Raw genomic sequence first — 144,179 nt, forward strand, 5'->3', positions numbered from 1 at the left:
GCTGGAGTTGTGAAGGCTTACAGTCACCAAGTTCTTTGGCCAGGATCACTTACAGTAGGAGCAGGTCGGAAGCGGATGTGCGCCTCAGAAGGTCAGACACCAGCACACATATTGCTTGGACTGTGCAGGTGTGAGAATCAAGTTGCGTAACTCGGTAACTACCTCAAGCGACACGGCCAAAACAACACGATGGAACCTCCATGTCTGCAAAGAGATCTCTGAAGCGGCGAACTGGCTGTTCGCCTCAGCCAGCCAAGGTGTAAATCTGAGGGTCAGAATTTCGGTAGACGCTCCTATGAAATGTCACATGATGTTTCATTGGCAGGCAGCTTGGGCTCGGTGCTCTAGTAAGAGTTCCTCATATGAAAGTCACCAATTTTGTGACATTGGCTGACAAATGAAGGTGGCAGGCCACAAGTAATACAACTTGCATTCCACAGGTAAGTAGCCACAAATAAGTAGTGACAAGTGATACAACTTGCAGTCTGGTGGGGCGCCACTTGCAGGACTGACTTTCTTGCTTACTCTTAGGCGATGGTGGTTATCCTTAGCCTTCTGCTACTGCCACACGTGCCAAAGAAGCAAGGTGATGCACAAGCCACCAAAAGATAACTTCACTACTGCATGTTGGAACGAGGCTGAAGTCGTAAACCATGGGACCCTGGACTGCATAAAAGTGAGACCAAGAAATGCTGCCTTGCAGTTTGGTGGGGTGCCGTTTGCAGGACCGACTTTCTTGTTTGCTCTTAGGTAAGGTGATTTTTTATTATGACAGAAGCCATTTTTATGCATGAAACTCCATTAGACTGCCCAAAGAGTGTTTAGACATGGCATCGCAACAGTGCTATTGTTGTTTGATGACTATTACGGAAGAATCTGCGTCAACGTGAAGTGCTTGTAGCAAATTGTACCAAGTTGGGAAATGCTCAGGTGTCTAAAAAGGCATTCAATAAACTACAGAGTAGTGAAATGCTAGCATGAGAATGTAAGGTGTGTCAAACACAGAGAGATGTTCAAGACAACAGCAAGTCTGACCTAGACAGCGACGAGGAAAGAGATGGGGAAGCTACTGCCTCCCTAAGTGCTTCGATTGGTGGTCCGAGCCAGAAGCTTGCCAAGGAAGGAAGAAAAAAGTGGAGAAGGAAAGGCAGGGAGATTAACCAGTTTAGCTTAACCGGTTTGCTACCCTACACATGGGAGTGGGATGGGGGGATGAAGCTTGCCAAAGTCCTCAAAAGACTGAATACCCTTTCAAAAATGGTCGATAAGCAATCTGTAACAGCAGAAGCAATCAAAAAATAGATAGAAATGCTAGCAAGAAAATATTATGAGGTTCTGTGAAAAGCAAATAATTATGAAGCTGAAATTATAAAAGTGAAGAAAATGTTGCAGGAACTCATTCGAAAGTTGAGTGAAAAGGACACTCTGATTGTCAAACTTAAAGATTCTGTCAGAACCACTCAACAATACACAAGGCACTGAAATATAGAAATACGTGGCATACCAGAGTCACCTAACCAAGGCCTCTATCAGATTTTGACAGAATTAAGCATGAAGCTGCAACTTCCTGCACCCAAGTGGCATGATTTCAAAGCAGTGCATCAGTTGAAAGCGTAGCCAGACAAGATCGCACCGATCATTGCTCAGTTTGTGGATCAAGCCACTACAGATAAATGACTGGCAAAGAAAAGTGCCCTGCGCAGTGAGTGTATATTCATAAATGAAAATCTGACACGGGTTCAAAGAATTGTTCTGGCAGTGGTGCCAGCTTTCCAGGCAGCGAGAGTACAAGTTTGTCTGGATTAGAAATGGCAGAATACTGGTCAAGAAAGCTGAAGGTGCACCGGTAGCTAACATTGGTAAAGAAAGAGATCTTTAAAAAATAACATGAGCACGTCTTTCTAGAGTGTTTCAATACGTAGATGATACAGAGTTGGTACTTGAGGCTAGTGCCACTAATATAGGAGTGGAAAGCTTCCAGGCAGGCATCAGCCAAGTCGTTGACTGGCCCTCACAGAATTCAGTTTTGATAAACTTTCATAAAACACAGATGTTTTAGGAATCCCCATAAAGCGATTTTGTTTTCTAAACCATTATTCTTGCACTCATCAAATTTTTACCCATGTAAATGCATTTATCTGCCAGTGGAAATAGCTATTAAGTACCTTGGTATTTTCTGGGATCAGCACTTGACATGGAATCGCGTTGGCTTGCTAAAAAGAGAAGAGCCATAGCGGCCATGATGTGCCATTTTATAGGGAAATCACTTTATCTTCGGCGTCTAATTTATAAATCACTGGTAGAACCTCTTCTTACATATAGAATCACGCTATACGGTAATTGCTCATGCTATAAGGCTCAAGCTTTAAATTCTGTAATAAGAACAGTCAACACCAGCTTATGGCACTTATTTTCAATCAGCAACAATAGAAGGTAAACTAAGTATGCTGGGAGTGTTGCCCATCCATGAGCTTTCGCGCTTCACGGTAATTACATGCTATATTACTACAACAATAACTACAAGACCCCAGTGAACAAGGAGGTAACACTGCGCAAGACAGAGCGCGATGTCAAACTGCTTGTTCTTACGCGCTGCAGTAAGAATATGGGAAGCTTATATGTACCAGCCGTATTGAATGAGCCTGATGATCATCTCTACTGCATTAATGGTAAAAAGAAAATGTGTGCATCAACTGTAGTTATTGTATAAATTACCTGAACTTTTCCCTGAAATGATGAAATTTATGGCCTTTTTCTCGTTGCATATATGTGTTAGTATGCTCCGTATGCATTTGTTTTATTGCGCTACATACAGTGCACGAAGCATTTTTTTTGCTTTTAATATTAATATTTTTGGCATATAAACTTGGAACTGTATGCACTAAGTCCACCAGCTGCCTAATCTGCCAAACAAGTGCATTATGCTTAGGCGGATCAGCGTAATTGAGTATGTATGTACCCAAATGAATAAAAATTTGATTGCATTGTATTGTATTGAGACAAGAAACGGCCAATGTCTGCCCCCAGTGATCTGCGCTGCGTCTGAAGAGCAGGTGCTCAGCCACGATGGTGCAACCTTCTCGGAGCGTCTCTAGTGCTTGCCTTGAACTTGTGCATGCCCCTCATGCCATGCAGCTATGAGAAGTGGAGGCACTTCATTGATGTTGGAGGCTGACGAGGCGTTGGCTTCACGGCGATTGGCAGGTGCTACCAGCTGCTACACATACTATAATTACAAAAGCCCTGAAACACCAGTTTATCAAAGTTGTGGTAAATGTTGACTAAAGTGCCCCATTTAACATGTTCCTGAAAAAGCATTTTTCATAAAGCTATGAGACACATCACACTTGCTGAAAAAGATGTAATCGCAATACCTGAGGGTAATGCACATTTCCTCTGATGCATTTACATGAGCACTTCACAATGCATTTGCTACTTATAAACCTGCTGTGGTTGCTTAGTGGCTATGCTGTTGGGCTGCTAAGCACGAGGTTGCGGCATCGAATCCCGGCCACGGTGGCCGCATTTTGATGGGGGCGAAATGTGAAAACACCAGTGTACTTAGATTTAGGTGCACATTAAAAGAACCCTAGGTGGTCCAAATTTCTGGAGTCCCTCACTACGGCGAGCCTCATAATCAGAAAGTGGTTTTGGCATGTAAAACCCCATGATTTAATTTAATTTTGTTACTTATAAGTGTTGACACCATATTACAACTTACACAGACTGCATAAGTGCAGACAATGCTAATTCACGAAACTTCCCTGTGACAGATGTTTCTGCCTTATTATTAATCACATAAGGAATCACACTTGAACACAGCACGTGCCAACTGTGATGTTATAGCTTTGTTAATATGTTCACAGCTCTGTAGCCTGCTGACTGAAAGTGTTTGTCGACCAAGCTCACAAAGTGGTTCACATTCCTTTCTTTGGAATTTGCATGATGCTACTACACTGTGGTCAATATGATGTACTTGGCGTATTCCGCTACCTTCACTTTCACAGTCTTTACGAATTCATGTTCAATGTATAAGATTTAATGAATTAAAGTATGCTTAAATTTTTTTTTAAATTCTATTTCGATGTGCTTCACAACTTTTGAGTTAGAAGGGCAGATCCTTAACAAACCAGCTTTTAGCTATTTTTTGTGAAGAGAGGTGTACTCATTTGGCAGCCTCAGGATCGGCACTAACCGTGCCTGTTCAGTGCAGTGTTCCCATGCGCTGATTTTTACTTTGCTAAGCAAACATGAATGATTTGTACACCATACATGAAAATCTTAGTATCTGCACAATTTAATGTGCGCTTTTGGATAACAAATGCTTGTAGAAGTACTCCAAACCTGCGCACAACACATCAAGAGCTTGATGAATTCTGAGAGCAAAAAGTCCCTTTTTAGTAAGTCAGCGTAAATTAGTTATCCTATATCCAACATTGCATAGTCGAGTTGAGCCTGCTTTATTTTCATAGATGTTGTCGAGTACTTTCTTAACAGCGTTCTTGCTAAAAACTGTGTTTTTCAGACCGCGCGCGTTCGGCACCAGCCTATGACGACAAAATGAACAAAACAAACCTCTGAAGCTACAATTCACTGCCGCCTTCGTTCATTCAAAATTGCACGTAAGTTCTTACTGGTAATGCGCAACATGTTGATGAACGTACAAGACCGCTCATGTCAACACAAAGAAACGCGAATGCTTATGCATCGGTATATATGCGTGAACTCCAGCACGCACTTGACACGAAACGCCACCTTCCGTGGCTTCACCCGAAAGTACGAATTGCGTGCAACCGTCAGGCAAGAAATAGGAATGAAAGTGACCTGTCTGCTCTTCTTTGGCATACCATTTGAACTTCAGACATTTCAAACTGAAACGCGCCACCCCCGCACTGCGCCGCCACGCGACTACCCACGATTTCCCCTTCAACCGCGGTAGTGCGCTGACCGAGGCTACATACCGCACGGAAACGCGCAGCCAAATCTGAAAATCAAATTACGTCACCGGTAGCGTAGTAGTACCCTGGTAGCACTACATCGCGGAGAGTAATGACGTCTCATGGTAACGACCACGCGAAGTTCAGCACACGGTCGGCGATCAGCAGGGCTCGGAAGCAGGCGAACTTACCGAAAAGAAATCGTGGCTTGTAATAGCGCTCTGTGACGCTGGGAAAGCTCCTCGTGATTCGATCGCATAACCTGAGCGACTGTTTCGATTTCGGCGGAGAATCTTCCTCGGGAAGCTCGGACATTTTGGCACTCAACGAAAGCTTGACACTGCGCTGCGGAATGAATCGCTGTACAGCGCGGTTCTACGGCCACCAAGTGTTGAACAGGAAACACAGCCGCGCGCCGCCTCTGCGTTTGCGCACTAGATGGCAGCACCAGTGACGTTGCATGCTAGGTTAGCGCCCTTCTTTTCCCTAATAAAACAGAAGCGAAACAATAAAGTTCGAATTCGAGACGTATACAATATACGTCTAAAGTGTAGGAATCACTGTCGACAGTGTAAAAAGACATCCACGTAAAGAAAAAGGCAAACACTGACGCAGCGATGACGCTCGACCATGACGTTTTGCACCGACCAAAAGTTGTCGGAGGCGCGTAGAGCAGTTCGCCGGCTTACGATGACCAAACCGCTCCAACTTATAGGCGGTCATAAACACATGACGCTATGTCTTGCGAGCAAATTCTTAATGATTCGTTTATTTTCATTATTCCTTCACTTTTGATTTCTAATCACAAATCACGCCGTGTGCCAGATCCGCGCGACAACGGCCGCGCGGCGACATTCGAGGGCTAGGGCGAAACGAATGGAGAATGAATTGCCAGCTTCTGCCTGACAAAACACTTAACACAGCGCAACGTTTGTCAACGCCGCTTTCGCGTCAATATTAATAGTTGCCTTCGGATCGAACATACTAAAAAGTTAATGGAGCACGTGAAGAATACATTAATCTTCCGACTTCAACAGTCGCTTGAACCAAAATAAAGTTCAGACATTACACCTACAGTACAAACCTACATCTTCGACAACGGAAAGAAACGAGTACAACCTAAAATAATGTCTCATTTAGTGACGTGAGCATCGCATGCTCATGTGAATGAAGTATAGGCCGCGGAATGTCTCCTCTATTTTTGTTTCGGACTGCCCACAATTATCTCAAGCACTGCTTTTGACCAATGAAAGCATTCTCAGGTTGTTGGACGGTCTTGGAACACAAATCAGAGAGACCCACAAAGTGCTGCAAGAACAGCCGTGGTAACCATCCGTCCAAGCTATGACAGTCTGCGTTTATGAACTTCACGCAGCTTCTAAAGGATAAATAAGAGAAGGAGAACAAAGAGCGAAATGAAGGGACATTTTTAAAGTCGTCATTTGAAAGACTGGTATGATGGTCTACCTATTCGGTTGGTAACAATACAATAGTACAGGGAGTACAATTTCCTTGCCTGGGCAAATTACGCACTACTGCAGATACTAATTATATTTCACCATAACTATACTCTCCCCCACACATAATGGTTAGTGCAGGAAGATGACTAATCAGCTTAAGAAGACCATAATGGCATGGTGGCAGCTACCAGTCAGTCATTACAGGATGCTGAAATCCATTAGTGCAGTGTGCTACAAGATTGTGAATCAGCAAAGAACTCAAACTTGGGAATAACGCTTCTTTATTTCATACTGGAGTTCAAGAACACTACACTTCAAAGCAGCAGCATGCTAAAGCTATGCTCACAGACTACACCGTAAGTATCTATCAGACGGCAAGTTGCGTAGTCAGGTGAAAGATAATATACATGCACTATACATAACACAATGCTAAATTCAGGTAATGACATCTCACCATAGAGTTTCTCACTATAGCACCTAGAGGCAAATCTGGCGCCACCATCTATGGGAGTTTCCTAGGGGGTACTGTGCCATCATGGAAATGACGGTATATGCGTCTGCAAGGCTTGTGTTGGCTGGTGTTGTAGGAGGCTTCGTCTAAAACGTGGATATGGCTACACAAATAATGCGTTCTTAAAGTAAAATGTTCATGAAATGTTTCCATTCATGCATATTACATCTTCCAGTGAAGTTTACTCACCTACAATGCATAACCAAGCGAAGAAAAGCAAGAAGAGACGACGAACTGTTCCAAAGCAAGCACGAATCTCATCGTCTCTCCTCCAACTTAAGCAGCCCGCCGACACTCTTTACGTTTCATATAATTGTACATGCAACAACAAGTTCTCATCAAAACATGTTTTGTGTAATAATAAAGCTAAAACAGCTTTTTACGTGGTGTTTTAGAAGAAAATTAATCATTCTGACAGATGGAACAGTGTTTGCCTGGCTCTCCGAGAACGATGCCAATCCGAAGTCACAATATACCAGCATTCCCATGCATACCACAGCGCAGCAGTGCCAGATTTCCCTCTAGGTAATGTAGTGGGAAACTGTGTGCATCTCACAAGACAAAGCCACCTGTGGGAAAGTAAATCTTCCAACTTCATGTCTTTGCACTGTCTCTGTTTCCTATCTACTAAAATGCCTGCTAACACAAGTTTACAACTATGAACAATTATGTTGGTCATCCCTTCTTGCACGTGTTTATCACCATGTTTCAAATTACGTAACTGAAGACGAAATTTTTCGACTACATATTCTGTAGTTGGAAAATGCAATCACTAGATAATGAATATCACAAATATCTGCCCAGATAAATTAGTTGAGATTGACATATTCAACATCTATTAAGGGAATTTCTAACAACAGATGGTGTCAAAGTAAAGAAAGAAACCTACATGCTGTGAACAATTTTCACATTGTCATTTTGTGTACTTATACGACGTACACATCATAAATAGTAAAATAGCTTTTGTCATAGCTGTGCTTCATGATCACATTGTCATTTGAAGCTTTTAGTTTAGCGAATCATATTTACATTGTCATTTTGTGTACTCCAAATATGTACATTGTCAATGTAAGATGTAGAGTAAAAAAAGTAAGATAGCTTGGTGTCATGGCTGTGTTTCATGCGTGCATTGTAATTTAAGTTCTGCATTATTAGACCTTTAAAGTGGCAGAACATAGCCGACTCTTCCTGGAAACCAGAATAATGCGCACTAACCAACATGCATATGTTTGAGTGGCCCCACACAGCGCCTTTCTTGCAATAAACAAGTGTGCATTCGGACTGCCGACATACATTCTTGCGATTGTGGCAAGTGTGTGTGTGTGTGTGTGTGTGCTTTCCCTCAGACCTGTGCTTCTTCCCTTGCCCCTCAAAGCAGTGTTCACAGTTGCTTGTTCACACCTGCCAACATGTGAACTTTAAACTTGTAAATATCTTGCAAACAAAAATATAAGATGTGCTCTACTTGTATGCACGGTGTCTAGCAAAAGTGCTGTTCCCAAGTTCTGTGTTTCCAGGTTTCCCTCATCAGTTTGTACTAAATTCTTGTTACTAAAAAAGTGGCACTCTCCATGATGCACTATTAAGCTAGAACACAGAATTTCTGGAATAACACTAAGGTAACCTAATGAGAGGATTTAAAGAATGGGGCTATGCGATCTTGAGGAGTGTTCCCTTTTTTGCACGTTCATGCTAAGCGATGTGTACGTGAAAAAAGGATTATAGAACTGTGAGGGGATGCCAACATGCAATTTTGTAAATTGGCCATATTTTCAGTTGCCCTAACACAGTTCATTTCTTTACAGATTTGCCCATAAGATCCTGATCATTTCAAGGTACCCGAGATCCCTAATAATACTGGGTTTTGCCTTTTGTCCAAGCTGCTAGACAGCCTGTATACATTTCTGACAGCAGCTTTCTGCAGTATAGGTAAATTACTGCAACTGCTGCTGTAGTGGCTGCTGTCGTTCTATGCCACAACTTTTTCTTATGGTAATATGGTATTCATATGCCTATGTCATGGTGAAACAACTTTTTCTTGTGCCTCACATGAGCAGAGCCCCTTTTGCTAGCAGTGTCTCTAATACGCTTGCTGCTTGTTACACTAGCTTGATTCACACACTACGACATGCATGTAAAGCATTCATATACCAGTGAAGATGTTTGTATACATATGCTAAAAAGACTGGTGCTCTGAATGCAGAGCTGCACATGGGGATAGCTCCATGTGCACACCACACAACTCTTAATATATTAAGTGCTTCCACTTGCCGTCTGATAGGGGCACTTATGCATAACAATATGTCTATATGTACTCCACAACAACTCGCTACTATACTACCATCTACCCACTTACATAGAAAGACAAGTATATACAGACTGCACACACCCTTCATTTCAAACACCCAAGCTGTTGGGTATAGAATGAAGTGCTCCCAGTCAGCTCCAAAGGTATCGTTTAGCAAAAAGTTTTGAACCAGTTTGAAATTTCTATCAGAATGATAAGTTTTATAGGAAAAGGCAAGTCCACTAGTCAAAACGTTGGCTCCAACTTCTACCTTGTTCTCGTTCTGCTCAAGCTTTATTAGAGTAATGGCTAAGTGCCCACTGGCTTGGGCTAAGTCATGTAATAAGCAGGTTGCAGTAGTTGCATCACATTTTTCTATGCTGATGGAATAGCATGCTTGACAGTGGCGTTTGTGTCTGCCAGATGGCAATGACCACCACTTGTTTCTTGCTTTATCCAAAATTTCATCAACATAAGTGCTTAATTTGCACCCAGTAAGTTGACTTCGGACACTGAGCAATCATTGTGCATGATTGTGCTGAACACCACCTTGCGTAAATCAAAATAACTTTGCTGTGTTTGAAGTAATGTCCATGCTTCGGGACTCCATCAGATATCTAAAGGGATAAAATGCCTTATGGGATGATTTTTATAACATTATAAGAATTGATAAATCAAATATTGAAATGCTGGAGCTGCCATTACAGGTTTATATACAGTCCTACAGTAGTAAAGGTGGGGAGATGGGTGAAGGAGACCCTGTACAGTACCTGCCAGGTATCCCAATATGACACATGCGCCCAATAGACTATTGCACTAGCTTTAAAGACAGTAACTGCATAATACTGGAGCCTTATGACCAACTGCTATGCGATATAAAAGACTACAATGCAGCTCTGTCATGGACACACTGTGCAGTATGCACTTGTTGCTAACAAGTTTTTCTATGCAACCAACAGATCTTCGTGACGACGATGAGGCGATACCTATTGGATTCGGTGAAGTGTAGTCCACTGTAATCCAGAAGTGTTCGAAGGGTAATCCCAGGTAATCCAAAGAAATGCAGCGTTCATTATTCCTTTGATGCTGGCATAACACCAGCCACAGAAATGGTAATCCATGTGGGGAGATTCACTCTGGCGTCACTGAATTCTCTCACACACACACACACACATACGCACCGAAGTGTATCCAAAAGGCTTCATCCATATGTGACACAGGCCAACACCACCTTTCACTCAGACACACAAGGTTTCAGTATCCAGATCATAGAATTTTGGGTTTGGTTATCCAAAAGGTGAAGAATCCGTGTATCCAAATGAGAGCAATCCTGCAGCATTGGTCCAGTAATCCAATAATCCAATGGGTAAGCACAAACACTGCACTGTCACACAGGCACACGCACCAAATCCAAAAGATGGGCTGCCTTCACTGAAACCGGCACATCCGAGGCTAGAAGACTAGAAACATGCCCCACAGAATTTGTGATCTGCCCGAGTAAAAGTTGGCTACCAGGCACTGCCAACAAGCTCACACTCTGTGGAGGCTGTTGTTGGTGGAGTTACGTGGAGGCACATTTTTGATGACTATTTTGGTGTGAAATGCATTAGGATCTGGGTTGATGCAAGTCAAGTTGGCACCCTTGAGAAAGCTCTTGCTGTTGCCACGATGGTGGTGGTGGTGGTGGTGGTGTGACGAAGAAGAAGATGGCTGTGCGGCTGGCAGCTTGTGGAAGAGAGGCGTAGAGGTAGGAGGACTGTATGCCGTCGTCGGAGGTGGGGAAGGTCGCTTAGCCACTAGCGGCAGGGGCTGCATGATTGAGGGCAGAGGAAGGGGAGGCCTGCCTCTTGGACGACGAGGTGGCTCTTGGGGAATGGCAGCAGTGGCACCACGGTGGGATACTGACAGATCAAGTGGCCGTGTGTCTTCGTCACTGCGTGGCAGGTTTGGGGGCAGCGAGGTGCAAGGTGGGGTCCTAGGGTGGGCAGGCGGTGGTGGCGGTGGCTTCCTTGGGCTGGGCACAGCCTTTGGCATGTTGTGCTTAGCTGGTTCTGGAAGAGATGCGCCGCCCTCAGATCTCTGTAGAGGAGAGCTGATGGACTTTCTGCACACAGCATCCACCTCCACGGCATCGTCGCAGCCATCCAGTTTGAGCTTTTTATTGGGGCCGCCATCCTCTGGTGGAGACCGGCACCACTGAACCCGTTTCTCCACTTTTTCAGGCGACTTGCGCTTTGACTGATGGTGCCTGTCAACGTCACGTTGCTCCTTACGTTTGGACTTCTTTCCAGAAGGGGGTGATGACCTATCCTGTCCATTGTGGGGAGGCGATAGGGCCTGACCCAGAGTTGGTGGCACCTCCTTGGTGTGTATCAAGATCTTGTGACTATTCTTGTCCAGGGTGCTTATGGTGATCTTTGGCAATGGCGGTGGTGACTGAGCCTCTGCTGGTGGCTCCGATGCCTTCTGCCTCTGCGGAGACGTTGACTGCACCAGGGCTATGGCCTTTGGGCTACCTGGAGCTGTAGATTCCTCCTCTGCAGTAGTTTTCCTGCACAAAAGCATTCAACATCAGCCAGTGTGGCAAAACCTAGCCATCAGAGAGCAAATTTCTACTTGTCGGTGCCAAGTGGTTGCATGCACACTGCCAATGAGCCGCGCGCGCATACATGGCACAAAGTATCACACACACATTTCTGACTTCTTTTAGAACTTGTTTGCAGTGAACCAAGAAAGCTTAAAACACTAACATTTCAGAGGCACGGAAACTATTACAGGAACATGGCGCTGCACTGCACAGCTTCTGCACTGTCTCTTGCCTGTGCATGTTACATGGATGTCATAAATGCTCTTCAAAAGAATGAGAAAGGTAACGGAACAACTGCAATCACATCTCACATTTCAGGGGTTTCCAATGCATGATGCTCAGCAGCAGGTACGACAGTAGCGATGGGAGGCTCAGCAGCAGGTACAATAGTAGTATTAGGTTCCCTAGGCTCCTCTGGCTGGGGCACGCTGCTGGGGACGGCACCAGCAGGTTCAGATGGTGACTTCGTGGTTAGCTTGTTCACCTGTTCTGGAGTACGAGGAGGTGGCATAGAGACTTGACTGTCCTCTACAGGCTTCAGCAATGCAGGTTTGTTTTCTGCTGGTTTCTTGACAATTTCTTTTTCTTGGTTGTCCTTGGCTCCATTTGCAGCAGTCTGTTCAGCTTCGCTAGTTGTGTTGAGAGAAGGTACTGCGACAGCAGAAGGCTTTGGAGGCACCTTGCATATCCGAAAAGAGAGGCGCAAAGGGCAATCCTGCGGAGAAGTGCGAATGATTTGCTTAGTCAATTGTGTACCCATCTCAGCTGTCTACCAGAATACGTACTTATAAAAACACTAATACTCGGTACATCACATTCGGTTTGCATAAAAATGTTTGCCAGGTAAAACATTCATGCTGAGAGTATCAGATCAGTGGAAACTTACACCCTGATCTCAGTTGTTTGGTTTCAGTATATTTATTGTCATTAACAAATTGCAACGAGTGCAAAAACATCTTACCCTCTTCCATACGTAGATATATGCAACGTCCATCAAAGTAAAATCATGAGATAGCACGTCATCCATGTGAAGAATGTCGACCTGCAAAAAAGATATGACACAGCTCAACATCTAAAAGAGAACAAAGATACTGTCAACAAATAAGAAGCACAGTTACTAAAATGTAACTCTAGGTCACCCTCATCAAAGAATTCGGTAGTGTGTGTTCAGTGAGCCTGACAACTCTGAATGAGATCAATTGCCTTGGTTTGTACATATGGGACAGCGGGGCCTTGGCTAGCCAATTAGCAAGAGCGCGGGTTCTGTCATCCACTGTATTTCAACACGCAGTCTGGATTGGTGTCAGGGTCGAAACGCAGCAATTTGAACCTCCCCCCCCTCCCCCCACCCCTGCAGACGGCATTAGTCGCGCGCAAGAAGTCCAGATGGCGCCAGCTCCCCGTCAGTGCGTCGCTTTTCCGTTTTGGTCCTCGCACTTGCGCCTGCAGCGCCAAGGCGCCCAACAGCCGTCGTCTAGTGCAACAACACGCGAACGACCACAGCTCGAATCTTGGCGCCGTCGGGCCGCGACACAAAAACGCAGCCTTTATTTTCCACAACGGCGGCGTAGGCCAACGCCGTGTGGAAGAAAAGCGTGCGCGCGGCGCCCGACGCGAATGCGTCCGAAACTCGTCGCTGCGCGCTTGGTAGGTCGCCGCATGAAAGGGCTGGGAAGAAAAGCGCTAGCCCACGCACAACGGCGCAAGAAAGGCGAGCGAGCCATGTGCACCGTCCAAACTGCCCAGAAAAGGGGGGGGGGGGAAGAATCGCTGGGCGAAGGGGGGGGGGTACGAAAAGCCGGGTTGTCGTGGGGGGGATTCGGAAAAGGCGCGACGGGGGCCCCCGCGAGGGAGGGGCTTTGGGGCAGCACCGGTTCTGGCGGCGCGAGGGGTGGTTGCCATTCGGTCCACGGCGGCACACACGGGGCAAGTGGCGGCGCAGGTGGAGGAAGCACATGCGAGCGCGCGGGCCCGGCGGCGGCCGGCCGAGTCCACGCCTCCGAGGTGCCATATCGGAAGCGGCCCGCCGCCGATCGTGACCGGTCTGTGCGTGCGTGTCGTGATGCGCGCGAGAGGAGAGCGGGGAGGCCCGCGCCTGAAACCTGCCCCGGCCGGGCCGCCGCGCGAAAGAAGACGGCGGCCATTGTGTCGGAGGCAGGAGAATGGATGTAAGGAGAGAGAGACGGGGGGGGGGGGGAAGAAAATAATAAAGAGTGGCAAAGAAAAGAAAGAAGCATGGGCGACCGACCGGGACGACGATGCTCGAGCCGCCAGCGAAACGATCTGTGTGCGTGCGTGTGTGCGCGAGCTCTGCTGTAACAGCGGTTGGAGTGCCGCAGCCGCGTCGACCGAGTGAGCGCACGCATGGCTGACCGGTCATCGCTGCTGCTTGCCTTCCGTTCTTTGACGCGCGGCGAGGAGAACATTCGCTCAAAAGGGCGAAGCTTCCCGCCAGCCCAAATGCGCGCTCGCGTTGACCTTCTATACTCCCGGCAGTGACAACGCGTCGCAGGTAAAAGAAAGAATTGTTGCAGCCGGCCCTCTTTCTTTAGCTTTTTTTTTTATTTCGTACTATCCAACAGCGCTGCCAAAAAAAAAAAACGTACAAAGAGTGCAGAAAACGCTAAGGCAAACGGTCGAGCGTACGCTAAAAAAGACTATAGCATGCGTTTTCTGTGGGTTGATAGCGCTTCCGATAACTTTCTTGAATTCACCATTTCAAAAGCTTCCTTGTTTAATAAAGGCACAACGTCATAAACTGCACTAATAACCTGTCTTCGCGGCCCGGTGAGCTGTCAGGCCGGTGAAGCAAGTAACGCGGGATGCTGCCACAAAAGACGAGACAGATGCAAGCGGCCAAGATACCGAGGAGCACAGTGGTGCCATTACAAGCCGGAGCCTGAAATGGGCGCCTACACATCTACCCTAAACATCATTTGCTACATATCGTAATCTATGCGCAGATTGAGGTCGATACGTATGTTATCATCAATGAAGTGCAACAAAACTCTGCGGACTGGGTAGCTCGTTAAAACAGGGGGCAACACACCTCGAAAACATGAAAGCGTGCGTCAACTGCATTTTACGGCGGACGTCAATTTCGCTGTGGGCATGAGGCAATTACAGACAAACCTCCGAGGAATGTTTACACTACGTAGGTGACGTTAACTCGTCTAAGGTCCTTGCTCCATCGCACAAGAATAACGCGCCAATCCTTTCTATAGTTTCGTCAACGGGACATCACCGGTGTTCACAAGTGCTATACATCCCTCTCGCCCCTATATCGTGTTCCCTCCACGATTGCGCCGTTTCTCTTCGCATTTCAGTGCACGGCTACTCGCTTCAAATGCAGAATCTATCGAAGAAACAGAGCGAGAGCAGTCGTCTACACGCTACATACAAACGAACTGCCGTGCGCGAGTGATCCGACGCTTAAAAAAAAAAAAAAGAAAAAGAGCACTACCATGTGGAACCGCAAGTCAGCGCAGTCATCACAACGCTCGAAAGCGTCTGCACCGAGCCGGCCGTTCTCTTCTGCCCGGCGTCGTCGCCGATCGCCTTTTGTTCTCTCCACCCGACGGCGTCGAAGCCTTCGTTATCCGCGCTTTTCCCCTTGGCAACTTCGTGCAGGCAACTTTGTTCCGCATCGGCTCCGACGACCGAACGGCGGCGCCTCGTCCTCCCTTCTCCACGAGCACGCCATCAGCACGCTCGCCGTCGTCGCCACCGCCCGCATATTTCCAGGTCAAGTAAAAAAAAAAAAAAAGTGTGGGCACCTGCCTGCCTGCCTCCACCGACAATAACCACGCACCGTCCACTGCTTCCGATCCCACTGAGAAAGCGTCGCGGCAGTTCCTTTATGAACTCCTTCCATATACGGCGAGGCCGCGGCTGCTGCGTATACACGCTATACTTGCGAGATCGTGCGCTATACCGTTCAGTTCTCCCAACGAATGTCCCGAGAGTGTGCGTATGGATACGCGAGACGCTGCAGCGATGCGCTACGACGACGACAGGCAGAAAGCCTCGCGCGGAGCCACATGCACTTGGCGTCAAGAGGAACGCAGGCACAAGCGATTCCGACATTGCGCCGTGGAGTTTACGCATTTTCGATACCGCAGCGGTCCGTGACGAAGACCCGCTGGTCGCCGCCTCGCCATCGACGAAGCGTGAGCGGTCGTCGCACTCGGAGAGCCCACGCTAATGATACGGCGAGATGCACGGCGAATTTGCTCAGCCTTGGTTCGTAATAGTGCCCGCCGCGTATTGTTTCTTGAGATCGCCTCCATTTCGCGATTTCTTGAGGTTAACCGCCTAATGGTCATTTATGATCTGATCAAGCAGAGTAAAGGGGGCTGGCGTCGCGTATTACTTCATTCGTGTATTCTCGTAGCAATACCACATGGATACTATAAATAATACCCTGATATGCGAAATGCACATTCTTTTGCGGGGACTATGGTGATGCGTTTGCTTAGAGATTCAGCTGCGTTCAACTTCGATTCACGAGCACTCAGAAACGAAGCTCACTGCCCCTAGCACGCACGAAAAACCCGAGGGCCGCGGACATGTCGATATGGTTAGCTCAACATTAAGCGCGACAGCTCGCAAACAGAAACATCGGGCAAAGCACTTTCACTCCATCCGGCTCGTAACAATATATAACTGCGTGAGCGCCAATTCCACATCACCCCATTTTGAAACACAGCAGTCCGATGGACAATGCAAAGCCAAGCGTCAACTCTCAACACGACGGCAAGACTTAAAATGAATTTATGGAGAATAGCGAGAATAAAATAACCCTTCTGCTATTGGGAACGTGGCTATAGCGCGCGACAACTGCAAACAAAGAGTACCAAATCGCTCCTTCTCATTTTCGGCGGATATACGCGCACTGGCTGCGAGACGACATTTCGTTCTAGTAAGGCAAGCCCAGAAAATGGGACGCACAAGTTCCTACAGCACTTTGATCGTGTGATTAACACAGGATCAAAAGGTGCGGTCAACAAAAGCGCGCGCGCGAGAGAGAGAAACGGGGGCACATCTTTATGAGTGGAATTCGCGCGCGCGCAACGGATTATGAGCTAAATCACCGACCACATACGACAGCGGCGTTTTCTCCGAACCGCAAGCAGTCGACTTTATTTCCAGCGTGCGCGCGACGGCGGAGGCTACGTACGCGTCGTGCCGAGCGTGGGATCCCTCTTCGCATATACGCGCGCTCTTTCCTCCCTCGCCGTCGGCATCCATATCTCAGTCACCGCGGCGGTGCTATTGTCTTCGCGCCAAACCGGTCCCCCATCCTCCCGCGCGAGCAAACGAACTTTAGGGTCATCTGCGGGACTGCGCTGACACAAGAGGGCACGGAGAAAAAGAAGGAAAGGAAGCGGAGGCCTCCTATTACTGCTGATCTCCCCCCTCATCCCGCCCCCCCCTCCGACCGACTCTCCGCGCAAATGAAAAGGTCCGCCACGCGTGGCAGTGTACGCGACGCGCCGTTCCCAATGTCCTTGCACGCATGCACAGCGTGTCGCCGTTGAGTTCTCTCCTCGGTAGCTTCTTTTGTTTGACGTAAATAAAAGCGAGCTCATTCATTAGCGCTTTTACGACACGTCGCAGCTGCTGCACACTGCATGAAGTTCATCGTGACAAAAGATAGAGGAGAGTCACCAGCGGCTGCGGCACTTTCCCTTCTAATTCCTGTAAAAAATGGGCGGGGATATTGCATGATGCTATTCCAATTCCATCCTATTTCGCGCCAGGCCAGTGGCCAAGCCCGAAATGAATCCGCCCGCGTTATCACAGAAATCGGCCGGCCGCGGGCGATAGCTGATCAGAAAGTATCGGGTGGAAGGAATCGTTGCGTTACAGCGGCCAAGCATGAACAAATGTATAAGCGGGAAATGCATCCAGACGACACCAGCGCTGTCCCCCTCGTACAGTTCGCTCCCCCAAACCGACAAGTACGTTAACAGGACTCCCTCGTTCTCCGCGACGCACTCTTCGCAAAAGATGCGTGGCGTATATTGGGCAAGCAAGAGGTTGGCTCGCGATAGTCACGGCTGCCATGTGTACGCTCTGCGCAAACGCTGCTATAACGCCACGTGGCATTCATCTCTGCCGCTGCGCGTGCTTGCCCACTCCTTGAAGAGGAGGAAACGCCGAGCCACACGAGCGAGCTGACGTCGTCGTGGCAGCGCGAGAAAGCCTCGTCGGTTGTCCGCCTCCCGCACCGTCGCACGCAGCGGTGACAGTGTACCGGGAACCGCAGCAGGGAAGCGAGCGCCCGCTGCAGCCGTCACACACAGGCGGCCACCCGGTTCGACGAAGGGCAGAACGAACGGCCGTTTCTCCCGGTACGCGCCCTCGCACGCCAAAGTCCGAGTCAAGGGGGGAACAATTACTAAAAAGATGGAAGAAAGCACCGACATCGCAAGCCTTTGCAAACGGTGCGCTGCAAAGACTCGCGAAGCAGGCCTTTATCCTATGTTCAGAGTTTGAATTTGAAAGCAACGTCCGCGCTTCATCCATCCCTCGCACTCGTGTACGTTCCGACCTTTTCTGGTTCTTTTCTGGTACTTCTCCGCCGCCGCCAGCTTCTCCTTACAATCGCCGTGTATGCCTCTTGATTCAGCTTCATGCCGCGGCCAAGGGGGACACATAACTTGCCGACGCGTTTTCACTGGTATCAGACCGTTCGCCTATAATCAGTGGTTCCATAAACCTCGGCACTCCACGACCGCGCGGGGACGCCTCACTTTATTAGCAGTTGTCCACCACCCCGCTACCCTTGCAAACAAATTTTCTCGATCATATCGCGGTCCATTTTGCTAAAACAAACGCGATAAAGAAGGCGGCCCCTTCAGCCTTTTTTACGCATGTTACAAGGTGAGAGGAACAAATTGAATAACAGGAACAAACTCACTGATTCAAAGAAGCGAAAATGCTAAGAAAGCAACGCGTTCGAAGTGGAAGTGGGGGATGGCAAGGCTGGCTATAGGCGTACAGGCATGTCTGGTTAGGGAGGAGTGAACCCACCTGGTACTGGGGTGCCAGGCTGTACTTCATGCGGATGAACTTCTGCAGATGGCTTATGGTGAAGGCCGCCGGGCAGTTGAGGAAGCGCTTCGGAACCACCTCCTGTTCTCCACCGGAAGCGGTCAGTAGGGTGCACCACGGGGCAGGAGAAAGAAAAGTATGGGGGATGAGGGGGCGGGGGCAGAGAGAGAAGAAGGACACGCGAGTGAGTTGCAATGGCCACCGACAACCACGCTTGGCCCCGAGCGCTGAACATCACAGCCGCTCCCTCCCACGTGATACGCAGGCAAAATGGAGAGGCTCGCGAAAAGTAAGCGCAACTATGCATTCGAAGGGCCAACGTCAGTGCGGTTAATACAGACCGAGCCACCTCTGACGAAACGTCAGAAGCTGATCACTGAACACTCGCGTTAGTGTGCTCTCGGAAGAGAAAAGCCAAGGCGCATGTCCTATAGAACTCGCGCTCTTACTGCTTCTACGAGGAAAGTAATCTATAGTGAACACAAGGACAAGCAGTGTGCATGCTTTCGTCGTCACGGCCCCCGGAACACATCACGCATCCCCCACGGCATACACGCGACTTCCCGGAGGACCAGCAATCGCCCCTGAACGCGCGACCCCTTCTTGCCGCGTGGTCCGTGGCCCATCGATCGTGGGGCCATGCGGCGCGAAACCACGGGGGGAGGGTCCTCCCTGCCTCGCGAGAAGGGGAAGCAGAGCGCGCCCACTGCCCCAGCTGTAGCTTTCACCCGAAGAACAAACAGTACGCACAGCCACGGCATGTCCATCGTTCCCGCAACGAGTTTTTTGTTTGTTTGTTTTCGTCTCAATTGTGCGTGTATGTCTCTCAAAATTTTAAGATAAGTTTCCGCAGCCACGCACGCGTCCGGAGTTCGCATGAAAATGCACTGACTACGCACTGCTATAGTGCACACTGCAAAAGTACAGAAACTTGAGGCGTGGAACGCGTAACTGTGCGCGGGGACGCAGTTTGCGTGCACGAATCTGTCTAAATGCGAAAATTTGTGCCGCACGTGTGAAACGGTGAGCGATTTAGCAATGCATGGGTGTGACAGTCGATCTCCCTAACACAGAGCGAACGAGATGAATCCTTACCACATAGCTCAATTAAACGCCCTTCTCAGTGACAAGTGGACTACAAGTTAATAACAGTTTTACTCCGTTTGCCTTGTCTTTGTGGTAAGTATTTCGTAAAGTGTAGTTTCGCATGACACCAACCCAAGACTCCACGCGACTGTTCCCTACTATTGCTAGCTTCCAACCGTCCCAAGAGACGGCGTGAAGTGTGCGTTCACGAAACTGCAGCAGAAGTGAACACAGGATAGGCTAATGCGTTGAGCGGCGGAAGCCGTGTACTTACCGTTTCACTTCCAGAGTCGGTAGACGTTCCTTTGCCCTTCTCACCAGATGTTTCCGCCTGTTCTTGCTTGCTGCAAGAAATAAAACACACAAACAGCGTTCTTCAGTACAAGCGATGACCAAGTGTCGATGGCCGACACTGCGCTCTGAACAACGAAGGAGCGCTGAATAGTTAGTGTATATCACCCACAAATTGAACTGGAACCTTATACTTGTAGCTGCGCATGACGTGTGTTCCCTTCCCTAAAGCCCACGATGTAATGATAAACTGCATGCAGTACGGCCAAAGGCGCTGATGAAGTGGTCACAGGAACGCGACTGCGAGTAATGGCTACTGAGTTAAATGTCATGTCCTCAATAATAATTAATCTATAACGCTGTTTTTATCAACGCAAAACACGCATGACTGTGCTCGGCAACGAGTCAAGCAATGGCAAGCGCCTGCGTGAAGAACCAGTCATTTCAGTATGAAGCATGCCAGCAACGACCATTGGGTTCCACAAGGCACAGCACGGTTTACATTTGCGTCTCGCTCGCATTGTTGATGCCGCAGAAACACCCAACCTCAGTCAGAATGTACGGCGACTCATGACCTACATTGCAACGCAGTTTGCATATGCCAGTCCCAGAAGTGAAGATGCGACATAGCTTTACGATGGACTGCGTGACATGAGGGATGTCTCTCTCCGTAAATTCGTAAGGTTATCAGCATTAGGACGTTCGTTTCGATTTGAGGCAAACAAGTAAAGCGAAGAGCTACAGGCCCGTTTAAGTCTGTCTGCGTCACAGTGGAATGAGCTGTACATTTCGATCTGCGTTAGATGTTACGTAAGGAAGGAAGAAAATAAGAAGTCTAACTGGTTAGCAAGTTTGCGAAAACCTGTTAATCTAAGCAAAGGCGGTTGCGGCTTTACTGCGTGGTGTAAAAGTACTTGCACTGTTACATCCGCGTGCCCGAAAGGACGCCTCTGTTTTCTACCCCTACTTCTAACTACTTATATTCTACTGTCATTGCAGCAGCCTGCTACAGACGCAGCGCCCCGACAAAAGTGCGCCTGTCGATTGATCCGCCGAAAACGGAGAAATAACATGTTCCCGCCACTTCCCGTGAAGGCTGCTCGAAATATACTCTCTGCTGATTTAAACTTTTTTCCGAGTTATCAACATAGTTACAGCCACAGTGCATCACTTCCACAGTCACGGGCAAGGGCGCCAAACGCGCGTTTACAGGACTCCACTAACGCAGCGAAATTTTCAGACCGAACAAGCAATAGCGTTTAGCACATGACATATAACATGTCGAATGGTCTACTTAACCGTGCCATCGGTAAGCGTCAGAACCATTCGGCTTAGGCGCCGCCTCTAAGATAACAGTCCGCGCGTTCAAACAAATCAAGGAAGGCCGGCGGTCTTCTTATCAGCCAACCCCTTCCGAAATGTGTACGCTGCAGGTTTGCCGGCCGCCCGGCGTGACGTTACCGCTCAAAGCGGGCAAGCCATGCTATCTAGATTGTGGCGGTTTAGTCAAGACGCTTATAGTTCGCCTGGTTGTTAGAACCGCAAACGCAGTCGCCGATAAGACGGCCACACAACAAAGCACGCTAACAGCGACAAGGCGCGGGCGCCCGCTGCGACCTTTGAATCAAGCGAATACCGCCTCGCTGACGCTTGGAAAAGCGGCAGACAGCAGGAAGGGCCGACACGGGGTCTGCCAAAACAGTGAAGAAGGCGAGGCGGCAGCCGCCAACAACACATCGCGAGGAAAGGATAAGAGCACCCTCCCCCCTCCTCCCCCAGGACGCATTTTATATGGCCACAGCCCAATTGAGATAAACAGTCGCCCACTGCTTTTCTCGGCCCCTCTCCGCCGTTTAGCGAACAGCCGCCGCTGCCGCGTGCCTGGCGCGAAAACGCCGGCGCTGCCGCCGACAGCAATGGGAAACGTGCGAGCTCACGCACAAGCATCGCCGTCTGTAGTACACACCGCGGACGCCGGCGCACGCACGCACGCACGCACGCTTTTATTGCAGCCATGCTTACTCGCCGTGCAAGGCTGTGAAGAGAGGGAGGAAACCCGCGTAAGGCAGCAGGGATGAAGATATGAACAACACGGCAGGAGCAGGACGGAGAAGGATAGAACGTGGCTTGGTTTTGAGAGAGCCGCGGGGGCGCCACGCGGTGGCCGTCGGAGCTTCGCTGCAGCGTGGATCGATCGCGGCGGAGGACGCTCGTTTCCCACTCGGCACCCGCCAGCAGCGGCGGCGGCAGCAACGCGGGTGGTAGGAGGCATATTGGGTGCGGGGAAAGAGCACGCGGGATCGATTGAATGAAATGCGGACGTCAACGTCATGACACCTACTCAATGACGTCAGCTATTGCGCAATTACGACAAACACCTCAACGCGTGACGTGACTCAGCGGATACGTACGCTTCCGAGTGTCGTCAACAGTTGCGTCACTGGCGCGCGAGCGGGCCGCCGTCACAGCGTACTGAGACGCATCCAAAGCAGCTACTATTCCAGGAAACACAAACAAATTCGGAACGCATTTTGTCGAGCGACTTCACTCGTTACTTCACTCGTTCGTTGCGTACTTAGTGACGTCCTTTCTTTTCCCTCTCTTTTGTTTTTTAGCACGGATGACAAACGTACGTTCAAGGTGTGCATACGGCTATTGTTAAGCGCGAAATTAAAGAATAAAAAGAAATAAAGACAGCAATAACCTCGGTGTTAGAATATTTCATAAGCTTGTTTTCACGGCGTCTGCCAAAATTACAGCGATGTGCTTATATGTCAACGGTGTGCGTTCTGAACGGCAACCGCTCTGCAATCTCTCGCTGTATAGCTACAAGAATCTACGGATCAGCGGGCACCAGTGTATTTTACCACCGCGCACGGTGGAGTGACTCGTTCAAAGTGTAAATGTGACTGTGTGAAAGACATGGCTTTATTAATCTATTTCTACATCTATACATCTTGGTGGGCTCGAGCAGCGCACAGCGGATGCGAAGATGTCGCTTACCCCGTGCTGTACTCCAGGGAGAGGCTGATGGTGTCGTCGGGGCTGAAGATGAGCCGGCTGGAGCCGTCCACGATTCCCCGATCTTCGGGACAAGTCACGTTCGTGTCTGCACGACGAAACGGTCGACGCCAATCAAACAAAACGACGTGCGACAATATACAGCGAGAAATGTCTGCGACCCACAGGGTAGGGTCGCGAGTGTTTGGCCGCCAAATGCTACACGACGAGTTACTCAAACACATCGCATGCAGTCCCTTCCGACATTACCAGCAAATTGACGGCAATGACGACGCGAACCCGCGCCATCGCCGTGGGGTCCAAGCGAGGTCGATTTGGAGGACGAGTGTACAGTGCATTCCGCAAACGTACGTGAATGGATGTCGGATGACAAGCGTTATCCGGCGTAGATGAAACTAACGGCGACTCGAGCGATTAGGACTGGCGCCCCCCATGGACAATTAAAAAACATATGGGCGCACGTGGTGACCAAGCACCCGCTATACAATAGAACTCTCACACGCCCGCTGCCGCCGGTTTGCAGAGCAGCAAGTCACGACCACCAACTCCTTCGTAGAGTAGACGAACAGACTTCACGTGAAATTTAGCGAGTGCGGTTTCCCACACATCTCGGTGTTCGCGACCTTAACAAGGAGATGTTCATCACGCGCTACAAACATAACAAAAGAGAACGGAAAAAAGAAGGCAGAAATAAACCAAGTGTGCCGCCTGACGCCACTCTAACGTCCATGCATCTGTTCTGATGCAAATCTTTGCATACTCTCTCCTCTGTAGCTGACACTGAGCGTTCGCTTTCATCGCAAACTCTCGCATGCCGTTTCCAAACTTGTACTACATATAGGAACGCGCGAGTCACGCGCTCGAACGTTCCGAGTCCGCTGTTATACGAACGCTTACCGTTCTCGGGGTGCTTCTCGTAGAAGTCACGCCTCTTCTTCATTTCCTCTGCAGAGAGAGAAAAAAAACACACACACATAGATATATCTTTCCGTTCTTTACAGCAAGGTGGGGATTTCTCGCAACCACTTCTGCCAAAACAACAGCCTATACCGCACACCACCGCAACTGACCCTGCGCGCGTACGCAGCTGGGCTGCTGAAGGGGGAAAGGGGGGGGGGGGGCAACCACAGGGCACGCACTTCGATGGCATGCTTCCAGCTCGGCACGTGCACGAGAATCTATTATACCCGACGCGTAATGCTGCCATTGAAATCCACGACTGAAGCGCGTTCTGCGCATTGGAGCGACATTTAAATTACGATCGCGTGAATCTCTTTCAGCCACAATCCCGACGGGGTCATCGCGAGATTCACGGAGACTCTTGTTACAGAGTAGCCGACCACCGCGCAGGAAATGGGCAGGAAACATGCGCTCCTCGTGGCTGCCGCTTAATGCATTCCAAAGCGTTGCCAACGCTTCGAAGAGAACTCTTTGTCATCGACCTTCCGAGGCTCTGGAATTACCAGCAGAGGCGTAACGGCATCACCACAGGAAGTACTGTACATACTGATTCATTCTAAATCATTCCTAATGAGTTTCTATAACTTTTCTTTTTCTCTTCTCTCTGTGATGTTCAATAGTATGTACGATTTTTGTAAGGGCGTATTATTGTGAGATGCAACAGCTTGCCAGATGCACCGAAATGTTGCGCCGACGGCAGGGCGGAACCGCATGCCCGTGCACATGTAGCAAAGCGACCGATCACTCGTCTACAGTTACAGTGCAAGACAAATCAATGCGGCTAGTAAGGTACAATCAAGTCGATTGAAGTCGCTATGTATGTAACATGCTACTGCATGCCTCGCTATCGGTGCGCGTTTCGCAGGCACAGTCTTTTATAGAGCAACGTCTTCTTACTCTGGTAAAGTCCAGGAACGACCTTGTACACGATATCCTGGAGGGTCTTGTCAAGCCTGCAAATAAGTAAGCATGGATATGGACAACATTCTGATGCTAACTAGACTACATTAGGGCACATTATAAAAGAAAACGCCTTTCGGAAAACGTCACGAGAGACACATTTGCATATTTATATTGGCAGGCTCCGAATTTCCATGCAGTACAAGAACTATATATGCCTAATCGCTAGCTGCGTCAGCATTCGCGTCGCTGCACGCACTGGCGGGAGCAAACACGAAAAGCTATGGCAATTGCGTCACGAAAAAAGAAAAAAAAAGAGGAAAGAACCCTCGTGCAACCATGTGCCAAGTTACGTAAGCGTTACGCCACAGTTAATGAAAAGCGCATTACAAGGCACAGCAAAGCTACAGGGTTCTGACGCGTAACGTGCAATTACGTATAGCCAGCGATACCTTGCGAGGGCTGCCGTGGAGTAATCGGTGACGTTTGTTAACAGGAGCCACGGACTCGCACGCTACTCAAAACATACTTTAATATAATACACTCATTGACGTTCTGTAGATTTCCTACTGAGCATCTGTAGGTTTCAATAAACTTTATTAATAGAAGTTATCACAATTCCACTTATACATTTGTAAAGGCAACCGCGCGCTGCATGATGCAGTAACACGCCCCCACTGTTGCCGTCGGCAACAGGAAATGTACAATATGACTTGCTTTTTTCTGTACGTAACGCCCGTGTGCTTATGCTTACCCCTGACACGCGAAACGGGGCAAATCCGTTTGTATTGCGTGCGCAAAGCAATCTCGAGCGCGCAAGCTCACGAGAAAAAAAAAAAAATGAGCGGTCCTTACCGAATGGATTGATGCGGCTTTGTCTTGTGTACTGGAACGTCGCAGATGGGACACAGATGACTGGTGGCCAGGAATTGCACGATGCACACCTTGCAGACTGCAGCACGGGACGACGGGTGTAAAGGAAAGGAAGGTGATCATCGCATCTGCTTACTTACAGCGTCAAAAAAAAAAAGCGGCCATCTTTGTATAGTGCATGCAGGACTGTGAACAACTGTCAATGACAAGTTGTGGAACGACTATTATACGGGCCAAGTGCACAGACGCCCGATCTACACTAACCAAGGGTTTAGTTTGCCTGCCCGGTATTACATTATACGAATGTAGAAGAAAAAAAAGCTAGTTGGTAGGTGACAGCTGTAGTTACAGAGTGGTCATCCTCAGAACAAAGCGCCGACAAACGAGAGACGTAGTAAAGCGTACAAACATCGGTATTTATTTGCTCTATACTGCATCCCTTGGCACTCTGTCCTGCACGATGATGATGTTATACAAAACTCGCGCCCAGGTTTCGGTTATTTACCAGTGACATAGCTAGTCGTTTGCGGGAGGACTCTCTACATGCGATTTGACTTGAGGCACTTCCTATACATTTTCGAGGTATCAAGCTGCGGGTAGGTCATGTATCGCACAGACTTTTCTTGTGCTCATCGTGCCCTGAGTGGAGCGAAGTGGTGACTGGCGCGCGCTCCTTGTGCAGAACAAACGCTATCGTGCGATACCCATGTACGCTTATAATGCCGAAGTTTCAGGCGCCTTTTCTGACATGTAACATCAACGCGACGAACACTTCAGCCAGGCCGCCCACAAACCTTCAATACCGGACGAGGTCCAGCACCAAACACGCTGCGAAAGTTTGCTAATATTGCCTCTTTTCTCGTATAGTTTGAGGCGGAGCGTTAAGTTTAGCTAACGAGCTCGTGAAGACAAGCACGCCTACACGATTACTGTTCTGTTCATCACCTGCACTGTGTAATCCCACACCGTTACTTTCTCGTTCACCCGTACGGTTGCGCCAAAAATTCAAAAAAGATTTTATATATATATATATATATATATATATATATATATATATATATATATATATATATATATATATATATATACTCACACGAGTGTAGGCACTCAACGAGGGTCGTGGCGTTCACCAGGTAGCCGCCGCACAGCACGCACGTGATGACCGAGTTGAGGTCAGCCAGCCTCGCGCCCGGCATCGTTCGCCTGAGGCAGCCCACCAACCCTGCACACACACATATTGAACACGTCACCACAACGCGCGGGCCACGTGAGCCGTGCGCCTCCGGCTCCTTCACCATTTAGCCAGAACTTGGGGTCTCGCTCTGCTTTTTTCGTCGTGTCGTCCGAGGGTCGCACAATGGCGCTGGCCGGAGGGCGAATAAAAGCAAAATGGAACGCCGATGCGATAGCGCAACCCCGCCGGTCGCGAGCAGTCCGGCACGTGTTTCACGCACGTGGCTGCATTCGTCACGTGACTAAACCGGGCGCCGTCTGCAGGAACTCATCGGAGCGCAGACAGAACGCCGCGCTTTTCAAAAAGCGCGACGGGGTTGAAAACTTGTGCGTCGACAATGGCAAAATTCATAGCGATAAATGTGCGCCCCAAGATTATGACTGCAGCCGAATCGTTTAGACATGAGGGCTATAACTCTGATGGCAGCCCTTACGGATGGAGGAACAATACCTTCAGTATTCCAGTATAACGCCCTATAAAGCAACACAGCCGCCATGAGACATGTGCTAATAAGGACTCCGGATCGCTAGGAGGAAAAGCGCAGGACCGCATTTTGTGACTATTCTTACGCAATTCCATTCAGATTCTACGCTTATCATCCACCGCACCCAGTGCTTTCTCCCGGCGATGACGGTGGCGTGGTGGCGTACAAGTCAATGCCGCGGAGCTGGGAGAACCGGGGAAAATAATATAATACATAAACAAAGGAGCCATTACACCACCACGGCGTGAAAGACGGCGTACATTTTTGTGCGAGCAGCCATGAAACAGGCAAGTGCCACGCAACGGTCACACGCATGCACAATCGTGCGCACCGCACTCGATTTCTGGCCGCATTTCTTTTGTGGCGCTTGTCTCGCTCCAAACGGCGCGGGCGCTTTCCGGACATCCAAGATGGTGCTGTCGAAGCTCGCGAGGTTACAGTGTACTAGAGGTGGTGGTGGTGGTGGGGGGGGGGGGGGGGGGGGGTGGACTACTCGCTTTTCCTCTAAACAAAACATTTACGCTACACATATATGGGCAACCATCGCTGAAGTTTCACGTGCCATCAGCAGCGCCGTAACACACAGCCTAGCGAGAGGTAGACACAGTTTTCAGTAGCAGATGCAGTAATTTTGTGTCAGCATGTTCACCGATCGTCTTGAGACACTTTTCACAACTCCTAACATGACAGTGAACTGACGTGCTAGCATGTAGCAGCGCGTGCACTCAACGCAACGCGTATGGCCGTGTACAGAACTCGGCTGGACGCATCGGGCTTAGCAAACTTCGATACAGGCGCGCGTTTCTTATCGTTAGATATGTCGTGCCGTCTTCGTAGCCGGCCTACTTTAGTTACAAATGAAAACTGTCGTAGCGCCTACCGGCCAGCGCTAGTTCCACACAGAAACTTTCTCGTCGATCCACGAGTATACCTGGATGGCGGCCGCCCGAAGAATCTGTCCCGACTGTTTCTAGCAGCCATTTCGTCCGCGACACTGCGCCGCACGGAAATGCGAACACGTCTCAAGGTCGGCCAGTCAGTCAGCCAGCGCGCACTGAAGCTCGGAAAAAATTTTCGGGCACATCTTCCCCCCACTTCCCCGAGGCAATTACGCGCGCACGCCGCATATCAAAACAAAACCGCGGTGCGCACAAGCGCAACATCATCTTTAGCCTTTGCTTCCTCCCTCCCCGTTCCTCCTACCGTCCGCCGCGATTCTCTCCCACTTTTTCTTTTTTTCCTTCTTTTTTCCTGCGCCGAGCGACGCGACCACCCGAACGCAGCGCACTGTGCACATAGAGCACGCGCGGTGGTGCGGTAGTCTATCGTCGTTCGGTGTGACAAGGCGCCGCGAAGTCATTTGTCTCACAGCGATGTTGTCTTTTTTTTTTTGTTTTGTTTTCTTTTCCGCTCATCCCGCGCTTCCCTGAGCGCCCACAAAAAAGACCGACCGGCGGACTTCGGCGGCCGTACTCCTCTCTCTCTCTCTCTTCCGGGCGGGAGCCTCCAATATGACGAACGCGCAACGAGGAAGCTGTGCCACGTCGCCTCGTCCAACCCAGCCCGTTGGCCCTGCCCGCTTAGCGCGAGCGTTCCCGTTCCCGTGTTTTCCGTCGTGCTCGCGCGAACGGTTAAAGGCTACTCCTCGGGGCCCTCACAGCGGCCGCCGCCATACCGCGGTAACGAATGCTTCTCGCAAAGACACGTCATAAAACCGGCGAGGCCGTCGAAATAAGCCTACTTGTACGCACCCGGGACGTCGAGATGGCTTCATGAGCGGCCTTGGTATGCCGATGGTGTTCGTTCCACCGTTAACCGCAGAGGCGTATCTTTGCCAGATGACGACGTTTGGCCTCATAGTGCCCAGAATAGTGCGAGGTCGAGCGGACGCGAATAGGGAACCTACGAACCGCTGGTTCCTATAATCGACGGCCGCAAGGAACGTATCCGGCGCGGCGTCGCTGCCTCTTTTCGTGAGGCCCAGCGCACGCGGTAATATCGAGGCCGATTGTATTCCAAGTGTCTAGCCGCTGCTTTAAAGGGACTAACCAATTTTCATGGTACCCACCTTTTTAGTGCAATATAAAGCTTACCGGCCAGAGCGTCTAACCATGGAGTAGTAACGCTGAAAACGCCGTGGAACATTTTTTATCATAATTTTTCTATCTGCGGTGAGGATGAAGTCCTTCACTGGAAGCATGCTGAAAACTGTGATAGCTGAGCACGATAGCAATTATAGGCCGGCACTAGTGGGAGGCAGACGCCAAGTGCGGCCGTAGGTGTGAGAAAGTATTTTGTTTATGAAGTCGATGTTCCTGCGATTCATGCTTTCCGAAGTGTTAAAGTATTTCTGCGAGAATAGGTACGTTTTCTTTTTCGTTTCTTGTGCAACTACTTAGGTATTTCACTAGTAAAAACGAAACCAAGCGCACCGGAAACGAAACGACACTTTTACACGTAATACGCGGTTCGTGTTGCTGTAGCCAAGCGTGCGCTTCTGATTTCCGATGTCGTCTCTCGAAGACCTGAGCGAGCCGGAACAAAGGGCTTTAGCTCGCATGCGTGCTCAGAATTTAGATCCCTACGAAGTAGCACCCGAACGTCATGCTTCGATGGACGAAAGCGGTAGCGACTTTGCACGATAGACCACCGTCTCCGCCACAAGCAGCGCGCCTTGCGAATGCCAATTGGTAAATGCTCACTCATACTAGGCCAACCCGACACCGATTTCGGTCTGCCGCCCGTAGGCGACAGCGTTTTTTCGTTCGTGTCGGTGCCTGTGTCACACTGTACCGACGCCGCGGCAATCTGCCGACGGTCGGCGGATAGATCGGCGTTGATACAGTGAACAGAGGCGCCGACACGAAGGTTAAAAAACGCACCCATTTACGGCACAACTCGTCGATCGCATCTTGTGTCGCATGGAGATCATCAAACTCTGGGTACTTGCAGACTCGTGCTATACTCGCGCGCGTACAACAGCATGCATGTGGGACGACGCGAGCGCCGCTCGTCAGCGTGGACTTTCTTTACTTCGTAGTACGCGTAGAGTAAAGCGCAAGTGTCTAATGTTGAATTCCAGTGGCGGAGTCGGAGCAGCCAACTTACTCCGCGAGCGAGCACTCGACTCTGGCGCAGAGCAACGCCTCCAAATCCGCGAGTGGAACACAACCCGCGCCGCCGGAGCAAGGCGGAAGCGGAACTTCTATCGCCGAGTTACCCAGGATACATTGCGTGCTGTCATTTCCTTCCGCTGTTTGCTCCCAGCACCGCCGCACTGGTCACTTGTCTTTTAAGCGCCGTTCACCTGTCGTTTATTTTTAAAGTGCGGAATGGATATATCGCCAAGCGTGCAGCAGCTTTTGCTTCCCCGCGAGTCGTGACCGATGGCGCCGCCCAGCAGACAAACGTGGTAGAGGAAATACGTCACGCAGAGTTCCGGTCCACTCCGCCGATTTTGGCGGAGCATCTTTTTCTGCTCCACGGAGTAACTCCCGCTCTGAATGCACTCCGACTATCATTGGAACACCTTACTCCCGCCCTCAATCTGTCATTGGAACAAACTTGCTCCGACTCCGCCATTGGAATTCAACATAATATACTAACTGCAATTTTAAGAAATACTTATACTGTACTTAATGACAGTCGACTTACGTACAGTTACGTCTTTACTACATTTCGAAGTATCAAGATTTCACCGCCAGGCCTCGCCACTTACTGGTTTTTCTGACTTTGCCAATTTAAAGTTAGACTTCATACTTAAATCCCGAACAGCGTGCTGGATTCTATCACTATAAATTATGGTCATTTCGTTTCCGTCTCACAACACATTCTGGCCAGTTGTCATTCCCTTTAAATAACGTAAACAGAATAAACGAATGCAGTCAGACCTCGAACAGAACACAAACATCGCGCGCCACGAAACACGACGCCGCATATCGAAGGTATGCCCAAATGCCTTTCCCGTTGTTGCTGCTTTAGCCTAAACTGGCAGATACACTGCGTCCGCTGGCTCTTTAGTGAATAGCATATATGCAGTGTGTCCCAGCTAACGTTGTCCAAGCTTTCGAACGAAAAAAATAATAATAAAGGATTTTAGAAAAATGGTGCAAAATTCAATTGCAAAACCTACTGTGTTCGATCGGTTGTCAGAGATGTGACGAAAGAACACCGTAGGTCGAAGCTAACAGCTTCACTAACGTTGGCTGAGACACCTTACATATCCTCTTTGGCGAATGGCTGAATGTGCAAATCAGTGGGAAAATATAGCGCTGGGACGACGAAACACGGAGAGGTAGGTGTCCTCTTCGTATTTCGTCGTCCCAGGGCTCTAGTTGCCCAATAATGAAATACCAAGCCCAGTCCAATTGACTATTTATACTATACTGGTATGTGCAAAAGTTTAGCGGCAGCCGAGGAAGAAATATGTACGCGGACGATTCTCAAGCGGTAGTTGACCGATTGAACCGCCACGCTTCCCTACACATGAATTGTACGAAATTCGTCGCACGTTTGTGGGGATTGGGGAATGCGCCGGCGCTTTCACCTGTTCTGCCATCTATGCGCCTCACCCTGCCCACTCCCTGCCCACTCGCGACCGGTCGTCAGCGGTGGCGCTTCACTCGCGAAGGTTTGCGGTGAGGTCGGGTCGCTGACGTCACGACGGGGCCACTGTCGGCGACTCACAACACAAAGGGGGGGAGCGTGTCTCTCTTACCCCCGGGACCTCACTATATATGTACTTGCTTCCCCTCATCCGCCGACACCTTTGCGACTAGGACTTGAGTTCGCCCGCGGTGTCTTTGCCAGTACGGTGAACGCATTCCTTGTGTTGATTCTCTCCGGAAGCTAAGCCGAAGAAAGGTTGCTTAGTGCTCGCGCGAGGTCGTACCACGCCGAGGCGCGCTTATCGGAAGCCCAAGCCTAAGGAGATTGCTTGAGCTCTCGCGAGTTGGCCCATTGGTTATCGCGAGAGCAAGTAGCATAGCCGCCGGGACTTTTCCTAGCGGCGAGTCTCAGCTTGAGCCTGTGCTCTCGCAGCGAAGTGCTAGAGGCGCCCCTGACTGTATTTTCACCCTTGGTGCGGCACCCCTTTCGTTCCCGCGCCGCTCCGGGACAGGGCGTTTGTGCTGTGTTGGGTGCCGCCGGAGACAATAAACTGTTTCCGTTAATTCGGGGCAATGCTTTGTTCTTGGTCGCTCGGTAGCCCCTTGTGGCCTGAGCTCGCGCGCAGCGGCGCGCTATAGGCTGACGCGGCCCTGTGGCTCGCTAAGCTCGAACCCGCGGTGGTCGTTACTCCTGTGAGAATCGAAGACCCCATACGTTGAACATTTTCCATCGAATGGTCGGCGAGTGGCGGCTCTCCGAACTTCTCTCGACGCAAAACAACAATCACTTGCACGAATTCGCTGATGACGACTATCACTGAGAACAACACCTCGCTGAATAGTGAGATGCGCCTGCTTAAGGACACTGCACGTAACGCCGTACTTCAGATATATAAAACAACTCCCTATCATTGCATCAATAGACTGTGCGACCTAAAGGCAACTATATTGAACCGACGTGTAAGTTTAGTCAAGATCGGCTTTTAATCGTCATCGCAGTGGGTCCCCGTTCGTTTGCGTGACTGGGTGATCTATATTTCATAACACAAATTTTCGCCGATGTAAAAGCCAGCCAGAGTGCATGGCTCCAGGTTAGAGTACACGGAAAACTTCCCATACACTCCTCCCCCCCCCCCCCCCATTTATCCGCCGTAACAGGGAATCAAACCATTGACCAGCAACAGAATGCTCCAGAGTAAACAACGTACAATGATCAGGGTTAGACGCATTCGACCGACGATCCGCACGCGCTGCACTAAAAACACCTGGGAAAAAAAAAAATAGACGACTCCCCAAAAAATTTTGAGCGCTCGCTGTTTTCGGCTACGGCCTACGACTTGGCTCGCTCCTGCCTACAGATTTCGCCTACTGCTCGAAAGACCCAGCGTGCAGAAGGGATAGGCGCAGAACGCGACGGGAGGCCGCCTCGCCGCGTCGACCGCCGCCGGGTCCACGAACCCCGCAAGGTCAATTATCTTCCTTCGCGCGGGCGCCGTGTCGCCAAAGGAGAAGGCTGCTGCTGCGGCAGCGGCCGCCGCGCCACAGGCCCTCCCCGTCGGTCGGCTAAAGATAGCGGTCTCGCGCGAGGGACGGTGTTATTGCTCGCCTCAGCACGCGGGCCATTCCGAGGCGCCTGAGCACATACGCTAGTACGCAGCGCGGGCACCCCTGTGGTATAGTCATCGCAGCGGCAGCGGTGGGCCCCAGGCGTCTCACAGTTACGAGACGCGAGAAAGAAAACTGGGCTGCTAGCCTAACACAGCAACCCACCCACGATTAGTTGCAGAAAAAAAAAAAAAAAGATGTGCTGAGGGCCACTCAAAAGACAGCCTCAAATTTCGTTCAAAACTGCTGCTGGCCGCGATGACGACGACGGTATATGGCAACGGCACGAAGACTCCACAGTCACGCGACGAACACGGGGGATGTAATTTTCTTTTTTTTTTTGGGGGGGGGGGTGAAATTTAAATACGGTTTGGTTTCATTATCGTGCGACTTCTGCCAGAGAAACATAGATGTTGCGACAATATTTATTGTAGTCAGGATATTTAGGTTTCATTGCGCAATTCTGTAGAGAACAACGCCATTAACTATGCAGTCGACCCGTAACTACAGTAGGTGTGATACAAGCCGATTCGTCATATACGTGCGTTGCCTCCAGCGGCTAGAGCGACTTCCATGCTGCTCTCCCGCCACGTGAGCCGTCTCCCGCAGCCGCCATGGGGGAAGGAGGATGCGGCAGAAGAGGCGAGCTGTCCTTCCCGAGTGTTCCACAACAGCATCTAAACCTTCAGGCGCCTCAAAGCTATCGCACGACAGCACGTGCGTATATATGACAGTTAGCGCTCAGCAATGAACGTGCCACGCAACAAGGTTGAGCGAGAGCACCCGCCTCGCTTTGCATCGGTACCTTTGTACCCGCAATGGCAGACCGACCACAACAACGGGCGGAAGAGCCAAGGGAAGCTACTCGCTTTAACAATCTAGCCACTACGTCAAGACACACGTATACAGCGGTAATACCAAGTCGCAGATTCGAGTGCGCGGCAAGCGCACGCACACACGAAGGAAAATTAAGTTGAAATAACATCGGATACAACATTTTACTGATCAACAAGGCGCGCCTTCGCATATGGCGAAACAAAGCTAGCAGGTTTTCCTCGCTCACGTAAGCGTGCACGGTTTAAACCAACACGGCGGCATAGTGCCTAGTTTGCATTGGCGCGCTGGATGTACCTGACGTAACGTTTGCCTCACAGAGCGACAGGACAGTACTCTTGATTGCTCCCCACGGTCGCGACTGACGATCATTTAGCCAGCACACAAACGCAATGTGACATCCCGCACGCCGTACACCCACGAATACAACACGGACAGCACTCGGCTCCCGTCCTTCGCCGCCCTTTTCCCGCGTACGAAACACGCGTTTTACGCGCCCTCGTCCGACCCGCATCCGCAAAAGGTGAGCGCGCGCTACACAGACGTGCCAGCGCACGACAGGCGCACACACATATCATACGATGCGAAGAGTATAATACGGCGGGCGTATAATAGAGAGAGTCCAAGCGGATCCGCACGCACAGACAGGCATCCCTCCACCCCGAGCGCTGCCTGTCACCTTGCATAATACAGGAGGCGCCCGCGGGGTGGTTGGCCTTGGGCCATTGTACCGGGCCGCGGGGGGACAACAGCCACGGATTCCGCCGAAGGATGAGGACGGAGAGGGAGGGCGGCTGATGCCGGCGGCGCGAGGCAAGCAGCCAGATGGCCGCAGCCGGCGCGGGGTGATGTGCGCGAGGAGCGGAGCCCGCGTGTCTCGTGTACGGGCGCGCGCGCGCGGACGGCGGCAACGCTCTCTTTCTCTCGCAATCGCTAACAACACCCAACGCCCGCTAGCACGTTACTTCAACACCCTAAAGCCGAAAGTGAAACTTCACGTTGGCGCTAAACACAAGGTACAAAGTGCGCAATGCTCGCTCGCAGTATACGCCTGCGCTTCGTTTACATTACGATCGACGCGGGCGGGTCGAGTCAGAGAAGTCGAGCTGACCCAGCGCGACCCGACCGCGTTTAGATGCATCTTACCAAGCTGGTTACCGTAACTCGCCTCTACGCTCGCTCGTAATCACCCGCTAGGGTTTCGGCCCGACAAGCCGACTCGACCTCGATTTTATCGGGTTCATGTAAACGTAGCTTTTGTGAGTAGCCAGTGCCTGTGTGCTATGTGACCGTGGGCATACCTCGGCGACCTTCGTGCCGAGTACGCGAGCTGTAGTAGATAATAGCGCAGCAGGCCAGCTGGCTTACAAACTCTCTAGTATACTTTCAGGTCACCGAATTAAGGTGAACGGCGGCTCCGTAGCGAGAGTAGCACGAAAGATACGGGCGAGTGAAACGTAATCTAGCTTACCCAACAGCTATGTATAGCCCGAGCCAACACCTCACTCAGCACTGGGTCTGGATAAGGCAACGATTCTTTTCCAATCTTCTTCCTTTTAGTGGGTCGTTTGTGGTCCGAGCAGCACTCCGCCAACATTATCGCCGGGATCGGCCGGCCAGCCGCGAGCCGCCGGTGATAAGAAAGGAGTCCCTGCATTAAACCTGCCTGCACTGGGCTACCTCAGCCCCGCGGAGGGAGATGACCTGGGAACGGCGAGCGTCGATGCCTTCGCTCACTCTACCCGCCGTGGTTGCTCAGTGGCTATGGTGTTGGGCTGCTGAGCACGAGGTCGCGGGATCGAATCCCGGCCACGGCGGCCGCATTTCGATGGGGGCGAAATGCGAAAACACCCGTTTGCTTAGATTTAGGTGCACGTTAAAGAACCCCCCGCGGTCAAAATTTCCGGAGTCCTCCACTACGGCGTGACTCATAATCAGAAAGTGGTTTTGGCACGTAAAACCCCAAATATTAATTATTCGCTCACTCTGAGCGAACGAGCCAGAATTCGTAAGCCTTACGGAAACATCGTTGGCAGGCGCACAACCTATTCCATGCGCACGAACCCCTCGCACAATCGGCTGCGTTACACGTGCGACAACGGTGCATGCGGAGGCGGAAAGGTTTTGAAAAACATTTTGCTCGCCAAGATACGCAGGTGCGCAACGTCAATCTAACGCGATAAAGAGGCACGAGGACGGGACGGAACAACTGCAGGCCGCAACCGCATGCAGTTATGAGAATGATTAAATCCCGCTGTATACGTACGTCGAACTCGGTGGAGAAATTTCAATGTCGCAGTGCAGCTGCCGCGCAACGAGCGCAGAAACATTTGCTTGCGTCAGCTATAAACAGGCATATTGTACTCTCATGTACACTGTATATATGTCGATTAGCGATTCGGCACCAAATAAAATAAAATAAGAAAAGACTGAGTAAATGGGACACATCGCTTACGTGCGGGCGGCGGGTACAGTGAGATTTTCGCCCAACGACGCAGCCATGGGTGCCAACGAAAGTTTAAACGCGGGACGGTTGCCATCCACTTGCAAAACGTAAATATTTGACAATGACCACTATTATATTTAGACAAAGATTTGTGCATTATCCATGGCGCATGCATGTCCAACTAGGATAACGAAAGGGCGCTTAACAGTACATATATATATATATATATATATAATTTTCAGTACATATATATATATATATATATAATTTTTTTTGTCTTTGCATCCGCACGCGTTCACTTGCATGTGAAAGAAGGAATGGGTTCCTATGTCGGTGTCCTGAAGTCGATCGCAGCCGCTGGCTCCCCGCTCCCCCCCCATTCCATTGCCGCTTCCATATAAGCCGAAGGCCATGCATGTATACCCGAAAATAACGCACTCAGCCAAGAGAGAGAACTAAAAAAGGAGACAGTTTCGACTTCAAGAACGACGTCTCCGTGCACGCAGCCAACACAGGGGGCGCTATCCTGTACATGCTCAAATTCCGCCATCTTGCCAGTTCTGATTGGCTCAAACGGCCAACGTGGCGGAATATGAAAGCGTCCAGAACAGCGCCCACGAGCTAGAGAGATAAAGAAGGCGCGCTTGTCGCAGCATTATATCTGGCCCGCAGAGCGTGCGCACGAAAGGGGAGGAAGCGCGGAGGTGGTGGTGACCCGGCGAAGGCAGCAGCAACTGCACAGAAGTTAGCCGATTCAGCAGACGGCAGAGAAGCGCCGGCTCCTCTCGCTGGGCAGCAGCCAACCGAGCGGCGACCACAGGCAGACCTGGCCAGCCGACGCAGAAATAGAAGGAGCGAGGATGGCGCCGCTAGTCTCTTCGCATGCAACGCGCAAGTCGGAAGAAGGGGCGCGAGGAATACCGCCGGCTTGCACCACGAGCCAACTGCGCAGGGACGGGCACTGCAGCTAGCAACAGGAGCGCGAACTCGGGGCACAAACACAGCTGTCAATCCACCAGCGACGCGTCATGCCTCGAAAGCAATTAACCGAGCCTCCGTGAACAAGGGCAACGCCCGGCGAAATCGACTCATAGCGAAATGGGTGTTGGTCCGACTTGCTCGTAGGTTGAAATTTCAAACTTGCAGAGCCACCTTCGGCAGAACATGCGACACTGTGAACTTCGACGGCGGGATGCACCAAGAAAGATTAACGCATGCCACTCAAGAACTATATACGCCAACCACCCACCTGCAACTTTGTGTAATGACGTTTCGGCGAAACGTCGCAGCGCTGCACGCGTCAATTCGAGTTTACTCGGTGCTGCGAAAGGGCGCGAATTAAACTGCGCATTGCAAATATATGAAGAGCACCCAGCCCGCCCAAAAGCATCCATGCACAAGGCGAACCGCTTCGACGTTAGTGACCCCTATACACGTGATCCCTACTGACGCGAGCAAGTCTGAAACGACCGCTGGTCACGAAAATTTTGCCACCGGAGAATAACGGAGGCAAGCCGTGACTATGCGCCATTTGCTCGTCCATTATGCTCCTTCCTTACGTGCTACAACACAACGAACCCGTCATGGGAGTACGGACCGTCCGCCGACAACGGTCGGCTGTACGCCACCTGCAGAACGCACAAAGGAAACGTATATTTAGCACTTGCATAAAGCGCCTACGTGCGACTTTTTGAAACCAAAATGATCGGGATGAAATCTCCAAAATGGCCTGCAGGTTGGTATCCATATAAATCACAACAGGGTCCCGTAAGCGTCCGGTTTGACAATGACGTCTCTGTTTGCATGATCCTGCAAGAACATCTCGACGATCACACAAAACTCAAGTAAGTGTGAATTGGTAATATGCGACATAAGTTTCCTAAACCCAAGACTTCAGATAACCAAGTTGTCAACCGTTGGCTACATTAGACGCCTTTAGTTGTACGTACGTAACAAGCCTGCGTACGCTGCAAGTATGCGGCTGGGAAGTGTGAATGCGCAGATCGGAACGAATCTATTTCACGGATGCGTGCGTAGGCCCATAACAAGGTGCTGTGTGCGTAACATGACGCTTGCTGCGCTACGCTCTTGCGAGACCTCGAATAAACGAGTGAATGCTGGCGACAACGGCGTCCGACGCGGACAGCAACGGCATACCCGGCGCAAATCGCGTCTACTTTACGTTGAAAGAATGTTGTCATGCTGGCGGAGGTTCAAACAAGCCGCCCATTACGGCATCCTGGAACGTAAACAATGCATACAGCCAACGCCGCGGCTTGTTTTGGATGCGTATGGCCGTTACCATGGCCTCGGCGATAGTCCGGCGCGCCGATCGCGGAGGCCACGCTGTTAGTAAGACTTGGTATACTTATGACGCTTGGTAGCGCTGAGAATCATCCAATGACGCTTAAGCTGCGTACATGACTTGTCTAGTAGGGCAAACCATATCACGGCACGTTAAACTTAAAGCATTGCGTCGCGCTTCCTTTGCAGCGAGCGCAACGTATTGTGTATACTACGTACGCATGTGGCTGCGTACGCCCAACTAAGATTGTCTATTGTGCGACTTGTTAGACTACGCTCAGATTCCCTGATCCCATCATGACCCTGTCGAAACAGCCCTTTTCTCACGCGCCGAGATGTGTTGCATTGGGACGACGTTGAAATCAATCAATCAATCAATCAATCACGGATTGAGCCCTGCCAGGTGGTGACACTCAGATCCGGAGCCTGAGCTCTGTTGCACAAGAGCAGTGTATGTGAAAGAGCGCTCTTAGAATTTCCCTAAAGTCCTCAACTTTCGCACTTGTCAGCAACGTTTCAATGACGGGAGTGTTCTCTGATGGGAGAAGCTTGTCAACGGACGACAGAAAGCACAGAAACGGGACGACAAAGGACACATCTGCCTAAATCGCGAGGCGTTCTACCAAGACACCGAAGAAGCCGCGTGTACTATACTATACCGTATTGTAGGCAGCACATATCGCTTAAGTACAAGTAGCGCTTCAAGGAAAACAACAAAGCCAGAACTAAATAAAGAATACGCGTATTCCACCGCCGAATTTCTTTTCACATCCTCTCCGATCCAGATTTTTTGCGAAACCTACATAAGCGCCGCAGGCACACACACACACACAATATATATATATATATAATCTTTTCAGCTCACGTCTTAGCACGACTTCCTTCGCCACTCCTAGTTTTCGAACCCTTGTCCACGCGTGGTCAAGGGTGGCCAGAACGCACCGATAAACTCCCGAGCGTCCACTTGGCACGCGAACCGGGGGCTGTCGCAGCAAACGTCGCCGCCCATAAGGCCACGAGCTAAGCAAACATGCTCCTGCTAGCCTAACCACGTGACGCACTAAGCCTACTATACAAGGAGCTCGGCACAGCAGGTTCTCTGTCAGGGCGACAATAAAATTAAACGCAGGGATCAGAACGCGCATGAGCTCGCGGTAGTAGCATGGGCAAACCGACACGTCGAGTGTCGTGAAGCCGTCTGCCGCATTTGCAAGCGCGCAATCTCGGCCAGCACAGTGAAAACTACGCGCGGCTGGTTTAACCGCCACACATCGTGCGACGTCTCCTCAAATCTGGAAGAGCTGGGAGGTAGGGGAGCGAGGGGGGGCAACGACGACACTCGTTTCATGAATTGGCCTCACGCCGCGGGGCCTCAAGAATGAGAGCGTAAACGGCGCCGCCACCGCTTTCCCCGCCACTCGCTCGCACGCACTCACGTGAGCACGCACGCGTGGTGCGGTCAGGGCACAGCGCGGCCTCAACAGTATACGGCAGCGTGTGGGCACGAAGCGTCAATGCCGAATTCCGCCGCGCGCTCTCCCCTCTCCCGCTCACGGCTCTTCTGTGAGCTTCGATTTTTGCTTCCACTTTGCTTCTTCCTCCCGCCGAGCACGCCGGCTCGCTTTATCTCGCGGCCTGCAGCGTGGAAGCCATTAGAGGCGCGTGAGAGGAGGACAACCCCGGAGGAACCCGGCGTAGACCGGGAGCAGGCCCCGCCCTGCTGCAGCACCGCCGTGCCACAACGCCGCGTGCGCGGCTGGGCGCGACGGCGCGCCCGCTCGGCATAGCACGCCGGATGTGCCCGCGTACGGCGGCCGTGCGAGATACCGATCGCGTATAGTCGTTGACTGGTGTGCTTGTTCGCTGCCTCAGCATGCACACATCGAAGACGTCGCTCTCGCGACCTCCGTCGGTGCGTGCGCGCGCGCAGTCGAGAACGAACGCAGCAACGAGGCCGGGAGGGCCGGGCACTGCATTCAACATGGCCAGGAAAAGAACACGAGCGCGGCCACGTCGGCTACAACGCACAAGGCGGGGAAGCGATGTTTAACGAGGGTGAGGGACTCGTACGATAATGACCGCGCAGGACGGGCCGCGTGCTCCGGTGAGGCTCGCGACACTTCAGAGGTCAGAGATGACTGTGCGATGCAAAGACGCGGATGCGCGAGTATAGACGAGCTAAAGAGGTGCGCTTAGAAAACACCGCGAACGGGCTACAGACGGTATATGGATCTAAGGCTACAAGCGGCGCGCAAAACAAACGGGAACGCAAAGGGCAGCGCTCGGGCTGTCTGGCTCGTGTATTCCAGATTCTTTTTTTTTTTTTTCGCTGTTTGCCGCCATGCATTCAGATGTAGATGTGTGAACAGCAGATGTAGCGCCTTAAAAAGTTAAATTGCGGGGTTTAACGACCCGTAACTTCAACCTAGAGACCACTTGGGGTTCTCTAACGTGCACCCAAAGCATGGTACACGAGCGTTCTTGGCATTCCCGCCCCCATCGAAATGCGGCCGCCGCGGCCGGGAACCAAAGCCGAGACTTCGGGCTCAGCAGCACAATGCCATAGCCACAGCGCCACCGCCGCGAATTACGTTTATAGCGCTTTGCGTACGAGATAAAACGAAGAAGTGGCAGGATCACGCCGAGTGTGTCCTGTCAATTGTTTTGATCTAGTTCGTGACGTGCCACTTCCATCTGTTCGTAATGGAACGCCAATAAGCCCCAATTGCCATCTTAGTTAGACGCGACCACGAATATTCAGTACACGCATTCGAAGCATATACAGCGCACACCTACGCTACGCTTGCGCATGAGTACTCCATTCGCTGCAAGATTAAAGGTAACGTACCATACCACACTGTTAACATATCGGAAGACAGTCGACAAGACGTTCGCGGCGTTTACGCTTTTTTTTTTTCGGCACAACACCTGAAGTGGTACTGCTTTATTGCATAACCCGCTGTATACCCATATACTGAGTGACTGCAGGTGGCAGTGATTGAACAGTGCAACTAACAAGTGCAGTGTTTGGGTATCTTCGGCTTTGTATATGGTTAACCAACGAGCACAAGCGTCCATATAGTGTTCTGCGAGAAAACAAAACTAGTTGACAGCCTGACAGTCTGAGAACTGGAAGCCAGACAAAGAAGTACATGTTATAGTGCAACATGCACTCACAATATTTACAAGAGAGAGTGTTAACTTGTCCGTAAACATATTACCGGGTGCAGAACACCGGGTTACCGGATTGGTGCATACACGGTATACCAGCGATGCTGTTAGTGACATCTTGTGGCGCATAGTTTAAACAGGCAGCACATAAGGCTTATGGTGTAGCGACCTACCACGTTCTACTTCACTGCTAGCGTAAAGTGTTGGCAGCGTGCTGTCCTTTTATTATTTTCCTTTGACGAGAACACTCACAATAGACAAAAATGTTCCAAAAGCACTGTACTTGTACAAAGCGTCACAAGACATTGCGACCGGCCGCGGTGGCTTAACGGTTATGGTATTGGACTGCTAAGCACGAGCTCGCGGGATCAAATTCCGGCCAAGGTAGCCGCATTTCTATGGGGGCGAAAACACCCATGTACTTATATCTAGGTGAACGTTAAAGATCCCCAGGTGGTCCAAATTATGCCGGAGCCCCCCACTATGGCGTTCCTCATAACCAAATCTAATCTAACAAGATCTTGCTACCAGCTTTGCTACTGGCGTCCACGGCGGCGGAAACCTGGTAATAAGTGAACGTACAAGCTAAAGCTACAGTCTAAATCCGAGCTAGTTGGTACAGCAAGGTCTTTGGAATGGACATTAATTAAAATGAGTTCATTGACACCCCGCAAGCAGTTTTTTGTGTGCTCTGCGTGTGTTTACCGCTCGCTTGTCCCGTATTTAACGCTGTTCCCTTCAAAGCTTAAGCTGTCTAATACTGCACGCGCATTCTCGTAACATGCATTCGATGCTTTTTTCCCCCTAAAAGTGGAGTTGCTCTGGCATTCTGAAAAACAGAAAGTCAACGGTTTGCCGTCTAAAGCCCAATTTGGGGTGCCTTCACATTGAGTCGCGCGTTCATTGAAAGCGATATGCAGTATTAGCGTACGTGAGACAACTTTCGTTCAGCAATGTGCGGCAGGTTTCAATGCAGGGGGGCAACCTTATACTAACAATACGGCAACGCGCTAGCGCTAAAGATATCGTATAACTTAAACAGCGCGTGCGCCTCGGCCGCAGTTGTTTAGCCTTTGTCTTGTCGCGTCCAAGATACCACAGACACTTCGTGGCATGTACAGCAGCACCACCTCCTCTCCCTCCTCCGCGCACACACGCACCCTTTGTCATCATCTTGCTCCTCTTGATCCGAACGCACAAGCACGCCAAGCGAAGCGGGCCGCCCGTCAAGGGGAAAGCACAGACAAGTAAACAGCAAGGGCCTACAGAAAGGAGGAGGGGGAGGGCGGCTTGGCGCCTCGAGCTGCGCAGGTGGCGCCATCCATCGGCCCCGCTGTGCCGCAGGGTGGTGGCGGCGGCGGCCCACCCGTGCGGCGGGAAGAAAAATACTTCCTCGACTGCCCGCGGCGGCGCTAATTGAATAGCGCTCTCATTACAGCGCGGGTCCCCCCCCCCCCCCATTCTCTCCAGAGAGCGTCCGCCGCTGCTCATCCCTCATTATGTGATTAGAGGCTCCGCAGACCAATCGTTCTCCCTCCTGGTCACGCGCTTCTGGAGGGACAACACCTCTTGCCTACACCTCGAAAGGGAACCCAGCGGCAACCACCACTCCCCTGTTACTCGCAATTCGATCGCGTTGCCTTCTCTTCCCAGCAGAGCGTCTCTCGTTCACTGCTTCAGAGTTCCACGGTAGGCGCGCGCAAAATGTGCTTGCATGGATGGATGGATGGATGTTATGAGCGTCCCCTTTGGAACGGGGCAGTGGGTTGCGCCAGCAAGCTCTTGCTATTGTAGTGCCTAACGGCTTACACAAGTTAAAAAAAAAGCACTATGAACTCCCACAACCACATTTTCTGACCTCCAATTGCGAACTTGCCTGCCTGCCTGCCTCTCACTAAGCGCCTCCGGGCGGCGTCACTCGTTGCTGGGAGTCGCTGCCAGAAACACCTTTTGGTGTCGTTAAACAGCGCGTGAGAGGGCGTCATGGGGAGGCACTCGAAGGCGGTAACGATCTCCCCTGCCACACTGCAGTATATCCACGACGATAAAAAGAAAGAAAGAAAAAAGAAAAGAAGGAAACGGTTGCTACTCATCCCAACCAGACAAATATGAGAATCCCCCGTCGCTGGCGCAAGAAGTGCCAAGCACTGGCACCACCCGTTCGCGGTGCAATACGTAACTCACCGCTTAACTTGGGCAGTTGGTTGTCTTTCTTCTTCTTCTTCTTCTTCTTCTTCTTCTTATTATTATTATTATTATTATTATTATTATTATTATTAAGAAACAAGCCTTAAGTGACTCATTGGAATGGCTCATAACCAAAAAAGACGCGTCCTCCCCTTCAATAGTACAAAAACGATCATCAGCAATGGCCCATACTCCCTAAGCAAGCAAATAATGCAAAGCTCATCCCACTCGTAGTGCAGAGGCTACAATCACTTAGCAAAGTGAAGAGTGTAGTGCATAGATTCATTTGAATCACGCATACAACGTATGCGAGAGTGCCACTACAAATAGGGAAACGCGCAGACTTGGTGTTCCGCAACGACGATGCCGTTAAGGAGATGCAGCAGATCTGCTACATTACAGACCATAAGGCCATGACTTTGTTTTTAAACGTCGAGGAGCCATCGCGGAGCCTCAGTGACGGCGTGTGGTTAGAGGACCGCTTACCACCGGACGACACTAAAGATGGACTCTGACAAATAAACAGTCCGGGGAGGTACACCAATTTTGTGTGTTTTGAACCGCGTTCGGGTTGCGTTTCACATTCGTAACACTTACTGGCGACAAGCATGCTGCGCTTGTACGTAGTGCCTTAAGTGCTCGCAAGTGTGGTTATTAAGGAGGTAGACCTAAAGGGCCACACGTGCACTTCACACTGCGGTTCGTCATGTCTTGCAAGCAGTCTGAACCCTGAGATAGTATAAGTTAATGCATTACCAAGTGCGCTACAGGCTTTCGCCTTCACGTGTTACAGGAGAGCAACATGCTGCCGAACTTTATTATTATTATTATTATTATTGTTGTTGTTGTTGTTGTTGTTGTTGTTGTTGTTGTTGTGTAGCGCGCTACTTTTTTCACGTGTACAAAGTATTTCACCCCTACCCGCCGTAGTGGCTATGGCGTTGCGCTTGTTACAATCTCGACCAGGTGAGGTAGGTCTTCACCGCAAGAATCAGGAAACGACGACTAAGCCGAGCATTGTGATGAAAAAAAAAAAAAAAAAGATTGTGTTCACTTCATTGGTACATGGATGTAACTCTCATCTGAGTCTCTAGCGGTTCTTATAAACAAGGGGGGGGCGCAGCACGGCATTAAATAACCCCAGGCGGCCCTGTGGCCGTCGACGTCTTCTCCCGGATCCTGTGAAAGTGCTTTCGTCATCCATCCTTTGTGCCAGCTCGTGGGGAACGGGGTGGCTCCGTCTTGATCTTCGGTTTGTCTTTCTTCTTCTATCTTTTAGTGTCAGCTCGTGGAGAACGGGGTGGCGTCGTCTTGACCTTGTGGCCTGTCTTTCCCTTCGCCCATCCTTTTGTGTAAGCTCGGAGAAAAGGGTGACGCCTTTTCGGAGAAGAGGGAAATTATGTTGACATGAGGAAGCCCCTTCTAACGCTTCTCACACCTGACAAGTCGATCATAACACGCTGCTATGAAAGAGCGTAGGTTTGGGCATGTTGGTATTCCATAACTTTTAGGTTTTTAGCGCACAAGAAGGGACGAGAGACACAGGTACGACGCGGACACAGCGCTGTGTCCGCGTCGTACCTGTCTCTGTGTCCGCGTCGTACCTGTCTCTCATCCCTTTTTGTGCGCTAAAAACCTAAAGCTGACGCTGTTATGCCCAAGAGCGCGGCATCAAAACCTGGCCGCGGCGGCCGCATTTAGATAGGGGTGAAATGCCAGAACCTCCGTGAACCATGCATTGAGTGCACGTTAAAGATCCCAAGGCGGTTAAATTTGATCCGGAGTCCTCTACTACGGCGTCCCTCATAATCAGATCATGGTTTCCGCACGTAAAACACCAGAGCTTTTTTTTTTTTTTTTTTTTTTACATGAGCATTTCACTCTAGTAGCTCTTCCGTTGACTTGTGCCTGTTCCTCCTGTTACAGTATACAAGAAAGAGCACGCAACATACTTGAGACATATTGTGCATCCCACAAACGTATTATTTCTAAACGAAGTCGTCGGTCTGTGGTTCCAGCCACGTTGAAGCGAGGCAGACTCATTATAAGTTACTGCCGCAGAGTATTGCTCAATCAATTGGTCAGTCGGAATACTTACATGACGTCACAGCGAGAAAACGGAGCCGGACAAGGAATTTAGGGATATTTGTGTCGTCCAGCGCCTATTCCTGCACGCGCCCCTTCCTGCGCTGTCCATACAGTGAACCATTTTCGTTAATCGTTGCCCGTCAGTAAGCGCCAACTTCACGCTTACGCTGTCTGATCCCTGTCTTTCACTGTTTGTCGAGGTTCTGCTGCGGCTGCCGCCGTTACATTCCTGTGCGATGACCGAAACATGCTTACTAAACCACACACAACATCACGACTGAACCTCAGGTGTAAGCTCAGCCTAGCGCATACACAAAAATACGTGGAACGAGAGGACGCGGAAGCTGCCGCTTCATCTTACACACCCACGCCCTAACAGGCCCGCGTCAAGCTCCATCTGAGAGCACCTCGCCCTCAATGTACGGCCGACACGTATACTAAACGTGACACCAGGAAAAAAAAAAAAGTGTAAAGCCAGCTCTGCTCAAGCATAAGGGGTATATCAGCTCAGTATGCGCTGTCCGATACCCGCCCTTTTGTTCATGCGACAGCAGAAACAAGAGCTCAGCAGAATCGAGTGTCGCTACGAGTTTAAAAGACTCTCATCGGCGTATGCATGCACCGTCCGACAGTTTCGGGCAAATGTATGGAGAAATTCTGGCGAACACGAAACGACGTGGCGATACGCACAAGTAGATACGCGATAGCTTGCCCCGTTTCCACTGCTCCATTTACAGCTGCATGCGTATACAGGTGCGCCCACACTGAAGTGAGACCCTATACAGCACTCAAATGAATACGTATACGCAGAACAACGTGCTCGGTGTCGTCTTGTAATTGCCTAGAGCTTTAGTTCCTGCAGCAGCAGTTGGCCCGCAAAAGATCCGCCGCTACTGTTGCTGCATTTCGCCGCTGCGCACTCTTTGTTGCTGGCATATTTAGAGTTACTGTATATATTGATCAAAGGGAGCCACATACAGCAATTCTAGCCGTATTCATGCGTGTATTAATCTTCCTTTATACCTTTTACCTCATTTTCGGCCAAAATTGCAGACCCTCCTTAACAAGGCAACGTACTATATATAGACATATGCATATGTCATATTTGCGGACATGACATACTGCATGAATAGGAACATGGACGGGCGCTTTCCTTGTTTCAAGGGTGTTATGCGCAACAGGTGCACTATACACTGAAAAGAAATTGGAACACCTAGGTTATTTCACACTGCAAATCGAACTGCCGCGTCGCCGGTACCTAAACACGGTTTTGTTCACAAACTTCGAAGCATGATGCACGCGAACTTCGTTTGCGGGCAGTGACCAACGCGAAGACGCTGATATACACGACCTATATAGTTTGCTGCTTAGCATTCTGATTCGTTCCGCTAGTAAATCGCATGATGAATCTATTGGAAAACTTATCGCCGTATACCTTCGAAACAACCACACTTGGAGCGCAGTAATAACGTTTTAACAAAAGAATCCCGTCACTGTGTTCTCCTCCATGCGGTTCTCGCCTTGGTACAAATGCGTGCGACTTCCTGGCAGCATACGCGATCCCAAAGATCGTTTCCATCAAAGGCGTGCAGCCACACAGTTCGCAGGCAGCCTCAGTCTGCGGAGGCCCCGCGAAAGACCGACGGAGCTTCTATAAAAGCGCGCAGTGTACACCGCAGCGGCGCCGCGCGCATGCAGCAGCCACGGGCTTATCTTCTCAGTCCCTCACGAGTGCGCCGATGCCGCGATGGATCGCACGATACGGACGGGGGAGGAAGGAGGCGAGAGGTCGCCGCAAGGCGGGAAGGACGTCAGCAGGCTGCGACGTGACTAAGGTAGCCGCGCCGTATATCCGCGACCGACGGACGACCACAGGCCTCTTCGCAGGTTCATTAGAGGCCCCGCGCCAAAGTGCTCAACGAGGCAGCGAACGGTCGAAATTAAAGCCCCTCTATTCCTTAGGTGAAAGAGCCGCGTGGGATCCAAAACTAAAGCAAGAGGGCCGCCGATGTGCGGTCGAAAAACAAGCAAAAGTATGGAACCTTCCGTGTGCCTGATGACCATGGGACAAGCAGCACTATACGGCTGCCCCGGCTGTCACTGAGCGAGTTAAAAATGTATGAAGCGAAACCTTTTCGGTGCGAGTGAAACCACCTGTTTGCCGTTAGCAACCGCGAAGAAGACGCAAGTAATTCTGACTTTGTATCAACTAATTACCAATAATTCATTATCGAATATGAATTATTGACTATACGGCCACAATGTCAGCGCGATGTTTGTGGAGTACATTTGAAAACATCGCTTTCAACGGGTCTCGACGCGCTTTGCTGATTAATCAATAATAATTAGTTAACAAGAACACTGAAAATACTGGTGGCTTTTTCGGAAGGCTGCTAACAAGATACACAATTGGCTTCATCCGCATTTCTCGGCAGTCCCGTGCCAGTTTCCCTCAATTCCCATGCAATAAGGCATATACCAACGCAACGCTACTTTTCCCCCGAGGTAACAGTGAGGAATCGTCACGGATGAGGCGCTGGCAGAACGTGGCCGGCGTGGAAGCTTCACAAGCTACTATACACGCAAGTTCCGTTAGCACAAATCTGTTACGTGTAAGCTTCATGATGCCTTATAGGCGCCAAGTAGAACACAATAATAACAAGATCAAGGACAAAACGGTGTTCTAAATAGCGTTCCAATGTGCCCCGAAAGGCGCGTTTACTTGAATGCGACAGCAGCGCATCGCATTTTCTAGAGCATCGCGAGTAGCGCATCGACTCCTGGTGCGATGGTGGCGGTACACGGCGTCGCACATCGAAGGCAAAGCAGCGCGTCCAGAAAGCCTTCGGCGCGTCGCCACGCCGCAGCTCGGCGAGCGCAGCAGATCCGCGCAGCGAATTCCACTTCCCAGAATTCCAAATGCGATGCGATCGCGTTTACACGCAGTGCGAACTTCGTCGTACTCGTCTCAATCCACCCCTGCCTGGAGCATTAATGTGACGCGCTTTCCTAGGGCATTACAATCCCGTTTACAGGGATGTGATGCGCTCGAAAGTTAATCTGGTGCAATGCGCCAGTTGTCACATTCATGTAAACGAGGCTTAGGACAGACACCCCGACGAATCCGTCGTACCAACTATAGCCCGAATTGCGTTGGCACTGCGGGAGCCTGCGTCAAATGCGGGGCTTGCGAACAGGGCGCTATATACCAACCGCGTTCCAAACCGGCCTGCAGTGTGGACCACGAGGTTGGCTATATACATGACAGCTGTCCTCACGACCACGATGTGACGGCGGGGGCCAAAAATAACTGCCCCGCTTACGAGACCGTGCGCGTGCTGCTTTTTTCACCTCCGCAAGTGCCACCGTTTGACCGAGGAACAAACGCGCACATATATGTGTATGCATTACAGCTGTGTGCGTGGGGAAGTGATCCCGAAAAGATGTGAACTGTTGTGGCTATAGCGGTGCGGCCACGTATTGTCCCGCTTGAAACAAAGTTACCGTAAAACGCCTTTCTCGAGCGGGCAGCAACAAAGAAAGAAAATGAAGTATTGCTATATACTTCCCAAACGTTGAGAACCCACTGTCACGTGTGTTAAAAGCAACAGGTGTACCTGGTGCAGTTTATTAAAATTAATGGAAACCAACATAGCTCATACCGGCGGTGGCTATCGCGCAAACCTTCTCTCTCTCTCTCTCTTTCCAAGAGCAACAGATTGAGTAGTTTACCAGTGCGCTTTGTAAGCTGACCAGTCTTGTGCGCCCTACACATCCATCGATCATCTTTCGACATTTGTTTCGACAGCTCTGTACTAAACTCGACATTTCGCTCCCAATTCCCTCGAGGCGCATGGGCATTGAACCGCATATGCAACAACGCTGCCCAACCGACTAAGACCTTTCTTTCTATCGGGGGCGAGAAGAGCGAGCATCTTTTCTGTGGACTGTTGTGCGGGGGCATATACAATCGCACGCGTCGCAGCTTTTGCAGGGCTTCTACGGGGAAGGAGTGGGGGGGGCTCACGTTTGTTCACAACAGTCCAGAAAGAATTATGGCGACCCCCAGGGAGCTCTCGTCGGAAAGGTCTTGCGGGACGGACGGGGAAAATCGCCAGCCCGAAGCGGGCAACGACACTGCAAAGGCGTCCGTTTGTTTACAAAATGCAAAAGGGCCGGCCGCGGTCCGTGCATAATACAGCGGGTTCAACAAACACGCGAATGCGCGTCTCACGTTACCCACGCGCCCTTAATATCCTTTTCTCCGGCGGGGCGCAGAACGTATACGTTATCGTCGCCTCTGTCAAAGCCTGTAGCCGCACCAGGCCGGCCGCTACGGTATATAGTACAAGCACCGCGCAAGAGCGTAACCGAAAATCTACGCTGGCGCTGTCGGGGGAAAAAAGAACGCGACTCTTTTGGTGGCGGCGATCGAACGCTGAGAAGCGAGAACAATCTGCCAACACAGAGAGAAAGAGAAACCGCGTCTCTTTGCTGTTCTTACTCCCTCTTCCTCCAACTTTCCCGCCCATATAACTATAGCTGTTTCTTTTTCGCGCTCCACAGTTCTTCCGTGCGTGGCTGTCTTTTTTTTTTTTTTCTCTTTCTTTCCCCGAGTAACGCTTCCCATCAAAAACAAATTTCTGGCGCGGAATGAAAGCCTTGCAAGAAGAGACCGCGCAGCCGTGCGAAGAGGGAAACAGCGCGCATTGAAGACCACCGTGCGAGTTGGAAGACGATATTAGAAAAAAAATGAAAAAAAGAGAGAAAAAAAGAAAGACAAAAGCGCATGGTCGTCGTGTTAAGGAAGAGAAACGAACAAGTCGTGAATTTCCTCTTCTCTGTCTCGTCGTTCTCTTATACGCTGGCATCTCGCTCCAAGTCGACGAAGAAAAGGATAGAAAAGATGGGGCTGCTGCCTTCCACGCCCCGGACGGAAACCTTTCCGTCGAGCTCCTTGCGGTTCTGCGATTCGTTTGCAGCGACGCTGTGTTTCTCGAATCGAATAAAATGTGTGCTTGCAGCTAAACAATGTTTCACTGAGGTACGAAAAATTCACGGAAGCTGAAACCTGTGCATGCACAGCTAACGTCACTGCAAAAATATGTGTACGAAGCGCGGAATCAACTAGGGCGAATGAACATGTAGATACGTAAGGGCGATACCACGCGCGATAAGCGAATGGCAGCTGTCACCTGCCGTGACGCAGCACGAAGTGGACGCCGTGCGATGCCAGGCCGAAATGCGTTTCGCGTGGTTGTCACGCGCAGAACGTCTGCAGACGCGGAGTAGCAGGTGTGATTCGGGTAGTCTTCTAGCCAAGGCTAGAAGCTTTGTACTCAGTGAGCCGTCACTTCACCACAGTCGGCGATGTTGTGAATTTCGGGCTTCCCAAGTTCCGTGAAGTCAGTCTCACCGCCACTGTCGTAAAATCGGCGGACCGTGCGGCCAACGAAGGTTCCATGGATGGTGCCGTGCCAGATTCCGGGAGAAAGGGTTCCAAGCGACGTTGAAAAGAATGAAAAGGCGCTATATATATATTTTTTTAAGTACGTGGTTCAGTTTTTCAACACGGCTACAACTATCAGAGCAGACTACGTGTCCGAGCGTCTCCTCTTTTTTCTTCACAGCCGTGCGGTTCCGCTCTTTATGCCCTTTTCTTTCCTCTTTCCCTCGTTGAGGGAATTCACTGGCCAATCGCAAACGCCGAATCGTTCCCCACCTCTATCGCTCCTCACTGATCTCCAACGTGGTGCTTGTTTTCTAGGTGCTGTTCGTGTCTCCATCGTGGTGGTGCACCTGTCCCCAACGTGGCACAATGCGAGGCAACTGCGTGGCAAACCTTGAATCCGCTGTTGATTTCCCCGGGAGTCCCTGTCAATGACCCCGTATCCATTAGTGGCCTCTTTGTGACGGTCAGGAGGGCGTCGTTGCTGTACCGAAGCGAAGTGAATGATGAGGCGTGAACATCAACCGTGACAAATGCATGTCGCTGGTGGGCCATCCTCCACTCGAACATCCCCCGCTCCAGACCGGCCAAGCACAACAGTGACTGGTGAATGATCGGTCGGCCAACGTGCGCGCAGCATTTCAACTTGCCGGCCACTTCCAGTGCGATCAAGTATGGAAACGCGTAAATTACCACTGAATCATGTATGCATACTGTAATGCGTAGGCATACACAACTATGCAATACGGGAATAATGCTCATTATTTCTTAAATTTCCTTACGCTCATTAAAGATGGTTTCTCTCTATCTCACTTATTAAAGTTTGCCTTGAGTAAACGCCTTTTGTGAGATATACATACGCACTTTATTAACAATTACTTACATTTAGACGCACCACACAAGCAGCAGCAAACGTTGCAACAGCAGAGACATATTTTTTTTTTTATCACAGCGACTTTTTCAGCTACCTTGCTGTTGCCGAATTCGCCTGCTTCAGGAACTTGCCTCAATAAACTTGCTCGAAGCAAGTACCCTTCTGGTGTCCTTGCACCACCAGAAGATTCAAACTGTAAAATTCCAAGATTGACAAAGGAAACTTATTCGCGAACACATTTCTCGCGTTTATTGAAACAACGTTTCATAAAATCGAAAAGCAATGCCAAGTTCGTAAACATTACGAGAAAAAAGAATTCGAAAGCGTTGGCAGGCACGCGGTAGTCCTCCACTGAAAGCAGCTTGTTGAAGTCGCTTAGTAGAACCACCGCCGGGCAATCTCCCTCGAAAGCGCGAAGAATATCTAGTTGGCCCCTCGCCGCACAAATGTCAAACCCGAGCATAATCCCAAACGCGCGCGAATGCGACGCATCCTGGTAAACAGATCCAGGAAGGAGGGCTCGAAGATTAAGGGACCGAGTGTCAGGTACCACAATCGACAAACTTCTTTATAAACGCCGCACCGGGCGAGCCGCTATCAGCGCGTCCCTTTGACAGCCCCGCGCTTGTATCTCCATTAGAGGAAAAAGGCACCCAGCCTAGGCGCGCGCGCAGGGAATACAAACCTGGCGTGGCAGCGGCCAGTGCAGGACGACGACAGAGGTGACAGAGGCGCTAACTCTCTCGTTTTTTCGCAGAAGTCAGTGCACCTCGCCTTTACTACGCCCCAGCGCCCGTAGAAATAAAGCAACGCCTCCTCCTCCTCCTCCGTCGAACAAAAAAAGGGGGAGTCTTCAGCCACACCACGCTTTCGAGTTCGTCTTCGCGGGGTACAAGACGCGAAAAGTAAAAGAGAACAGAATAGGTAATAAAAAAGAACAGCAGCGGACCCCTCTTATGGGGGGAAGGAACGGCTGGCGATATACGAACCGAGTACCGGTTGGCAGGATAATGAGGCAAGCAAACAAACAAACGCCAAGGTCGTCCGTCCGGCGGGCAGGCCGTCCAACCGACTTCCCCAGTGGCACCACGAGAGGAGAGCCAAATTTATGGCCGACGAGTGGAAAGAGGGGGCGCGCGAAGGTTTCCCAGGAGGGAGGGAGCGGGGGGGGGAGGAGGGGGGGGGGCGAGCGGCGAAGGCATCAGCGGCCCCGGGAGAAAAAGACTCGGGAGCAGCGCACCGCGAAGAAAAAAGACGCGGAGGGAGAAAACGCGCGACGCGAGAAAGCCCCCGTGCGCGCGCGTGTTGGTATGCCGTGCTGCTGCCCCGTGCTGCCCAAGCTGGGCTCCCAAAACGGGAACCGCAGCCGCTGGGAGAGCGAAGCTTTCCGTCGCGGTGGGAGGGGTGGAGGGGGAAAGAAGCGATGGGGTGCGACGGGAAGAGAACAGCGAGGAGAAAAAGAAATAGAAGGCACGAGGAGGGCAAGCCGAAAAGCCGGGCATTGAGTGGCGTCGCAAAGAGCGTGAGCCGTAATCTGGACGACTCGCTCCCTCGCCGCCTCTCGACAGAGCCGCCGTTTGCTGCAGCACTAGGACAGCGAGCACAGCAGCCGCTGTAGTACGGCTCACCGCGTCGCGCCCGCAGAGGGCCGCCGGCTGCGGCGACAGGAAAGCGATGGAGAGGAGAAGGCTGGCAAGGGTGGCCGAGGTGCTAACGCGTCGCGGCTTTTTCACCCGCCGACGCCGCGGTGCGAGCGAAAGGAACAGGGGGAGTGCCTTGGCCGCTGCTGCTGAAACGGGGTAGGGGGGATGCCGCAGACTGCAGAAATATGCTTTGTCACTCGATCTGGTGGCCACCCCTTCGGTGCTTATCGCGTGACAGCTAAATACAGTGCTTTGCGAGCTCAGGGGGTCCACTGCAGCGTCCTACGGGTGCGCGGCGCCACTGATGACACTACTCGTAGACCCCGTTCTCAGAAAGGTTGAACAAAAAAAATGCTGTTCTTTTTAAACCACCTTGGTTCCACCCTATATGATTCGACCGCTGCCGTTTCTTTGCTCTAGTGTCAATATGTTTAATAGCAACCAGATACAGTGGTCGTAATTTGTTAGAACGGCAAGCGCTGGAGACGGGACTTTTTTTTTAATCGACAAAGGATGATCAATGGCTTTGTTGAGACCCGCGTCGTTATGTGATCTGACAACGCGGCCAATACTTAGGGCGCCACGTCATGGGAAGACACTAAACAGAACCGCACATTTTTTACTGCCTACTTTGTCATAATTTTACACGTAAACGGTACTATATGCAACGAGCAGCTGATTGTTTCAAGCGCCACACACTGCTTTCCTTAGCTCTCCTACATAAGACGTTAAACAACACGCACCCACTTTACGCCTGGTTGCAATGTTTCCCACGAGTTATCGAGGAGCCAACAGATACCAATAAGAGGGAACAAAAAATGTATGAAAGTCCGCACAGCTAAATATGCTTGCCAACACGCTAAGTGTAGCTGCCAGCAGTTCCTGGTAGCACCGTAGCTGCCAGTAAGTGGAGTCCAGGCGTTGCGCACCTTCACGTAGCCCAATGATTTACATAACAAGCGTATTAATTCCGACTATCAGTCGATGCGGTGCTAGAAGTTCGCCGCCCACTGAGTTTTTCGAGTTTACGTGAACGCGCAGACGCGCTCTGCACAGAACAAACCGTGGCATTCGACTAAAGAGCGCACGAACACGCCAGACGTACAAAGAGCGCATAGCGAGCAAGGACTAGCAAGCCAGCAACAACACGAGCGAGGTCAAAGGTACGACGAAAGCGAGCGCGGGAAAAAAAAAACAACTAAGTTTCTGACGCACACACACGGAGGCACAGGTGCCCCCCCCCCCTCCCATAAAAAAAAATGGCTGTGGCTTAGCCAAGGTTAAGCCCAGGATGCGAAGCATACTAGCCTTTATTTTAATTGTTGAACCACTGTTTAGCCTGGTGAACTGCTGTTGCTTGGCTATACTTGGTTCGGCTAGACGAAGAAACAACTCATGTGTTACTCTGCTTCGCCTTCAAGAGTGGAACGCGACAGCGTTCCCGTCGACCCGCCAAGGGGTGTAAGACAATGGGCTACGGCGCAGCGACTACGCGCCCCGCATTGGACGCGGTGAGCGTCGAGCAACGCAGCATTCGGCGCGGCAACGAAATGTGCGCCTGAGCAAGCGACGCACGCCTGAGCCTTAGAAACAGCTCGTTTCTAAGGCAACACCGCATTCACTAGAGGCGCTTTTGTACCGCTTTGAAGCATCGTACTCGTGGCTCAGTGGTAGCGTCTCCGTCTCACACTCCGGAGACCCTGGTTCGATTCCCACCCAGCCCATCTTGCAAGAGTTGAGCCAAAGCCACCTAGAAACAAGCGCAGCTGCTTATATACGGCCGCGACGCCGCGAGCGACGGCGCGAGTTGGAGCCCCGTTTCTCCTCTGTCGTGACGTCACGGTGTCACGTGGTCAGTCTTGAAGGCGACACCGCCGCGCCTGAGGAGCTGGGTTGAGCTCTAGTAATATGCTTCGCATAAAAGAAAAAAAGCCAGCGCACGAGCGTCACTCGCGTAGCAGGAAACGACGAAGGTGCGGCGACTCCGCTAAAGCACCCGAGTTCCGAGGCAGGCCACGGAACGCGGCGTCGAGCGCGGCGCCACTGCGTGATGCACAGGCTCAGTTTGAAAATCGATAGGACAAAGGCGCGCGCGGCAGCGGCCGAAAGGGGAAAAAAAGAAGAAACGGAGGGGAGGGTCTGAGCAAGCGGGATACGTGGAGGGAGGGCGCGCCGCGAACGAAGAACGAGGGGACGGACGAATTTAGTGCTTTCTCTTTCCTATAATACTCGCGGTTATACGCCGCCGCGGAGCACCCGGAAAAAATGTGGGGTGGGTATACACGAGGGCGAGAGAAAAAAAATGAGACATGAAAGAAAAAACAAATAACTGCGGCACTCTTCTTTTTTTACGGCACCGAAGCCACTAGGGCGGAAGAGCAAAACTGATTTTATGTCCGCGGGGGAGGCCCGGCTCTCTGCGGAGGAGGGCGCGCCTTATTACATACAAATGCGCCACGCGAACGGCGCTTCACCTGCAAGCCAACATCAACACAAGTGCGCTGGGAGTCTTCTGACAGGCACAGGAAAATGCGTACTGCTGCGGGTGGCGCTTTACCAGAATGGTCTGACGCACGGCGGTGCAGCGGGTCACACTGAAGAAATTCGTCATCAGCCATCCCTCCGTCGTGAGGGGGGGAGGGGGGGTGGCACAGGCCGCTATGGCTCCCAACGTACGGCACATGGGTCGCGACTTATAATCTCGGCCCCCGGCGTCGTATACCTCCGGCCGACAACCTCACGTCACATACGCGTAGGTTTGTGTGTTGACTTTCCCTACTGTTAAGTCGTAATAAATCAACAGTAAAGGGACGCAAACGACCTCTAAGGCTATATATTCTCCCAGTATGCACTGTCCCATAAGCAGAGGCACTCGTTCGAATTCACACTGGCTTTCCACCGCCCCTACTCAACTCGCACACTAACCCACAATGACTGTCACATAGATCGCATTTTTGGACACAGATCGGAAGCGTTTACCTACTAGCAGCACCAGCTTGATGCGGGCGAGTAGGCTTTGCATACTTGAAGAAAAGAGTGCTACGAAGACGCGGACTAAAAGAGGAACATGCATGACGGACAAGGTGCCTTGTCCGTCGTAAATGTTCCTTTTTTTTTTAATCCGCGTCTTCGTAGCGCTCTTTTCTTCAAGTTCACCTACTAACATTCGCTGAAAGCTCACCTGCGTTCACTCGAGTCTGCTGACATCCCCTCACTTATAGAAAGATTATCTCAATCTTTGAAGATTAGTCCCTGCAACGTCGGTGTCGTGCAGGACCCTATGTTATCTCGTGTTGCTTCTAAAACCTACACAATGGCGCGTTTAGCCTTCGTTAGATAAACGTAAATATGTATTGACAACAGTCACGACGGATAACTTCAGCGCCTTATAATTCACTATAACTAGATGGTGGTACTAGCTTACGGCCCACCCGGCCAACTAATCTCGTCGTCCTCAAATCACATTCTTTCCGAATTACACAAAGCTAGTATACTTAGCAGAGGCGAGAAGTTCGACCATCTGCGTATGCGTCGCATACGGGAGCCACGGAAAAAGAATGCATGGTTTTAAATACTATAGATCTGACGTTACAGCCGCTTCTTTGATGTCAGTCTTCGAGCCGTCGGGCCTTGGAACTCGACCGGGGAGGCCTCGTTCCTCTTCTTTTATTCCCATGTGCAATGCTGTTGAGGCGTCCTCACTGAGACAGTTACGGCGCTGCACTTTTCAGTTTCCTCCCTTTAAAAGTCACATACTACTCTGCGTCAGGCATGTCGAGAATGTCGTGCGAGAAGCAGAAAGAGAGATAGAAAGAAAAAAAAACAGAACAGCACATCCCACGGCGAGGTTTTGATAACTCTCGCTGGCTCTCGCAAGAAAAATGCGCATACACACGCGTGTACTCGTTTAGGCGCTTTTTCAGGATGCAGCGAATGACGGAAAAGGGGGATAGAGGCACACATACATACACACGGTGCATCCTGGCGCAGTCCACAACGTAAACGCATGCCTGCGTACCCGCATCGAGACGCCGGACGCAGACGGGCCACGCCAAGCAGGCAGAGCACGACGAAAAACAAAAACAAAAGCAAGGCACGCGTGCGTGCGCGCGCGCAAAGTTTGTTGCGTCGAGAAATAAATCACTTCGCTCGCTTTCGTCACGAAAAACAGCGAGCGGCGCAGAACAGCGCGACAAGAGGAAAAGAACGAGGAAAAAGAAAATGAGAGAGAAAAAGCGCGGAGCCGCACAGGGCTAGCGCCGGCTCCAAGGCGAGCCGGCGGCGAAGGGGGGTGGTTGATGAACCTGATTTACGTCCTTCACAAGAGAGACCAAGTCGTATGGCGCGGCGGCGCGCACGGAGACACACACACTCAGACCACGCGGATTTATGTATATGGAGATATGCATATGGCGGTAGTGTCGTTATATATTTATATGCATGCATGCGCAGGAAAAGAACCGCCTCCGTGTGGTGTGTGTGTGTGTGTGTGTGCATTATACGCTTCCATGCTTCAATCGGGGCAGCTCATTACGTTCTTCTAGGACGGCCTTTTAGAACAGCCGCCTGGATGAGAAACGTATAGGCGTCATTCAGGTGTCAAATTGTGTTAAACAATGTGCGAGAAAGAAAAAGAAAGAGCGGGGGGGGACAGCTGCATGACACAGCAAAGCCACACGATTCGGTAGCACCGACTACACTAATCATTTCTTTTCCTCCTCGCACGTGTCCGCACATTTCCTGGAAAGGACATAAACTAAATAAATTTGAGGTCGAAAAACGCTTACGAACAACGTTTACATGAACGCGATGAAGTCGTGTCGAGTTGGTTTGCTGGGCCGAAATCCGGTCGTCTGGTTATGTAAACTCTACAGGATTTCGCGTAAACAGTCAGGCCGAGAGAACGTCGAGGCGAGTGCGGTCTACCCGGCCGCAAAGGGTTGCCCAAACTGCTTTTCAATATGCATGTAAACGCGATCAGATTGGGCTTCGTCAACTCCACTTCTGAGTCGACTTGTCCGCGTCGTGTTCATGTAAACGAAGCTATAGAGTTGCGTCGCGCTGAATCGACACACAAGCGAGCGGTCTCCACCGGCACATATAGTGTCGAGCGCGCACGACAGCTCTAGCGGAGACTTATTTTCTGTGGTGTCACGCGCCCGGAAAGACATGTACCGTATTTACTCGTGTAAGGCCTGCATGCACCCTACTTCCTATATCTATATATAGTGTGCAACAATTTCAAGAAAAGGTGTACCAATAGTCAAGCACATAATAGAGTAATAGTTAATTTCTGCAAGCCGCTACTAGACAGCGTTAGTTGCTTTACGACGATGGCATTACTACGACGGCACATGTCGCGCTCGGCACCAAGACTGCAACTTTGGTCGCCGACTGCGATGAACCGGCGCTGGTTAGGCCTAGCCGGCGGGTGTGGCGCGCAACAAGTTGTTGCGAGAAGTCCACCCTTAAAATGTTCGTACTAGTGCACCACATCGGCGATAGGGCGTGCGGTCACGTGAACGGACTGGACGGACGGCAACGAGCGTGAAACGGAGTTAGCAACTATACCGCGAACCCTGACCAAGTTCGTGTGTGCGCGTATACTGGACGGAACGGCGTCGGCTGGCGCGTGGTCCTAAAGGCCAAAATTGATTTTCCGCAGCACATTCCTAAACCGACGACCCGCGACGCACATATTTGCGATGGGTGAAACCGAAACGCACCTGCGGTAGCGGTCATCACTAAAATTCAAGTAAAGATAATTGTAATGAAGTGCAACACTTAGTAAAAGTATATGTAAACTAATATTCCACATTGCTGGCGCGCCAAGATACAACGGAATCGATATTAACGTCGCAATTCGTGGCGTTGTCCCCCAGTGGTTGCCAGTGGAGGACTACGGCCGCGACTGGTTGCGTTATTCTGCATATAGCTATCAGTATCAGCGCAAGTCGCGGCTTAAGTGAGTAGACTATACGTGTTCCACGCAACTTGGGCCAAAATCTGAAAGTACATGATAGTGACACGGACGACTGAAGCAAGTATACGTTTGCCGTGGCTTGGAGCAAGTCAGGCACCATTTTTTTTTATTTAGCTTAACTACATAATTAGTTGCCATTCGTTAATCAACTTATTAAACAATATATTAAGAGCAACAGTGTCACTGAGAAGATTGCAGACCATACTGAAAAATTCCCGATCCAGCTTTCTGTTGCTCAATACGTGCTACGTAAAAGCCTTTTCCAAGCCTGAAAGAAAGCGCGCGAAATAAAAAAAAAATTGAACGTGCACTTTTTCGCGCTCACTTGCGCGTCGCGCGATCAAGTGGCATTGTAACTATACAGCTTTTTAGGCTCAAAGTGGTTCGAAATTGGCCTATTCAGCTCAACGAACTGCACGCAACGCGGTTGTTAGTCATGTTCCATGGGAGTAGGGACATCCCCGTCTGTTTAAACCTTTTGCTACGGCATGCATGCTGTGGTTACAGGAGCCGAACGACACTCATGTCCACGTGCTGAGAGAAAGAGAGAGAGAGAGAGAAGGTGAGAGGTCGGCCTAAATTAGAAACAAAATCCTTGTGGGAGTCCTTAAAGCCGGGTGAGCAGGAGGGAACGAATCGCGTGATGCAGTCCGCGGGCGAGCAATGACGTGGCCCGAGTGCCTCCGAATCGCGCCACACAGGACGCCGCCGCAAGCGAGCGCGATTCGTTTCAGCTCAGCCGCGTCACGTTTACTAATTCAGCGATCTGACCACTCGCGCGTATGCAAGGTGAGTCCTGGAGCCGCATTCTGCGACGATCACTTTCGGCGACACTATATATCGCCTCGGCCGTCAGAAGCACCCTGATTGCCTGGTTGAGCCCTATACGTCACGCGAAGGCGATAGCATCGCCGAAAGTCATCGTCCAAGAATACGTCCCCAGTTCCCAAGCTACAAGCGAACCCCTGCACCTCTGCACACATCTTCACGCTGCTGATTCGCCTAAGCCACATTGGCTTTTCAATCCAATTCCACAATGACTCACGAGCATAGAGAAAGGTAGGCTTGGTTATCCCATATCGCTTCGCAGGATGTGCATGCCAGTCGGCACGATCGCGCGAGCATATATTAACTGGGCGGCTGGTCGCTTCGCACGCCTCTTCGCACACGCCCGTCATCACCGAGCGCGAGCAGATCAGCTCCGGATGCAGCGTACAACGGTCGCTGTGTTTACTGCGATATACTGTTACACAAAGGGGGGGAAGGAGACTGACACACATGTGCGCATGGGCTCTTTTTTGTCCTTTGTGTAACAGTATAGAGCGCACTAAACAGAATGATATACCAACAGGTCCCAGTGGAAGCATTATTGAGCGTATAGCGTGCATGGCGGTATAAGAAGGGTTCATGAACACGTGAGCTACAGTTGGCGACTTAACGTGATGAAGAAACAGCTCAAAACACGGGATGACATGTGACAAGCACACCGTCAAATGTTCTCTCCGAAAAGAAAGAAAATAAAGACCTTTTCGTTAGGGGTGGGCGAATATAAGAAAATTCGGGCACGAATCAATTACAAATAAGCTATTCGTATTCGAAGAGGAACCATTCTTTCTGTATTTTCGAATAATTGAAACTAACCAAATACTTCGCGACGACCGACAGTGAAAGTCACTCTTTTCCATTTTCTAAACAAAGTATCGCAAATTATCAGAAGTGAAACGACTAATGTTTCCGAGGCAATGCAGAAACAATGTGGGTAATGCAAGCTTTGTTTACGGTTTCGCAGTGGAAGCCTTTCAATACAGGGCAACCTGTCATCTTTCTTTGTAGTCTGTCATTTAGTTTTCTTTAAAGTCTTCATTTCGCAATTTTATCTTGTGCGCTAACCAGTGACGTTTTCCTTGCACCTGTCTGCAGTACATACGAGTCCATCAGCAGCTCTTCTTCTTTCTACAAATATTTTTCGACAACCATTTATTTAGCTCTTTTGGAAAGCTATAGTCATACAGAAGCCATTTATTCTTGTAACGCTTAATTGCAACCAGACTATAAATGAGTTGACAGGTTATCCTGGCAGCTTTTTTAATGACAATTAATGATTTCGATTTTAAAACTGACCCCTTGTACCTGATAGCTGTCTTTTTTCCACTAGTCAGTTATAGGCGTAATAATAATAACAGCACTGTGTCCTGTGCCCTTGAGCCGAAGTTCCGTGTTTGCTTGTTTCACCATGGTTACAACGCGCTCCTATATAACGTACGTGTATACAACACACACATACTCGCATAGCACCGTACTAGTCAGAGCTGTGTCGTTTAGCCGACGTGCCGCGCACTTGAGCCACAGTCCCGTGTTTGCTTGTTTCACCATGGTTACAACGCGTTGCTATATAGCGTGCGTGTATACAACACACACATACTCGCATATCACCGCCGTAGTCAGCGATATGTCCTGTATCGCTTAGTCGCAGTCCCGTGTCCTTTAGCCACAGTCCCGTGTCCTTTGGCCGCAGTCCCGCGCACTTGAGCCACAGTCCCGTGTTTGCCTGTTTCACCATGGTTACAACGCGCTCCTACATAGCGTGCGTGTATACAACACACACATATTCGCATAGCGCCGTGGTGGTCAGCGCTGTGTCCTTTAGTCGCAGTCCCGTATCGTTTAGCCGAAATGCCGCGTTTGCTTGTTTCCTCACCATGGCTACAACGTGCTCCTACAGCGCGCGCTTATACAACACACACACACACAAACGCGCAGAGCGCCGTAGTATCATGTGCACACGCGGACGGCGCGTGGGAGACGGGGCACCGAGGCGGTTTTCCGGTTCATTCCCCCGCCCAACGCCGAGCTCTTCTCTCGCGCAGCAGTGCGAGGGCGCGCCGCAAGCGGCACGCACGCTCGCCGAAGTGGACCGCCCGCGCGCGCAAACAACCCCGAGCGAGGGTCGTAAGGACGCGGAGGAGACTCGGGGGAAAAAAAAAAATAAATAAAGCTCGCGCTGAGGAAGGCGCGTAGACACCGATCGATGAAGAGAACCACCAGACTTCAGAGCAGCCTGCACGGTAACGCGAGCCAAAAACGAAACGTGCAAGCCATATACTCGCGGACTCTTCGGCGGCAATGGCGAAGCGCACGCGCTCGTAAAACCAGTTCCAGCCTCGTTCGCGCTTAAGATGGCGAACCCAAAACACAAACATCTTTCTTATAATACGAAAGCACTTACATTAAAATAAGACATCAAATAGTACGCCACTCACTCTTAAATCGCAATTTCATTTTTCGGTTTCGCACTTCCGCGTTGTGGCAAATGCGAAGCCGTCGCTGCAGTAACCAACGCTATGCTAGCGTCTTCTCCAAGAAACCGAAATACAAAGCGTTGAATTAGAATTAAATTCTGTAGTGTTACGTGCAACAAACACGATTTCATTAAGAGACACGCCGTAGTGGAGGGGACACCGGATTAATTTTGACCACCAGATGGTCTCCAAGGCGCCCCCAATGCACAGTACATGGGCATTTTTGCGTTTCGCCTCCATTCCCTCCATGGGGTACTTCTGCAATGTTTTCGTTGCTCGAACGGTTCCGATCCCCCTATCCAGAACGAAGGCTGCAAGAAAACCGTTCCCTATATCTTGAACTTTATATGACACACACTTATTCGCCTTCTCCCAAACCTTCCCGACTGTCGTCTGCACAGCTACCTTCCAGCTACAAATGACGTCAAAACTTTCCCACCCTGGCGACACATTGTTGGGCCGTCTTCAGATTCGGGATGGCAGTTACAAAGGCTTAGTCGTTCCGCATTGGAATTGGGGGACAAGCCTAGGAGTGACTCACGCGGAGGCAAACAATGTAACGAACACCTTTAGTGCTAGTACGACGTCGAGCGTAAACCTTTCCGCACAGGCACTGACTCGGCTGGACGGAAGACCATTTTCGGAAACGAAGACCGTTGGACCGTGCATGGTCACGCGCATCGCCGGCTCTTGCAACCATAAAACGCGATATGTTCATACACGTTTAGGTACGTGCATGTCGACTGATACAGACTGATATGCGAGATTAGAGGTCACGTACCGCCATTATTACTGCGTTGTCGTAAGCCGACATGGCAGGCGCGGCACGCTTTCATTGATAAGGTTCACTCAGAATACGCACCAATTCTCGAAACTGTTTCCTGCGACTATCGCAAGATCTGGTGTTGACAGCGCCAACCGCTTTCAGTGTGCGTGTGAACCCGCTGACGCATGCAACACTGCTGCTGAATGAGACACTTGTAGATCGAATGCGCGCAGCCGCAAGATGCGACACCGTGAGTTATCAATCCTGCCCTTGCCCCTTATCGCGGCGGTTGCTCCGCGCTTTCCCGCCTCGCTATCGATAGCGAAAACTGCGGAGCAACGACGTTTATCAGATGGCATGTATATGTGTGTGCGACTGCATTTCAGCGACCGATAACAAGATACACGAACAATAATGCCGTCAAAACATAGTACGCTCTGCTGTTTGTCTGTTCCCCTGTCTTGAATGAAACCTGAGGTTATAAGTGCCGAAACCACGGTTTAATTGTGTTGTACGCCGTAGTGGGGTGACTCCGGAATCTTTAACGTGCCTCTAATCCACGGGGCACGGGCCTTTTTTTCTTTCTTTTCTCGCCCTTCGAAGATTGCGAAGTTGCATTTATATATATATATATATATATATATATATATATATATATATATATATATATATATATATATATATATATATATATATATATACCAAGTTGTGCCGAGATGTCAATGAGATCATGTGTTTATACAATGCTACATCCCTCGCGCCGTTGTTCTTCCGAATTCAAATGGCGACGTTAATGAATCCCAAGTTACCCAGTGTGATTGTCGTCAATGTACTGCAAACGGCAGCACCGAGGCACCCGGCTGACTTCTCGATACAAGCGTTGCAAGACCGGCAGCCGCGAGGCGCATTCGGCTAACTTCTCGACATATACATTGCAAGACTCCCCACCTCCCTGATTATGGGAACTTCAGTGGCTGCCTGAAGAGCTCTTGCAAATTCCTAGAAAACAAAACTCGCATGCTATCCCGCAACGAGAAAAAAGACACGCAGCAGTATTGGCCTCGAGCTCCACCACTGGAAGAGTTGACGCCAACGTCGGCGTGACGTGCTATGAGGGATCACGTGGACATAGCGGCCGCGTCGGCTGCTTCGGGAGCGCCGAAGCGAGCTGAAAACGAGAGTTTAAATTCCCTCGTACGCTGCGGTCCTCCTTTAGTGGCGAGATTTTGCCGCTTCGAGTGTCTCCTTTACAACGCTTAAAAGCACTACAATAGGTAGGGGCTGCCTTTGAAGGTGCGCAACATGGTAGGCTGCTGCTCGGTGCCGCAGTGCCGGACGTACGCAACGGAGCCTGGTGTCAGCCTTATTCACACGTAGCCGCAGGACAAGAAGCTCCGTGAAGCTTGGCTCGCGAAACATAAAACCGGCATTCATCGGCTACAACTCGGGTATGCAGCAATTACAGACACGAGGAAGATTTCTGCTACGGCGCCGGGTCTGCGATGTTCGGAAAACGCGCACTCCATGGGACGCTCGCCCGAGTCCGCTGCCCGACTAATAACATGACGGTTTAGTCTATGAACTTGTCGATGCTATAGATACTGGCAAGTTCACTGGAGTGAAAAGCGAGCGGCAAGAAGCACATTAAAAAAGAAGCATGGCATATGGTCATGTTTGTGTTATGAATAATTGTACTGGATTACAAAAAAGAAGCAGCGGGAAATCGAACGCTGAAAACACCGATAAACATACAGTGCGACGCAGCTCGAGAAATAATATTGAAACGTCCAAGAATTTAGAAGAGAAAAAAAAATACTGAATCGTCGCGACGGCACATCACAGTCCCCGTAGGCGTCGAAGTCTCTACAATGAAATTATTTTTGAACCGCTCTGATAGCGCCCACGCAACAATGGTTGCTTGTATACTGTCAAATGCTGATATTCTGAGGCCTAAAGCTCATGACACGGTGCGAAAACGCGCACGCAGCGAAAGCGAAACAGTGCGTGGACAAGCATACAGACGCGCAGTCGGTCGCTGCGAACCTGCGCAATCGCTGCATTGAGGCTTCATTCTATTACGCTCCATTTAGTTATACAAACACTATAAGGACACATTTCACATAGTTTGCTCTCAGCGTTTGTCTACCTTTCACGTAAGAAGCCGGTTCGGGAGACTCCATCGCGGCGACCGCGCGCACTGGCGTTGACTGTACGTATTCGGTAAGGAGATAGCGTCTGTAAACGATTCTGTGCTTTCAGTTTGCCCAAGATTATTATTTTGACAGTGAAAAACTTCTCTAGTTTCGAAAGTACTAACAGAAATGTCCGGGAGAGCTACCGCGTGGTGTTTTCAGTGAGCACTGACAGCAAAACCTATGAGAGCGCCGCGTGATCCCTCATGCTACGCCAGCGAGGTGCTTCCGATAGATGGCGACTCCGTAACTCCTCGCCGCCAATAGCAACAGACGCATATATCGCCATTCGGTATATAGCATGCAGGCAAGGTCGCGCACGAAACGCCCGGGTTGAGAATCCCTGCGCGAAATTGTCTTTACCGTGCATGCAAGTATAGCCGGACGCAAAACAATGGGGCTTTTGGCGCACCCAGAAGTCATTCCGCAGCATTCCTCTCGCAAAGACATCTGCCGTCCGGTTACGGCACAGGGTTGCCTCATGCGGGCGACTCCCCACCTATATATATATATATATATAATACTCAAGCAACTTTGTTCGCAAGCAGGGTTGCCGGGTCCAACAATAACTGAAAAGTAGCCAAGAAATCGCGCAAAGTATAGCCAGAAGAGTAGCCAGTTCATTGCAGGTGCTTAAAAAGTATAGCCAAAAAGATTATGCTGATCCCACGCACCGTGAGAATCTATGTAAGCGAAGCTTTCCGTGCTGGATGCTTTGATTGACGATACCTAGAGGTGATTTTGACGGCTAAAGCTTAACTTCTTCAACGTTTAGACTAACACGCGAGTGCCGAGTTGACATTCAACGTTACCTTGCGTGCACCACTGCTGTTTGTCTGCGTAGTACACAGGCGGTCATGTGCGCCATGTTTTATAACCTCTGAGAGAGTTGAGCGTTGTCATTTCCTCACATGGCGCATCGCATTGTGGCAGAAGTATTAAACTTGAATTGGATTATGGGGCTGTATACGTGCCAAAACCGCACTCTCATTATGCGGCAAACCGTAGTGGCGGACTCCGGATCAATCTTGAGACCATGATGTTCTTTAACGTGTCCCAAATCTACGTGCACACGCGTTTCCTATTTCGCCCCCGTCGAAATGCGGCTGCCGCGATTGGGATCAAATCCACGACTTCTAGCAATGCCATAGCCGCAAAGCTGAGGCGGCGGGCACAGAAGTGTTCATTTGACGGTGAACCGCTTCCGCAGTGTCTCCTGAACCCTGCGGTGCGCTTTAATTAATGCGGCTCTGCTTCTGCACGCCCTGTGTAAGTTGCCCGCTTGACATATTTGCATGGCGTTTATTTTTCAGAAATAGCAGCAGCGTACTGTACCATAACTTGAACTTAAGCTTATTTATCCTGTTTTGCCTTCTCACGGCACCTCCCCCATCTCTTATATGGGAATTGCCTCTTCTTCCTCTCCTTCTCTTCACAGTTCTACCCAACGCCACCTAGAGGAAATTCTTCCAGGCCGGGGTGCTCCTGTGGCCACGTGATCGAACGTCATCGGCATGGGGCCTTGGTCCCCCCGCTGCAGGCGGCGGCAGCAGTGGCATGCTTGAACGCGCGTCCGCGGTGCTGTCAAACGCACGTGGTCGATGCAAAACGTGGTTGTTTGCTTGAATCTTTATTTCTGGGCGTGAGTCGGCAACGGCGGCTGACATTCCTGTTTATCACGTGTTATATGTGCAGCACAGGGTTGTGCAGAATTAGAAGAAACTGCCAAATGCCTGGGAAGTGTGCGCCGCGGTGCAACGGCAATTACAAGAGAGACCCCATGGTGCACGTCTTCTCGTTCCCTAAAACCGGCGAAGAAAAGCATGGATACGTGCCATTCCACGTGAAAACCTGGTCGTGTCAGCAAACTCCAGGGTAAGAAATTTGGAATGTTTATTATTTTTTTGAGCAGGTTGCTTTGACCGTTGGTCAAAGGGAGTCGAGGGGTTCGACAGTCCCGTGAGTTCCAAGTTCTGAAAACTCAGATATGGACATCTGCGAGATTGTCGTTTCTCTTCTGAGCAAAATATGTTCAACACAAGGAGACGATAACTTCCCGGCCGGTCAACTGCTCACCGAGCAAGTGTAGCTGATGTCAACAAAAAAAGGACGACGCCGATACTCTGTTCACTTTATGGTGTAGTGCTGTATACTATTTACAATATCACCTAGCTCATGCATACAAGTACATGCGCAGTCAGGGGAGCATCATCATGCCACACCTAAGGACCATTCGGTCAATATGTTCATCATTCGGGATGAACCCGCAATTGGAGCATCAAGACGGTATACATTCCTCCGCTAGATGGCAAATAAGATATCCGACTTGAATGAGCAGCAAAGCCACGCGAATTCGGTGGTGGATGAAATTCGCATAAAGCCCTTTCCTGACTGCAAGGAGGGCAAGATCGCTGGCATTGCATTGAACAACGCAGAAACGCAGCAAATCGTGCGTTTGTTTCACAGACTTTGACGCCTGTAAAAAGGGACACAAGAGTGAGTTGGTGCTGAAATATGTGTTGTGGTGCAGCAGCAACGTTCTCCTAAAAAATTTCTGCTAAAGATTGAGTGGCAAGGTGTCTGACCCGGACAAGAAGGCTAAAAATCGGAAGCTGCAAACTCTAACGAATGAATTAAAGGGAAGCTGAAAGGGTTTCCAGAAAAAATGAGTGAACATGTGTACATAATGGTTTTTCAACCCTCCAAATTAGAATATCGTATCGAAATTGAGCGAAAGAAAGCGCAAATATATTTTATTTCGACAAAAAGTGCAGCAGCGGACACGCCCAGCTCGCGCGTCTCGTTTCCGCCTCGTGACGTCAACTCTAGTGACCGACCCCTGTCGCTACACATGAAGCGCGGTGCCAGGTAGCTTGGTGCTGTAATGGAAAATTAAGAGGTAATGGAAAATTTAGAGAGACTGCGTTTTTCTGAGGAGTTCGGCGTTACTCCCTACATGTACATTGCGAAGAGCCGGCCTCTCGAAGAAGCAAACGATGCTGGTGCGAGCAGTGCTTTCGACGCGAACGAAAGCAAAGTCTTGGGATCTCCTCGTGTTGGAAATGCTCTCTGGTGAGTATGCTTTTGCAAAGCGATCTAGTGATATCGCCGATCTAGTGAGCTCGTTTCCGGTCAAACAACTGTAGTGTTGTGTTCCTGCATGCCTCCTCGTGGAACGTAAGCGGGGATAGGATCGTCGGCATTTGTGCGCTGTCCAAAGCTGTCGGCAATCTACAAAGACGGTTTAAACGCGTGAAAAGCCTCCCGGTTCATGCAGTACGTGTAGTGACCTTCATCTGTGCGCCATCCGCACACTACTCGTAACCGAAGTCATAAAGGCGGCGAATTCCGTCGGCTACGTGAGACGGTCGGTTTCTCGCTGTGCGCGAGAGAAGGGGGGAGCGTAGCGTCCTGGCGTGCGCCGGCTTTCCAGCACATGCAAACTCTACATTTGCACGGCGTTATGGTAGCTGCATGCAGGCTGTTTTACAATACACGTGCAAATAAAAATTCGCGGCGCTTTGCGAAGAAACCTGCGTCAAGGGCAGGAGATAAACATGCACCTTCCGTTCAGCGTGCTAACACGAAAGAGCTCACAGTAAATCAAAATCCAGGTTTGGGCGAGTTCGTCTATTCATAAGGCCTTCCAACACCAGATATCAGTCAGTCCGCACTCGTGCCGTCTTTGTTTTCGTTGCTCCGATCTTTTCGCGCTGCTTTTAGAAAGCCTGCTAGTGGCAAGTAGTCCTCTCTCATTCTGTGGCCATATACAGCAACTGCGCAGGCCGAATTCCAGGGCTGGCCGTATACTACCACTCTACATACACGCAGACGCACCAACAAAGGAATGCAGGGTCGATCGAAGCAGATTACGATGACACGCACGCAGAAACAAGCACGGTCAGGCACGGTCGCGCAGGCTGCGAAGGAACCAAACACTAGAGTTGACGTCACAACACCGCGGTTTCCGGTCTCCGCTCGCATCGTCAGCGTCAGCAGCAGCGCGCGGCATTCGACGGGGGGAGGAGCTACAGCGCAATTTTAACCGACGATTACGTCGCTCCTAATTGAAAAAAACCCCCAAATTTTACCTACATGGTTTATAAGGTTCCCGCATCCGTATATGAGCGTCTTATTGAATTCGACATACTCTTCAGCTTTCCTTTAAGTGAACGCTGGTGTATGTAGAAAGCGCCTGTCTCTCTATTTTCTATTTCTGCCTAATTTTATTCAGAGCACTATGCGTAGCCGAAAAAGAAAGTCCACCAAACGCACAACTATTATGCGGACTTGTGCTGAAGCGTTCCTACGCTCGCGCCGGAGCCGGCTGACGTCACGGAGGCAGCCCCCCGGCCTTGAGCCAGTCTAGCGGGCGTTGGTTCTACCTGCGCCCCCTCTGGCCTCGCACATTAGTAGAATGCGAAGCGCTGCTATTTCTGCAATGCTTCTGAGGGCAGTGACGGATAATTACAGCTGTCAAGCGGCTAATGTGACGACGGCCAGGGAGCTCCAGAGGGCATTGTGCACATTCTACGCGGTGGGGTGAAAACGAGTTTCTCCCGTCGCCTTTCCTCTCGCTGAACTACCTCCCCACCGCGGTGTGCGCGACAGCAGCAGCCAAAGCAGCCCACAGCAGGAGCAGCAGTGGGAAAGTCGAAGGAAGAGGCAAAGAAAGCTTCGGTTTGAAAGTCGCCATGACGTCACCATCGCCAATCACTTAAGAAAACATTACTGTAGGCGATTATGAGCTGCTCCCTTTGGAACTCTTTATGTTTACTGCCCTTCGACTTGCTTAAAACGTCAATCTGAGGGTCAAGTTGGAAGTGGTGGCTCAGTCGTATTCGGGAATCGTGATCCCTGCATAAATGGTTAGAAACGCGTTATATATATATATATATATATATATATATATATATATATATATATATATATATATATATATATAGTTGTCACTGAAATCTATACAGTATACAAGCGAATATGTCGTGTGAACGATTCTCGCTCTTGAATCATTTGTCACTGTATCCCTGAGCCATATATACTTGTCAGGAATTCATATATAATCTATATAGGAAAAGTGTTCTAGGGCAGCTTCTATAGCCATATATCGATGTCATACCATGCCTTGACTCAAGTTCATCATGGAACCGTAATAAAACTTGCTTTCACCTCTTCCTTTTCTAAGCATGCACTGAACTACAAAAGGAGACGTTCCATGGAATGAGACAAAAGGCGTGCCTGTTGAACGAATTTCGACGGTTGCGGCCTTCTTAATTCAAAGTATATACACATGGCAATGATGGTCGTTCCCCATTCTGTGTGTTTCGTAGAGGCGTAGTATACAGAGAATTTATATCACTTGTTTTTATTTTTCCTGGTCTGTCTGCAGTTAATTTTCTATAGAAAATGGTTGATCTTAAAAAGTAGCCAAATAAATAGCCAACACGAAAATTTTCGTGCCGCAACCCTTCAAAAGTACAGTCAATTCTCCGCAAAGTAGCCAAACCTGGCAACCCTGTTCGCAAGTAACACAAGCCGAAACTTAAGCGGTGATGTGCTTCAATCCTCTTAAATTAAATCTTCTGCTTGCTGTGCGCGTTCGGACCTTCAAAGCAGGTCGCTGTTTCCAAATACCATATTAGTATACTATGTAGTTCATATATACATAGAAGTAACGTTTCACGGTGGTGATGACGTCGCTCAATGCCTCAGCCTATCTCTTCTTATCATAAATGTCACCACGAGTCGACACCACGCAACGCCCAAGCACTGCAGCGCTTGTCGTTATATATATATATATATATATATATATATATATATATATATATATATATATATATATATATATATATATATACACACACACACGTTCGTAAATAACTGAGCATCAGAATTTCCAACAAGCGCCGCCTGTCGCGACTTCGATGCGCAACACCGCAAACTCAACACGAAAAGTCAACGACAGCTTCTTCACTCCCGAGGCGAACACGTCCCACGGAATTTGTAACACAGCGCTGTCCATGGCAGACTATACAAAGACAAAATACATTGACTGTGACAGATATATATTCATGTTGGATGTGTTTAGGCGTTTGCTAGGAATGAAATCCTCCCATTTCGCGGGGGGGATTCGAGTCCGAAGCGGCAAGACCAAAAACGGGGTACCCGAAATGTGGGGAAATATATGATCCTCCGACATGAGTCGTATGCAGTCTGATAAAGGACCAAAAGGACGCAAGAAATTTGGCAAAGCCGGCGAGCCAGGGCCGAAACCAGGGCGAAGACAGCGAGCGAAAGGGATACCCCGGCTATGGGACGGCCTCGGCCAGCCGCCCGCAGAAAATGTCCCCGTGTGCTGAAACGGCTCGCTAACGAAAAGCGACACGTGAAAACTGCACCGTCCTTTTGGTTTTGTACTTCCATAGATATGCGTTAAGGCCCTGCGGGTGTTGGGTAACTCGGGGCACGAATCCTTCAAAGCCGCTTCAAAAAGTTCGTCTGCTACTGCGGAACCGCTGCAAAATGCGCAGAAAGCAGAGTCAGAGGTCGCGGATGATGTCAAATATTTGTTCTGGAGGTGTTAGAGAGACCTCGAGGAGTCGAAAACATGACCTGGGGCCGAAATCGTGGTCCCAAGAGGCCTCTTGGGCCCCAGAGCCTGGGTATGCAGCCGCGTTCAGTCGTTAGGCCTAACGCTCCGTAGCTATACCACGTGAAGCTGGCGCACAGCGCCCGTGCTACGGCCCCCAAATCAAGTTCGGTGTGCGCCTATGGTACGACTAGCCGCGTAGCCGACACTGCCAATGTGATCCCTGAACTGTATACTAAGTACCCAACAACCCATAATTGCGACTGCTATAGCGGTTATATAGAAAAAACTTGAGTTTTTGAGAGCTACCGATGCTCCGCATACAGCGCCGCGAAGTACAGGTCCGGAGGCACGCAAACTCGAATCGAATACGGCAAAACTAAGCGCGACACCGCCACAAACGACGTGTGGGCATTAAGCTAGGACACTAGAGAGTCTTGTCCGACAATCGTATCGACGTCTAGGGCATTACCGTTGAAGTCAGAGTCGTTGGCGCGGGGACCTCCGGCGGGGAGCGGGCCAGCAAGGCGGCGGCGGGTGACAGCTTGACGGTATACCTCCCGGAATCGAGCTGTACCATCGAAACCACGACGTCGGCGTTATAACCGACGATTCAGACGCGCTCCGCGAGCCCCAGAGCAGCCGCCACCGGCCAGCGACGGCCGCCGACGAAAGCAACCGCGCGAGCCCCGCGAAAAACCGGGGAGCGCAGACGAGCGCCGCACCTTTCCCGAGTCGCCATGTTGGCACGCTCGGAGGGGACCGGTCGCGCAGACGACGCTCCAGAAATCGCTCGCTGCTCGAGAACGAGGCGTCGCAGCAACATGCCGCATGCAGTGGCGCTTTCGCGAAAGCGTGCAGATTCTGCACTCACCGTCAGATCCGATGAGGAGTGGCCGGAAGCGCTCCAAACACGGCGTCGAAATCCACCACGGAGACCGGAAAATCCAACCGACGCGGCGCCGCGGCTCCGCAGGAAAATGGTGCGCGCCGCCGGCTGCTGCCGTTGCCGCCGTCTTCTCCCCGCTGCGGGAACGAGGAGAAGCACCGCCAGCGGGCGCCGATTGGCCCGCTGAGGACACGTGATAGCTGCCCGGATGGCTTTTGTTCAGGGCGCGTCAGCAAATGGGAGCGCGCGGGAGAACCCCCTGCGCCCCTTCGGCGGACGCTAATGGCATTTGCGCTCGGTCGCGTTCCTCGCTTGCCCCGTCGGACTAGCCGGCTGAGCCGCGCGCTGGGGCTTGCTCGGCCGGCTTTGCTGGCTTCCACTGTGTGTGCTGCTGCTGCTGTTGCCTCTGCAGCATCGCTTGCTCGCTGCTACATGCAGCCCTGCTTGTCTGGGTTCGCCATGGAGAGGCTCGCGGGCCCCTTCGCCGCCGCCGCTCGAGTGTGCCGGTTCTCTTTTTTGTTATTTAGGCTCCGTGCGTTGCGCTGTTTTCGTATCGCTCGCTCCCCCGCGTAGCGCGCTCTCTTTGTTATTTATTTTGGCGGCTGTCGGCGAAGGCCGGGATGGAGCTCGCACGAAGGTTGTTACCCGGCGGGCGACGGCTTGACGGAGCGCACGCAATTAGTGCGCCACCGGCTGCGCTCTTGCGTTGAAAAGACAATACACCTGAGCTCGCCGTCGCGATGCCGTCGCTGCCCTTTGTGCGTCATTGTTGCGACCGCGCTTGGGGTAGGCTTTGTTTTATTTTCCTTTCCTTTCAGCTCGCGTATTTTGCCCCTCTGATGAAAAAGCTTGTTGGGCCCCTATTTTATCCTTCCTCGACCGTCAGCGCTGACAAGAACGTTTGTGTTGCACTCGCTTCTGTGACATCGGTCGCGGTTATGCACATGTCACCTTATTTTTCTTCCGAGATGTTTCTTTCTTTTAATCTTTATTGCTATAGATGTATACTCCCCGCAGGACCGGGTGAATGCATCTCCCTTTTCATAGCGGCCAAGTATCACTGCCTTTATAATTAAGCCCTCAAATGCAAATTAATATGTGCCATAAATATTTTATTAATGTGCGCGTGTCCTTTTCGACTATGTCCACCAAGATGTGCGCCAGATCTGCGATTTATAACATTAAAATACTAACAGGCCTACGCGCACTGGCGGAATGGCGCCCGTGTGCGATAGGTTCTCCACGAACGTATTATGCTGACGAACGAACAGCTGTTCTGTAGTTTTTACTCGAATAACATGGACATGCAACTTCATGTTGTTCTTTTTTAGAGCGCAGGTATCACGACCGCCACACGGGAGAAGCGGCTAACATTCTTTCCTGCACGCCTTCAAATTTTATTCCCATCGCGCATGTTCCCGATGCGCGAATGCAATGTGAGATTAACGAATGCCGTATTCATTCCATACGCGCTTGCGATGGCGCCTTGATGTTTCGTGTAAACGACAGAAAATTAGCACCAAACCTCCGCTGATTGAATTAAAGAAGGTTGTCGTGAGGCCAGCTCCACAGTCGTAGCAACAGGATGACGCAAATGGAAACCGCAGAAACGCTAACGCGGTATATTCTGCGCAAACGCTGAAGCGAAACTTTGCTTGCGTTAATCCGATATGCGTAACAAATTGCCTATACCTTTAGGTCTGCAATTTCTATACCACCGTACAACTTCGTGATAACGGTGCTTTACGATTAACATCATGGAGGTATTCAAGAATAAAGGTAAAATTACAAAAGATTACAAGCCTCTTACAAGGCGTGTGTTCGTACGAACTTGTCGACGATGTTATTAAACCCGCATCGGTTGGACATGTAGAGTGGTCCACTCTTAAGGAAAACGCACCTTCGCTGAGCACATGCGGATAGCCCCACTTTGCAGCAGGAGACTTGTAGTGGGTGCTGCCCACGAAGCGACCTTTTCACCAACGCCCGCCTAACGACGACGGAGCCCGGCGCTCACTGTTAACGGTGTTAAAAGTCGCAGACGAGCACCATACATTGTTGCACCCGTGTTTGGGGGACCGACGACACAAGAGAAAGAGGGAGCCGGCGAACGGACGAGAGGCGCCCCACTGCAGCACGTGCCGGCCGGCGCATCTACAAACAACCTGATCCGTTCCGCCGGCTTCTCGGCGAACCGCCTACTCAGTGCGAGGCGCGGGCGCCCCCGACAAGGACGAAGGCCTCGGTGCGGCCAAAAGAGAACGTGGACTTTGTGTAACTTCTCCCCTTTCCCTCCTCCTTTCTTCGATCTATCTTTTGTAAATAAACTAGTCTCGAAACGGATCCCAACGAGTGAAGTTCCTTCCTTCGAGGCTCCTGTGTGCACGGCCGACGCCGTCCACCTTAATAACACGCAGCAAAATTGAGCGGAGTCGTCCAAGAGCGACAGCAATTAGAGTTAGCCAAAAGGCGCAAGCATTCATTTACATTTTTGGTGCCGAAACCCGGGAATACTTCGCCTGCTGACATCGAAAGCGCCATGGAACGACTACAAAAGAAGCAGGCCGCCCTGCGACAAGCAATAGATAATGTCATCGCAGCGGCCAGTGACCTACTGCAATCGCCAACCATCCAAGTCGGTGAGCTTGAGGAACGCCTCGACCTTATCCTTGAACAAGCAGATGAGTTGAAATCTGTTAACGAGAGCATCGAAAAGAAGACAGATCTTCAAGAATTAGATGCAGAATTAGAAGCTTGCGCTGCATACACGGAGAAGATCTGCTCCATCAAAACAAAGATCAAGAGAGCTCTCAGGAATCAGACAGCCAACGAGAGCCGGTCGACAACTCCGTCAGTGACAGGCAACGCATCAGAGCAGGAAGCATACCACATTGGTTCCGTCCCACCTGCGGCATTCCAGCCACTATCAGCAACAACCAAGTTACCGAAGTTAGAAATCGCAAAATTCAGCGGGGACCTGCGCTCGTGGCAGAAATTTTGGAACCAATTTGAATCGACTATTCACAAGAACAGCATCCTGCCTGCAATAGCCAAGTTCCAATACCTAACAAGTTACTTAACAGGAAAAGCCGCCGCTGCCATAGAGGGGTTGCCGATCAGCGATAGAAATTATGCCATCGCAGTGAAGACCCTCATTGAGAGATTTGGGAAGGAGGACGTCATAATTGAGGACCACATGTCGCGCTTGCTTGACGTCCGCCCAGTGCACGATCTGCGGGACATCGAAAGGCTGAGGAGCCTCTACGACGAAATCCGCTCGGGAGTCCAAAGACTAGAGGCGCTGGGAGTGTGGCACGCTGCTTCTCACCGTCCTTCGTAAAAGTATCCCAAGTGAGCTTTGTTTGGCGTACTTCCGACGGAAGGCTGCCTCACCTGAAACACCACAACACGAGCTTCTCGGTTTCCTCGATTTTATGAGAGAGGAGGTTGAGAGCAGAGAGAGAGCACAGAGTGCACCACGCCATGGGTACCAGGACGCCGCTATCAAACAGAAAGTGCCAATCAAAGGGGACGTTCGTCCGCAAAATCCATCGGCATCTGTTCTCACCGTAACCGACGGCGAAGCGCAATGCGCATTTTGTGGTGCAGAGAGACATCAACCAGCGAACTGTGTCGCCCCCGTGCCCATGGCCAAGAAAAAGGAGGTGATGTCAAGAGAGAGGCGCTGTTACAAGTGTGCGAAAAAGAAGCACCGTGCCGCTGAGTGTAGAACTGCAAGGTGGCTGAAGTGTGCCAAATGCTCTGGACGACACGCAACTGGCGTCTGCGAGCTCAATCAAAGACCGACACGCCCTCCTTCAATCGGAGATGCTGCGCCAGCAGAGACAGCAGTACAATCATCGCTTCAGGTAGGACCAGCACTAGGAAAGACCCGTGTGCTTCTCCAGACTGCACGAGCGTATGCGGAAGGCGAGCACAAGAGTGCTCTGGTGAGAATGCTGCTTGACGGTGGAAGCCAGAGAACGTTTGTACGACAGGATGTTTCCCGGCGCCTCAATCTTCGCGTCATAGGAGGGGAGAAGCTAGCTATCTACGCCTTCGGAAGCGAGAGACCGTCTGAAGAAAGAAGGTGTCATCGCGTGGAATGCTGGCTGCGAAACTGGCGCAACACCAGAGTCCGGATCGAAGCATTAGAGGTGCCCGAGATCTGCGGAGACCTCCTCCCACCACCTGACGACTCCACGGCTAGCATCGCTCGTGAACAAGACCTCCAGCTTGCTGACACCTTGCCTGACGGCTGGTGTTGGAGTTGAGCTGCTTATCGGGGCTGATCACTACTGGGATATAGCAACAGGAAATGTCAAGCGCCTCGGTGAGAAGCTCGTGGCCATGGAGACTGCGTTTGGATGGACATTGCAGGGCACAGAGTCTACATCGTCCGTCGCAACCTTTCTAACAAGCACCGGAGTGATGCGGGTAGGTGTGACCACAGCACCCGACGAAATTTCTCGTCAACTGAAGTCATTCTGGGATCTGGAGCACCTTGGGATCTAGACTACGATCAGGCAATCAGGAACTACCTGCAAGCTGGACACGCCGAGGAAGCGAACGAACTGGGTGAGTCCCCACTGGGGCCCATTTACTACATGCCGCACCCAGGTGTTGTCCGGCCTGGTAGCGAAACAACTAAGTTGAGAGTCGTATTCGATGCCTCCTCCAAAGCGGCGGGAAAGCTGTCACTGAACGACGTCCTCTTCGCAGGACCTAATCTAAATCCAAACCTAGCGGACATCCCGATTCGATTCCGAGTGCATAATGTGGCCATAATGTCCGATATAGAAAAGGCTTTCCTTCAAATCGAGCTTGCAGAGAGTGAGCGCGACGCTGTCCGCTTTCTGTGGTATCAAAGTACACCAGGGCAGAGTGACGCGCTCCCTCCAATCAAAGAGTACCGCATGACAAGGGTGCCATTCGGCGTTACATGTAGCCCGTTCCTCCTCGCAGCTACCTTAAGCCATCATCTCAAAACGGTACAGGAGAAATTTCCTCGCACCGCTAAGATCCTGAGTGACAACCTGTATGTAGACGACTTGGTTACTGGTGCCGACAGTGTAGAAGAGGCAGAGCGCATAATCAGGGAATCGCAGTCCATACTGTTGCGTTTCGCCTGCGACACGTGGTTTTGCCGGCGCGACTGCGGCGGGGCGGCAGACATTTTGGCCCGATCGTCGTCGCCGCAACACTCATCGCCAGGTGTTTCCAGGCGCGACTGCGGCGATGCGACCGCCTAGGGATCATCCTCGCATTCCAGTCATTGTGCCCGAAACAGGCGATGCCAAAGCAGGGATCTCATTCCAGTTATTGGGCCCGAAACAGGCGATGCCAAAGCAGGGATCTCGTTCCAGTCATTGTGCCCGAAACAGGCGATGCCAAAGCAGGGATCTCATTCCAGTTATTGGGCCCGAAACAGGCGATGCCAAAGCAGGGATCTCGTTCCAGTCATTATGCCCGAAACAGGCGATGCCAAAGCAGGGACCATCTTCTCATTACAGTCATTGTGTCCGACCGGCAGCGCCACGACAGGGTGCTACGAGATCGTGCTCGACATGGTGCTACGGCATCGCTACGACAGTGTGCGTCACCATTAGCCCATTGTACATTCACGTGCTCGTCTTTTGAGGGGTTCCTTCTTGCCCTCAACTGCGAGAGTATAAAAACAGCTGCCCCCGGACGCCAAGAGGAGGGCTCCGATTTCTTCTGTTGAGTGAAGTGCTCTCCCGTCTCTCTACTTCGGTCAAACCTGACCGCCAACTCTTTGCGATGTTAAAATAAACAAGTTGTTTCGTTGTTACCAGTCGACTCATGCTTTGCCGGGACCTTCGGATGCTCCCAGTTGTACCCCAGGCCGCCAGGCCAACGCTACCCTTGGGGCTTGCGACCCAGGTACAACCACGGGCGTCAGCGCCGAGTTCCCAACAGATCGTACCAGCGGTCCGATCCCAAACATCTGGTTGGCAGCGGTGAGATCGCCTACGACTTCAAACAACTGTCTGCCAGCGGCGAGATCGCGACAACGGAGGCCAGCAGCAAAGAGATGCAGTTGACAGTATGCTGAGCAGCTCAACGACGATCCGGGAGCAGTGCAACGAGCCCTGTGTGACGACTGGTTGCCTGCAGCGGAACGACTGCGCGGAATTCCTGCCTGCGAGGTTTGGTGAGTGCGGGACTTTCTTCTTCTGAGCTTTGCCAGGCTTTTTGTTAGTGTTAGAAACAGAGCTGGTAATTGTGGTTGTCGTTGCTGCCGGGTTAGTTTGCGGCAAGACAATAGTAAGCAGTAGAGAAAGCAGCATTCAGAGCAGCCATGGATTTGAAGTCGTTGCGCAAACCGAAATTGTTGGAGCTTGCAAGAGAGTTTGGTCTGGATGTCTCAGACAAACTAAGAAAACCGGAACTGATAAAGGCTATTCTTGAGTTAGAGGCTGAGGATGACGAGCTGTCGGAATGCCTTGAGACCATTGAAGAGAGAGAGACTGCAAAAAGACAGGAGCGCGAACGTAAAGAACAAAAAGAAAAAGAAGAGCGTGAACGTAAAGAACAGAAAGAGCGAGAGCAACAAGAGCGTGACCGTCAACACGCTTTGGAAATGAAGCGTCTTGAGGTAGAGATGGAACGCGCTCGTAATGGAAGTCAGGCACACGGTGCAGGAGAACGCGTATTGTTCAAAATGACTGACCTGATGCGGCCGTTTAAGCTTGGAGAGGACATTGGTTTGTTCCTGGTTAACTTTGAGCGAACGTGCGAGAAGCAGGGGTTCTCTCGGGAAACGTGGCCACAGCGCTTGCTCACTTTGTTACCCGGCGAGGCGGCCGACGTAGTCGCTCGCTTGGATAGAGAGGAAGCAGAGGATTTCGACAAAGTGAAATCGAGTCTTCTAAAAAAGTACCGGCTGTCTGCGGAGGCGTTCCGTCGGAAGTTTCGGGAAAATGAGAAAGGCAAAAGTGAGTCATATACAGAGTTTGCGTATAGGCTTATGTCGAACATGCAGGAGTGGCTCAAAGAAGAGAAAGCGTTTGGTGACCACGATAAAGTTCTGCAGTGTTTCGGGCTAGAACAGTTTTATAGTCGGTTACCGGAGAACGTGCGATACTGGGTCTTGGATAGGCCAGACGTGAGTACGGTGGCTAGAGCCGCTGAGCTAGCCGAGGAGTTTGTGACGCGTCGAGCTCGCGGAGCTAAGGACGGTCAAAAGGGTGAATTTGGCTCGAAGTTTGAGAGGCCGAAGTTCACACCCATGAGATTAAAGGGGGACACGCGTAGTGCGGATGCGAGCGAAAGCAGTCCGACCAAACGTAAAGAGACGGCGGCAGCCAAACGCAGAAAGCGGTTCGAGATGAGGCGAGCGGGCGTTTGTTATACGTGCCAGAAGCCGGGTCACTTTTCGGCGCAGTGTCCGGAAACAACACCAAAAGTTGTGTTTTTTTTCAATAGGCAGCACTGACGAGAACATGAAGCTTCTCGAGCCTTACATGCGAGACCTCCTCGTGAACGGGAAAGAGTGCCGAGTGCTTCGCGATTCCGCAGCTACGATGGATGTAGTTCACCCGTCTTACGTAGAACCCCATATGTTCACGGGCGAGTGCGCATGGATCAAGCAAGCCGTGGAAGCTCATAGCGTGTGTCTGCCGGTAGCAAAAGTGCTTATTGAAGGACCTTTCGGAGCGCTTGAGACAGAGGCGGCAGTGTCATCTATGCTGCCACCCCAGTACCCGTACCTATTTTCAAACAGGTCCGATCACCTCCTGCGCGAGAAGGGGCTTTTGTTTGGTGAAGCTAGTGTTCAGGCCTTAACCAGATCGAAGGTTCGGGAGCTCGCTGCAAAGGCGGTAGTTGCGGGGCCGACGTTATCAAACAACGAAAAAGGGTCAGAGGCGCAGCAAGCTGATATTCAGAGCACGCCCGAACTGAATAAAATTGAGTCTGTAGCGTTGAAGGCGCCAGATACTGGAGAGGAAAATCCCGATTCGGGAAAGTTAGAAGAGCTATCTACTGATTTGCTCATCGCGCCTACGTCAGACGGACTTGATAGGTTGCTAAAAGTCAGCCGGTCGGCTTTGATAGCCGAGCAAAAAAAGGATGGCAGCCTGGAAAACGTGCGCTGCAATGTCAAAGAAGGTATCGCCAGGAAAACTGCGCGTTTTGTGGAAAGAGGTGGAGTCCTGTACCGGAAGTATCTAGACCGAAGAGGAGTGGAGTTCGATCAGCTGGTCGTGCCTCAATGCTATCGTCAGGATCTGTTGCGCTTGTCACATGGGGGTTCGTGGTCCGGACACCTAGGAGTTAAGAAAACTAAGGACCGTCTCTTGCAAGAGTACTATTGGCCAGGGTGTTTTCGGGACGCAGACCATTTCGTGAGGACATGTGACACTTGTCAGCGGGTGGGCAAACCAGGGGACAAATCGAGGGCGCCGTTGAAATTGGTACCTATCATTACGGAGCCTTTTAGACGGCTCGTTATTGATACTGTGGGACCTCTGCCGGTAACAGCCACGGGGTACAGACACATTTTGACTGTGATCTGCCCAGCGACAAAGTTCCCTGAAGCAGTGCCGCTTAAAGAACTCAGCTCAGTTGAGATAGTTAATGCACTACTGTCCATATTTGCGCGAGTTGGTTTTCCTGCGGAAATCCAATCAGATCAGGGCACAGTGTTTACTAGCGCTTTGACGACAACTTTTCTCGAAAGGTGTGGGGTAAAGCTGTTACACAGCTCAGTGTACCACCCACAGTCGAATTCCGTTGAGAAGCTCCACTCCGTCATGAAGCGCGTGTTGAGAGCGTTGTGTTTTGAACATCGAACTGACTGGGAGCTGTGTCTGCCTGGGGTGATGTTTGCTTTAAGGACCGCGCCGCATGCGGCTACGGGGTTTTCGCCAGCTGAACTGGTGTACGGTCGCTCGCTTCGATCTCCGCTTCGCATGCTTCGAGAATCATGGGAAGGTAGGGGCGACGACCCAGTCGTGGTGGAGTACGTGCTTAAGCTCCTCGAACGCTTAAGAAGGGCACAGGAGTTGTCAGGTGAAGCAATGACAAAGGCCCAGCAGAGGGCCAAGGTTTATTATGATCGGACAGCCAGGGCCCGTCGTTTTGAGGTTGGCGATGAGGTCATGATATTGCGCACATCGCTAAACAACAAACTAGACGTGCAGTGGGAGGGCCCAGCACGAATTGTTCAGAAACTGTCGGACGTTAACTACGTGGTAAGTCTGCCAGGAAAGCGGAAAGCACAGCAAGTTTACCACTGTAATCTGCTCAAACCTTATAGACAAAGGGAAGCAGTGGTGTGCATGATGGTAAACGTTCCTGAAGAGCTTCCGGTCGAGCTTCCGGGACTAGGCTCAGTGACGAACAGGGAAGACACCGGTCAAGTCATTAGTGACCTTATCAGTAAAGCACCGCTGTCGCCTGAGCAGAAAACCGAACTACACCAGCTACTACAAGAGTTTCAAGGTCTGTTCTCTGAGAGGCCTGGTAGGACTTCTGTACTTACTCATGATATAGAACTTACCTCCCCAGAGCCAGTACGATCCAAGGCGTATCGGGTGTCACCCCGCCAGAGCGATATTATGGAGGCTGAGGTAAAGAAAATGCTACAGCTCGGTGTTATTGAGGCAGGTGAGAGTGATTATACCTCCCCTTTGATTTTAGTTGAGGTACCGGGCAAGGAACCTCGTCCTTGCGTCGACTACCGCAGGCTTAATTCCATCACTAAGGATCAAATTTATCCGATCCCTAACATCGAGGAGCGCCTTGAGAAAGTTAGTAGCGCTCAGTTTATTTCCACCCTAGATCTTGTCAGGGGTTATTGGCAGGTTCCACTTACAGAAGAGGCTAGTAGGTATGCGGCGTTCATTTCACCAATGGGAACATTCCGTCCTAAAGTGTTGAGTTTTGGTTTGAAGAACGCGCCATACTGTTTTTCAAGTCTCATGGATAAAGTGTTGCGGGGACAGCAAGAATTCGCTTTACCGTATCTAGACGACGTAGCGATATTCTCCGCATCCTGGTCTGAGCATATGACACACTTGCGGGCAGTGCTAACCCGCCTGCGCGAAGCAGGCTTGACAGTAAAGGCTCCTAAGTGCCAGTTAGCACAGGCCGAGGTTGTCTACCTCGGTCACGTGATTGGTCAGGGTCGTCGCCGCCCCTCTGAAATAAAAGTGGCCGCTGTGCGAGACTTTCCGCAACCGCGCACAAAGACCGATATTCGGTCGTTCTTGGGTGTCGCCGGCTACTATCAGAGGTACATCCCTAGGTACTCTGATATCGCGGCTCCCCTGACGGATGCTCTAAGAAAAACAGAGCCTCAAACAGTCGTCTGGGACGAGACCAAGGAAAGAGCTTTTAGCGCCCTAAAGAGTGCCCTAACAAGCCAGCCTGTGCTACGATCGCCAGACTATACAAAAGAGTTCATTGTTCAGTGCGATGCTAGTGAGCGAGGCATGGGCGTTGTACTGTGCCAACGGGAAAATGGAGAAGTAGAACACCCCGTCCTGTATGCTAGTCGTAAGCTGACCAGTCGTGAGCAGGCGTATAGCGCCACCGAGAAAGAGTGTGCATGTCTCGTGTGGGCCGTTCAGAAATTGTCATGCTATCTAGCCGGCTCGAGGTTTATCATTGAGACGGATCACTGCCCTCTCCAATGGCTGCAGACCATCTCTCCCAAAAATGGCCGCCTCCTGCGCTGGAGCCTCGCTTTACAACAATATTCCTTTGAGGTACGTTACAAAAGGGGGAGTCTCAACGGTAACGCCGATGGCTTAAGTCGAAGCCCCTAACGTAGGAATCAGCCTCAAAATTGTTTGTCACTGATGTTTTTCTTCCTGAGGCAGGATTTTTTTTTTAACATATTGCTTTTGTTTAGTGTTTCAAAGTGATGATATGCTTTCTAGTGCAATTTTTCAATTTGTGGACGCGTTCTGAGTGATGCTAGACTACTGTAAGGAACTAGGCAGTGGTATAAAAAGGGGAAAGAGCCTGGCAGGGCTTAGTGAGGGTTGTGCCGTGCTTGCTGACTGAGCGGTTGAGTTTCAGCGTAGTTCTAACGCTTGCCGGGAACGAGAACAAAAAAATGTGAACTCTCCCGAAGTCACTTTGCAGTGTCCCGTGCGAACCTGAACGAGAGAACGAGGCCTTCTCTGTGCGCTGCGCTCAAGAAACGTCAAGGGACGCCCGACTTCGGTTATGAGCATCATCGAGCGACATCCCTCCGGACAGCGGATGCAGTCCCCTGTCCATCGGGATCTCCTTCCCCCGGCGGGGCGGTCTGTTGCGTTTCGCCTGCGACACGTGGTTTTGCCGGCGCGACTGCGGCGGGGCGGCAGACATTTTGGCCCGATCGTCGTCGCCGCAACACTCATCGCCAGGTGTTTCCAGGCGCGACTGCGGCGATGCGACCGCCTAGGGATCATCCTCGCATTCCAGTCATTGTGCCCGAAACAGGCGATGCCAAAGCAGGGATCTCATTCCAGTTATTGGGCCCGAAACAGGCGATGCCAAAGCAGGGATCTCGTTCCAGTCATTGTGCCCGAAACAGGCGATGCCAAAGCAGGGATCTCATTCCAGTTATTGGGCCCGAAACAGGCGATGCCAAAGCAGGGATCTCGTTCCAGTCATTATGCCCGAAACAGGCGATGCCAAAGCAGGGACCATCTTCTCATTACAGTCATTGTGTCCGACCGGCAGCGCCACGACAGGGTGCTACGAGATCGTGCTCGACATGGTGCTACGGCATCGCTACGACAGTGTGCGTCACCATTAGCCCATTGTACATTCACGTGCTCGTCTTTTGAGGGGTTCCTTCTTGCCCTCAACTGCGAGAGTATAAAAACAGCTGCCCCCGGACGCCAAGAGGAGGGCTCCGATTTCTTCTGTTGAGTGAAGTGCTCTCCCGTCTCTCTACTTCGGTCAAACCTGACCGCCAACTCTTTGCGATGTTAAAATAAACAAGTTGTTTCGTTGTTACCAGTCGACTCATGCTTTGCCGGGACCTTCGGATGCTCCCAGTTGTACCCCAGGCCGCCAGGCCAACGCTACCCTTGGGGCTTGCGACCCAGGTACAACCACGGGCGTCAGCGCCGAGTTCCCAACAGATCGTACCAGCGGTCCGATCCAAACAATACTCAAGGCTGCAGGTATGAACCTCAGGAAATGGCGATCAAACTCCCCAGAACTGATTGCATCGTTTGCCGAGACTGAAAGCGCCCAAAAAACTCTACCGGAGCTAGGCCCCACAAAGATTCTCGGTGTAGAGTGGAGGCCTGACACAGACGAATTCGTTTTTGAGATGACCGCCCTGATTGAATTTTTGGCAAGTCGGCAGGGCACGAAGCGATTCGTATTGCAGGCCTCGGCGCGCATTTTTGACCCATTTGGCTTTCTTTCGGCCATTACCATCACGGCGAAGATCATGTTCCAGAGCCTCTGGGAGCGGGGTACAGCGTGGGACGAAAGACTTCCTTCAGATTTACAGGAGACATGGGATAAATGGTGCCAGCCTGTGCTAACAATGGTGGCCGGGAATGAGCCGGCGCTCATTGCGGGGGAGGATGTTAAAAGTCGCAAACGATCACCATACATTGTTGCACCCGTGTTTGGGGGACCGACGACACAAGAGAAAGAGGGAGCCGGCGAACGGACGAGAGGCGCCCCACTGCAGCACGTGCCGGCCGGCGCATCTACAAACAACCTGATCCGTTCCGCCGGCTTCTCGGCGAACCGCCTACTCGGTGCGAGGCGCGGGCGCCCCCGACAAGGACGAAGGCCTCGGTGCGGCCAAAAGAGAACGTGGACTTTGTGTAACTTCTCCTTTCTTCGATCTATCTTTTGTAAATAAACTAGTCTCGAAACGGATCCCAACGAGTGAAGTTCCTTCCTTCGAGGCTCCTGCGTGCACGGCCGACGCCGTCCACCTTAGTTAACACGCAGCAAAATTTAGCGGAGTCGTCCAAGAGCGACAGCAATTAGAGTTAGCCCAAAGGCGCGATGATGAGGGCCCGTTTCAGAGAGCGGTGAAAGTAGTAGCAAACGTTTTTTTTTTTTTCATACGAAATGCGCGCCTTTTTCATTTATTCAATCATAAAGTGGTCATATTTGACTAGAACAACTCACCAGGGTAATAAGAATCATGAAGACAGCTTCGATGGGCAATGTCTTTCTAACACCGATAACATCTTGACACCAAATACCAAGATTCTTCTTCCATGTAAATACAACGTATCTCATAGCTAAGTACTAAGGGAATATAAAGTGTTTAGCGAAGCATCATACACACCTTTGTGTATTAAAATTGCAGACATTCTTGTTACGCAATATTTATGGACAGACACGGTGCATATATGCACTGCAGAACCAGTAGACCCCCTCAACGCTACATAGCATGCGATATCAAAGCAGCAAGTTTTCTCGACTCACCCGCTTTTGAAGAAGGAACTGTGGTTCAGGGATGGCCGACGTATCCTTCAACAAGTACGGCTCGGGCCACCGGTACCCCAAGCATGCACGAAGGAAACGAGCTCGCGCGGCAGCCGAGCGAGCATAAGTGAGCGGCGTCGTGGCCGTGACGTCACTCGGGAGAGGGCGCCACTCCAAGTTCTCGCCGCTAATAGGGCGCGAGCAAAGTGAGAGCCGCACGTTCGGGTGCTCCCTTTCTGAGTGGACTACACACTGCACTTCTCGGTATCGTGGTTATGCGCGGAATGCGGCATATAAGTTAAAAATAGCTGCCCCCCGTCCCCGCTCTCACCATTCTTTTCGGTTTTTCGGCGAAGAACCTCCTTCTTGCCATTTTTGAAGCTGCCGGCGGTCAAGTGACATGCTTCAAAGTGCGCCCGCGCACAGCTCGGGTGAGCATGCATCTAAAGGGACAGGCAAGACCGCCTGTCCCGTCGCTGCTCATTTGTCACTTTCGGGCAGCTTTGTCAGAGGCTTACCTCGAAAGGTTACCACGAGTGCGCTGCGGAACGAAAAAGGAATTTAAGAAAAAAGTGGGGGCGATAGGCACGAGGCACTGCCCAATGGATGAGTGAAGGGAAAAGGAAACGTGGAAAGCATAAGCATTGCAGTTCCGGAATCTCCGTTCATATTATGTTCCTCCCTAAAATTTCCTTCGGCAATACATTCCATGAAAAGCACGGCGTACTCTTTCGAACGTGTTCCACATCTTTCCTATAAAAAGACCCCTTTAGCTCGGCAACAAGTGGTGGAGGAGGAGGAGGAACTAGAGAAAAGGCGGGGATGTTAACCAGAAATGCGTCTGGTTGGCAGCAGTACTTTGGGGAACTGGAAAGAGGGAATATAAAGATGAGATAAAGAGAGGAGTTGGGGGAAGAAAAGACGCGGTGAGTTCACGCAAGTCCGCGGAGGGCCTCCCCAAGTCAAAGGCGTTAACTTAGGGAAGTCGCCCTCAACAAAGACAAAAGCGCCTTCACAGCTTAGTGGGCCGACGAGCGATGGGGACGGTCTTCATGTAGCACCTGCACGGAGAACCGCCGATCGTCCAGTCATCGCAATGCGACAGATAACGTTTGTCTTTCCGATTGAAATCGATGACATTGGCACAATAAAAGTTCGATGTTCTCTTCCGCGCCGCTGACGTCGCACGCAGCACTGTCGGTCACTCCAATCAAAGTAGTGTACGCCTTCGTGAAAGCCACTCCCAACCATAGCCGGCATAGAAGCGATGCCTCAGGTCGCTGAAACTGTAAACGCAATTGCGTTTTGCGACCTTGCGTGGACGCCAGGTCAGGAAACTGCACCCCCCCCCCCCCTATATTATCAGTTGACTTTTATCCGCGTGTACACACGTTCAGCAGTGCATCCGCAGACGCAGAGCACGACTGACATCATTGACAACATCATTGATGGCAACAATTTGAGTGACGCTGAAGCAGCGCTTGAATCTTTCCCACGGATCGCGAAACGAAGATGTAGAACGAAAGAGCCACGATACGCTTACATACCGCACACCTGGGCGTGTGACGCGAAAATCATTAGAAATTACCTGCAGTGTGAGGCATGCGAAGAAACGGAAATAATCAGTAGAAAGCAATCGTGCTTCGAGCTTCACTGCTATGTTTGACAACGTACGGTGGCTTGATCTATGCCCGTCAGGGCCACTCAGAACAGCGATTGCATCCATTGAAAAAAGCTGCACTGTTCTTTTTTTTTTTTTTTAAGTAATAATAAGCTCCATGAAGAAAGTATTGTCGACTTCGCTGCCTTCTTGTATAAAAAAACAATGAAATTATGAATTCTACTTCGATTCCGTTTTTCGCAAGATCGCTAAACAATGAGAGAACAGGGAAAAAAAGCAAGCAATGAAACTTTCGAAAACGACGAGATGCAATTGAAGATGTCGGCACCTACTTTTTTTATTTAGACGATGTAATATTTATGGGTAGACGTCCAGGTTTACATTCTGACTTGACGTTGTAAATACGAACAAATAGGTTTACGTTTACAGTATCTCTTTTCTTATATACGAGTGCGGTATTTTTGTTCTGTATTCCACGTCGTAAACCACACTTGCACACAGGACAAAGGGCTTATTAATGATTTAACATTGTAAATATGTACAAAGTTTACCATTTCTATGTTATTTTCTTGTACTGCATGTCGAGTAATAATCCACACTTACGTACAATAAATGATTTAAACAACACATTCTATAGTTGTCCCATTTTATGAAATAGCTGATAAGAAAACTGTATCACACATATAATGATTCCTTGTTCTGTCGGCACCTCACTTGAATTCCTAGATTAGAAGTCTACGCAAACTCTTACCTTTGTTCGACACGCCTCACTTCGCATACGGTACTGCATGAGTGGTATGGTTATTTGTAGCTAAAGACCCGCTCCAAATTGGGCGCGAAGTTGAAAGTTATGGGAGTCTGTGGAAAAAGTACCAATTAGGAGACATTTCTTGCAAAACACACACACACACACACACACACACACACACACACACACACACACACACACACACACACACAATTTGCGAGTTAGCTATACGGTGTCGGTTATAACGTTCCATTTAATTTGCAAATTTCGGTGAACCCACTGATCTAGATCGTTGCGTAACGACGTGTCTCTAAACTACATTAAAAAGTTAATCCGAAACTGCAAGGTAGTTTCGTAAGCACGTCACAAAATAAAAATGCAAAATTGTGCGTATTTAGCAATGCTGCTGAGCCTGCAGTCGAGCACGTCCCAGCCGTCACTCAGAGAGGTATAGAGAGATATAAAACTTTGCTCAGTGGATGCTGGAAATCTTGCTGCTCCTGATGGCGAGGGCGAAGAATTAAATTACGAATTCCCATACATCAATACACAATGCACGTAACATACACAAGCGCGCACAGTAACAAGTAACTTTAGAATGTGATGACGCTTATTCTTTCTTTGTGGATTTGAAGATGAATTTGTGGAACAGGTACGTTCTTAAACCTGCGCACACTACACGAAATGTTCCCTACCCAGTAAAGGGATACATGTCCGTGGTGCGGGGCAACCCCCACGTTATACAACATCGCGTGGGAATGCAAGCGTAATTTCGCATTCCATAAAGTAAATAAACCAAGTGTGGAACAATGGGAGGGTCTGCTCACCAGCAGCGAGCTCGCAGCCCAACGGGCAATTGTGCAGCAAGAATCAGTGGTGCCCTGGAATAGGGGCGCCGACCTTGTGAAGCGGCCGGGACTCAAGACATGAAGACACCGGCCCACCACCAATCCCACCTATATATATATATATATATATATATATATATATATATATATATATATATATATATATATATATATATATATATATATATATATGTGTGTGTGTGTGTGTGTGTGTGTGTGTGTGTGTGTGTGTGTGTGTGTGTGTGTGTGTGTGTGTGTGTGTGTGTGTGTGTGTGTGTGTGTGTGTGTGTGTGTGTGTGTGTGAGAGAGAGAGAGAGAGAGCGTTCTAGTATACAACGAGGCGCCGCAGAGACGAGAACCGAGATTCGACGTTGAAGGAGTTTTACTGAAACTCTTCGATGCTGCTCGAGCGTCCTTGCTCTGCTCCACCGCACTTCTTCAACTTCATCTTGAGCCACAGCCTATAGCTGCAGGTGAACCTTACATAATGCAAATATAAGGTGTCCGAAGTTTCTCTCGCGAATATGAACGAGAGGCTCCCAGAAAACAGGATTTGCACATCCGTTTTTGGAGTTTGACGCCGACGCTCTATATAGTTACGAGTGCGGAGGGCCGCACGGCTTGTAACTGTATATGTATACCCAGTGTCTAGTCGAGACTGCAGTGTCTCTAAGGAGAGTTATGAGCGCATTCGTTGCTCGCCTTAACACCCGTTCACCAAGACCCAAGTGGGGTCGTTATTGAGCGGTTTCAATCAAGGGCGCTAAATTCACTGAAAAGGTGAACGTGAATTCACCACGATTAATTCGACTGTGGCGCGCGGCGTGTCGTGTTTGCACATCAGCTCGGCTTAGTTCACTTAGCGGAAGCACGTGTAGCGCTCTACATATGAGTCCCAGCTTGCGACATCTTTCGAATAGAGAATATTAAATTTCACAGCGTCCCGCGAAGTGGCGAACCTGTAATACACCATATATTCTAATGTGGCATTGCTTTTAACAGTCCCTGGTCTCGCATGGAAATGTGGTAAAAACGGAGCGTGCTATATAGATTGTATAACTTCTTGCTCGCGTTTGCCTGCACCAACAATAGCTGAAGTGTTGACGATGATTACGTCTCCCTGACGCCAGTTGTGTGCGACAAAAAAAATATAATAATGCAGATTCCATGGAATCTCATTTTAACAGGAAACAGTTTAAGCGAAGCTCCCTTCGGTGTTTGCGAAAAACGCTGTTACTGTTTATAGCGACCATTTGCAAGCATAACATAGAACACGCAACGAAGTTGGACACGTTGTCATCGGCAAACGCCTCGCTCAACATAAGCTTGTGGCGCTCCCACCGCCAGACACGTATACCAACCCATGGCGTCTAACCGAACACGTTCAGAGTTCGGTTCGCAGGAAAATAATGTTTCGCTTTCATACACGCGCCAATGTTGTCGCTGCGGTGTGTGGAACCGCTTTCCTTCAAGAGAAAATATTTTATTCGAGGATTAAAAAAAAAGTGAAGCAAACACGACATATTAAAATCTGAATAAACATGGAGCACATATAAGTGTTCAACAGACGTGAACATCGCAGAATCCGGCAACATGGTACAATAGAACGCAATGCGACAAGTCATGACATTCAAGAAACCTAAGCGCACATATAGACAACTGGCGAAACGAGTGTGTGGCCGTACGTGCCAGAAGGACCTCGAAGCATAGAGTCAGACATTCGCATACAAAAGCTCCCGATTCCCCAGTAATGTAAACAGTAACCTTTAATAAGAAAAACGCTTCACTCTGCGCACAATTTTCTGCGGTGAATCTGTATGCACTCAATAAGCGTTAAACACCGTGCACGAACCATGCGAAACATGTCGTTCTATAGTTTCACAACTGTTCACTTGAACAGTTGTGAAAAAACAGCACGGATGAGTAGTGATGCTTGTTCTAGATCTGGTTTTACCTTAATACATCAAAATATAAGAAGTCTTAAGAATAAGAAGGAAGAATTTGATATATTTTTGCGTTCTCTTCATGCTGACCCTGATGCAATACTGTTCAAAAAGACATGGCTGTGTAATATTGACATGTCTCCTGAATTCCCCAATTATTCTGCAGTGCGATTGGATCGCGCTGGAAGAGGCGGAGGGTTAGCTATACACATGAAGCAGCAGTATTCCTTTCAAGTACTTCATTGTCTTTCTATGAGTAGTGGTGACATAGAATGTCTAGCAATAGAAACGAACTCGTTTCTGCTTACTGTAGTATACAGACCCCCAACTGGATACAAGCGCCGTTTTCTAAGCCATTTAGAACAACTTATGCATTGTTTTAATGACATAAAAAAACCATATTTCATCATGGGTGATGTGAACATTAATATGATGAGTCAAGATTTGTATGCGCTTGATCTGATAAACCTTATAGCATCCTATGGATGTGAAAATGCTACTACCTGTGTTACTCACAACAGCTCCACATCTATCGATGTCTGTATAACAAGCGTAAACAAAAGCGATTACAACGCAGGCATATTGTGCTCAGGCCTTAGTGATCACCTACCTATTTATATTTGTACACAAAACTTATTCATTAAAAAAAAAAAACGTCCAAATCTCTCGCGATATAGAAGTATTAATGACAAAACTCTTCTTAAGTTTAGCGAATTAATTAAACGAGCTGACTGGTCACGTGTGCATGGGCAAGAAAATCCAGATAAAGCATATGACACTTTTTTAGAAATCTTCGTTCAATGTTACAACACTGCTTTTCCGCTACAACAGTTCAAAATAAGAAAGGGTAAAATAGAAAGCCATGGATAAATAGTGACCTTTTAAAAAGAATCAAGCAAAAGAACGCACTTTTTTACAGATTTCTAGCTACCAGAGATATTACAATATTGCGAGAGTTCAAACAATTTCGCAACAGGTTAAACAGTGATACTAGAAAAGCAAAAATAGCCTATTATGAAGTAATATTCTCGCGCATAAAGTCAGATCCTGCAAAAGTATGGAAGCAAGTTAATTCTTTAACTGAAAGAACAGTCTCATGCAATACACCCAAAGAAATAAAAGTTAATGATAGTATTTTAGAAGGCAGGGAGCTTGCGAATGCAATTAATTATTACTTCGTGAATGTGGCTGTTAGCGATGAGGATACAATGCAATATGAAATTGAACTAGGTAACCAGGTGAATTCTCTCGTGTTGAACGAGGTATCACCAGAAGAAGTCCGCAGATACATAGCAGAACTAAGGTCCAACATTTCAAGTGGTTACGATGACGTAAGAGTGGCTCCAGTTAAGGCTGTTGCATCTATACTTAGCCCGGTATTAGCATATCTTATAAATCTTTCGTTTCTGGAGGGAACTTTCCCAACAAAACTTAAAGTGGCGAAAGTCACTCCTATCCATAAAGGCGGCATTACTTCTGAATTAACAAATTATCGACTGATATCCGTGCTACCAGTCTTCTCGAAAATATATGAAAATTCGTAAACAACCGTCTTACGAAATATCTCGACAAACACAGCCTATTATCGCCATATCAACATGGTTTTCGAAAAAACAAAACGACGGAAGAGGCTCTAATAAGTGTAAAAAACCACGCAATAGAAAATATTGAAAATAAGATGTTCACTTTGGGTGTCTTCCTTGATCTGCGTAAAGCTTTCGATTCAGTTGACCATCATATCCTATTGCTGAAATTAAGCCGCTATGGAATTCGTGGTGTTGTCCTGGACTTATTTAAAAGCTGTTTATCATCAAGATATCAATTTGTTGGCAAAGTCAATGTAGAGTCCCAGTACTTAAGCGTAATAAAAGGAGTTCCACAGGGATCTATATTAGGTTCCGTGCTTTTCCTTCTATATATCAATGATATTACGGATGTTCAATATACACTGGAAATTACAATGTTTGCTTACGACACTAGCCTGTTCTTCACAGGATCTACTATTCATGAAGTAGAAGCTTCAGCAAATCTATACCTCACTAAACTTTCAGGTTGGCTAACAAAAAATAAACTAAAGCTAAAGACACAAAAAACTAAATTTGTTATGTTCAGGCCTATTAACAAGCACATCCGCGGTAATGTAATAATTTATTATAATGACCAACGCATCAAACAAGTAAACACACAGAAATTCCTAGGAGTCTGGTTCCATGAACACCTGTCATGGACACCACACGTGCAACATCTCTTAACTGATCTGGCTCGCTCTGTAGGATGTCTCAGTAAAATCGCTTCCCTTCTCCCTTCGTGGTTAACTAAATCACTCTACTATGCGTTATTTTACTCGAAACTACTATACGGAATGCTGGTGTGGGGAACAACAACTAAAACAAATTATGATAGGTTAATAATCCTGCAGAAGCGCGTGCTTCGTATTCTGGAAAAATATATAGGTCATGCCAAGGACCTAGCCACTGGACCACTTTTTCTCAGACATGAAATCCTATCCGCAAAAAAAGTATATAATCTAAAGTTGATGCAACACATACATTAACACAAATTACAGGATGCCTTCCCAAGAACTGTATCCACGAAATATGGGTTCAGAAGCTCTAGCCGAAAAACTAAAAAAATACGCACGAACTATGGCGAACAGGCCATTGAATATAAAGCAGTGCAATTATTAAACCTCCATGAATCGAATATTGACCTTACATTACAAGCCAAGAAGCTAAAGCGCAATTATAGATCATTCCTTCTGACTACTAACCTCATAGTCGATCCATAAATGTTGTCAAATTATGTATTGTATATTTTGAGATGAATTATTTATTTATTTATTTATTTATTTATTTCCTGGAAATTGCGAAAATTTAAACAAAATTGTTGGATTCCATTTCAATGTATCTTTTTTAAATGTATAATGTATTGTAGAGCGTGTTGCATATACATGTATAAACAAATACGTATGTGATCCGATGTAGAGAAGCAGATGCATTGTACTTAATGAGTCGTATATTGAGTCGTGTCAACTGCTGTAGGCTGTCTTGTTCATCAGGGAGCCAAGACCTCGTCAGGCTTTCTCGCCTTTAGTCTTTGCCTCCCGCAGGGAAATTTTGTATTCTTCCTGCAAAATAAGCATGTTTGATTTGATTTGATTTGAACCTGGGAGAGAAACGCATCGTTCATACAAGACGGTCGACCCATTCACCCACCAAGTGCGTTAACATCTTTCAAAGGCATTCAAGCTGCTCTGAGCTCGTAAGCCTTGAGGCGCGCATACATAAGCGTGTCACAACTGGGAACAATGTGGTCATATACCGGCGCGACAGCTGTTCGCAGATTCTTCTTACAAGCACATCTGAGAGTGCTTCTCACTGCGAAAAGCCAACGTACGCTGCCGCTAAAAGGCCGAAAGTCGACATTTAAAGGGCGCATGACACGGTCACCCAACAATTCGCGGTTTTCCGCGAGAAATTGTAGTAGAGGGTCTATTATGGCTATATACGCGTGTAAAAAACTGGGCCGTAAAAGCATATTTCCGACCAAAATACGAACTAGAATTCACTGGCTCTAAGCCCCGCCCTCCGGCACCAACCGCCATATTGCCGTGCCCTGTGTGACGTCACGGGCTGCATGGAACCCAGCCTCGTCGTCTGCTATAAAATCAGCCACCGCACCACGCGAGGTCGGAGCATAACTACCGCTTGTTTCCATATTTGCTCGACATCGCGTGCCATGTCTTCGACACTGGCAACTTCGCGCGAAGCAAGCGACGAACCTTCGAGCAGCAGAAGCAGCGATGGCGTCGGATACGCTGCGCATTTTGACTTTGATCCCATCGGCACCACCTCGAGGGACGAATACAGCTCAGCAGAAGACCAGAGACGACGACGTTGGTGTTGCGTCAGCAGAATTAAGACGTATAGTCGACAGAGACAATGACGTTAGTGCTGCACGAAACGCTGGCGGTGCGCTTCCGCACTGGTGAGTGCTACACTGTAAACGAAAATAAACCCACCTGGGAGTTTTTAACAGGTGATGTGCCCTAAAACCTCCCCTCCTCAAATATTTACTCCGATGTATGGGAGCAAAAGAGCGACATTCCCTCATTTCACTCCGCTGGTTAGCTGCGGGAGTATTAGGGCGACATGACGCGATTTTACTCCGCTTAAAAATCTTGTTCTCCCGTGAAACTCCGACAGGGAGTTTTAATAAACTCCCCTCCGCCGAAAGAGGTTGGTCACGTGGCGCTTCCCATGAGGCTGTGCGCCTCGCCAGCGACCGGGCGCATTCGGCGGAGTCAGCAGTGCTCATGGCTGACGGTTTGTTTACATTTGTGAAGTGTCGTTCCGTGACGTCGTTTCGTCAATTTGTTTCCCGTATTTCCTTCCAGAAAGTGTTATAGGCATGCCTGAAGCTCGCTGTTTCTCAGCTTCAAGTACGTTAGCTCTTATCACTTTGCTGACAACGATGAATGCAAGAGCGACGTTTTCAAGTGCGGAAAAAGGCTTAGGTATACCTCAAAGCTGCTCACTGGCTCGTGATGTCGGCTCAGGTTCTGACTGTGTTTTCGTGCTGCGTGACCCTGGCTTGTGTTCTTCACTACGTGAAGTACGACTTTTATGTCCTTTTGGGTACATGCTGACAACGTCCGGTGTAACGTTTGAAAGGACCGCGTAGCAATGGCAACAGCAGCCACTGTTCGAGCGACGACGTCCGTGCTATAGTCGCACATGAATGGCGTACCCCAAGTTCGTTGCGGTGCTGTGTTGCCAGTGAAAAAGGTCGGAGTGCAAGCAACTGTTTTTATGTATCTGCGAACGGATATTCTCACCCGAAGAAAAACGGTAGGACATAAGTATGCGTACTGTAAATAAAGATTCTTATTGAGCGATGTGCATCGAATTGTTATCGCGCATATAGGTTTTGGTTTTGGCTGTTGCTTCCGATATTGCATTAACATTACGCTCTATCCGAGACACTGATTTAGACGCATGCCTGCTGGCTCTGAGTTTAAGGATTCACTCGACAAATCAGCTATGTAGCTCCTTTTCACAACCGAGAGATATTGCTTGGACGCGGAGCAAGTGGTACGGTGTATAATATGTATGACTGCGCATTTTTCGGTGTTACGTCGGCTGCTGCGGGTCATGCTCACACGTAATAATTTGTTGCTACGCTACCACTATATCGCAAAAATTTAATTTTGCTATGAAGCAGACGCACTTACATTTTTCTTGCTTACTGTCTGTAGCGCACTACTTTTTGGCCGCGAACGCCGGCAGTGTGCGAAGTCGCTCCAGCACTCATAGAATGGCATGCTAATTGTGAAAATTTACGCCACTAACTTTTTTGTCACACTATTCTGAATTAACAGTTTTGTGTTGATTAAGGTATTCTGTTACTATCAGAGAGGCACATCTCGTATGAACGAGCATGTGAGTCGTAATTCTGAAAACAGCACAGCTGCTCCCTAGGCGGTTTCGAGGCACACAGTATCGTGGCTATATATACTGGCACCGTTGCTTCTTGAGTATCGCGTGTACGTGGATGTCTTTCAAATTTCTGCATTGGGCGTTTCTGAAATATTTATTTCAGAAACGCTCCGCGATGGAGGTAAACATATGCTCCCATAGTTCCCTGCAAAAGCTCTTTGATGGAGGTAAACATACTCCCATAGCTTCCTGCAAGAGCTCTTCGATGGAGGTAAACATATGCTCCCATAGTCCCCCGCAAAAGCTCCGCGATGGAAGTAAACATATACTCCCATAAGTACATCCACAACCTCCATTCAGCAGCGGAGTAAATCTTTTACTCCGCTTACCCGGAGTATATTAACCTCCCATCGGGGAATGCGATAGAGGACAAGTCATTTACTCCCATCTCGGATCATTTTTGCTAACAGTGTATAGCTTCAATTCGTCATATTTCATGCGTGCAGCGCTGCTTAGCCAGCCGTTCACGGGAGACGGAAGACTGCCGCTACTTCGCGCAATGCAAATTGTTATGCGCGTAGAACGTTTGCTGGCATGCATTCTATACGTGCATGCCTCTCGGATCTGTACTCAACAAAAGTACGATTTCGTTAAGCTGCGCCGCGCGTACCTACCAGTGTTTTGTTTTTTTTTTCCATCCGTAGTAGCGTGCGGAAATGTAAACAAACGCCTGCGCACGACATATGTGCCCGCGCACGTGCGTCCGCGGCGCGAGGATTTTGCGCGATGTATACGCTTCCGCTGAACCTCTGCTCGAAGTTGTTTTATATTGCACCCCGATATCGGTAAAACACGGTCGGCATCGCGTCTGGCCGCATATAGCCTCAGCCTTTTCCCTGGCATCCCGAACTCGGCGAGCAGGCGCAAATCGTCATTGTCTGGCGTTAAATGTTCCGAGCACAAAACAGAAGCGTCAGATGCGCTGTTGCAGTCCTTCCATGCCCACATTCGCCTCCCAAGCATATATATATATATATATATATATATATATATATATATATATATATATATATATATATATATATATATATATATATATATATATACGCTTAGCGGGCTCCTTGGGAAACCTGAAGAACGATACGCGGAGCTTTCCCAGTGCCGTTCGCTGTGGCACCCCGCAGCGTTACATGGGCGCCGCGGTGGCATTGTTTCAGTCACTGCAAGCTGAACAATGCCAATGGAAAGATGAACAAAGCAGAGGATTCCCGCTTGCACACGCGCACGGCTAAACGCACGGCGCGCTCTGCAAGCGTGCAGCTTGCGACGTCACCGCTCTCGAGCGCGCCAGTGTTGCTCGACTCTTGTGCCGTTCGAGTGTAATATGAAAAAAAAAAAAAATTCGACTACAAATTACCTGCTGGTTCAAATGCGCTAAAGTTTCGCCCTCGTGTTCTTGAACGCACGAGGATTACCTCGCACAATACAGCTTATGATCGAAAATTGGGTGTCAGGCCCCCTTCAAATACGTACAGCAAAAATGAGTCCTTTCACGCGAAAATGAACGAGCGAGAGGTTATTGGATGTAAACAGAATTCGGGGCACAGTGAGATGTAAAGGGACACGTACTAAAGGCAAATCTTAAAAGTCAAGCTAAAGTGATAGATTCGTGCTCGAGTACGTCTAAGGCATTAACATTGTCGCGAATAGAGCTTTACTAACCGAGAAGTTGAGGTAAATGCAGGACACGGTTAGATACTCCTCCGGGACATTCAAATACTAGCCCGATGACGAAGGCACTCCTCATTATAATTCTGTCACTATATAGTGCTTAACCACTCGTAATAAAATTATCACTCCATTACATTGTAAGACGAAAGAAAATGCTATAGCATTTTCTTTCGATTTGAGGAGTGCCTTCGTCATCGGGCTAGTATTTTAGCTTGACTTTTAATATTTGCGTTTAGTACGTGTCCCTTTAAGTCTCACTGTGCCCCGAATTCCGTTTACATTCAATAACCTTTCGCTCGTTTCACGCGTATACGCGTGAAACGGCTCATTTTTGCTGTACATCCTTAAATGTCGACTTTCGGCCTCTTATCGACAGGGTATATTGGCTTTTCGAAGTGCGAAGCACTCTCAGCTGTGCTTGTAAGAAGAATCTCTGAGCAGCTGTCACACCGGTGTGTATATATATATATATATATATATATATATATATATATATATATGACTAAATTGTTCTCCGCTGTGACACGCTTATGCATGCATACTTGTTCTTTTCTATTTGACCTTTACAAAAAAAGAACACTTTGACGTTACCCTTGACAACGACGCAGGCGGTCGAAAGGTTTCGTTTACTCCACTGTGCGCCGCCAGCGCTTTCGCATTTCACTATATAGTTACGTTAACGCGTACATATAGTGCTGCCCTGGTTTTGCTGGCTCGCGAAACTCGCACGAACTACGAGCAGCAGATAATGCCACGTCTACGATATGATGTCGCGGGATGCCCGAACGGTACCCGCCACTTGACCAAGAGCAGCTGCAGCGGCGAATCCAACGCTCTGTCTTGGCTCGGTTTGTCCATGGCCGCGCGTTTGCGCTTTGCGGGGAAAAAAAAAAGAAAGGAAAGAGAGAACGTTGCGCCGTATGCCGGGCGTCGCTTTGCTCACCGACGACACAAGGGGCGGCGATGACGTATGCAACGTCACCACTCCCCGCTCGGGGCGCGGGAGATTTGAATTGAGCCAAATTTGAATTGTGCTAAAGATATACACACGCCGACCCTTCGGACGCAGTTTCCTCGTAAACTAAGATTTTTCTTGGCACGAAACAAACGCTGAGACTTTTCTGGAATGATATATTAAGAGTTCACGTCGACTTGTAGCATTTGCCTTTGGTGTCCCTAATTTAAAACTAATCTATGCAGCTTTATGCGGCATTGCTGGACGAAGGCTTTGTTGGGAAAACTTTAATTTAGAGCGGGAACGACGATGCGCTTCGAAGCGCGTTCGGGGACGCATATATCTTCAAACTATCAGAAATCGCTGGCCCCTGCTGCAATGTGCGGTTGGGATCCTGAAGACGCTAGCCAATGCGGTACAATTTCCAGTGCTAAACGTTCGCGCCTGCAGCGATTTGCGCGGTTTATTGTACGCCACGCTGACTCTGAGAGCGGTAGAGTCTGCACATGCGCTGTTCCGGAGTGTACAGCACGCAGCCATTACTGCAGGCACAGAGTTTCTCACTATATTACCTAGAGGGAAACCTGGCGTTCCTGCGCTATTCGTATGCATGGGAATGCACGTATATGTTGTGACTTCTGATTGGCATCGTTTTTGGAGAGCTGCAGGACGCCTTGAAGAAGCGCCTGGCTAGCACCGTTCCGTCTGTCACAATGATGCGTTTCCTACGAAAGCAGCACGTAAAAATGGGTTTAAAGTTTATTATGCCACAAAAACCTGTTTGGTTTAATTATGAGGGCTTGTGATTGCACGTAAAATTATATCAAACATAAAAATTATCAGCGGGCCGCTTAAGTTGGAGTACAGACAACAAGATTCGCGCTCGCTTTGGAACAATTTGTCGTCTGTTCTTGCTTTTGTTCGCTTGATTATGCTGCATATCATTATGATTAAGGTGTATACGACGGGTTAATGAAAACCTTCTATGAAAATTTTATTATAAGAATGCATTATCCGTGTAGCCATAGCCACGTTTTAGGCGAAGCCTCATAGAGCACCAGCCCACACAAGCCTCGCGCGCACACCCATGTACTGTCATATCCTTGACGGCACATTTCCCGTTAGAAAACTCCCATAGAAGGATGGCGCCAGATTTCCCTCTAATATGTAAATATAGTGAGAAACTCCATGACTGTATAGCGATGCATAAAGATGGCGACGTCGGCTTTGAGAGCCTGCTGCTATCGCAGTAAAACAGTTCAGTGCAAGAGAGATCGATGAACTCTGCTAAGTTTGCAGGTTGCCTCTCCCTCTCTCTTTTTCTTTCTTCTATACTTCTGGAGATTCTATACCTATAAAAGCCAATGACTCATCGTCGTGTTCAATGGTGAACTGCTTTTTCCTGGAAGTTGACTCTGTTTTATCATGTTTTTTTTTTACTTGCTCTGTAACAACCGCAGTAACAAAAACAAGAGGAAAGAATAACAGAAGACAGCAGACTTCAGAGATCCCTCTCGCACTGAATTCGCTGCAACAGCACCATTCTCGCACAGTAAAAGCCACCATATTATGTTTCACTGCTTGCTTGTTCTTGAAATAGTTCCGCGTGACAGTATGCGCAAATAAACTATCCCCCCAACCCCACCCCCAAAAAGTAAGCAAATAAATAAATAAATAAATAAATAAATAAATAAATAAATAAATAAATAAATAAATCTTATGCGTTTTCTTCTCTCATTAATTCCGTGAGTTGAACCACATCCATTCGAGAGCGCCCACTTCTAAATTATGTTTTTCGTCGGTCCCACACCATACATAACTTTAAAATTAAGAAACACTTAGAAACTCGATAACGGCATTCAAAATACTGCCGTAGGACAACCTGCTAGTAAAATCTGCATACTTCAGTGATTCCTGCGGCTCTTTCCACTCGTTTTGCACTGGAACAGCACGCGTCTTTAGAAAAGACACCGTACACCACTTTCCCAAGAGCACTTTGTTCTTTGAGACGCCCATGCAAAACATCGTCCTCGTGCGCTGTGTAGAGTATCTCTGTTGTAGGCTGCAAAGTATATGCGTATAGAGGCCGCTGTACCCTAAGTCAGCATGGAACGCAAATTAAATGTACGCAATCAACTCCACTGTCATGCGCCTTGCTTGACCTGCTAAGTTCTAACACCTGACACTAGACCGAAAAAGCGTTTACAGGAATAATGCTAAAGAGTGGTCTACGCTTGAACGCCGCTATGTATTTCTCAGTAACTGCTGCCATTTTGTATATCTGCAAGTCGGCAAAGCTAGATGATGATGAGGCGCAGAGTTCCTTGCTTTGTCTGTGCTTTTGGGTATACTGTTCAGGTTTAATTTCAATCATGAAAATTGGCATTTGATATTTTCCAATGTTATACTCATTGTATCCTGTTAAAGCTGCCTTGTGAACTATAGGACAGCAAGGACATAACACTTTCTTTAGCTGTACAATGTCATGGCGTAATTCTACTTGAGAAATGTACGTCACGTACGTTTCTTCTTTTTGCTGTTGCACGAGCACGTCCGGCATCGCACCTCCTTTTTTTCCCCTTTACCACGTGCCGCGTGATACTCTATTTTCCTCTATTTTTTGCTTGTCATTTTTTTCGTTTATTTTGTGTATTTTATACGTACATTCCAGACTTGTACAGGTTGCAGAAAAAAAAAAAGCCGATTGCAATTACGATTACTTCTTTCAACGATGTAATTGATTACAATTACTAATTGCTGTCCCACGAAAGTAATTGAGCAATTAGTAAAAAGTAATCGATCACATTAACATTACTTTACTCGCTATCTTCATGAACACTGCACAAATACAGTAAACAGAATGTAATCGATCACATTAACATTACTGGCTATCTTCATGAACACTGCACAAATACAGTAAACAGAATGAGCTTTCCTGTCTCTTTCAATGCGTTCCCTGCAGCCATTCACATACATCAATCACTGCGGCAAGCGACTCCACTGTCATGCACCTAATATGACCTGCTAAGCTCCAACATCTGTCGCACGACCGAAAGAGCGTTTACAGGAACAATGCTAAAGAGTGTTTATCCACACTGTTTATCCGCACTGAGAATTGCTTTCCGACGTTTTCTTCGGTAATCCTCCTTCGTTTTCTTCTGAAGACATTTATTTGGCAGCGACACCGAAAGTTCGCTCAACGTGCGCGCTGCAGATAAGGGCCGTGTTATAACGCACAAACACCTCGCGGACAAGATTGTGATTACTGAATGCCGCGATGCTTGGGTCTGGGCCCTCACGAAGGCAAGTATATACGCGCTTCATATTTGCTCGCGCTAGAGGAAGGCAATCCCGATAAGGCCAGTTCAAAACTGAAAAACCGTCCATATATAGGCGATTCCCTCGCATCAGCGTCCCTGGATATATCCAGCCACAAGAACGCCGCTTCAACTTGTCGGCCAGCATCTGGTCGTCTTCCTCCCGATGTCCTTCTCTGGTTGGCCATTCAGATTTGAACGACTGATTGTAATGGATGCCAGCAAACGTTCACGTTCCCTGTAAAGGTGGCCAAATCTACAAGGTAAGTTAATACAAAGATTCATATTATCCAGCCCTAAAATACTGTTAGTATGTTACAATTACAAAAATTGGTGAATGTGTGTCATTTATGCATGTGTCAGAAAGACAGAAACACATGAGTTTAGATCGAAAACTGGTCTATACCCAGATAAGCCATATATAGACTGTAATCAACGAAGGATGATAATTGATAAGCGTCTCTTACCGCCCATGAAAACCGCCTAAATACGCTACCAGGAAAGGGAAGGAGGGAGGGAGAGAGAGAGATGAACTTATTTTAAAAGAAAAAATGGGATGTCCGATTTCCTAGAGGGATGGAAATCTGCAAGCCTGCCATGTTCAGGTGATGGAGGCGTAGCTGCGGAACGCCGATTGTGGGAAGGAGGTAATCCACAAACATGTTTTCATCGCTTTGGACATTGTACTTCCCTCTGAACTTTAGTACTGAAAGCTGCGCGTCGCCTATTACAGCTTATTTCGTGAGAAATATAACTGGTTACATGTAGTTTGTTACTGAAGCAAGTAACTGAAATACAGTGAGGGTTACCGATAAAAAAAAACATAAGAAGAACAAGTAATCGTTAAATGACAAAATTGAAAAAACGTAATTGATTAGAATTAATCACATGTAGTTCGTTACCCACACGTCTGAGACATTCCTTAATAGCTGGAGTTTATTTTTAATAATTGTTATAGCTGGGCCCTATAGGCGGCCTATTTTCACACTGCTCATCATTTAATAAACACCATATACGAATCCAATAGTGTCAGAATCGAATCGAATCGAATACGATTTGAATAGTGCCAGAAGCGAGTCGAATATCAAAAATTTTTTTTGCATAGTTTCCGAATAACGTGCTGCCTTCTCGCCGATAATATCAAACGATTTTCACATCGTGGTATTCACAACATTATCATTATTATTAAGCTCGGTGAATACGTGGTTCTCGGAAGACCAGACAAGCTCCTGAAAGTCTCTCCGGAGCTCGCAGCAAGACCGCGTAAGGGGTGCAAACCGCCGTACAGTACAAGCAAGTGTTGCATATTACGTACAACACGCGTTGAGAAAAATATACGCGTCTGTACAAATCGCTCACACGTTTGTTCGGAAGCGCAGCAGGCGCACGTTGTTTCTCAAAACACTTTGTCTTCTTCTGTGCTCTCCTTTCTTTTGTGTTCTATTTTGAAAAGATATAGTACGAGCGAGACGTATATCCGACGCCTCATCATTCAGCTTTCGGATGGCATCAAAGCAACGCCAGACGGACGCCGGCCGCATTCGTCGCAGAAGACCAGAGGACTCGAGAAGAAGAACACAAACGACAGGACCGGCGCCGGCGTTTGTGTTCTTCTTTCTGAGTCCTGGTCTTCTGCGCCTTGCCTTTACTACTTCAAGCATGGACCAACTAGCCCAAGCAAGAGTTTTACTTGAGCATTCGTCGACGGCGCGCGTACATTCGAGGTCGCGGCTGTTTCCCGGTAGCTTTCGCAGGAAATACTGGAGCCTTTATTTAGCGGCGCGCTCGTGATCGATGACAATGCGCCGCAGCGATCGCAGCGCTATACACTGACAGCGAGCGCATACGCGGGTCTCCGATCGGGCCGGCAGACTAGATCTGTCAGTCCCGTCGTGGGATTAGCCGGGTGCGCGTTTTATCGCGCTTTGCTGGACCAACTAAAATGTACTCACTCACTCACTCACTCACTCACTCACTCACTCACTCACTCACTCACTCACTCACTCACTCACTCACTCACTCACTCCGAGGGACTTCTCGTTTCGCCTCTATAAGTAACAGAATAGCTTAACACCCAATTAACCGAATAACTATACTACAGAATGATAGAATATACGACTTACTAACTAGCCTAGTAGCCGACTAGAGATAGAGAGAAATGACATGCGAAAGGCAGCATGGTTAACCTGGAAGGCCGACATCCGGTTTTCTACCTTGCACTGGCTCACTAGGGTTGGGGAACGGGATGACAGAAAGAGGGAAAGGAAAGCGGAGAGGGAACTTGTTCTAGGTGGTGTTGGGAGAAGGGAAGCGCATGCGTAACGAGAGAGAGAGAGAAAGACACCCATAAATAAACTAGCCAACTGACTGAGAGGCTTTCAAACTAAATAAGCGATACCTCATCGTCATCATCAACATCATCATCAGCCTGGCTACGCCCACTGCAGGGCAAAGGCCTCTCCCATACTTCGCCAACTACCCCGGTTATGTGCTAATTGTGGCCATGTTGTCCTTGCAAACTTCTTAATCTCATCCGCCCACCTAACTTTCTGCTCCCCCCCCCCCCCCTCTGCTACACTTCCCTCCTCTTGGAATCCGGTCCGCAATCCTTAATGACCACCCGTTATCTTCCCATCTCATTACATGCCCTGCTCATGCCCCATTTCTTTTTCTTGATTTCAACTAAGATGTCATTAACTCGCGTTTGTTCCCTCACCCAAGCGATACCTATGAACACTTTAATTTTGATTTGTTGAAAGCTGTAAGAAAGGAGGAGCCGACGCCACTCGAGAACTACAACTTAATATGTATGAATACTAGCAGCATAAATTGAAAGACGAGAAAAAGAAATAGAAAAGGAAGAAGACTACTCAAAACACCTCTTATGCATAATAACCTGTCGGAGTGCGATGTGCAGTCGTTCCGCAGCTGGTTCCTATAAGCACCGCGTTAGTCCCAAACGCATGTTTTGGAGCTGAATTAAGCAACTTTATGTATACAAATCCAGGCGAACCTGGAAACCGCACAACGCGTGCGGCAGCTGCTGTCCACGTATTCGCGTTTGAATTTTATTCTCGTTAGTCGCTAACCAGCCGAGAAAAAATTTCAAGATTACTGGCAGTTTTATACGAATGTTTTAAATACACAAAATTGCGCCGTGAGTGCGAGCGTAGGGAAAAATGGAGATCTATACCGCGCACTGATAAGGGACGGTCAAGAAGAAGAGGAGAAAAATAAATCTTTTTGCTGGTCGCTATAGCCGAATAGTGATAGCGTGACGATGGTTTGACGAGTATTCTACAAGTGTTTTATTACAAGTATTTGACGCAGAAATAACATGTAACCCTTACCACATGACTCGTCGAGGTAGATCAGTACGTGGCTATGGCGCCGCGCTGCTGAGCCGTCTCATCGCCGCGGCGGCAGCCGCATTTTGATGAGGACGAAATTAAATAATAATAATAATAATAATAATAATAATAATAATAATAATAATAATAATAATAATAATAATAATAATAATAATAATAATAAAGCTCGTGTATACTTAGACTTATAGGTGCACATTAAACAATCGCCGGTGGATAAAATTAATCCGGAGTCCACCTCTACAGCGTGATTCATAACGAGATCGTGGTTTTGGCATATAACACCCCAGAAGTTAATTGATTTTGACCTATCACATACACAACATGCATATAACTTAACATTGGTTCAAACTTACAGCGTATACAAGGACACGGGACCAAAAGGACGACGAAGACAAGCGCTGAATGGAATACCAACTAGCCCGTACCGAAACCTTGCTTCAATATACCTTAAGTCGTTAGCCAGAAGGACGACGGGCGAATTCCGCTTTCTGCTGCGACATTTATATAGTCGATTCGCATATATAGCCGTTCCCGCCATGCACTCGCTGTAGGTCATATATAGAGCCTCATTAAACATGCACGTTCAACGACATATATGGGTACGTGCCTATATGAAGGCTCTTTACACTGTCACATTTCATACATCCACTCCGTTTATTATACAGTATTGTTTCCTGTTATTCTTTCTTTCTTTCTTTCTTTCTTCGCAGCATTTGCGTTTGTCTATATAGGTAAAGAGTGAGCCCAAGCGATTACGGCGAGCGAGTACGGAGGGTTGCGTAACGGACCTGTCAAAGCGATAATGCAGGTTTTGTAAGGGAGTTCCTAAGGGCTCACGCAGCTTTGATGACAAGCCCTCTTAACATGTCTAACGTCAGCGAACAGAGTAAGTGCAAGAAGGAATCCAGGGTGGCCACTCGTATATGTATGCAGCTGATTGGGACGTCTGAAGCTATACGCGTTTCAGCAAATGACGTAGTTAATAAGGTGCAATGATGCGGGTTATGTAACCTAGTATTCCGTATAGGCGTACCAAAATTTTGTAGACTGCCTGCAGACTTCATCACGTTTTCAGAGATGTCGTCAGGATATCAGTGCGCGCCCGGACCGGCAGCTAAAGCTTAAGCGTGAGCACGAGGTCGCGGGATCGAATCCCGGCCACGGCGGCCGCATTTCGATGGGGGCGAAATGCGAAAACACCCGTGTGCTTAGATTTAGGTGCACGTTAAAGAACCCCAGGTGGTCAAAATTTCCGGAGTCCTCCACTACGGCGTGCCTCATAATCAGAAAGTGGTTTTGGCACGTAAAACCCCAAATATTATTATTATTATTAAAGCTTAAGCGTTTACGCGGGCCAGTTTGTTAAGTCTAGTTTAATAGTTTGCTAGCTATTTACACTACAGTGATTGCGTTACCGTGCTTACGCACTCGTGTTTTGACCACTCACTGTTGCATTTGCGCCCATCCGCGCTACAACGCGTCTACTACCTGCGGAGTTTGCGACAGCTGCGCGCTGTGTGCGATCTGAGACGCGTCAGTGAAACTTGTACGCGTGTGCCTCTTGGGCTCCATTTTTCAGCGCGTTGCTTTTTCGTTAACCGTGCACAGATGTGCGTAGAGCCGCAGCCGTAATAGCGTCGAGCCACGGCGCGTCAGAAATACGGTGTGTGTGGTTGCATGTTAATTAAAACGCGGTGAAGGGTCGCTGCGAAAACGCCTTCATTTGCCTTGAGGTGCAATAACACAGGCACGAGGTTGGTTGCCCAGAAACGACGACAGCATGGCCGTTGCGGAAACGTGTTCGAACAAGTAACTGCAATGCATACACGAAATCGATTCGCCATAGTTCGCGAAGCATGACAAAGTAGGTTACATTGACACGCATACTTCTTTATCTTTTCCGGCGACCGCGCATCTAATTCGCCGACTAACAAATGTTTAGCGTTGTCGCTCGGCGCATGCAGGACGCGTCTGCATGTATCAGGTTTTCTGAAATGTTATAGGCGGTTGTATTCGTTGTCTGCTGTCCCCGAAACTTTTTTTGTAATCCGATTGTACGCGCGTCGTGAAATGTGTTGGATACTTTCTGGTAGTCAAGCGGGCACCAGTGTTTACATGCTGGAACCTTCGACGATGCCATGCATACAAACCGACGCGCTTCACCCGCACAATCGGATTTCGACGATCGCCGACAGTGCTCGCCGCTATCGTTGCGTCTTGACCGCCACCTGTCTTTCTCTGGGCACAGGTTCGCGTAATAAAGCGTTAGTTTCGCGATTCACAGCTTTTTTCTTTGCTACTGCGTTTACTCACCGTCACTATACAACGTGACAGTATGAGGCGCGCGCCCGTGTAAGCAAGTATATCCTTGTTACCCAACGCATTTCGAAAAGTATTTCCGCATACCTGATGTTTGTACTGTATATACCACGAATGCGAGTACGCATTTCCCGAATTCAGTTGTATATATATATATATATATATATATATATATATATATATATGTATCCACAGATGCTCGGAGCTATTCGCCCGTATCTTTGTTTGAAAAACATGCGCCACGGGCGCCTGTACACTCTATATAGCCGCGCGCGCTTGCCGCAGGCAGTGCCTCTTTCCAGCGGCAATGCCCTTGTCGCTGTATAGCATGCAGCCTTTGTGCGTGTACATATACACGCATGCAGCTGCGCAGAAGAGCGCCGCACTCAGCGGCATGCTCGGTGAATCCACCCCCGATACGCTGCGCACGTGCCTGTCACGGCGTGAGTGATGGCGCTCAAGGGTACGGGAAAGGTCGCGGAGATGAATTGCCTTGCTCCTCTCCGAGAGGTATAATAATGCAGACGAGATGTGCGTGCGCGTGCGTGCATAAGTGTGTGTATGTGTGAGTATAGACACAGCGTCGTAAGCTTTCACGAAGCGGCACAGCCGCTTTGCTGGCGATTATTATTATCGACGTTTTCTTTGCGAACCCTCCCAGACTATATGCTGACCGTGGCTGCTGTTTTTCCAAGTATATTTGTCGATATATGAACGAAGGTTACACGAAGTTACCCGCCAAGTGACTCATATATAACCCTATAGTATATGCTGGCCGCGTATGCCCAGCAGTGTGTTCTGCATAACAACAACAAAAACGTAAAACATCTACATATAATGTTGGTTCAGAGACACATCTAAAGCAGATAGATCTGTTAATAGAAAGGCAATTTACATTTGACGAATTCTTTGATTTACTTTGCTTCCTATCGAACGGCTAAGTTCGGTATGTGCCGCTGGGGTGTGCGCCCTTTCTCCATGGCAAATCCTCCATAATGTGCGTGTCCCACTGTGACACACACACACACACACACACACACACACACACACACACACACACACACACACACACACACACACACACACACACACACACACACACACACACACACACACACACACGCGCGCGCGCGCGCGCGCGCGCACGCACACACACACGCGCACGCACACACACACACACACGCGCACGCACGCACACGCACGCACACACACACGCACACGCACACACACACACACACACGCACGCACGCGCGCACGCACACGCACACACGCACGCACGCGCGCACACACACACACAGCGACAGAGTTGCAATGACAACAATCAACACCAATTTAACGAGGGAAGCAGATTCTGCACGAGAGATACAGAATATCAAATAGTCATACGGGAAGCACACATGTTGCAGCCACGTATAACGCACCACTCATGCTTCGATACTTTCATTATTATAAACAAGGCAGCACAAACACAGCTGTATACTCTGACCAGAGAAGCCGTGAATCTAGCAATGAGCGTACCCATCAATGCAGGCTCCCAGCTTCTGGAAATGACAACCGATTTCAACATAACCAAAGATGTCATCAGTGTGCGCAAGAGTAAAAATCAGACCACTAATCGCCCGGAATCCAATCGATAGCCACAACAAATAAACAACGCCATCAATCAGAGAAATAGTCCCGAGAAAAGGCAATCGCGCTGGGTTGAAACTGTCAGCCCCCCATCGCCATACAGAAACGGCACCTGCATATATGCTGGCAAAGGCCCACTTTTTACAATGTAGGCGAACATGCAAGGAGATCAGACTCGCACTGAATACTGAAACGGCGCCGACAAGCGTCTCAAAAGACTTCGGAAGCTGTCTGGATACCAGAGCAGAAAGAAGGGACTGAAGGGCAATGAGAGGTCTAATCAGCTCGCCCGGAAAACGTTGCACTGGGCTCCCTTCGCGACTCTGACCGGCCGCACACCGGTCATGCTCAGATAAATCAGGAGAAGAGAAAACTTTTCCAATCTATGACCACACAACCGTAATCACGCGGCATGCCTTAGTAACAAAAGTAATACCACCTGTTACTTTTAGTTCAAACATACATTTAAATATCAGCCGCGAAAGATAGCGCCGTTGGGCCTTACAGGGACCGAGGTTAAGTCCCCTACAACAATGAGTCGGCCAGCGAAAGACCTGAGAGCCGTTCGGACCGATAGCAGGAGCAGAAGAAGCTCTTTTTCATTCTTGTTTCCTTTTTTTTTTTCTAATCTCGCAGCTCGCAGAGCGGGTCACGAGACATACATGCCGGAGAGCACCTAGTATGAAAGGCGGCCGATGAAGATGACGATGGCTGCTGGAGGGCTCCCCCCCCCCCCCTCCCCTCTTTAGAAGAGCAGCGGTGCAGCGGTGCCTTAGAAACAGCCTTTGATGCTGGGCCATCGGGTAGATCCGTCGTTTCAGCGGTTGTAAAATCGTTGAAAGCGGATAATGATGACTCATGATTCATGTATGCCTCCTGTGCTCCTTGATTACGTAACGTCAATATGACTGCTGGTGTCTCTACTGGATCAAGTGCCTTTTTATAACCCGTATGCTTTTCCCCCACTTTTGCATTGAGGTCGTCCATGACTACAATATACTGAGTTTGCACTTTTCGCATCGCTGATTCAACATCTTCATAAGACTATTCTATTGCTTCATCATCGTGACTGGAGGTTAAGGAGTAGTCTTGTACTACCTTCATTCTATGCCTCCTTCATATTCAGCTTCATTGCGACTACTGCTGTCCTCTCATTAATGCTGTATAGTTCATCAATGTTGCCCTATTGTCCTTATAGATTAGAGGTCCTACCCCGCATTGTCTCTTATTTGGAGGTTCTCTCTAGCAGAGGACGTGGTCGTTGGTCAGCACTGTATAAGCCTCACCAGTTCTACTAGCCTCACTAAGGCCAATAATTGCTCGAAGAGTCCTGCTAGGCTAGCGTTAGTGCATTGAGCGTTGCCAAGTTAAGTTTCCAGTGGCGGCCTGTCCGGATCCAGAGATTCTTAGCACCCTCTGCCGCGTCGCAGGCCTGACCGCCGCAATGGTCATGTGCTCTGCAGCCGCTAGAGACTGAGGGCCACGGGATTTGTGGGAGTCATGAGGGAAGTAGTGGCCTAACACTGCACTAGGAGGGCCAGGTCCTGTTCTGGTGAGGGGATGACGTTGTTGAAGCTTAGTGGGCCTTCCTAATTTGGTTGAACCTGGACTAGTATAGCCCCACTGCAGCTCGTATCTTCTTTTGCCGGTGTCAGGCGCCATTCGAAGCCTGAAGACGTAGTGTACGGGAGGAGGATTCGAACTCAAGACCTTCAGATTAGAGGACCGGTATTCAACCTCTGCTCCACGCCACCGCCTCAGTCACATACAAATGGAACACTTCCAATGGGTTATTAAACCATGCTGCTGGCCATGCATAATGACGTTGCAACCCCACCAACCCGCGCTCCGACGAGCCGCATGAATGACACTTAATTCGGGCAGGTGGGCACTGAGTGGCATGTGCATTAGCGGCCATCACACACTACCGAAAGAAGTTAAAAGAGGCAACCAGCAAAAGCAAATGCGAAAGCTTCCCCGTGGTAGTGAAATGCTAATTTACCGCGGCGGCTGACTTCCCTTAAAAAAAAAATTTAAGCAAAATAAAGGATTTGAACATGTGACTATGGCATCCGAGGATCCGAGATAGCTCAGTCACGTAACCCTGTAGATTGCGAGGCCACCCTAAGGTGCAGAAGACCAGCCCAGATGAACCTATACATGCTTAAAAACTCACTTGAATTATCCGCCATAGGCGGGATTTGCTATCGCGGTAGTTAGCACTTATTGTTTACTCAGTTCCATTCCGCTGTCTCTGGCTGCGTGGAGAGGCGCGAGAGAAGAAGAAAAAAATAAAAAGAAAATGAGAAAAAAAAAGAGAGAGAGGAAGAATTGAAATGGTTGTAACATCGTGGTTCTGAACCGCACGTAAGCAGATGACCGCGAAGGCGGCTTGGTATGCACATGTTATCGCTCTTGTAATGCGTTGTTTTGTTAGATGTTATATTATACGTGCATGCATGGTACAAAACGAATTGTCGCGTAGTTTCGCCGTATTTGCGTATCATGCCAACGGCTGTATATCTGCACATGCGTCCAATGAAAACACGTAATGCTTCGTTGTGGCGGAGAGTCTTCGAAGAGAGGACGGACTTCCCCGCGCGTTGTGTTGTACACCGCGAGGTTTTCCCCCCGCGGGTCGACCGGAGAGTGCGCACAAGAGTCGGATCCGGGACTTGGACGTTCTGTGCCGTTGTCACGGGGAATAAAAATACAGAAGATCCGGTCGCTATAGTCCCAAGGCCGATTAGTGCAGTTTAGCCATCGTGCGGTGCTAAATATGAAAGAGCTATATATATATATATATATATATATATATAGTGCCGATCGAAGTACGCATCCGGCTACTAAAGAGAAGAGAAAGTGCTTCAAACAACGACAACAAGCACAAAAAAAGAGAAAAAATGTAAAAGTCGAGTTTACGTTTGCACATGTATTCTTGCGTGTCAACGGAGGCGCATTCGCGGTCGACAACATTAAGGGATTGAGATTTGAGGAAGATGCTTGCCCTCCAGGGATGCGCAGCTGGAACGTCACCCTCACAGAAAACCGGAAGTACATCCCCGAAAATCATCACTCGGGAATACAGCTCCTGATATGCTTAGCGCTTACTTTTGCGGTTATGCATATGTATCGTACAATGGAGCCCGGTTATGCGATGATCACACATGGCGATTTCAAGTAATTAGGCGTATAATATGTGTTCTATATAGCCGCAAATACATTAAATGCGACAGTAGCGCATAGCATATTTTTTAGCGCATTACGGTAATTATACTATGCGACAGCGTTTACAGATGCAGCATTCCCCTTCGTCTGAAACAAGCTGGAACCTGTTTTCGAGGATTTGAGCTTCCCAGCTGCGAGTGGAGTATATAATAGAGCATGCATGCGCGGCGGCAGCCGTCTCAATTTTCATTTCTCCCTCAGTGCGATAACGTTTGCATGCACTGCGTGATAGGACTTAACCCGCCTTGAACTATAATATATACCTTCCCTGTCGCGTCAATGCGATCAGCCTTCCAATCGCGCATTACCGCCGCTTATACAAGAATCCGACGCGCTACAGAAATCCGATGCGATGCGCCATTTGTGACATTCGCGAAAACGCGTCTCATACGCATATATGTTTGTTGCAAATACAGGAGATGCACTCGAGATGGCGTATTTATGGGGTGATCGCTTGCAAGCTTTATATAATTTTTTTAATTGACTGTAGCAGATAGCATAATTATGTTTTGCTTGTGTATTAACTGTGACAACACGGGAAGTTTGCGTACTGGTGAGCGGGATATATCCTAAAGTCATAGCAAACATACACGCATATTAAAAACTACACTAGGGGGAAAACTCCCTAGATTGACTCTATAAGTATACAAAGGCCGCGATAAAGACTGCAAATCTATGCATGCATAATATAGAGCCAGCGTGTGACCTGTGACAAGCACAGTTACTCTGCTCATTAATAAATGCATCAGTTAAATCTAGGGCTTACACAAGAAGCTTGTGGCACAATAAAAGCACACCAGAGCACAAAAGATGTCAAATGGGTATCTATACTACAAAGTCAGACATCGTGACGTTGTTGCGAGGCGTAATTAATGTCACTTAATTGCACTAATTCACAAGGAACAAATGAAATCACCGTTCGCAAGAAAACCACGCAAGGTTTCTGCAGCTTCTCTTTGTTTATAGGCACTGGAACAGGGAACCGAGCCATTTTTTTTTTACAGAAAAGGGACGTCTAACTAAGGCGTCCAGACAATCTCGAAGTGCCTCCCGATGTTGGTCGAATTGTGGACATACGATGATGAAATGTTATAGAGCCTTCCGGGGTGTCACAGTGTCCACATACTGAAGAGAGTATTTTCCGTATGCGACATAAAAAACGGGGTGCGACATCGAGTCGTAAACGATGCGAGAACGTATCCAAATCCCGTTCTATCTTGAAGATTTGTGAAAAGCGTAATAAATGGTCAATAGCGTGCAGGAAAGGTGATGTTGTCCGCTCATCAAACCACATGGTTTTCGATAATCTGCGTCCCAGTCTCTGAAGTGCAGTTTTGGCGTATAAGGTAAACACCGAACTATATAGTTGTATATAAACACTGTTTGCGCTTTTTCCCGTCCCCCAGAGTAGGGCAGCCAATCAGACGCATTTCTGCTTAACATCCCTGCCTTAATTCTCTCTTTATTTCCTCCTCCTCCTGTTCGCGCTTAGATGTGCGTCACTTTCTAATATCAGCAATGACAAAGTATACATATGTCACCAGAGAAACGTTATCACGACGTCCACAGAGCACCCACTGAACGAAAGCGAAGCTGCCTACACTGTAAAATAATTTACACAATAAAAAGTGAAAAAGGGTGTAAATGCGTCTATAACTCACACCCTTAGGGTGTTATCTATATAACGGACACCCTAAGGGTGTGAGTGATAGACACATTTACGCCCTTTTTCACTTCTTAGGGTGTAAATTATTTTACAGTGTATACGTTTATAGATTCACAACCGCTAGAAGGTGGTGCGATCGCAACGCTTTGTACGCGCGCGTTGATAATGCAAAGTTAAAGGCTATACGAGGATACTGCACTTAACTTCGAATGCAACTTGCAGCACTTGCGGAACAAAGCACACATAAAAAATTCACGCGTTGGCTTTTTCATCCGAAGACCTTTGTATGCAAATGCGTTTGGTCTCGAATACATGTTTTCGCGAGCTATACTGAGGAACTGTAGAAGCCTGACGCCTGTAGATGCACTTTTCAGCTGCTCGGGAAAAAAAAAAGTTTTCGTTTAACATGAACGCGCGCTTCCAGATGAAGCAAAAGAAGGACACGTCAAAAGATGAAGTTATAAGACCTAGAAAGGAATTGACTGAAATATAATGGCTATACGCTCAAACACATCCGTCAAATTGGACGAGGACATTGGCGAAATGAAGCGGAAAGAGATAATAGCAAAAAGAAACCCGGGCAGGACCCCTATCACGATGAATGACGACGTCAATACGCCTAGCACTTGAAGCACCGTATAGCGACACTTCATACAGCCGACCTTTTCAATATTCTGTTGCCCACATCATCGCTTCTCAGAAGTTCGTCTCTTCTCACTCAACGCACGATCCGGTGCCATTCTGTGTGCTTCACTTTATCCACACTCGGCTGCTTTTGATGCCGACTTATTCACTTCTTGCGTCTTTGTCTTGCTTGCACTGATCGCCCGTTCTTGTTAACCTTGCTGTCGTTCTCGTCTCTGTTATATACATATACTTTTAATAATATTTCCTTTAATCATGGCGTGCTCTTTTTATCTCCTGTATTAAAGCTTCATTCATTATGCATGTAATACCATATGTACTTGTTAGTTGTCGTACGCGCAACAAAACTCTTTTGTAATTACTCCAAACTATTACTTGCGACACGTTCAACCATTTTACACTTGTGTAATGTGCTTAATGTATGCGCGCCCTTCGTGCTAAAATCGTCGTTGGGACTGGCAGTGCGTCTGAAATAAATAAGTAAGCTTTCTTTTCCTCACGACATCCAACGTGGAGACATTTCTAAAGTCGCACTGAAGTCGCGCTCGGCGAATGACAAGCGTCCGTCCGCATTCCGTGCAACGCGGCCGTTCTCGCCAAATCCACGACACGGCCGAGACGTCACCCTCCGGCGCTCGGTGCGGGGGGGGGGGGGGGCCTCCGTTATCCGGCCTTGTCGCACGCAAGGCGGGGAAGGGGGGGGGGGGGGTCCCTTCGGCCACGGCGCGCCAGCTCAGGTGACAGTCGCCCAGAGCCGCCGCCGCCGCGTCAGATAACGCCGACGCGTGCGTTGACATCGCTCTCGGTGTGTGTGTGTGTGTGTCTGTGCGTGGCCGCCTCAGCTAGCGCGCTGATTGCGGACGGTCTGCGTGCGTGCGTGCGCCCGGGTGCGTGTTTATAGTGAGAGCGTTTGCACAGACAATCGGGGACCCATTTAACGGAGGCGCCCCGCGATGAAGAACGACCGGGCGGGAACGTTTTCTGTTTTTGTTTGCTAATTTTCTTTTTATTTGCTTCCTGCCGGCGTTAAGAGCCGGCGCTCGCCGGAGGCCATTGTTTCAGCCAGCCTGTATGACGCGTAAACTTTGGGGGCAGGCGTCGTCGGTGCGATTCTCGATAGAGTGACGTCATGCAAGGAGCTTTCGTCGATGCCTCGATCATCCCTATAGCCGTTCATTTTCTGCGTTAAGTTTTCAATGCGAAAGTACTGTGTGCCTCAATACGCGAAAACCCGTCGGCGTGACCGAAAGTTGGTACCAAAAATGGCCGACGGCGCGAAGAGACGTCAGGAATGCTCGAATTGACGTCAAATTACTCAGAGAGGTTCCTGTAAGCAGAGCAAATTAACGTCTCCAAAAAGAAAATTTGGTAAATTTCGGTCTAGGTGGGAACCGAGCACGGGACTCCTGGGTGAGAGACAAGCACGCCTCTCCGACGCCACGGCGGCTCCACGGTTCTGGCTGACTAAAGGCGTGGCCTAGTGCTTGCGTCATTGCACACGTCACGTCGCAGCCATCTGGCTGAATAAAGGTGTGGCCTTGCGCGTGCGTCATTGTGCGCGTGACGGCGCAGCCAATGGGGGGGACGTGGCGCCACGTCATAAGTGTATAACGTGAGCGCGTTTATGACGTTTCAAGGTCTACAACCGGTATAATGCGTTCGTATTGCCACACGTAAGCAGTTTTAAGTGTCTCTGCCGAGTTTTTCCTTAATTTTATTTCACTATGAAGGAGGAAGAAAGGGGCGGAGGTGAGAGGGCTCTTTAATGAATCCAGGATATGTTTGCCTAGCGGCATGCCCAGCATGGCTGCTCCGGGTGACTATGACGAAAAATTGAATGGCATACTCTGCGCATGTCACAGACACACAACGTGCATGAAACGCACCACAAAACGCAACATGCAAACTCATTAGTGTATCTCATTGGGACAAGAGTCTACCGGGAACGTTAAATCTACCTTACGGTCGAGCTAAACGTACACACAGCGTAAGTCCATACGGATCAAGTGTGCTCGAGGCTAATTTCTAATGTGAGTAGCATGCTAGAGCAAATTAAGCATAGCTAAGCGTGAGTATCGTTTGGGTGCACGGAGACAAAACGTCGTGCGGGCATGAGCGCAACATCGGACGCATTTGCAACGTATTTTTCGAGTATATATATATATATATATATATATATATATATATATATATATATATATATATATATATATATATATATATATATATATCTACTACGCCGCGTGACGCCCATGCTCTGATGACGACTGGATGGCGTTCCTCATGATCAGGAAGACTTAGCACGTGCGCATAACTTCGATTTGGCTACATTGAAATTTATGCGAATGACAGAAACGCAACCGGTTAATTATAAGCAATAAACCAATCTGAACGAAACTTATTGCATTTCAATTGTTGATTATTGAATTCTAGTGACTACGGGGAGCAGGAATGTGTTATGAAATTGATGGGAATCGTGAAGCTTTAAAAGAAGGAACAGAAGGCAAATTTTATGACTCCGCAGCTGTCCAAAAGTAACGGACGTTACAATTTCGAAAATTGCATGTGACATTTGCACTCAAACTGCACGATTGGCATTTAAAGCACAGACAAATGTTTAGCAAGAGTGCGAGCTGTGTAGGCCTATTGATTTCGTCCACTTTAAGAGTCTATTATATGGCAACTTACAGAACAGAGAATTACGCAACTGTAAAGTTGCCGCCATATAAGACCGCTGAACTTCGCATCCTTCGTCGAATTTTGTAAATGTTTTTTGAGGACACGAGCAAGAGTTCTGCTTCGATAAGTCAATAGAACTTGAGCGCTTAGCTGTTTATGCGACGAAAGCAGATATCGCGGAAATCGGAAATGTGGCTCCGCGCACGGCATCAGGCGCACATGCTACATATGCATTATCACGCGCTTATTGTCTTGCTTTTCCGTGGTGACCGCTTTCCACCGGACTATCGCGAGTGTTGATTTCTCACTCGGCATGCATGCATACATTATTCTAAGGCCCTTCACCATTGTCGCCGATTCTGCACCGCGTCGGTTGTAGATTTATCACTCGGCATACATGCATACATTATTCTAAGTTTCTTCACCGTTGTCGCCTATTCTATGCCGTGTTACGTCTCAGAACAGCGATGGACATTATTTAGCTGCTTCCCACGAAGTGACCACTTCAACAGCGCCCTCCTAGGCGATGACGCAGCCCGGCGCTGACAATTGGTGGGTCAAGAAGAGAAGCTCCCTTCGAGGTTACGACAACCGCCGCATTCTGTGGAAGTCGTAACGACCGTCAAGGCCTGGATTCTCACATCGCTACAACCTGACCGTCACGGAAAGCCCGTTAATTGACGCAAGGGGCCAACGTCGATGACTTCCGTGGGAACAGCGTCGACACGAGGTTCCCAATTGCCGCATGGTTGCATCGTATATGGGGAATGGTGTCCCGCGGAATGGTGCGACGTCACGGGTGGGATTTCGCTAACAGGTCGACCATTATGATTGACCTACACACGGTCATCGAATGCCCGCATCTATAGTTACCTGGGAAAAACTGCTGCTTAAAAAATACGTCGTAGTGCTCAGACATGCAACGAGATCAGACATGTAAAGCGCTCCGACATGGAGTGTCCTCACATATCCACGGAGCGCTGTGAGTCGTAAACAGGTAAAATAAACCCATTCGTTTCCTTCAAACCTCACCTCCTCACCCATAAGCAAAGCAGTTCTCGGCGATACAGACGTACAGAGACGCGGCTCCGCCTAGTTAGCTTCAGCGCGACACGCCGGTATACCGCCGGCCAGATAGCACGTTTTAGACGCTTCGGCGGTGACGTTTAGCAAGCGACCCTCTGAGTGACGCCCGAGTCCGGACCACGAACCACAAAACCGGATCACAACAGCCGAGAGAGACTAGTCTGGTAAGGTTGAGGACGCGACGGGAATAGTATCCGCAGTTTCTACACATAGCCGCGAGCACCAACGATTATTCTGGAATATATAGTTGTCGGGATTCGAGACAAATACCTGAGAAGAGGCACAGATCAGGAAATAGAGAGCAGACGAAATAAAGGCGGAATGTAGATGGAAGTAAAATGCTGGTCTGCTACCCTACCTACACTGGGGAACGGGGGAGACGGAGGCAGAGAGACAAGAGTTCAGATGTGAGGGGCTATATAGTGGCAGAAACGTTGCTTGTGTTATGGAGTAGCGGGTGATTACAGCGATGTGGTCCGAAAGCCTTGATAACTTAATTTAACGGAAGTGACATTGTATCCATGTGCTAACATTCACCATGCCTTTCCTGCGTTTTTTATTAAATTTAATTTGAGTTATTCGATTGACTTGATTGATGGACACGTTTTTAATTGCAGAAACTACAGAACGTGGTTTTATGATGCTCCTTTTAAACGTTTTTCTACATTTACTGTTTAAGCACGTTCGCGAAATGTGCTTTATCGGCGGACTGTTTTTTTTTTCCTATCATCTCATATTATCCCCCATTGATCACCGAACAATTTACTACTGACTCCCCATTTTTTACCTGCATATATCTCATGAGGATTGTATCCAGACAGTGGCCGAGTTCGACGAGTTCTTCAGTGGAAGGCCAATGCATGTGTGCGTGCCTTCGCAGGTATTGACGGTGTCTTCTCTGGCGTAGTTAACTTTTTTTATATATAAATATGGAGTGCTTCGTACCCTGAAAGAGCCAATCAGCCCACTTGACAAGTTTCGACAACATCCCTCAGTGCGCAAAGAAAAAAAGTACTTTGAAATGCGTGACGTCAGACTGACGTATACTGGCGCTGGCGTTTCTGTGCGAAGTACACAAAAGGGAACGTTGACCTTCGTTAAGGTATGAGACCGGGCTAACTGGCTTTCCGTCGTGTTGAACAGCGCGAAACGTGACAAAGAGCGACAAGAAAGTTGGGACGAAGACAAGCGATTTTCTTCGTCTCACCTTCTTTTTTTCTTTTTTTCTTTTCGTCCTTTGTCTCGTTTCGAGCTGTCTAACAAGAAAGTTTGACCCTGATTTTCTCTTCTATCAAGCCACCTGTTTCCCTTTTGACGTCCCTTTCATTTATGTTACTTGACGCGATGTTGTCTAGTTGGGCGTGACCTCCTCTTCCATGCAACTAAACGTCACCGAGGTTGTATTATAAGAGATGAGGCCTCTGCGCAAATAGAACACATAATCTGTGCTGCTGCGTGTGGTGTCATTGTACATATAGTATATGTGGTTACCTCGTCTAAATCATTATTCGATTAAAGTTTACCAACACCTTACCCGGTCACCTAACAACCGAGGTGTCCGTGAGGATGTCATTCCTTATGCATGCCGCTATGCACTCAAATCAGGTGCTCCTCGGGTGTTTGCGCACCTCTTTATTCAAGGCCTCGAAAGTGAGCTGCATCCGCGAGGTTGTGCAAATGCATGAAAGGGAGCGTCGGCCCTCTTTACGTTGCTTGCGATAGCCAGGTTTCGTTTTTCTTGAAGTGACACGCGTAAGTTGATTCAACCGTATATTATTATACGGTCCAAAATTTGTCGATCGTTGCGCAAGCCCTGAAAAACGAAACATTCTTTGAATTGAAGGAAACGGCGGATCGCATCTCATGCGACAACATCTTCGAAAGTGATAGGAAGAGTATAATAGATACAAAAAATAAAGTAAGCGTTAGATATTTCAGGAGCGAAAGAGACACAAGGAGGGGGGAGAGAAGATGAGCATTCAGCAGCAACGGAATGCACTCGTCGAAACCGAAGTGTCGGTCTCACTGTTTGCGGGAATGTCTGCCGCATATGGCGTTATCGCGGGGCAGATGTGTAGCATACCTGCAGGACGATGTACCCTCGAGTTTCGACACACAGCTGATACGTGCCACGCGCTCACTCTGTTTACGTGTTCTCTTCCTGGAGCACCGGGGTTTCCTGTCAGGCCTTTGTGCTGTACGCTGCTGTCCACGTAAATCGGGTGAAATGTCTTCCGCATTTTTTAAAATATATATATAACGACAGCGCAAAAAGAAAACACGCAAGGACGAAGAAGCTCATGCGACAAGCGCTTAACCCATCGCCATCTTCGCTATTATGGCTCGTGCTTTTGCGCTGTTATTAAAAATAAAATAGTAGCGCCTACTCGTCGAACAGTCTATCGTTTTGGAATATTGGGCGTGAGGACATACAGTGGCGCCACCTACCAGTGTCGCCCCATTGACGTATTACGAGGGATAACGTAGTGCGCTCCTCGTATATGTGCCGGCCGGCGCTCAATAAAAACCCAGCGCGGGCGCCCTTCTGGACATTTCTGTGAGCGACTTCAAAACAAGGGAAGTTGTTCATTGCCAGGTTAGCGCTCCTGGACAAATCGAAAGTACAGTATCTTTTTTACAGACGTTCTCTCTTCACAAGATGCAATGCACGGCCGCCGAACAAGTTTTTTGAGCGAAGAATGTACAATGAACAACGGCCGAGAGAACGTACAATGTGAAATGTATTCGTGTTGTAGGCTGTCTGTACAACCGAAGCCATTGACAACCCAATGCAGCGATCTAACGGATTTACAGTCAGCGACTGTGCGTGTGCATGCATGTTTACAATTTCTGGTTTCTATTCTACAGCGATCGGTATGCCGGCCTTGTTTTTCTTTATTTATTTCTTGTATATATATATATATATTTATATATATATATATTTTTTTTTTCATAATTGCCTGAGAAAGATAACGTAATTCGGCGTAGCAATAAAAAGAATTGCTAATAAACGTTTTAAAATATGCTAACTTGTTACAACTGAAGAACTGAAGTCGAGAACTATGGCAAATATATCTGCTTAGCAGAAATCCTGAGACTATAGCACCCCCCCCCCCCCAGTTTGAGCATATCCGTCCCAAAATGTACTAAAATATGCACTGATGCCGCAGTATTATTCGGAGCCATTAGAGGGATACTTTTAGAAACATATCAACAGGAACCCCACTATACTTCGTACCACATCCACGAGCATACGTGACTTCACTGCTTGATTTCACGATTTAAACACGTAACATATAGTGAATAATCAAAAGGTGAAGACAACCAAGGACAACTAAGGCAAAAGGGAAATTACTTGTACCTACTAATTCAATTTAAGAAATTATAAATTAATGGAAACGAAAGCGGATGAAAAAACAACTGACCACCGGTGGCACACGAGCCCGCGTTTTCGCATTGCGCGTGCGATGCTCTTACCAGTTGAGCTATCGACGCGTCATTTTCCCACCCACTTTCTGGGATACTTATGTTTTACTACTAGAACAAACCCTGGGAGTGTTAGCCAGTGCCACCACTCACAAACCTTGGCGCGGCACGAGTACGTGATCTATTGGGGTGATGGCAATTGGTCGATATATATATATATATATATATATATATATATATATATATATATATATATATATATATATATATATATATAGCATCCTATAGCTATCTGCATACATTGTGAAATGTCCGCATTTTCAGCTAATCCACCTGAAAAGGATGCATTGCACTTTCCCAGGCAATTCTTTAAATATGTATAAAACGCGGTATTTTCCAAAAGCGCCTGAATTCGATGTCGTTGGCGATTGGCGAGGCTTCATGGCGGAAAAACAGCGAGAAAAGCAGAGCCATAAGGCGACGACAGGACAAACCGCAGCTGTCTTCTCCTAATTGTCCCGTTTCCTATGCATTCCACGATGAATAAGTGGTATTTGCGTATAACGTGCGTATTTTTAACAGTGCACTGCGTGCTTTAAGTGACAGTATATGATAATCTTGCGTAACGTTAGCTGTCATTGTTGCCCCAACGATTCTGAGAGCTGTTCAACAATACTGTAGTTATGCAGCTATAGCAACTTCGTCGCGCAAGGCGACATGCGACAACTCTTCGCACCGAACAAATATTTCTCGGAATCCTTCGATGTCTCATTACTTATCATAGCTATGCTGCGAACAACATGCGCGGCTAAGGCTCGCACGGCGTTGTCAAAACCATTCGTTCTCAGTTCCGTTGCGATCCACATGTTCCCTCATGCTACGTCAGGCCGACGGCAGCGCCATTCTCTCCAGTGCATGGTGACCCTCGCCCCCGATATCTTCCACATTGCCCGAGTCATCTACGAACATTGTGGCTCTCAGCTGCAAAGTATATGCGTCGAAACTTGACTGCTTACTGTCAGCAGGAGAAATATAGGAAGCAATCGACTGTATTTTAGAGCAACTGAAGCCGACATATGCCGTTATGCCATTTACGTGAGTCCGGCCAAAGCGTGCGCCGTCGGGCTGAGTTGCCTGTCGGGTTCATGTAGACGCAAGCTTGTTGGGGAGAGCCAGAACCAGCCTGCACGGATATAGGTTGACGCTATACCGTACACGACTCGAGCCCGTTCTCCGTGAAATTCTGCACGTTAACGCGGGCAGGACTGGTTGGAAAGTTTGCGGCCGCCGTTGAAGTTATTCAGTCTGCGTAGCCGAATTGGAGCAGTACACTAAAGGTGCACACAAGTTTTAGATGCATGGTTTTCCGAGCTAAATAAATAAATAAATAAATAAACAGGTGCTCTGAGAGCAGTCGAAGTGAGCTAAGCTGAAGTGTGGAAGAGCAATTGTGAAATATACAGGCCTTAATTTGTTTACATTATACAGAATGAATTTATCCATGCTGGGCGTTTCAGCACACTACCTATCATCCCATACGATTTCCCATTTCTGCACACACACGTATTAATACACGGACTTGTCAAGCAATCCATATCATGTGTTGCAGGAGGAGGAGGAAAAACTTTATTTGCTCTAATTGGTTAGAAATTAGCGGTGGCAGATGCGGTCGGCCGTCTTCACGGTCTTCTTCCCCATCTGCGCAGGGTCGACGCCCCTATTCCAGGGCACCACTGAGGGTGGCTACTCGGCGAGCGTGCCTTACTAGTCCATGCTGGACTTTCGGGTCGCTGCTGGAGAGCACCCTCTCCCACTGCTCCGCACTCGGGTCTTTTATTTGAAGGAATTGTTGATTCTGAACGCATTCCCATGTAATGTGTTGCATGATACCCGCATGTTAAAATACACTAAACGCATGCTTTCCATAGCATGCAGCGCTTTCGGTTTCTTGGGCGGTTTCTCATACAGTGCTGATCAAACTGTGTAAGAAAAGTTTTCGTTCATGAAATGCGGAAATGAGTTTTATGTATACGTCAGTAACATACATGATGGGTATACAAATGGAATCCAACTTTTGAAGCGACGATAGCAGACACAACTTCAGCGAAGTCACAGCCGTATATACTGACACCCAGTCACATATATAATGTATAAGCTGTCATTCGCACCCTGACGATTGACAACGGCACTATAGTTCGCGTCGGAGCGTCCATGACCTGCATGGCGACGTATTTTCCGAGTATCCCTTTCACTTCCTCCTTCGTTTCGTCTGTCGTCACTGGCTCGCGGACCCCGCCGCACCGCCGCTACCGTAGCCCGAATCGGCCACCAGGAATGACGGACGCCATAAGAAAAGATAAACGGAAAATTAATTGAGTCTCTACAAAGCACAGTCGCTGTTTCCGCTTAAGTTTCGTTCGCGTGGCCTTTGCCTTCAAGAGAGAGAGAGAGAGAGAGGAATATAGTCAATAGGCGGGGTGGGGGGGGGGGTCTGGTTGGCTATACCCTACGCTGGGGGAAGGGAGAAGGGGAAGAGAGAGAAGGGAGAGAGAAGGTGCAGATACATGTACGGACAGTACTTGAGTTAAAGCCGCTCGCCTTCAAGGTGACATATGTTAGAATGAGGTAAATATCATCCCGTAATTCTTTTAAAAGAATATAGACAACTTTTGCTGCGATAAACCTACGCATTCTATACACGTAAACAGGTATACAGAGGGATAAAAGAACTCTGGCTGGGCGCGCTATAGTGCGAACATGCATATATATACTACGCATCGTGCGTGCTTGGGAGCACATGACAATGCGTTGAATAATAAAGTATTGTTGTAGCGAAACACAGAAGCTGCCGACCGTGTTTTTCTTCTATGCCTTGAATATCGCTTTGTCGCAAAGCGTGCCGGTCTATAGAGATGCATCATTCAATGACATATGCATGTGGTATTTATTTCTCGTTGTTGTCAAAAAAGACGTGTAGCAGACGTTGGCATCTTTGGTGACGTCAGTTATCTTTTCTTCTTAGCCACAAAAGAAACACGATTTTTTACAGTGAAAATTTACAGTGAAATTTTAAATGAAGAAGCTATAGTGAAAAAAAGAAAAAAAAACTGACAGCAGACTTAAGCAATACGTCGGTTCTGAACTCATTAACTATACGACAGCGGTATATAGTCTCTGCACAGCGGTCATCACAATTTCTGAAAACGAACTTCTTTGCAATGTGCTCGATATCTGCACACTGTAGTTTCACCCGCTCATATGACTAGCCCGTTCTCCGAAACAAAGATCCTCGGACACATTGGCCGAAGGACTCTATTGTTAGCGAGAAATGGAGATGGCTGGCGTTCGCTTCATCTTGTAATGCGCCGAGTATACAACTGATCACAATTAACTATGTGAACTACGAGAGGGCAAACTTATGACAACAACGATAGTGCGCTTTGTCGTCCTTGTCTGGTGTGTCATATGTCGTTGTTCAGGTAGTTCTAGTCAGCGCATTACACTCTGGTCTCATATACACCGGTACACAACTATCATGCACCAAGAGCTAAAAATATCCAAATGCCACTTAGATGTGCAGAACAAAGGCAATGTTATTTGCCGTCGCTTGGAGATACTCACGTTATTTTTTTATTCTTTCTTTATATTCCGCCTAATTACATAATTAGTATTTATTAACTAATTAACTTCTCAAATATTCTAACTAGATGAAAAGTGTCAATGAGAAAATTGTAGAACAACATGAAAAACTCCCGATACAGCTTTCTGTACGTGCTTAGTAGGTGCTACATAAAAGTATTGTTCCTAGCGTGAAAGAAGCCCGCAAATACACGCAAAATTGCCGCGCGACTGGCCGCTCGAGGTAGATTCCTGCAGAGCTTGGCAGTGCTACCATAGCTTTCGGTTTCTTCGAGCACATACTGAATAAGCGTAGCTTCCACGTGAGGCGATTTCACATTTGCCGAAATGCGGAAGAGACAAGCGAAAAAAGAACATAAACAGTTGAAACATATACAGAGTATAAGCGCATTTTGTTTTACTCGAATATAAGCGCCCTGTAGTACAGATAAGACGTGCTATACTTTAGCTCAAGCTAAATCGCACGAGACTTTGGAACTATGTTTATGGGAGCGCAGTTATGCGCTCTTTGCATCCGTAGCTTTCCGTTCATCGCGCCAGAAAGCTGTCCCGCCGGTGGACGCGTATACGTTGAAGCTCCGTTACGCACGCTGGAATAGATAACGCGCGCTCCGCATTCAGAGAAACGTGACGCAAGGACGGCGTTTCCATTGCTTCGCCCGAAATCGCGGGCGGAAGTTTAACCGAACTTCAGACGTATTGCACGCCTATCCTTCAATGCACGCAGCGACCGACGGTTACTCGCTCGCCGTCGACGCGTTCTCGAAATTCCCCTTCGTTCGCGACAGGCCCCGCGCGGACGCGTCGCGCCGTGGGAAGATGCGCGAAAGCGGAAGCGCGTATACGTACAGTACACCGCCACGAGCAAACAGCGGCGCGCACTCCCGGCACGCAAAAACGTATCTGCGCCGGTGTTGTAACGGGAGTGCAACTATACGTTCAACTCGCGCGGCCGGCGCCACTATTTCCGGCGCATATACAGGGAACGCGACTGTGCGTGTGTACATGTGCACGTTGTTTTATTTATTTATATATTTATTTATTTTGCTAGTTAGTTGGTTAGTTAGTTAGTTAGTTAGTTAGTTAGTTAGTTAGTTAGTTAGTTAGTTAGTTTAGCACTATTAAGTCCCGAAGGCGTTACAGAGAGGAGTTGAGTTACAAAATATAAATAACCGTATTTTGAAGGTGGCAGCGTCAACGATGGCAGAGCAATGTAAGAGCTAGAGATACGGGGAAAATGGCACCAAGTTCACTGCTGAGACGGGGGATGAAAGAAACAAGCTACGTGTTAGTGCGACGCGTGGCGACACCGAATTTGAAGTGATGATCACTGCGAGACAAAATGTATACAGGTTGGTTGAAGTAGCAGTTGGTCGTTGAAATTGCAATACGATAAATCTCGTGTAACACATATAAACAGGAACGTTAACGGTGCGGTGAACGGGACAGGCAAGTAAAGATCAGACTTCGTTGAATGAACGCGGGCAGTATACGACAAGAGCTAAAAAGTATATAAGCTGTGAGCTCGGTTTTGAGCAGACAAATTTCGAATCACGGATTTTAACGTTACAAAATAGCCCCGACTGTTAGAATAGCAGCAGCCGCTTACTGCTGCATGCAGAAGCACTCATTAAGCTATAAGCACGATAAAGTGCACCTTTTTATGTTTTAAGAACGCAGATCAATGCGAATATATTGTTTTCTACACACGCGCGTTACACACTTTCTGCAGCTTATAGACGAACGAAGTGATGTTTGTTACAAATATGCGCTTATATGCAACTAAAATAATTTTTATTGCAAACTTTTAATGATTAAAGCGCGGTTAGAAACACTTTCTGCTCTCGTAGCTATAAGAACTGCAGACGCGTTCCGTTGCTGGAACCATTTTTTGTTTGGTTGTTTAAATGGTCGCGTGCCATTTTTCTATTGTTTTTCCACGTCCGCTCCTAATTAGCGGCACTATAGCCCGTCTGGGGAAAATGGAGGTGACTAAGAAAGCACGCAGGTTGATTGTTAGGAAATAGAAACGTGCGTTAGGCGCAAATAAGAGGCACTAATTCCGTGATCGTAAGATTTTAAGAAAACGAACCTTTCTTGCTTTGTCGGTTCAGTACTTACCGCGCGAGCATTGTAGTATACATGTGGATGGGCTGTACGGGCATTCTAGACTTTTCTCTACATAAGTTAACTTGCAGGAACAAATCATATGTCATTGCAGGGATGAAATTAGAAAAAAAGAAGACAGTGAAACCAGAAGGGAAAGACTGTACGATAACACGAAGGCAAGTAAGCGCCTTGCTTTTTTAGGCTCGAGCTGGTTGCCTAAGGAACGAAACACACCGGAGAAAGTACTCGTAATTAGATTAGGCATTCGTATGCGGCAGCAAAGATCCGGAGGCAACTCAGCACATCCTAATGCAATGGATTTGCTGGAACCCAGTGCGACCAGTACGTAACGTACAACTTCCAGAAGCGCTTGAATTTAAAGTAGACAGAAGTATCAACCAGTCAGCAGTCGAGATAAGCAAGAGACGTTTAGAGTAACGGTGGGAAAAAAAGCAGGGAAGAGACTAATCCGATTGCATCCCTTACAGGCACAGGCAGCGGTACAAGGTAAATAGTGTTACGGAAGGATGAAAGGAGAGAGAGGAAGGAGAAGATCGGGAGGCGCTGGCTGCTGCGTGTTGCTGGTGGCCAGCCATCTAAACTGCTCTGATTCATCCTGTATATATATTGTAAATATAGTATTTCTATGCTTGCAACATCCCCGTAACAATAGATAAGATTAAAGAGATGTATACAAGAATGTTATATATAGAAGCGGAAAAACACTGATAGCATACCTGAGTAGTTAAAGCAGGCTAGGTGACGATTCGGCCCCGCCCCGTTTCAATTGGAGTGCAAATAAATCATCATCATCATTATAGTCGGGTCAAATCAGCGCACTTACGCTTTTCCTTCAGAACGTGTTTAGTGAAAAAAAATTACTGTAAAGCACAGGATTGGCGGATAAGTGGTTGTTGGAGTGCATGCAGGCTCCACGCTAGCAGCTCCGGCTTCTTTGGATACCTTTTTGATAGAGGCTGGTAGCAACAGATGTTGGCTCCAGGCCCCGTGATAGCGGCAGGGCCCCATATACTTTTCCACACATGGTCACGCTGTATATGTCAACTCGTAATAGCCTTGGCGCTGTATGGAGGTAATCTGTTGATGGCTTTAACTGCATGAGGCCCCAAAGCCACATGCTAAATCGCGGTGGCAGGCGTGGCACATTCACCCGTGGGATATGGGCCGAGACAGCAAATGAAAAAGAACGGTGAGGTACAGCCATCGATTGCTCCGAAAAAAAAAAAAAAATGTAGAAGGGGGTCCCTTAAAGTCTCGTTCAATCATCCTTTCACACTCGCAGCTGGTTTTGTCACTCGGCCTCCACTTATGCGGGTCAAGGGTAAAGACACTTGCAGTGAAGGATCTAAACGACAAAAAAAAAAAAAAAAAAGGAAATACCGAGGAGAGAGAGAGGGACCACAAAGTTTGCGCTCGCCCTGAGAAGGTATTCTCTGAGGCCCCAATCATATCAGTGCGTCCTTGGGCGGACGAGTTAGACGCGGCGTTCGCAAATCGACAAGGGGTGGACCACCATGCATGCGCGAGGCCGAAAATACTTCCCTCAACCGTGTAGCTTATCGCTCGGACTGTTTGCACCAGTATCACAAAGCCGCCACCGATAGCGTCCGTTCGTTCCTTCTACATATTGTTTTTGCCTTGTCGCCCGCGTGCGGCTTGGAGGTCGTATAAGCGGGACGAGGTGAGCGATGTCGCAAGAGAGCTGCACGGAGCCGATAGGCGTCGCCGCAAGCGGTGTCGACGACGAATAGAGCGGACATATGCAAGGGGGGAATCGACAAAAGAAGGAAAGCAAGGAAGGAAGAGGAGGAGGAGAGGTGACTGTAAGCCGATCAGCACGAAAGCATGCAATTAATTGCACCGCAGCGCGCGAGTGTGTAGAGAGAGCGGTAACATAACTTTCTTCGGATTCAGCAGCCACGTTAGCTCTGGAGTGTAAGCTCTCCATGCAGTGAAATAAAAAAAAAAAAAAAAAATAAATAAATAAATAAATAAATAAATAAATAAATAAATAATGCTGTACACAACTTACATCGCAGTAAGACCAGAAACACTTCCACCATGTCTATTTCAGCCTCCTCAGTTTTAAAGTCTTTCTGACTTGAATTAACCCACATGAGGACGCGTAATTTTATTTTCTTGTTCCTGGAACATCTATACTTCCTTTTTACTTGTTTTGTTCTTTTTGTTTGAAATATAAACGCGCAATCGCTCCGTCTAACATAAATACAACGCATATAGATTAGCATTCTTTCCGAGGAACCCGCACGGATTTCTTTTGACGCTTTCCGGCCACCTAAAGATGGATATGTACCAGCTTTCGCTTTCATATGCATATATAGAGTGCGTCGAGCCTATCGCTTATCAGAGACGACGGCGCTTCCTTTCCATGTGCCACCGCCAAAGATGCTGACGCACTGTCAAGCCGATGCCTAGAGCCGCGACCACTCACTTCGCCACGGTATGCGCGTATACGGTTCTTTCGCACGAACCCCGGTTGAGAGCGCTGCAACACGATAGCGCATGAGCGCAGTCACGTGGTTTTATTTCATATTTCGCGGGCTATCTTTAAACGCCTAGAAAAATCGCCACGCAGTGTGTGTACGTTGGCACAAAAAATTGGATCGGTCGTTTCTGATACCCCCTCTACAACGCAAGGCAACGCATTTGGCCCTACATGGAATATTAAAGATTTTGCCTATAGTTCATCTTAGTTAATTAAGCAATTCAACGCACCGTAAAAAGAAAGATACTCTAAGGAGCTCCACATGACGAAAACCATATGCCGTTGGTTTCATTCAGCTGCGGTTAACCACTCTTTAAAATCCTTGGCACAAGTTACGTGAAACACCCTGTATAAACGTACGAGCTGACGTCACGCGGATATTTACACGCACGACGTATTGGCGAAAGAAGAAACCAAAGAACGTGTTTTAGTCTATCAATTGTTCGCCTTTAATTTGCCCACCATGTACATGTCCCAGCTGCTGCAGGAAAATCCAATCCAGTGATACGTGTACGATTGATCCCATGCGGGAGTGGAAAGCGTGACCGCAACGCAGCGACAGCGAAATGAATTCGTGCGCGTCACAGCACGTCCGTGATATGCACGGGCGAGTCTGAATGCGTGCACACATGCGCGTTTCTAAATTGAGGTCCGCGAATAACGCGATGCGATATCGCCTCTATATGGAAGTTCGTCCTGCCGATATCGCCGGTCCAAGACGCGTTCATCTCTTCGGACACATGCAGCAAAGCGACGCCGAACACGCCACGTGTGTGCACGCTGTCGATAATTTTAAGCAATCGTATTTTTCACGTATATCCTGCATACTCGCCGAGAGCCGACCCGCGGCATCCATTTTATCCTGAGCGCATATACTGACAGAGCGGCATGCATACATAATACGTGGGAAGAAATGTGTTTCGTGTAGTTGCCGTGTCTCTCAGCGTTAAAACACTATAAACGTGGTTACCACGTGGCGTGAAACAGACGCGCCGATCGATTCTGGGCGACGTCGAAAACACGTCGCAAGTGCGCGTTCCTTGCATGCGGCTACGGCACTAGGCTTAGCGTTTGTTATACGACACGCGTTATATACACTCGGCGCATTTTGATTATCAACTATAATCGTGACATTTCCGTGCACAAAGGTAAGCTAGCTTCGCGCCCAAATTGTGCTTGCGCCAAGGTGCTGCATTTTGGTCAGTAAACGTGGCGAGAACGGTATAGCCGCATGTATACAGGTGCATGCGCTTGGTGTGCCCGACGCCCGGGGCACGTGTATACTAAACCTGCCGTGTTTTTATGTTAATCAGCTTTAGTTCGGCGTATGCGTATAAGCAAAGCAACTGCGTGTCGAGAACGCGTAAACGCACTGGCGTCGCACGCGTAACGCTGCGATTACGTCCTACAAACGCATGCGTGTCTACACATAGATGCGTCGACGTAAACGCAGCGTTACGCGTGCAACGCATGCTATACGTATACATCACGGAAGCAAGAGATGCGCCCATCCATCTTTTGCTTCCGTGACGTATGCGAGATCTTGCGGAACGCTTTCGCGAGGTCGCGTTGCTGGTGAGGGCGCTGGATGCTTTGCAAAATGGCGGACGCCAGGGATGGTAACGCGAGCGGTCGGTGATCCGTAATTCTCTCAAGTTTCTATAGAGCGCTGTATACGAGATGACGCAGAGAAACACGCTAAACGAAGACAAAAATTCCCCAGAGCTGTTTGCATTATATCGACGCACGTATAAAGAAGCGCGCAACTAAAGGTGTTGTGACCAAGAAGAACTTGCACGCCCACGCCGCGCCCTTGAGTGTTGCGTACGCAGTTGCTCGTACAGCGAGATACGTCGCCGTACCGTATAAGCCACGGAGGCTTCGTGGTGCGCTTTGCTTATTATACGAATCTGCGGCTCAGTGCACCCTCGCGTCGATGAGTTCTGCTATAAGCAACATGGTCTGAGCTTTAGCTCATGCAATTATCACGCGAATCATTGCACTGTCTATCTGAATACGACTTCTACGAGTACGTATGAAATTATTTGCACAGCTGAAAATGATGCAACCCCGATTTAACGATGATTTCCATATGACGAAGTTCGCGACTGCAAGTATGCCACTACGCTATAGGACGTGGTGTTCGGCCATACTATTAGTACTCAAGACTGCCGATGTGTGGCCTATACGCACACAAACACGGGTGCTTTCTTTTTCTATTCCTTTATCCCGTAAAAGCCACTGATTGCTGTCTCCCAAATTGGATTTCTGATTTTCACGACCTTATCATTATGTAGGCGAATCAGGACACCTAGTAAATGGTGGATGATTGTTGCATAAGACTGGTGCACAATAAAGAGAGAAGGAGAAAAAGAATTCCGTCTCCACTAGAACGCGGCCGCATATCAGGTCTCCCGCGTCACACTCACGCCCAATGATAGAGAGCTTTAGATTAGGGGTCCCAAGCGGCTTGCGTACGCAAGAACTAGGGACCACGGTGCTGCGCATGCTCAATACCGTCGCCCCTAGTTCTTGCGCGCGCAAGCCGCTTGCGTCCCCTAACCTAAAACTCTCTAACAATTCGCGCATTTGTGCGTGCGTGCGCGCACTGGCGCTTCGACGCTTTATGCACTGACACAATGCTTCGCTGTATATAGATTTCAACTCCTTGCAAGTCACTTATAAGTGGTGACTGAACAGCCATTCACTCAATCTCCTCAATTGTTTTACGCGACATACTATACGCCGACATAAGCGTGCGAAGGAGGCACAACGACTTTATCTTACTTTTTCTCGGAGAGAAGTACATAAATACTCAAAATTACGTTGGGTTTGCAACTTCGGATTCTCGCGTTGCTCTCAAGTGAAAAGCGTTTAGTTCGAAAAGCGTCAGGTACATGCACCTGGCAAAACCTTCGCCTACAAGATATATAGAAGTCGTGCTCACTGAAATTTACCGAGTACTCGAAGAAGATATATATATATATATATATATATATATATATATATATATATATATATATATATATATATATACAGAGAGAGAGAGAGAGAGAGAGAGAGAGAGAGAGAGAGAGAGAGAGAGAGAGAGAGAGAGAGAGATCATGTGAAACTACTGCTTGAAGCCAGTTCCTACGAAAGCGTACACGGACCGGCGCAAGGCGCTGAAACTAGAAAAGCCGCGACATGCGCTTTCTCGAAGGACGAGACGTCGTTCTGAACGGGTGCGGCGTTGGCCAAATTGCAGGGCGTTATTATGTCACGCGACGCCGCGGTGCTTTTCAAAGGCGCCCCGCGGCGGTGTCAAAGCCAACCGCCCATCCCACCCACTCACTCAGAGAAACGCGATCACCCTTCGTCGACGCGGCATACGTGCTGTGTGCGCGCGCACCGGGGTGAGCAATATGTAATGCGGCGCCGCGACCGAGCTCCTCCGGCCCCTCAAAAGCTCATTAGCGCAATCTTGCGCACGCAATCGTCGTCGTCCCAGCGGAGAGACAGGGAAGCGAGCTGCACGCTTTCTTCTCCATCCTCCCTCTTGCGAAGCGAGGGGTTGCCCACGCGCTACTGACGGGCACCCGAGCCCATAATGGAGGCGCGCGGAAAAACGGAATCGACCGGGGACCTCGTCGTTCCGTCGGGGAAAGACCCCGGCCAAGCCCGGCCTGACAGCGCGGCGATCGACCCGGCGTCGTCAGCCTCGCTTCCTCCTTCCCTCACGCTCGCATCTTGTGCCGCCAGCCTCTCCCGCTTGGTCGTCGTCAGTGCGTGCGGGGGGGGCGAAACCTCCGTCCGGGGAGAGGAGGACGAAAAGCGCGAGGGCGGCGCGCTGCCAAATTAATAGCCGCGGGCCGCGCGCGAGACCAGGGTGTGCGGGAGGGAAGAGACATTTATACCGTAATGGAAGGACGCGCCGGTCGGGTCTCCCCGGCCGTAGCCATGGAGACCGCGCCGCCAGCGGCAGCATTTTCCTGCCCCAAGTCCTAGCCGGCTTTCGCCGATCTCCATCCACCACGCGCGCGCCGGGCTTTGCCAAGGAAGGAGTTCTGCATGCGTTCGCGGAAGCGCAAAAAGAAAGGAAGAGAGACGCTCGATGCCTGCCGGTGCCTCGAGCGCTGAGCGGGAGTGCGTGCCTGCCTGAGCTCCTCGCTTCGGCGTGGAGGCCTGCGGGGCCGCGCCGGTCTTTCTGCAGAGCCTGGCTCTCTGCTGAGCTGCACGTGTTGGGAATGCAGATCGCCGCCCAGAGATAAGCGGGGCTCGCTGGGGGAAGGGAGAGGACCTGCTCCGCACACTCCGGTCTGTCGAAGGAGGAGGAAGAACCGCTCCTTTCCACACATTACGTGGCCTTTGTACTACGGAGAGCCCCAACTGCCGCTGCTGCTGCGGCAGCACGCGCGCGCGCATGCCGTATCTTCGAATTGGGACACGACTGCGCGTCGACGGAAGGAGGATAAGGGGGTGCAACCGGGGGTGGCTTCGCTGGCCGTCCGTGCAGCGCGCGTTCGTACTCGCTTCGTCAGTTCGAGTTTACATGCGAGCGTGTGTGCGCGCGTGCGTGTGTATGTGCGTGTGTATGTGCGTGTGTATGTGTGCGTGTGTGTGTGTGTAACACGACGGCTACGACGCGAGGACTGCTGCCCGCTGTATAATAAAGGAAATAAAAACTAGGAAGGGGGTGGGAGTGCGTTGAGCGGGCGCTAAATCGCAGCGCGTTAATTATTTCGGGTGCCGAGAGAGGGAGAGAGGGCACGAAGGCCGGGCCCCGCTGGAAGGACATTCCAAGGCTGGTGCGGGGCGAGTCGCCTTATTTAAGTAGGCAACCTTACACTGCGTGCGGCGACGAAGAGCGCGCGTATTACTTGTCCAAAAGCGAAAAACTTATAATTCCCATTTCAGTGTTGTGTATATTTTGTCTGCGTAATGATCATGAAGCCCGGAGTGTGTGGTCCAGTAGATGTGTCCAGCTGCCGGTCTGACACCGGAGGAGAGGATCGCTGCACCGGCTTACCCGGTACAGCATTCAACGTTGTAAGGGCTTATCCATATCAAAAGGGACATAAGTTAAAGCATTACAAGCTTAGACGAAAGAAAAGCTCACAAGCTGCTTCCTATGCATGCTACATACACGTATTTCCTCTTACATACATGCACGTATTCTCCTGTACGCGTTAACCATGGTGCACATTCTCTCCGGTTAGCCTCGATGTCTCAATTCCAGTTTGGCTATCTATTGCGCTATGTAAACAGTACATGCAGCAACCATACACGCAGGGCTCTACGAATATTATGTACATTATAAGTACATTAATCACTGTGTGCATTGCTGGTACATTAACCACAATCGACAACGCGCTGCATCCGCCAGGCACCTCTACCGTCGCTTTGCGAACAGCTCCGCATGCGGCCACATTCTCGACCACTGCGGAAGCAGTATTGCCACAAATCTGGACAGAGGTCATTGGGAAGATTAATGTGGCCATAAATCTCATTCCATTTATCCCCCAAGCCTTACGTCGTTTCAGACGCAAGTCTTTGAAGGAACAGATTAATATTAAATCATATGCGAAGTTTAGCGGGCCAAGAGAGAGAGAATGAAGAGGAAAGGCAGGGAGGTTAACCAGATATCAGTCTCCGGTTTGCTACCCTACACTGGAGATGGGAGATAGGGGTTAAAAAGATGACAGAGAGGAAAACGCTAAAAAAACAATAAAGAAACACGCACACATGGAGACACACACACACACACACACACACACACACACACACACACACACACACACACACACACACACACACACACACACACACACACACAAAAACGTTCCAGTTAAAAACGTTCGCAAAGGCCGGTAGATCGCAAGAAAGCGCAATAGCGCTAGCATGGCCTTCTTCTGTGACATTAGGTCTCTTCGATTTTGTAGAATTCTTTTTTCCGATAGCGGTTGGTCGTCCAGTTGGTCAAGTTCGTGGCGAAGGCATTCCCTCTCTGGACTGTAATGCGGGCACTAAAAGTATACACACGTGCTGTGAGCACGGGACTGTTAGAGAGGCCATAGTGGAGGACACCGGATTAATTTCGACCACTTGGGCTTCTCCAAGCGGACACTTAAGACAGAAATAAGTTGGGTACCAGTAAGTTACGCTTCTAGAGTAACAAAATAGGCCACTCTTACCGTGGGAAGAGACTTTATAAGAGAAAAACAAGAACGAAACACTATTTACGATTTTGACTGTGGTCCAATACTCGCCGTAGACGGCAAAGTAGACGGCTACGCGGACAGCCGCCATATTAAGTCTCGTTGCAATTCTGACTGTTGCGTTTCGCCTGCGACACGTGGTTTTGCCGGCGCGACGGCGGCGGGGCGGCGGACATTTTGGCCCGATCGTCGTCACCGCAACACTCATCGCCAGGTGTTTCCAGGCGCGTCTGCGGCGATGCGACCGCCTAGGGATTTCGTTCCAGTCATTGTGCCCGAAACAGGCGAGGCCAAAGCAGGGATCTCCTTCCAGTTATTGGGCCCGAAACAGGCGATGCCAAAGCAGGGATTTCGTTCCAGTCATTGTGCCCGAAACAGGCGATGCCAAAGCAGGGATCTCATTCCAGTTATTGGGCCCGAAACAGGCGATGCCAAAGCAGGGATCTCGTTCCAGTCATTGTGCCCGAAACAGGCGATGCCAAAGCAGGGACCATCTTCTCGTTACAGTCATTGTGTCCGACCGGCAGCGCCACGACAGTGTGCTGCGCAGCGCCACGACAGTGTGCTGCGCAGCGCCACGACCAGGTGCTACGAGATCGTGCGCAGCGCCACGACATGGTGCTACGGCGTCGCTACGACAGTGTGCGTCACCATTAGCCCATTGTACATTCACGTGCTCGTCTTTTGAGGGGTTCCTTCTTGCCCTCAACTGCGAGAGTATAAAAACAGCTGCCCCCGGACGCCAGAGGAGGGCTCCGATTTCTTCCGTTGAGTGAAGTGCTCTCCCGTCTCTCTACTTCGGTCAAACCTGACCGCCAACTCTTTGCGATGTTAAAATAAACAAGTTGTTTCGTTGTTACCTGTCGACTCATGCTTTGCCGGGACCTTCGGATGCTTGCAGTTGTACCCCAGGCCGCCAGGCCAACGCTACCCTTGGGGCTTGCGACCCAGGTACAACCACGGGCGTCAGCGCCGAGTTCCCAACCGATCTCACCAGCAGTCGGATCCAAACATCTGGTTGCCAGCGGTGAGATCGCCTACGACTTCAAACAACTGTCTGCCAGCGGCGAGATCGCGACAACGGAGGCCAGCAGCAAAGAGATGCAGTTGACAGTATGCTGAGCAGCTCAACGACGATCCGGGAGCAGTGCAACGAGCCCTGTGTGACGACTGGTTGCCTGCAGCGGAACGACTGCGCGGAATTCCTGCCTGCGAGGTTTGGTGAGTGCGGGACTTTCTTCTTCTGAGCGTTGCCAGGCTTTTTGTTAGTGTCAGAAACAGAGCTGGTAATTGTGGTTGTCGTTGCTGCCGGGTTAGTTTGCGGCAAGACAATAGTAAGCAGTAGAGAAAGCAGCATTCAGAGCAGCCATGGATTTGAAGTCGTTGCGCAAACCGAAATTGTTGGAGCTTGCAAGAGAGTTGGGTCTGGATGTCTCAGACAAACTCAGAAAACCTGAACTGCTAAAGGCTATTCTTGAGTTAGAGGCTGAGGATGACGAGCTGTCGGAATGCCTTGAGACTATTGAGGAGAGGTCAAAAAGACAGGAGCGCGAACTTAAAGAGCAGAAAGAAAAAGAAGAGCGCGAACACGCTTTGGAAATGAAGCGTCTCGAGGTAGAGATGGAACGCGCTCGTAATGGAAGTCAGGCACACGGTGCAGGAGAACGCGTATTGTTCAAAATGACTGACCTGATGCGGCCGTTTAAGCTTGGAGAGGACATTGGTTTGTTCCTGGTTAACTTTGAGCGAACGTGCCAGAAGCAGGGGTTCTCTCGGGAAACGTGGCCACAGCGCTTGCTCACTTTGTTACCCGGCGAGGCGGCCGACGTAGTCGCTCGCTTGGATAGAGAGGAAGCAGAGGATTTCGACAAAGTAAAATCGAGTCTGCTAAAAAAGTACCGGCTGTCTGCGGAAGCGTTCCGTCGGAAGTTTCGGGAAAATGAGAAAGGCAAAAGTGAGTCATATACAGAGTTTGCGTATAGGCTTATGTCGAACATGCAGGAGTGGCTCAAAGAAGAGAAAGCGTTTGGTGACCACGATAAAGTTCTGCAGTGTTTCGGGCTAGAACAGTTTTATAGTCGGTTACCGGAGAACGTGCGATACTGGGTCTTGGATAGGCCAGACGTGAGTACGGTGGCTAGAGCCGCTGAGCTAGCCGAGGAGTTTGTGACGCGTCGAGCTCGCGGAGCTAAGGACGGTCAAAAGGGTGAATTTGGCTCCAAGTCTGAGAGGCCAAGGTTCACGCCCATGAGATTTAAGGGGGACACGCGTAGTGAGGATGCGAGTGAAAGCAATCCGACCAAACGTAAAGAGACGGCAGCCGAAGCCGAACGCAGAAAGCGGTTCGAGATGAGGCGAGCGGGCGTTTGTTATACGTGCCAGAAGCCGGGTCACTTTTCGGCGCAGTGTCCGGAAACAACACCAAAAGTTGTGTTTTTTTCAATAGGCAGCACTGACGAGAACATGAAGCTTCTTGAGCCTTACATGCGAGACCTCCTCGTAAACGGGAAAGAGTGCCGAGTGCTTCGCGATTCCGCAGCTACGATGGATGTAGTTCACCCGTCTTACGTAGAACCCCATATGTTCACGGGCGAGTGCGCGTGGATCAAGCAAGCCGTGGAAGCTCATAGCGTGTGTCTGCCGGTAGCAAAAGTGCTTATTGAAGGACCTTTCGGAGCGCTTGAGACGGAGGCGGCAGTGTCATCTATGCTGCCACCCCAGTACCCGTACCTATTTTCAAACAGGTCCGATCACCTCCTGCGCGAGAAGGGGCTTTTGTTTGGTGAAGCTAGTGTTCAGGCCTTAACCAGATCGAAGGTTCGGGAGCTCGCTGCAAAGGCGGTAGTTGCGGGGCCGACGTTATCAAACAACGAAAAAGGGTCAGAGGCGCAGCAAGCTGATATTCAGAGCACGCCCGAACAGAATAAAATTGAGTCTGTAGCGTTGAAGGCGCCAGATACTGGAGAGGAAAATCCCGACGCGGGAAAGTTAGAAGAGCTATCTACTGATTTGCTCATCGCGCCTACGTCAGACGGACTTGATAGGTTGCTAAAAGTCAGCCGGACGGCTTTGATAGCCGAGCAAAAAAAGGATGGCAGCCTGGAAAACGTGCGCTGCAATGTCAAAGAAGGTATCGCCAGGAAAACTGCGCGTTTTGTGGAAAGAGGTGGAGTCCTGTACCGGAAGTATCTAGACCGCCGAGGAGTGGAGTTCGATCAGCTGGTCGTGCCTCAATGCTATCGTCAGGATCTGTTGCGCTTGTCACATGGGGGTTCGTGGTCCGGACACCTAGGAGTTAAGAAAACTAAGGACCGTCTCTTGCAAGAGTACTATTGGCCAGGGTGTTTTCGGGACGCAGACCATTTCGTGAGGACATGTGACACTTGTCAGCGGGTGGGCAAACCAGGGGACAAATCGAGGGCGCCGTTGAAATTGGTACCTATCATTACGGAGCCTTTTAGACGGCTCGTTATTGATACTGTGGGACCTCTGCCGGTAACAGCCACGGGGTACAGACACATTTTGACTGAGATCTGCCCAGCGACAAAGTTCCCTGAAGCAGTGCCGCTTAAAGAACTCAGCTCAGTTGAGATAGTTAATGCACTACTGTCCATATTTGCGCGAGTTGGTTTTCCTGCAGAAATTCAATCAGATCAGGGCACAGTGTTTACTAGCGCTTTGACGACAACTTTTCTCGAAAGGTGTGGGGTAAAGCTGCTACACAGCTCAGTGTACCACCCACAGTCGAATTCCGTTGAGAAGCTCCACTCCGTCATGAAGCGCGTGTTGAGAGCCTTGTGTTTTGAACATCAAACTGACTGGGAGCTGTGTCTGCCTGGGGTGATGTTTGCTTTAAGGACCGCGCCGCATGCGGCTACGGGGTTTTCGCCAGCTGAACTGGTGTACGGTCGCTCGCTTCGATCTCCGCTTCGCATGCTTCGAGAATCATGGGAAGGTAGGGGCGACGACCCAGTCGTGGTGGAGTACGTGCTTAAGCTCCTCGAACGCTTAAGAAGGGCACAGGAGTTGTCAGGTGAAGCAATGACAAGGGCCCAGCAGAGGGCCAAGGTTTATTATGATCGGACAGCCAGGGCCCGTCGTTTTGAGGTTGGCGATGAGGTCATGATATTGCGCACATCGCTAAACAACAAACTAGACGTGCAGTGGGAGGGCCCAGCGCGAATTGTTCAGAAACTGTCGGACGTTAACTACGTGGTAAGTCTGCCAGGAAAGCGGAAAGCACAGCAAGTTTACCACTGTAATCTGCTCAAACCTTATAGACAAAGGGAAGCAGTGGTGTGCATGATGGTAAACGTTCCTGAAGAGCTTCCGGTCGAGCTTCCGGGACTAGGCTCAGTGACGAACAGGGAAGACACCGGTCAAGTCATTAGTGACCTTATCAGTAAAGCACCGCTGTCGCCTGAGCAGAAAACCGAACTACACCAGCTATTACAAGAGTTTCAAGGTCTGTTCTCTGAGAGGCCTGGTAGGACTTCTGTACTTACTCATGATATAGAACTTACCTCCACAGAGCCAGTACGATCCAAGGCGTATCGGGTGTCACCCCGCCAGAGCGATATTATGGAGGCTGAGGTAAAGAAAATGCTACAGCTCGGTGTTATTGAGGCAGGTGAGAGTGATTATACCTCCCCTTTGATTTTAGTTGAGGTACCGGGCAAGGAACCTCGTCCTTGCGTCGACTACCGCAGGCTTAATTCCATCACTAAGGATCAAATTTATCCGATCCCTAACATCGAGGAGCGCCTTGAGAAAGTTAGTAGCGCTCAGTTTATTTCCACCCTAGATCTTGTCAGGGGTTATTGGCAGGTTCCACTTACAGAAGAGGCTAGTAGGTATGCGGCGTTCATTTCACCAATGGGAACATTCCGTCCTAAAGTGTTGAGTTTTGGTTTGAAGAACGCGCCATACTGTTTTTCAAGTCTCATGGATAAAGTGTTGCGGGGACAGCAAGAATTCGCTTTACCGTATCTAGACGACGTAGCGATATTC

The 144,179-nt window shown here is 49.2% G+C and overlaps 2 protein-coding genes across 4 annotated transcripts in view; both read right to left on the reverse strand.

Annotated features, from left to right (window-relative positions):
* LOC142572263 (protein Abitram) overlaps positions 1-5,328 on the reverse strand; it is an 18,507-nt gene extending 13,179 nt beyond the window's left edge. The window contains exon 1 of one of the 2 annotated variants that reach the window (XM_075681236.1): positions 5,129-5,328. In XM_075681236.1, the coding sequence (XP_075537351.1) occupies positions 5,129-5,252 (124 nt within the window). In that variant the 5' untranslated portion in view covers positions 5,253-5,328. The remainder of the gene's footprint in view (positions 1-5,128) is intronic. The other variant, XM_075681237.1, reaches the window with a different exon arrangement.
* Positions 5,329-10,038: 4,710 nt separating this feature from the next.
* LOC142572264 (uncharacterized) lies at positions 10,039-75,094 on the reverse strand. Of its 2 annotated transcripts, none has more exons than XM_075681238.1 (11): positions 74,602-75,094; positions 27,066-27,194; positions 25,955-26,051; positions 25,097-25,152; positions 24,137-24,184; positions 23,222-23,327; positions 20,202-20,271; positions 18,821-18,922; positions 12,744-12,824; positions 12,094-12,497; positions 10,039-11,746 (listed from the first exon to the last, which is right to left on the reverse strand). In XM_075681238.1, exons 2-11 carry the CDS (start codon positions 27,166-27,168, stop codon positions 10,726-10,728), a joined length of 2,088 nt encoding a protein of 695 aa, XP_075537353.1. In that variant the 5' UTR covers positions 27,169-27,194; positions 74,602-75,094; the 3' UTR covers positions 10,039-10,725. The 2 variants fall into 2 exon arrangements, with proteins under 2 accessions (XP_075537353.1, XP_075537354.1); XM_075681239.1 differs by lacking the exon at positions 74,602-75,094 and adding an exon at positions 27,268-27,402.
* Between the last annotated feature and the right edge of the window lie 69,085 nt (positions 75,095-144,179).

The sequence above is a fragment of the Dermacentor variabilis genome, chromosome 2 (assembly GCF_050947875.1).
Source record: "Dermacentor variabilis isolate Ectoservices chromosome 2, ASM5094787v1, whole genome shotgun sequence".
In the NCBI taxonomy this organism is placed as follows: Eukaryota; Metazoa; Arthropoda; class Arachnida; order Ixodida; family Ixodidae; genus Dermacentor; species Dermacentor variabilis.

Bases quoted from the DNA above. Each gene is read 5' to 3' on its own strand.
- LOC142572264 (XM_075681238.1), bottom strand. From the start codon at position 27,168: ATGCCGGGCGCGAGGCTGGCTGACCTCAACTCGGTCATCACGTGCGTG. The intron at 23,328-24,136 runs GTAAGCGTTCGT...TTCGTCGTGCAG, and splicing joins CGAGAAGCACCCCGAGAACG to ACACGAACGTGACTTGTCCC. The intron at 11,747-12,093 runs GTGAGATGTGAT...GCTTTTGTGCAG, and splicing joins GCATTGGAAACCCCTGAAAT to GAAAACTACTGCAGAGGAGG.